This window comes from Dryobates pubescens, chromosome 32 (assembly GCF_014839835.1).
Source record: "Dryobates pubescens isolate bDryPub1 chromosome 32, bDryPub1.pri, whole genome shotgun sequence".
NCBI lineage: Eukaryota > Metazoa > Chordata > Aves > Piciformes > Picidae > Dryobates > Dryobates pubescens.
Window position 1 is genome coordinate 8,845,251 of NC_071643.1, and position 139,035 is coordinate 8,984,285.

The window sequence follows — 139,035 nt, forward strand, 5'->3', positions numbered from 1 at the left end:
GTTTGGCCTCTTCTCCCAAGGAACAAGCCATAGGACAAGAGGAAAAAGCCTCAAGTTGTACTAGGGGAGGGTTAAGTTGGACATTAGGAACAATTTCTCCCCAAAAGGGATGTCAAGGCCTGGAACAGGTTGCTGAGAAAAGTGGGGGGAGTCACCATCCCTGGAGGGATTGAAAAGGTGTATGGGACATGGTTTAGTAGTGACCTGGCAGTGCTGGGTTAATAGTTGGACTCAATGATCTTAAAGGTCTCTTCAAACCAAACCGATTCTATTCTATAAGTATATATTTCTTCTGCCTTTATGGCAAAGGCTCCATTAATTTAGAAAGGGATGCTCTGACTTTGCAAAAAGGAAACTCATCCATACCTGACAAAAATAATTATACCAAGAGCAAATTTTCCCTGGCCTCTTGTTGTGTTTCTATCCAGGTAGTGATAAACAGCATCCTTGAGCTCTGGTAGCTCAGCAAAATAAGTGAGCTGTCAGCACCACCTCTCTAGCCTGTTTTTTCCCAATTAGATCAGAAATGAAAATACACATTATAGTAATTTATAACTTCTGGTTTCAGCCTTGGAGAATGCTCTCCTAGACCTTCCTAGTCTGTGCATGCAAGGACTTTCTCTTTTTTCCTTCTTTTTCTTCCTGTTGTGTGATTATTAGCAGCAATGCAAAGCCATATGTTAGTTGCTGTGGTGGAGGGGCTGGCCCCAGAACTGTCCAAGAAGACACATTCTAAACATTGCAGTCTGGAGCCCAAAATACTCCAGCAGTAACAGAATCCTTTCTACAAGTGGTTGCCAGAGCTTTTGCATACTGCAGACCCCTTGGCCACCGTCCTTTCCAAGTGTGATTCCTTCAGAAGCAGCCTTGCACTCACTGTTGAGATATCCTGTGTGGTTCAATCAACCAGCACAGTCAGTTTTTAGTAACTCAGAGAGAAAAGGAGTCTGTTCTCCTACCAATGGGAAACAAAAAGGAAGTTTATATATATGTCTTGGTAGACTTCCAGCACTTGACACTACCAAAGCATAAGGACAGCTGATCTAGAGTCTAGATTAGGAATAAAAATAAACACAGAAGATGTGATGCCCTGCATAGTTTGGATGGTTTCAATATTTAAATCTCCCAACAGTTATATCTGAATTCTTATCAGAGACCCTGGGCAAAACTCAGATGCTGTTCATGCAGATTAACTCAGCAGCACTGAAACTGAATTGGTGAAGGCTTCACTCTCAAGAAAGCTTTCAAACTTGCAACTACTCTGTTTATCTGTTATCTGGGGTTATAGAATAGAATCAGAGAATCAGACTGGTTTGGGCTTTAAAGGTCATCTAGTCCAACCACCCCTGAGTCAGCAGGGACACCTTCAACTAGAGCAGGTTGCTCAGAGCTATGTCCAACCTGACCTGGAATATTTCCAGGGACGGGACATCTACCACCTCTTTGGGCAACCTGGGCCACTGGCTCACCACCCTCAGCACAAAAAAACCTCTTCCCTCCATCTAGTTTGAATCTCATCTCTTTTAGTTTAAAACCATCACCCCTTGTCCTCTTGCAAGAGGCCCTGCTAAAATGTCTGTCCCCATCTTTCTTATACGTCCCTTTAAGCATTGAGAAGCTGCAAAATAAGGTCTCCCTTTTCTCCAGGCTGAACAATCCCAACTCTCTTAGCTTGTTCTCACAGCATAAGTGTTCCAACTGTTGAATCATCTGTGTGGCCTTCACTGGACCTGCTCCAACAGATCCATGTCTCTCCTGTGCTGACAGTTCCAAAGCAGGACATAGCACTGCAGGTGCTTACCATGTGTGCTGCTGTAGAGTTCCACTCTCCCTGGTGCTTCCTTCCCTTTCTAGGCACTCCTCTTCTGTGAGCTGGGCAATTCAGGGCTATATCCATAAAAAACATGTGTCATGAAAGACACAGGCATGAAACTCTCTGGTTAAAATCCTTGTGTGTGTTCCTCTGGGAATTTTATTTAGCTTGCCTCTGTTGTCACTACTTCCAATCCAGAGCTAGCATCCCATATTTTTGCTTTCCAAGTAGAAAATAGCTCATTACTTGTATTTTTGCCTCTGAGTGCTAGTTAATGAAATTTGTTCCAGCTTTACCATCACTGAAATGATCTACAAAGAGTCATTTGTCCTGACTGCTCAGGCTGAGCTCACTTCTGCTCAGCTCCCAGAAAGAATGCAGGCAAGAATAATGCAAAACTGGGTAAAAGCCAGGGCTCATCAATCTTTGGTGCTGCACCATCACGTCTGTATTGTACTCTGAGCCATGCAGCTCAAACCTATTTAGCATACAGAGCTGTCTGAGTGCTTTCTAGTCTTATTCAGTAGGAAAAGTAGCTACAAGCTTTAAGGTGCTTGTATCTGAAGAAGTAATTGTGTAATACCAGGCTGTGCTGTTAAACAAGGTTGTGTCTGAGGAGTCTGTAGTGTCTTTCACTTCTATCCCACCAGCATCACTGTGCTTTGAGAAGAGAGACTTTCAGATACAGTTCATATCACCTATTACCTACTGTGTAACTCAAAGAACTCTGGGGGTTCAAGAATCCAAAATGGTTTAGCATCACAGTAAAGTAAATGCTGGCACCAGCTTTATTAGGCTTTAAGATTATGAGAATTGCTGCTTTGCTTTTGGAAATGCAAGCCCATCTGTCCTCCCTAGGGGCATATTAATTACTTGGGAGCTTGTTTGTAAGAGGTGGACTCAGATTTCCATATTTCCCATGGCTGTGGGTCTTAACTAGATTGTGAAACTGAAAGCCTTATGGAACATGGTGATGGTTTTACTTTCCTCTTGTCTGAGCTCTGCCCCAGCCTCCATTGCATCCAGCCTTCAAACCAAACAGCTTTCTTCTAGTGGCTTTTCTCCCTGGCTACCCTTTCCCACTGAATCATCTACCACAGATGATCTCTTGGTGCTTTAGCTGTAACATTCAGCTTTCTGGCTGCTTTTACTTCTCCAAGTAACATTTTGTAATAGTATTAATTATACAGTGTGCTTAGATTTCCCACCCCATTATTAACAAATCCATGTTTACTCTAGCTTTCCTTGTTGAACTGAATCTGTGAGCTACATCCCATGGGTTATCTCTGAATGAAGAGTACGTGGATCCATTCTGTGCAGTGGTGAAGTTTAACATGCTACTTTGCTGAGAGGGATGAAGTGTTCTGCATCTTTAGGAAGGACACGAGCCCAGCAGAGCCTCACTTTTCAGAGGACTTCAGTTCCTGTGATCTCAAAGAATAATCAGACCTGAGTTTTGACAGCAATACACTTTGGGAAAAGGAGGATGTACACCAAAATTTTTCCTTCCTTAAGCAAACCAAGTAAAGATTGTAAGTAATTAGGGAGTGCTAAACAGGGAGTAGGAAACTGCCCGAAGAATTCCAGGTGGAAATCTGGGATGGAAATCTGTGATGGTAATACAGGAGAGGTCCAAAGGGCTGAGGGGATGGCTACAGAGCTCTAAGGACACTCTAGATTCAGCAAATAGAAGGGCTTTTAAACAAGAGTTTTCAAAAGTCCAAGATAGTATGGCTAATGAGTTGAAAAACATTCTGAGGAAGAAGTTTAGATTCTAGTGAAGTGGAAGGATAAGGAAGACTGAAAGAATTAAATGCTTGACTCTGTGCCCAGGGTGTGAAGGCTTCTGTTCCTCCTGCACAGGGAGAAGCTGGCTGTGATCAGGAGTGAGGAAGATGATCGGTGCTGGTTGGTTGCTACAGCAGCTTTATTTTTCACAGTGGGCTCTGCAAGGAATAAGGGCTTAACGGGAAGATTTAAGTGACTTGCCTGTCTGTGGTAGGGTGAGTTGGTGGGATGAGAAACTCAGATACAGGCTAGATGATAGGAAGTAGTAAGAGGTGGTTGAAGCCTTGTGTTTTCCGCGTCTCCGCCTACAGCTGTAATCTCCTTTTTGATCTTTCGAAACTGTAGGTGTTGGTGATGATCTAAGCAGCACCTGACTTGCCAGCTGTTTGTCCTTGGAGGGCTGGGTAGGGACAAGGGCAGCTGCATCAGGTGATGAGGGAGTGGCTGTTACCCTGGCAAGTCCCTTTGGATTACCCCAAAAATCTCCATTTTGTTCCTTTCAGCCTCAACCCACTCCCTCCAGCCAATCTATCATGAGGAAACCTGAAAGGCACAGTGGGGAGATGATGTGAGTAATGTGCTCTTGTGGCCAGGAAGGACAAGGGTATCTTGGGGTGCATTAAGAAGAATGCAATCAGCAGGGCAAGGGAGGGTCTCCTCCCTCCTTCTTGACTTGGATCATCTTGGTTTCATCAAAAATGGTTCTATATGGTGTGTCTTTCAGTGAGGATTGGGAATAAACAACCCTCCCTTACTTTAAGATTTTTCTTTTGTTATTGAAGGGCTATCTTGTTTAGAATAAGAATGTGCATCTGCACTCCATTCTAGTTCACTTGAACTAGTTCTTCTCCAGTTGGATGAAGCAGTGTAGTTGTAGCTACAAAGAACTTGACAAAGTTCTTTTTAAGTTGTCCATGAAGTAGGATAAAGAGCTTGAGCTCATTTCTACGTCTCCAGTAGGATCAGAACTGGGCAGTTAGTGTGCAGGTGCACCATAATCCAGTGCAGATCTGTTATACACTTGGAACTGGCATTGTCCTCACAATGGGAAAGTTGCCCAAATCTACACCTGTCATCAGCCAGATTCATAGACTTGCTTCAGCTGGAAAACGTCACTGAGTGTAACCAAGTCTGGTGCTAAACCATGTCCCTTAGCATCACATCTATGCATGTTTTAAACACCTCCAGGGTGTTTGTTATTTGCAACTGCAGATAACCCCTGATTGCTCTGTGTGTCAGTGTTGCTGCTTTTTCCCCTGGGCAGGACTGCTGCATTCACAGCTGAAAGAAAGGGAAATCCAAGCCCTGGTTCTTCAAGGAGGTGGAGGCAAGACATGGGTGTGCAATTAGTGAAACAGGGGATATGTCTAAGGCCATGTAAACCAGGAGCTGTACTGGAATACAATTACAGCTCAGTGGAGCATAGAATAATATAGAGACAACAAAGTCTTTTTGTGTGTGTGGCCAGCAAGAACACTGCAATTTGTTTGTGTGCATGCTCAAGGTGTGCAGGATCACACTGCCACTGCGGGAGTGATTTGTCCCCTCTGCTGCACACAGAGCAGTCCCTGAAGCCCCTCACAGAGTGTGTGGCAGCTTTGCTTTCTCCCTCTGTTGCTGTTTGGCTGGTTTCCTCCTTTCTTTTCTCCCTTCTTTTTCATACTCTGACAGAGTAGCCTTCTGGGAAAGGAGAAGCAGAGTATTTCTGAAGCACTGCAGCGCAAATAAGCCAGCTCCAAATGAACTTTACCTGGGAAAAGCAGTGCTGCACGGCATAGCCATCACAGCATGCAGTAGGTGGAAGCTGCTGGAGAAGGCTGCCAGGCTGGTGAGGAGGAGGACCAGGTCCCTCCATAGCCCTTTGCCACAGCAGCACCTGTGAGAAAGGGATTACAACTAATTAGTGAATAGTTTTTAAACGTTGCTTTATTTTTGCTTGATGTGTCTGTGCACTATATAAAGCAAATATCAGTTACAAGAGAATGATGGACCACCTCTTCAAAGCCTCGTGTGAGTGATACTGGTAGATGGTGGTGGCCATGTTTTCCTAAGAGAACACACAAAACCAGTGCAACATGCAGTGAGGTATAGTGGAGATGATCCAGCATATTGCTCCAGAGCTGCTGGCCGTCAGACCTCCACTCTGGACCTTCTTTTGTTGGCTGAAATAAGCAAGAAGAAATGTAAAACTGGAAAGATGTGAGCATCTAACCGAGGAGCAGAAACACCAAGCAGTTAATTGGGAGGAGGTTAGCTCTAACTTGTCCAGCCACTCTGTCTCAACAGCTTGCCTGATGGTGTAATATCTTAAAAACAACAGTAATCCTGCTGTCCAGTAACATGTACAGGCTAGTTACTATAATCCTAACTGCAGCCGAGAGTGGAAGGAACATCACAGGTGAAGCCGACCCAAATCTTTCGAAGTACCCAAGTCTTTAAAAGGATTGACCATTGAGATGACAGCCCTTCAGTGACTTTGGCTTCTTCTGCTCCCCAGACTGGCCTTAAGCCAGCAGCCTGATTCCTCAGGGGGTTTTTTGTTGAGATTTTTTTTATCCTGTGGCAACATTCAGCTGCCAAAAATGGAACTGCAGTTTTATGTACAGAACGTGCCAGGGCTTCTAGGGCAACAGATCTTCTTTCACCTCTAAGAGTGGGCATGAAAGAGAAGATCTTGTTGTCTGCTTCCACACTTAAAGGAGGGAGCTGTTCATCACATCAGGACTATTCTGGGGCTGTTTTTCTAATATAGGTTAACATCCTCAGCTATGTCTTGGGACCTGTGATTTAGGGATAGAAGATTGGAATTAGCAATAGAATATTCTGATGCCAGGGCAGCAAGGCCACTGCTGTCATACAGGCTGATGGGATTTGGGTTATTCTGACAAGTCCTGCTTATGACACAACTGTCTGGGAATCTGTTCCACAGTCAGGATTGTTCCTATGGCTCCTGTGTCTTCTTGTACGTTACAAGTATTTCCTTGCACAACACTTAAATGAAGTGAAAATGAGGCAGAGCTGTTTGAAGAGCCATCCAGCATCAGAGCACATTGTGGTCAAAGTAATCCTGAAGAATCTCTCAAATCCATGGATGTCACCAAAATATAATTAAGACACAAGATTACTCAACAGAGCTCTCGATTCATGGGACTAGGGCCGAAAGGAAAGCAATAGACCTTGTTGCATAATCTGTGTGTTTGGACACAAGAGTTCTTCAAGCCAAGTCATCCTTGCAGGCCTGGGAATCTGGATGACAATGTCTGTTGTTGCCAGAGGTCTTCATTCAAGCACAGAGCAAAATTCTCACATTCCACCCATTGTGTAACCCCAAGGAGAAAACACTGTGAATGAAAATCCTGCTCTAACAGTTACATTCCTGCCAACCTAAAGCAGACTTTTTTTCCTTACAGTTGCAGAAACAAGACCTCCTTGGATGAAGCTCCTGTCAGCAGTGGGTCTGATCAAGCACTGTGTGGATCCAACAGCCACCTTGGCACTGCCTCACCATGTACAGCAGCTGAGCTCCAATGGATTTTATGTGCAAGGAGGCCTGAAAGGAAAATTAATTCTTAATTAAACGTTTATGCTTTGAGTTTAGAAGCCCTCCTTGAGATATGTGTAAGTACTATGAATGAGAAGGTAGGTCATAACTATGTATTGTTGGCAAGCAAACCATAATTCTCTGCTGAGAATAAAAAGAAAAATTAAATACATGTGTGGAGGTATATGTAAGGGTGGTGAGGCACTGGAATAGGTTGCCCAGAGATCTGGAGGCTCCAGCCCTGGAAGTGTTCAAAGCTAGGCATGATGGGGCCTTGAGCAAGCTGGTCTAAGTAGAAGGTGTCCCTGCCCATGGCAGGGGGTTGGCTGAATACGAGCCAGCAGTGTGCTCAGGTGGCCAAGAAGGCCAACAGCATTCTGGACTGTATCAGGAACAGTGGGTCAAGCAGCACCTGGTCTTCTGAGGAGCAGCTGAGAGAACTGGAGTTGTTTAGTCTGGAAAAAAATGAGGCTCAAGTGAAACCTCCTCACTCTCTTCAACTACCTGAAAGGTGGTTGTAGCAAGCAAGCCGAGTGCTGGCTTCTTCTCCCTAGTAACAAGTGCTAGGATGAGAGGAAACAGCCTCAAGTTGCACCAGGTTGGATGTCAGAAGAAACTTCTTTACTGGAAGAATCATCAAACACTGGAATCGGCTCCCCAAGGGAATGGCTGAATAGATGCATATGGTTGAATAGAGGCACAGATGTGGTGCTGAGGGACATGGTTTAGTACCAGACATGTCAGAGTTAGATAATGTTTGGACTGGATAAACTTAAAGGTCTTTTTGAACCAGAAGAGCTCTATGATTCTATGCACAGTTTCTTGCTAGCAAGCACCATTAAGGCATTCTTTAAAGAGCCCATGAGTGTAGTTACTGGGACCTGGGTGTATGTGTTAACACCACAGCTCCAGCACAAGGTGTCCCAGCTACACATCACACAGAACTTCAACAAACAAGGCTCTTCTAATAATTTCTTTCTGTTTCAAAATACATTTCTATGTTTTCTCTTATCTGCAGTGAGGAAATGCTTGGAATGTGTCATTAAGAGTAACAGATGTATTAGAGGGAGGCTTTTTTGGGATGCTGGACTGTTCATTGTGATAAGTCCTTGAAGTCAGGGCAGTTAAATGTGAAAGCAGCACTAAATAAATATAAATAACACACACACACACCCCCTCCCCCAAAACAACCCATGCTGCTGGCCCCAAATGGAACTGCAAAGTGAAATGAATCACCCTCACTGAATGCAACACTCTTCAGACAAGTTTCTTCTATGGCAACCAGGCCAGCACTAGGCTGACTGATGGGGCTTGTAAAAGAATCTTTAGGGCCTTCCACTCAGATACAAAAAAATTCCCAACTCCTAATGGTCCAGCTGGCCCGGGGATGGTGTGAGGAACCTCTTCATAGATCTTTGGGATGCAGTCAAAAATGCAGTCTTTCTTCTAACAGTGTCAGAATATAGACGGTCTTGGTACTTTTCCAGACACTCACTTGAACTTGACCATCTACTGAGTGCTAGGTGTGAAAGAAAGAGTTGTGTCTGTAAAACTTCACTAGAAAAATGGAAAAATGTTTTTGTTTGTTTAATTTTGAAGCTGGCACTCTACCTCCTGCTTTTTCTAGTTGCTAATAGCAGGCAGCTTCAACCTCTGCCAGGTCTTGAGGATGGCTGGAGGCATTGAGCACTCAAGAGGACAGGATTTGCACCTTGGCATTTGGCTGACTTCACCTAATTCATCAGGAAAAAAACAATCTTCGGCATTCCTGGTTTTAAAAAACCAAAACAAATCTGCAAGGTAAGCAAGGTTTGCTGATCTTCTGCCTGATGTCTAGGAGCTGCTAAACTCTGACAGCATTTCAACAACCAAATGGCTAAAATAGCACAAGAGCTGCTCCTGTTACTTCTAAAGCAGCTCAGGACCATCCTACAATTTACTTGCTTTTGTTTTCTTGAACAATCTGGCACCAGAGGGAAGGTTTGCAGTTCACATTCATCCCACATGTTTCATTAACACACATTTTTGTTACATTCTTGCTCTGCTAAGATGCCTACTTTATTTGAAAAATACATTGGAAATCTTTGAGGAGGCAAATTCTTGAAGGTCTTTAGCTGAATGAACCCAAACCCTTGCAAGTTAATTAAGAGCCTTCTTAATAGCAAGATCACAAAAGGACACAGGCCTTTTGGGAACTCTGTGTGCCTAGATCAAAGATTATGTTCTAGAAAATGAAAGGAGAAGGGGAAAAAAAGGAAACCCTGCTTAGAACCTGGAAAGCACTCTGTTCTCAGACCTGGCCCTGGACATGCTCAGAAATGCTCAGGTCAGGGACCTGGCTACCAGGCTTTTAGGTCATCCTAGTCTTGGTGGGACCCTCTGGAGAGCAGAGACAGTGGCACTGGAAGACCCTCGCCTCTTCCCACAGGTGGGGGCTGCTGGTGGGTGCATTTGCAGGGGGCCAGGGAAGGGCAGAGGTGGCCCTTCTCTGCTAGGCCACTGCTGAGAGATGGGGCAGCTGAGCCCCTCTGCCCAGAAATATCCCTTATAATGGCCTTCAAAGAAAGCTTGAAGGAAACATTGTGTAATGGTGCTCAAAACATGTAGCTGTGTCACTTTGGAAATGCCAAAATGTTGTGACTCATTTGTATTTTAACCTCCTTTTTGGGATTTATAACAACAGAAAGTAATAAGGCAAATCACTGAATTCATATTGTTGTTTGGATGGTTGTGGATGGTACCATGTGCCTGTCCCTAGGTGTTACAGCTCCTCAATTAGAACCAGAAAAATAGGTGGAAGAGATTATAGTTAAGCATTTTACAGGGTAATTTTTATTCCTCTGCTCCCAGCTGGATGTGGCAGGGTCCCACTGAACTGAAAAAAAAACCAATGACCTTCCAGAAGCAATTTTTTTGTCTGTCTTCAATTTACTACTAGTATTCTGTCTCCACCCTGAAGTGTTTTACAAGTTCAGATTTTCTTTACAGTGGCATCAAACTTGCTGTGTGCTCAAATTAAGGAATAGCTTCATTATTTCCAGAGTGCTAGGTGCAGCAGAGCTCATCTGAGGAATGTTCCTTGGCACATGGTGTATGGCAGAATCTGCAGCCTCTCTTAAGAGTGTTTTAAATTGATGTGGTGATTTTAGTAATGACATGAATAAAATATCCCCTAGACAGGAAGCTAGAGCCAACTATGCCTTGAAAGCTGGCCACAACCAATTTCAGTTCCTAGAAAGATTTTGAGTAAGAGAGAGACACAACAAAATGTGATTTGCTTATTGTCCCTTGTCCTGCTGCTGGACACCACTGAAAAGAGTCTGCTTCCATCTTGTGACAAATATTGAAAAGATCCCCTCTCAGTCTGCTCTTCTTCAGGCTAAACAGCCTCAGGTCTCTCAGCCTTTCCTTATCAGAGAGATGATCCAGTCCTACCTTCATCTTTGCAACCACTGTTGGACTCTCTCCAGTAGTTCCTTGTCTCTCTGGAATTGGGGAGCCCAGAACCATAACTCCATTCCTGAAAACACTCCATCCTTGTCACCACAGCTTTCACATAGCCTGCTTTATCTTCCCTATTTGCAAGTTATTTCTTAGAACAGTTTATTATTTTTTTTGTGCCTGCCTGGTGCAGGATACAAGTTTTGTTTGTTGATGCTTAAAGAAGAGTGTAGTAAAGGTAGTAGCAATAAGTGGTTCAGTGAAGTATCTTGTCTGAATTTATTGCTTTGGTATAAAATGTTAGATCACATTTTGCATTGAACACAACCTTGTAAGTTGACAGCTGATTAATGGTGGAAGGACAGTTGTGGTTTTAGTGGATGTTTCATGGGTTTTATGCAACACTAGAGATGGTCAAGCTGCGCCATGCAACGTGCTTCATTGTTTGGTGGCCCTGTGCTAATACCACTTGGCAGATACCTTTGAATGCTGCAAGTCTCACTCCCTCTACCTCCAAATTTGTATTTTCATCATGTCCATGAGTTACCACCAGCACAACTCTGCTAAAAAGGTGTAGCCTGGACAACAAATGAAAGCAACTCCGTTCCAGGCATGCTCTGCTGGGTTGATTCAGGAACTCACACTAACCAGCTTTGTCTTGGTAAGATGAGGGAAACAGCAGCATAATTTCAATTTATGGGACTGCAGGAAGATATCTGCTGTAGAAGAAGTAGCACAAATCCAGGAATTGGAGGAGTTTATCTACAGCATCTAATGCCATTCCAGCTGCCTGGCATCTTTAGCCTGTGGAGCCAGGTTTGGAAGAGGATGTTTACCTGCAGCCTCTAAAATAATGACTGTTTTCTGAGGATGCAGTCATGAGGTCACTGCATAAATGGCTTTGTGGCTCTTGAGGAGTCCATTCCCACTCATAAGCTGGAAATGATCCTCTTCCTGGTTCAACTCAGAAGATGTCAGAACAAGTCACCTGGGCCGTCCTGCCTCTCAGCACAAAGGCAGCAGGTTAGTGAGTGCTGGCAGGAGTGATGTGAGTTTGCACACCTGGCCTTCTGCTAGAACTTAAACACTGATTTTTCTTATATGGTCTTCTCCACTGTGCTCTAGGGCTGACTATGGAGCAGTGACAAACATCTGGATGTCAGTGACATCTCAAAGTGGCACAGCTGTTTCTCCAGTAAATAACTGACCCAAGACTAAAGATTAGTCACTTTGCTGCCCAAGGCTTGTGTGAAGGGCCTGGAAAGTATGTGAATTCCAGCTGGCCAGCTCTCCTGTGCAGAAGTATCTTTTAAAACAATGCATTTATTTTAGGAAGAGAAAATTCCCACGTGGTGATCATAGTTTTACCTGAATGTGAAAAGGCCACAAGCATACAAGCATTTTAAGTAGGCAAGAGGACCAATTGTCTGTCACTTAGCTACAGGAAATGTCAAAATAGCTGAGGCATGAAAGTCAGAAACAGCCACAAACAAATAATCTCTGGTGAGCATATGCATGAAAACAGCAATGTATGTCTTCCTCAGCTTTCAAAGCAACTTCCTCTGGTCCCAGAGTAGCGGAATTAGTGCAAAGAAAGTAGATCTCCTAAGAATGAAAGTTTGTCAGCTATTTCTGAGCACACACTCTCCACCAGCATGGGGTGTGCCATAGCAAAGCCATAGCTATCTTACCCACCCACATCTGCACGTGGTGCCAAGAGTTGCCAATGGCATTGCTGCTGAAGCAATATCTCAGTAAATCCATGGCTTCTGGAAGAGAGTGCTGTTAGCTAGTCCTGACAAAGCTTGCCTGCCTTGGACTCTGACTGGGCATTCAGCAAGTTATTAGTTTCATTGGATGGGCTGAATAATGAAGTATCTGTCCCATCTGTAGGTAAATAGTTTTAAGAAACAACCTTTTGTGTTGCTCTGGTTTTGACCTTGCTTAGCTTTCCAACCATTTTGTTGATTTATTTTCCTACCTGATTTATATGGCAGTGCTCTCAGAACCCACTTTCCCATGTGGGTGCTTTACACCCCAAGATCAGGTCACCCCTAACTTTCTGGTAGGTGCTGGGGCTTGTGCATAGTATGTCTTCTGTGATTTGTAACAGAAACTTTTTCTTTTGTTTTAATCTGAAATTTTGCCTTGAGTGTTTTGAAGCATTTGGCTCTTTCTGGCCATCTTCTGACACATTCTGCACACACTTGTTTGCCTCCGAGAGCAGATTGTTGTGGTGTGGTGTGGATTTCTCAACCTGAACCATTTGTCTAACCACACCATTGCAGCTTCTGCTGTAGCCTGATTTTTTCCTGTCATGTGAGTGTTCCTTCAGCTAAACCTCCTGTTATGCTACTGAGAGCTTGTAAAACCCCTCCACTGGACAGTGAGGCAGTGGTGTCACTGCTAGAAAATGGGGCTACAAAGTAAGAGCCTGCCTCTTCTCCATGTGACAGCAGCCTTTGTTCTAGCAGTAGTAGTGTAGTGAGGACACAGCTAACTTGTACTGCTGCAGTCCTTGTTTGACGGAGACCAAGGCAGGCTGTGAAAGAAGCTGATAGTACAGAAGCAGCTGCAGAAATTGGTGCTAGAGGAGAAGCTGCAGTGCAGGTGAATTACAGGCCACCAGCTTGCCAGAGTGTTTTGCAGTCATATCACGGAGTCATAGGATCACAGAATGTCTTAGGTTGGAATCGACCTTTGTAGATCATCTAGTCCAACCCCCTTTACAGTGAGCAGGGACTTCTTCAACTAGATCACACAGCTCAGTGCCCCAGACAACCTGACCTGGAATGTTCTCAGGGGTGGGCCATCTACCACCTCTCTGGGCAAGCTGGGACGGTGTCTCTCCACCTTCAGTGTTAAAAATGTCTTCCTTCTGTCTAGTCTTAATCTCCCCTTTTAGTTTAAAACTATCACCTCATGGCTTGTCACAACAGGCTCTATTAAAAAGTCTGTCCTCATCTTTCTCCTAAGTGCCTTTAAGTACAGAAAGGCCACAACAAGGTCTCTCTGGAGCCTTCTCTTCTCTTCTCCAGGCTGAACAACCCCAACTCTCTCAGCGTGGCCTCACATTAGAGGCATGCCAGCCTTCAAATCATCTTTCTGGCCCTCCATATAGTGCAAGAGGACTGTCCAAGGCAGGCATTAGAGATGTAACTTTGTGTTTGAACCAAGACTTGACTAGGTCTGTTAAGGGCTTAATTTTTATTCCATGTATTATTCCAGCAGTCTTGAAGTGGGTCAGGTACTGAAAAGGAAGCCAGTGCTGGTTGGGCATCATTAATTCGAGTTATTATGTGCATTGTCTGGTTAAACCTGTTTTTAAAATGTGCCACTACATGATGCCCTCATTACAGCAACCTCCTCATCATCTCCTGCCCATCCTCAGCACGCTGCCTGTAAACACTCCACTCTGAGTCTGCCATCAGCAGGGGCAGATCTGGTGCAACCAGTCAGTGGTGGGTCAGCTGGGGGAACAGAGACTGATAGACAGAGGTCTGAGGAACAGCATGGGTTAAGCTGTGCCCAGCAGTGGGGGTTTTGGCTGTTAGGTCAGGTCCATAATAGAGAAAATAGAGCTGAAATAGTACCTTAGAATCTATTTTTCCTCCTGCCTGCAAAAACATTTGAAAGTACTTTAGCCTGTTTTAATTTTGGAACTGTTGAGCTGTCATCATATTTCAGCATTTAGTCTCTTTGTGGTGGCATTTAAATGCAACAGAAATTAAACACAGTCCAGTCAAATGTTCTAAGTGACAAGTTTCCATGAGAGAATAAGCAAATAACTTTATTCTGCCTGTCTTCCTTCTTGCCTTTCACTCCACCTCAGGCGTCTCACCCACCCCTGCTGCCAAAAGCTCCAACAACAATATCAAATTAGCTCTTTTTTGAAGAAAAGAAAATAAAATAGTATTTACATTATTTCCATAGAAGGAGGAGGAAAGGAGAGAAAAAAACCCAACCAAACCTCCTGTCTGAATGCTGGTAGCTTTATGGTGTTGAATGATAACTCTCTAAAGTCCTCCAGAGTGGTGATGGAGGAAGGTACAGACAAGCTTTTCCTTCATCCAGGACATGCAGGAAGGGAATGAAAAAAAACTTAAAGAGGATGTAAACTATATGAAAAAGCATGCCTTGAAATTGTTTTGTTTCTTGGAAGAGAAATGTAATAGTGCCCTGGTAAATCTGAATATTTATGGTGCTTTTACAGGACTCCATCCTCCCTGCACATACTGTGATCTATGGACCTTGTTCACAGATCAGTCAGCTCTTGTTTTGGTTTGCAGGGCAGGGATTAACTCACTGAAAGTATATGTTCATCTGGCTGCCCTGAGCTCTGTTGTTCTCCTTGTGATTTGCAGTAAGACTCTGCTTTTGGCAGAACCCTCCACACAGTTTGTTCAAAACCGTCCTGCACTTCATTCCTTGGCTGATCATTTTGCTGCTGTGTATCTCTGCGCTGCTACGAAAAACAGGCATTTTTTTTTGTCCACAGGCTGTAGAAATTGGGGTGCAAAAATGATTTGTTTATTGTATCTCTCAAAATAGTAGCATGGGAAAAAGAGGAAACTGTCTTATGCATAAGGTGATTGTGTCACAGAGCATTCAGGCAAATCTAAAAGCGATCACTGCATGCAAACTGATGCAAGCACTGAGTGAGAAAGAAAGAAAACATTAAAAGCCCTCCCCAGTTCTGGTCTTTAAAGGAAGAGAACTCACTGTTTTTTTCCTACCACAACATGCAAATGCTAGTTCAGCCTACCCCTGTGTTTGCAGTCAGACATTCAGGTGCTCTGCAGACCAGGATGTGGTCATTCTGCTTCCTGCTCTCATAGAAACACTCTTTTTTTAAATGTTTGTGTATCCCAATGGTTAAATATCTCTGATGCTTCCAGGGCTGAGGCAATGCGTAAGGATGTCCTGAAAACCTGTGTGCATGATTCCTTGGAAGTGATGTTTACTCTCAAAACCAATCTTGGATCCTGGTTTTGGTGGAGCACAATAAATCACTAGCAAGGGAAAAGCCACCATTTGAAATAAAGTTCTCATAGGTATATAGGAGAATGTTTTTCTGTAAGTTTAAGAAAAGCCATGTTCTGCAGCCAAAGTCTCCAGAGGGACCTAGACAAGCTTGACAAGTGGGCCAGTTAGAATCTCATGAGGTTAAGCAAGCCCAAGTGCAAGGTTCTGCACCTGGGTTGGGGCAGTCCTTGGTATCAATAAAGGTTGGGGATGAAAGGATGAAAAGCAGCCCAGTAGAAAATGACTGAGGGGTACTGGTGGGTTAAAAACTGAACTTGAGCTTGCAGCCCAGAAACCAACTATATACTGGGCTGTATCCCCAGCAGCTTGGACAGCAGGTTGATGGAAGGGATTCTGTTCCTCTGCTCCTCTCTGGTGAGACCAAATCTGCAGTGCTGGGTTCAGCTCTGGAGCCCTCAGCACCTGAGAGATGTGGAGCTATTGGAGCAGGTCCAGAGGAAGCCACAGAAATGATCTGAAGGCTGGAAGCCCTCTGCTGTGAGTTGGGGTTGCCTGCTCCAAGCTGAACTCCAAAGAGACTTCTCACAACCTTTCAGTACTTAAAGGCCTGTAAGAAAGACGGGGGACAGACTTTCTAGCAGGGCCTGTTGTGACAGGACAAGGGGTGCTGGTTTTAAGCTAAAAGTCAGAAGGTTTAGACTAGACAGAAGGAAGTGTAAATACACTGAGAGTGGTGAGACACTGTCCCAGCTTGCCCAGAGAGGTGGGCAATTGACATTCTAGGTCAGATTGTTTGGGGTTCTGAGCAACCTGATCTAGTGGAAGATGTCCTCGCTGACTGCAGGGGTGGTTGGGCTAGATGATCTTTAAAGGTCTCTTCCAATCTAAAGCATTCTGTGATTCTATGATTCTTTTAAAGGTGTGATTCAAAAAATACAAGTTTAGACTGATTGCAATGTAATGTAGTCTTCTTATTCTTCTAAAATCTCTGCTGCCCTTCAAGTGATTAAGTGTTCAATCAGAGTATAGAAAGTGCTTAAATAATTAAAGGTTTGTTGCCACCTTCCAAGATAGGTGTCAAAGAAAAGGGTCATCCCTCTTGTACTGACAGCAAGACAGAGACATGTCATTCAGGAGGAAATATTCTGTGTGGATTAGCAGCCATCTGAAAAACTTCTACTGTCATTTAGTGATATCATCAACACATAAAATCAGAGGATTGATAAGTCCTTAGAAACAAGCCAGTAAATGACTGCTGTGCATAACATCGAGCTCTTCTCTGCACAGCATGAATTCATCTGGGGGGCCTTCACACCTCTGCACATGTTGTGGTTGGTGTGAGAGGAGTTTCAGCGCACATATGTGGACTTTCCAACAAGGGCAGCTATTCTTCTGCACAACCACCATTACTTGACTGCTGGACTAACAGAAGATACAACAGGTATGTATGTATGTGAGATAGCTGAGATGACCCAATTATGCAATAGGGTGGCTAATTCTTCCTATGCTAATCTGGCCTTCTCCACCCACCTGTCTTCCTCCTGGCTTTGACCCACCTAGAATTAACATTACAAACATTTAACAAACCTCCAAAGAAGTTCTTTGGGGAAGCTCAAAGGCTAATTTTCAGCAGAGTTTCATTTTGCACAGAAATCGAACATGTGCACCAAAAACCCCAGTAACTGTCACCACCTTGGACAGCCACAGAACAGACATCAAATGTGAACAGAGGAGCTACGAGTTAATTTCTGTGTCACAGATACCCCCACTGGGTCATAAAGCTGCATAAAAGAAGGCTCAGATGGCAAATTCAGTTGTGAGTAACAAAGTGGAACAGGCAATATGTTAGTGTGCTGCAGCTCTAAGCTCGTGGTGTAAAATAAACCATTTGATATATTAATTAAGCTCACTTGAAAGGAGAGTAAGTTTGGTTTTTGTTGATATTGAAGAGTGTCTGAGTCCACACTTTTCTGACTTTCAGATGAAACTGTGTGTTAGTAGCAACTGAAATGAAGAGATAGAAAGAGGGTGGTGGACTAGGGCTGCTATAACACAATGTGGAAGCCATATTCATATGGTTGCACCTAATCTTAAAGGTCTTTTCTAGCATAAATGACTCTATGATTCTTAGTAAGAAATGGCAGTCTTGCCCTTCTCATTTCACCTTTGTTTCACGTGCATTTTGCCCTGTCATTTTGAAAAGGCCTGGTTCATGTTGTGTAGTCATGTTGCAGTAATTGTTTACTGTGTTGCTGTTATATAACATCTTCTCTAGGCATATGCACTTCATTCTGATCAGGAGATTCAAAAAAGCCCTTGGTGTACATAAACATAGTCCTAATGGGAAGTAACAAACTCAAAGACAATCAGTGAAATTACTCTTACAGAAGGTAAACTAGTTCAGATGAGGCTTCTTGCTTCTGTGCCCTGAGGGCACATGCTATGTAGAGGCACCTGTAAGAAAAGACTAATGACAGAGGTGAGTGGAGCAGGATGCAAAATGTATTCTGGTATCTGGAGTCCTGTTCAAGAGTCACCTAAAAGAAATTTTCTTCCTGGCTATGCCACATACTTCCTTTGTGGGATCTTGAGCAAGATGGTTTGACCCAGATTTCCATTTCATCCACTAACTTTGCAGTTAGTGCTCTTGTGACTAGGACCTAGGTTTTTTTCTGGCTGGCCAGCCTAACTTTCAGTGATACTACCCTGCTACCATCTTACAGAATCTGACATTTTCAAAACATTCTCCCATTTTCCACCGACTGCCCTTTCCTGAATGACCTATGTTTAACTCTGGGCTCATGTGAGTGTTTCCTCAGGTGGCACCCTCACATCTCAGGCATGCATTGCCATGAAAACACAGAATGTAAATGAATGAAAGATGCCTTGCATCATGCTGCTCGTTCCGTGGGCTGTGGCGGAAGGGGACGCCCACTGGTGACATTACTCAGAGGGGCAGAACTGGCATCTGAGAGACTTCAAAGGGAAAGGAATAGGAAAAGGAACTAACTTCTTTAGCTGTGTGCAGCGAAGTTAATACCAGGTGGCCAAGGCACCAGGTGGGTGCTCTGGGTCTGGGGACAGGGCTTTCCACGGGCCACCTGAGCCAGGTGCAGTAAGATGTGACACACACACCCCCAAGGCATAAAGTGCAGGTGCCAAACCTGCACTTTACACAGAATCCCAGCATGGTGGGTGTTAGAAAGGACCTCTGGAGACCATCTGCTCCAACTGCCCTGCTAAAGCAGGGTCACACAGAACAGATTGCCCAGGGCAGTGTCGACGGGACAGGGAATTCTGCCCCCACGAGCACCCTACACATCCCGGGCCACCCCCACCCTTTCCCCGCTGCCGTTGATCGCCCCTTGGACGACCCGTCATCAGCCGGGCCTCGCTCCGCCCCTCTCCCCTCTTCACCAATCAGCGGCGCTCACTCCTCCCGCGCTCCCCGCCCTGCGGAGCAGTGACAGCCCGCAGCGCGCGGCTCCACCCGCCGCCGCCGGAAGCCTCGCGAGAGCTGAGCGGCGGCGCGCCACGCCCCCGCCCCTCCCCCTCCGCATGTGTGGCCCCGCCCCACGGCCTCCCGCCGCCACTGCCCCCGCCTGCTGCCGAGGCCGGATCTGTCTCTCGCTGGCAGGGTGGTGGGGAGGGAAGGGAGAGGAAAGAGGGGGGGCGCTCGGCCCTGCGCACTGAGTGATGTTTGTCCGCCATCGCGGCGGAGGAGGAGGGTGAAGGAAGCGCCGTCGCCGGAGCGAGGGGCCTGCGCCGCCGCCTCGCCCCTCGCCGCCGCCTCCCCCGCCGCTTCCCCCTCCCCCTCCTCTTCGGCCCGGCCCGACTCGGTTCGGCTTTCCCCCTTTCCGCGCAGCCCCGGGGGCCGCAGCCCGGAGTGAAGGTCGCCAGCGGCCTCCCCTGTCCAGCCCCCGGCCCCCCTCGCGGGGTCTTGCCGTCCCGTCGCGCGTTCCCCGGCGCCCCTCCGGACGGGAGGAGCCGCCGCCCGCGTCGGGCCCGAAGATGTCGAACCTGAGCAAGGGGACGGGCAGCCGGAAGGACACCAAGATGCGGATCCGAGCCTTCCCCGTGAGTACCGGGCCTAGGCCGGGCGGAGCGGCCGCGCCAGGCCCCGGCCTCCACAGGCCCCGCGGCCTCGTCTCCCCGCCTGCTGTGCTGTGTGCCCGGGGCCGCGGGGTGTGGGAGTGAGCCGGGCCGGCCCCACGGAGAGGCGGTTTCGGAGGGGGTTGCGGGTGTGAGCGGCGCGGGGTGAGCTGTCAGCGGGCCGGCGGCCTGGGGCACCCCCGGTGCGAGGTCTGGGGAGGGGAGACGGGACACGGGGACTTGAGCGAGCTGCATCTTTAGGGAGCAGCGCAACCTTCGCAGGGCGAGTGGGAGGTGGAGAAACTGGTCCCCGCGATTATCGTCTCCCCATCAGTCTAGCAAATCAATTATGAAAATCCACGTACGACATTTGGGGGCGGGGGTCTGGTTTCTTTGTTTTCAAAGAAAAGGCCTCAAAGAAGGAGTCGAAGGTTATACGCCTACTTTAGCAAAATTAGTTAGCCCCGGAAGGAGGGGGGACTGTATTTATTTATGTCTTCTGGAGGGTTTCCTCTTGGAGAATTTATTTCACTCTTCACCCCGCTAAAGAGGCTATAAGTCTTATGATTATAAGATTTAGGTGGCACAGTGCCAGCTTTTGGGAAGATGTTACTATAAACATCTAGACATAGGTAACTTCTCTGCGTGTTCAGTGCAGCTGAGAGCGTGCCATCCCCTTGAGTTGCAGAGGGGAATGAGCCAGGTTATTAATTTATGCTGCCATCAAGCTTGCTGTGTTTTGACAGTTGCTTCAATTAAAGCTTACAACAGAAAAACAACCACAGAACTATTAATGGTGTTGAGGAACGAGAGAAATAGAAAAGTCTTAGTCTGCCAGAGGATGGTCAGGAAATGTGTGTGTGTGTGTTCATCGGTGTGTACGTTAAAAAGAAGGTACTTAGTTGAGTCACTAGCTTTTAAGGTTTAGTGTTAACGTTTTTGGTGCTATGCCTGATCCCAGTAGGCAGTAGTGTGGAACTAATGCTCCTTGGCTTTATAAAGAAACTGGACATACCTGTTTATGTTTCTTCACTGGTATGGAATATATCAATATATTTGCTCCATCAAACCTCTTGCTGATGTAATCATAGGATTTATATTCTCAGGAGCTGGCTTAATCATAGCAGTGTGATTTATAATATTTTACTCTTTCCTCTGCTTTTATTCTTTGACACTTATGTTTAGTGGTAAAAGTCAAAAATAAATAGGAAATTATTAATTTAGCAGATGAAAGGTTTTTGATCTCCAAATTGCATTTATTTCCTTGGAGAACCTTTTCCACAACTGTCAGTTTGGTTCTGACATGAACTATGGGAATAAAAATATTTACCACAGTGTGGCCAGGAAAACTCACAGGAAAATAGAACAATGCAAACCACACACGTATGCTTTATAACAAACTATGTATGCTTTATAACAAGCTACACCAGAAATGTTTAAATTTCAACAGATTCATGTGTTCAGACCATTAACATGTAGGTAGGGGTAGGGGTCAGGCAGCAAAGGCAGAGTTAACAATGGAATACACTTTGTGGTTTACTTTTTTCACCACATAAGTGAGTATGGGGGGTGAGGAATGCTGGTGCAGAGCCCTCTCATACCTGAAATTAAACCTTGCCATCAAGTGTTTTACTTCATGAAACTTTCTGCCAGTGTTGTTCTTCTTTTCAGTTGCTTAAAGAGTATCTGGGTTAAAATTTAAAAATAAAGTTGATTTATCTTCTCAAAATAATTCAGTAAGTAAATAGACATCATTAAATGCTTGGTGACACCTGCCAGCAGTTTTTCAGGTGTTCCCTTTGTTTTGATTCCCTCTTCTATGAGATTTTGTTCACAATCCTGTTGATGAAGTGTTTATAGGAAGGAAGCATGTACTTGGCTGAGAAATTTGGAGGGATTTCTTTCATAACTGCAGGAGGATTGAGCTGAAGTTTAACATGAACTCTTGACACGAATTTTGGGGAGGCCTAAGTGGTTGCATGGCTTCATCAGTGCAAGCAGTGGCAGTGCCCTTAGCAGGATTATTCCTGTCAATGAAGCTGTATTTGGGTGTGGGATGGAGTCTATATTTAGTAAGTGTACTATTTGTACCTCAGCTACTGATCTGCACTCTTTCATATCAAATTTGGTGGCTCTCCTATTCAGCTTTGAATTCAGAGTGCTTCCAGAGGTGACTTTGTAGACTGCTTCCATTTGTCTTCCTATTGATCATCTTTCCACAGCAGGTCTACCTGATTTAGCTTAGTTTGCCTCTTGCATGAAGGGAGCTACTTACTATTATCATAGAATCACAGAGTGGTTTGGGTTGGAAGGGACCTTGAAGATCGTCTAGATCCAACCTGCTGCAATGGGCAGGAACGCCTTCTACTAGAGCAGCTTGCTCAAGGCCCCATCCAACCTGCCTTTGAACACTTCCAGGCTGGAGCCTCCAAAACATCTTTGGGCAACCTGTTCCGGTGCCTCACTACCCTCCATGGGGAAGAATTTCTTCCTAATGTCTCATCTAAATCCAGCTTCTTCCAGTTTGAAAACATTGTTCCTCATTCTGTCACTACATAGCTTTGTAACTGGTTGTTCTCCAGCTATCTTGCAAGCCTTCAAATCCTGAAAGGCTGCTAGAAGGTGTCCCCAGATCCTTCTCTTCTCCAGGCTGAGCAACCCCAACTCTGTCAGCCTGTATTACAGGAGAGGTGCCCCAGTCCTCAAGGCCCTCCTCTGGATCATCTGTCTTTCCTCTTTATGTTAAGCTAGAGAGAAAGAAATTGTAAAGGCTCTTAGGATGTGGCAATATGATAGTTTGTTTTATAATATTTTTGTTACTTAGTGTATTGTTTTATTTTACAGTAGCTAAAGAAAAGGATAAATAGTAATTTTCAAAATACTACCTCTCCCAAGTTGTTGTTTTTAATGCCTACCTAGAAACTGACGAGCAATTGACCAAACTAGTTGAAAACTCCTGGTGTTGTTCCTAGCGATATGAAGAGCTTGAATTAATTTTGTTATGTATTCCTTCTTTATTTCTTGTAATTGGTAATGGATTATCTGTTATCCATTAATATTTGCTGGCTCCTGGCATGTGCTCTGATGTGCTTCTTCATAGCTCAAGGACAGTGACACTGAGTACGTGGTGTACTGTTTTGTTGAAGTGGCTGTAGAGTAATCAAAAGTAATGGAAGAAAACAGTTTTCTATACAATTAACTGATTTTTCTGTTCACAGTATGGAAAAAAACCAACATTTTCTTAATTTAAAATCTAACTGAAAAGTTTTCTTCTTGGGCTTGACTTAAAGACAGGGATAATCTTTACACTGTTTTCATTTGAGACTTCAGATTTGGGATTTGGTGTTTTTTTTTAATGTAGAAAGAATCACAGAAGTAAATTTTGGTGACAGTTTACTCCCTATTAACTATAACAAAGTGTTGAGGTTAAGCTTGTGCAGCGAAGTCACTTAGTGTAGCACCATTGTGCTGGGCTCAGTAACCACGTGTGGTACTTTTAACACCACTTCAGTCTCTCGCTGTTCTGTAATTGTGTAAAATCTATCCAGGGAGTATGCAGAGCAGCATGAGAGGTAAAGCAAAAAGAGGAATAGTCAAAGAGGGTTTGGGAGAGTGTAGGCTCTTTTTTCTTAAGCAGTCATTGAACTTTGTTGTTTCACGTTCACACGGTGCAGCAAAGAGGAATATGTTATGGTTGGGCACTAAACAAAATGTTGAGTAATAGTCCATGATGTAAGTTGGACACAGCTTGTAAGTATTTTATTGTATGTTTTGAATTACTAGTTTTTTTGCTGAACACAATTTATGCTTTATGTGAAAATGCAGGTTTGATGCTCCTACAACACCAGAATTAATGGCATCTGTTTTACAGAAGTGTTTGAGGTTATTTCCTTCCCTTGCCAGATTCAAAGTACTCTCAAGATCTCAAACTGATACTCACTGCTTACCTCTCAGTGAACCCATTACCTCTGGCCAAAGAAACACTTTGGAACAAACTTATAGAGCAAATCTTAATTTTAAGTTCATGTAGTTGATCAGTGAAAAGTGGTGCCAAAACCTGCTAGAATTATGCTTAAAACAGTGAGAGATTTGTTGTCTGTAATGAAGATCTAGCACATCTAAATTGTGTTTCCTGGAGGTGTGACTGTTCAGTTCATGGAAAATAGGACCTTCAAATGTGTTTTGATGGAAAAGTGGCACAAAGTGAAAAAAATCATAGCCTCATGGAATGGTTTGGGTTGGAAAGGAGCAGATTGCTCAAGGCTTATCCATCCTGCCTTTGAACGCTTCCAGGCTTGGAGCCTCCACAGCTTCTCTGGGCAACCTGTTCCAGTACATCACCGCTCTCCTCCCAGTTTGAAGTCATTACCCCTTGTCCTGTTACTACATGCCTTTATAAAAATGCATATTTCTTACTGAAATAAACAGTGAATGAGAGTTCAGAAAATGCTTGGAGAATTCATATTCAGGATTTATTCAAGCAACATTAAGCTGTGTTGAATGAATTTTGAGCAAGAGCTCATCCTTCAGTCCATGTGCTATGTCACTTACCACCATAAAATTGGTTGGACAGATCTTTCTGAAAAACAGCATGACCCCAACGTAGGTTTTTTGGTTTGATGTTTATAGTGTGTGCAGGGGCTGGGTATTTGGGGTTTGAGTCCTTTTAGGTTTGGGGGTTTTTATCTGCAGGCCTCTTTTTCGTCTCTAGAGCAATACTACCAAATAGTGTTTTGCCAGTTCTCAGAACTATTCTGGTGTATTATATCATTGCATTATGAATTCTGAAAAGCATTTAGAGAGATCCTACACATGATGAGTCCTTCAAGAATGTATGTGTGTGTATGTGTATAAGCTTCACTGACTCATTTGAAATACTTGTGCCCGAGAAAATTCTCATTTCATCCAGTCTTGTGCATTTGGGACCTGTGTTTGGGTCACAACATATGGCATTGCTCCAGCTTTGGGGAAGAGTGGCTGAAAAGCTGCCTGGTCTCATTGGCCTGAACAGCATCCTGGCCTCAGTCAGGACTAGTGTGACCAGCAGAGCTGGGGCAGTGATTTTTTTCCCTCTGTACTTGGCACTGATGAAACCACACCTCAAATAGTGCATTCAGTTTTGGACCCTTCACTTTAAGACAGAAATGAAGGTGCTGGAGCACATCTAGAGAAGGGCAGTGAAGCTGGTGAAGGGTCAAGAGCATAAGTCTTGTGAGGGAGCAACTAGGGAACTGGGATTGTTTAGTCTGTAGAAAAGGAGGCTAAGGGGAGATCACCTTGCTCTCTACAACTCCTTAAAAGGAGGTTGGTCTCTTCTCCCTAGTGACGAGTGATAGGATGAGAGGAAATGGCCTCAAGTTGCACAAGGGGAAGTTTAGTTTGAATATTAGAAAAAAACTTATTTGCTGAAAGAATGGTTGAACCCTGGAACAGGCTGCCCAGGAAAGTGGTGGCATTATCATCTCTGGGAGTGTCCAAAAAGCATGCAGATACGATGCTGAGGGACAAGGTTTAGTGGTGACTTGGCAGTGCAGTGTTAAACAGTTGAACTCAATCATCTTGGAGGTCTTTTCCAAGTTTTGTGATACTATGAGTCTGAAAAGGCCTTTTGGTTCTTTAAACCCTGTTTAGCAATAGATGCTACAACTTCACCAAAGATATGTAAACTTACAAGTAAATCACTTCAGCCCTTCATGCAAAAGTATTTTCATTCCCATTGCATCTTTCTTTCCAGATCTAGCAGCCTCTTCTTTTAGGCTTTGTGTCAGCAGGTGTTTTGTTTTCCTCAGGAAATACCAACTGCTTCTGTGGTATGTGTTGAATCTTGCAGAATTGATGTAAGTTGAAATGAGGTTTGTTAAATATCTGCTTCAATCCTTAATGTGTCAATCTATTGATTCAAGAAGTTGAGGTAGCTTGTGTGCCTTACTTGAGCATCTTGCAGTACATACAAAACATGGCGAACAGTGATTCTCCCACATTGCTCTGCTAGGACCACCTGGACTGGTGTGTCCAGCTCTGGTGCCTTCAACACAAGAAGTTCATAGACCTGATGGAACATGTCCGGAGGATGGCCATGAAAATGATCAAGGGTCTGAAACACCTCTCCTACAAGGGCAGGCTGAAGGAGCTGAGGTTGTTCAGCCTGGAGAAGACTCTCGGGAGACCTAACAAGGGCCTTCCAGTAGCTGAAGGGGGCCTATGGGAAGACTGGGAGGGGACTGTTTACAAAGGCCTGTAGTGATATGATGAGGGGCAAAGCTTTTAAATTAGAGAAGAGCAGATTCAGATTGGATGTTAGGAGGAAGTTCTTTACACTGAGAGCAGTGGAACACTGGAACAGGTTGCCCAGGGAGGTGGTTAAGGCCCTATTCTTGGAGATATTCAAGGTCAGGCTTGACAGGGCTTTGAGGAACCTGATCCAGTGGAGGATGTCCCTGCTGACTGCAGGGGGGTTGGACTAGATGACCTTTGGAGGTCCCTTCAGACCCAAACCATTCTTTAATTCATTCTATAAAATCTTCTCAATGTTGGATTCTGTGAGTACTGTGAGTATTTCTGCTGTGGCTTAGAACCCTTAAAGCATGTGTAGAGCTGTGTTGGTGAAAGAATGGAGAGGCAGGGGGGCAGGATGGAAGTAGAACTGGAGGATAGTTTACTGCAAACTCTTTCAGCTCCGATTAAAATAATTTAAACCCATGTGCAAGACTACCTGGTTAACATATGTTCTGCATGGTTGATTTTATGAGTCTTGATTTCTTTGAATTCTCAAACATAATTAAAAGTGTGTCTTGGCTATTAACCCATAGGTGTGCACAGTAATAATAAGTTACTATTCACAGCTAAAATTGTTAGGTTTAAAACCTAGAAGTAAAACAACTCAGGATAAAAAAACCAAAACCAACGAACCACCAAAACCACTGTTTATCATCTTCAAAGGAAAAAGGTGTATTGCTGTGAATTACAGAAAAATACTTGCTGTTTACTGGAAAGTTAATTGTATGAAAGCCTTCCAGTTCTCACAGATCTTTTTATGAAATGCTGTAAGTAAATGGAATGCCCCAATACTACAGTTAGAATTTCTAAGTGGTGAATGATCAGCAGGATCAAAGAGGTGATACTCCCCCTCTACCACACTCTTGTGAAACCCCTCCTGGAGTACTGTGTCCAGGTCTGGACTCCCCAACACAAAAAGGACATGGAACTGTTAAAGGGGCACTTTGAGGGCTGGAGCACCTCTCATATGAATTCAGGATGAGAGTATAGGATTTGTTCAGCCTGGAGAACAGAAGGCTCTGGAGAGAACTTAAAGCAACCTTCGAGGATTGGAAGGCAGCCTACAGGATGGCTGGAAAGGGACTTCTTGCAAAGGTATATGGTGACAGGATGAGGGTAATGGCTTCAAACTGCAAGAAGCTGGATTTAGGTGAGACATGAGGAAGAAATTCTTGCCCATGAAGGTGGTGAGGTACTGGAATAGAGTGCCCAGAGAAGCTGTGGAGGCTTCATGCCAGGAGGAGTTGAAAGGCAGGTTGGAAGGGAACTTGAGCAAGCTGTCTAGTCGAAAGTGTTCCTACCCATGGCAAGGGAGTTAGAACTAGGTGGTCTTCAAGATGCCTTCCAGCCCAAATCATTCTAGGATTCTATGATAATACACTAATTCCAGAGTTGATTTGTGAGTAGCTGTAGGTGGGGTTTGTTTGGCTGTTTTTTTAACACCGTGTACATACTGATCTTTCAGTTGTGGTCTAGCCCAGTTCATTAGCGTTCATTCCCAAGTTCGGTCACTGCTTGGGGTTCGGTTGCAAAGCTTTTTTTTTTCCTCTTGTTGATCAGGCCTCAAGGTTCTGAGCAATCATTATCCAGTTGGTCTGAGTGTTGACTAAATGTGTGCATGGCATTGGAAAGGGTATTGTGGTTTATGAATCTTGCCTATATTTGTGATTTACTTGATTTTTCTGTGGAAAACTATAAATGCAGTAACATCACCAGCAGTCTCTTAAGAGTTGTTGGTTTCTTCAAGTGCTTAGGTAGATTTCTCTACCCCCTCATTCTTCTGTTGTAAGCAGTGCATTATTACACAGGAATTACTGTTTTTCCCTAGTAGTAGTAGGTAAAAGGGCTTTAAGAGTTGTTCTAAAACTGGTGAAAACTTTTTGGTATTCTATGTGGGGAGTCAATAAGTAAGAAACCCATTTTCTCACAGAAAATTACTACAATTTCTCAATGCTTCTTTGTTCTCTTCTGAGCAGCTCTACAGAGCCTAAGTCCCAACATTTCTCAGAATTTCTCATATATTCTGAAGTCTTTGGGCCTCGGCTGCAGGACAAGTAGGCTCAGTGCAGATGATCTAAATTTTCATCCCCATGACTGTGCCTGAAAATGTCTGTATTTGGTGAAAACATTTTGTGATAGACTGGGACAGATTTTCTACAGATGGTTTGCTTGATTCCATTCATAAAATGCACAATGATTCTGTTAAGAGTCCAAAATGGGTTCTTGACCTTGTGTGGATGATTGCTGGATGTTATCTTTGGTTTCTAGTAGCTGCATATGTGGAAAACCAGCTCTTGAGAAGAAGTGAACTCCTACTTCACATTCAGAGGCGGGTTTTGTGAAAACAAGGAGGAGGAAAGCACTGTAGTAGAACACTACAGCATGGCTGTTCTAATTCCCATATAATTATTTCATTTTTCTGAAGTTCAGTTAAAGCCAGTAGGATTTTTAAATTGCTGATAGCTCTTCTGTGAAGGAGCAATCAGTAGAAGGAAATGCTGTTAGATGGCTTAAGAAAAGAACTTCCATACTGCACTTAGGGAAAGAAAAAAGTGCATTTAATGCCTGAGTACACCAAGGAAGACAGAATTGCAATAAATGCTTCTTTGGATGATGCTTGCTGTGGAGTTGCCTTGATTCTTTAATGAGTTGTGCATAAAATAAGTGTTTGAGGGCTGAAACTGCTTTGCTTGTAGTTCAAATAAGGAGTAATAGCATGTAAAATGTACACTTAACTCACTTTGTTTATGGTCGCGGATAAGGTGCATTTATGCCTGTTTTTGGTTTCATATTAATGAGAATAATGGTAAGACAATGATTTAAGTCATGCATGTGAAATGAAATAGGAGTAGCTTAAACTCATAACATTAATTTCTTAGGCTCCATATACTCTTGAGTAAAGGCTGAGTGTGGCTGTTCCTTCTTGTATGTGGAGAATCCTTATTGAAAGACTTTCTTTTGACTTCCATGCTATGGTTTTTAAAGCGCTGATAGCATCTGAGCAGACCTATTTTGATATTCCATACATGGATATAACTTCATGTATAGCTCTGGATTATTTTTTTTTTTCTTGTCCTGCTTTGTTTCAGTGATAGTTTTGTTCTTCCAGGCCCTGCAGATCTGTGCATCTGGTCATGGTGTGTGCTCTGTAAGGGGCAAAAATCCCCTAGAGAAAGGTGATGGTCAGCATGCAAGTAGTATTGATTATCTGTAGTCATTTATTACATGTATCTTCTTTCTTCTCCCTGAAGTAAGCTAAGAAATTATCCTCTGTTGGCCTCTGTCTACTATAAGATGTTATAATTTATTTACTATACAAGTTCTGGGATTGTGCCATTTTCCTTACAGAGGAGCTGCCATGGAATCATTAAAGTTGAAAAAGACCTCCATGATCAAGCCCAGCCCTTAACATAGCACTGCCAAGTCTGAGATGTAAACCACGTCCCTTAGTGCCACATCTTCATGCTTTTTTGAACAGTTCCAGGAACGATGATCCCACCACTTCCCTGGGCAGCATGTGTCAGGACTTAACCACTCTTTCAGTAAATTTTATTTTTCCTAATATCCAGCCTTTGTGCAACTTGAGGCCTCTCTTGTCCTGTTGCTTGTTACCTGGGAGAAGAGACTGACAGCTTTCTCCAGCTTCCTTTTAAGGGAGTTGTAGACATTGAGAAGGTCATCCTTTACTCCAGGCTAAACAAGCTCAGTTCCCTCAGCTGCTCCTCACAAGACTTGTGCTCTCTTCATCAACTTTGTTGCTCTTTGGACCTGCTTCAGTTCCCCAGTGTCCTTGTAGTCAGTGGTGAGGGACCCAAAACTGAACCCACCATTTGAGGTGTGGCCTCACCAGTGCCAAGTACAGGGGGACAATTCCTGTCCTACTCTTGCTGGTCACACTAGGGCTGATTTAGGCCAGGATGCTTTTGGTCATCTTGGCCACCTGGGTACACTGCCTCCAAAGCCTTTAAAGGCCACTCTAATGTGTCCCTTCTTCCTTCATCCCCCCCCAAATCATCCACTGGATTCCTTGGTTTTGAAATGGCTCAGGAAAGGTATCTACAATCTGTATAAAACAGTGTATATGTCACACATCTCCTCTTGATGTAGTGTTCTTTTTTGGACAGTTGTAAAATATTGACCAGCTTGTAGGTTAATGGAAAAAAGCCAGAAATAATTCCTGTGGGATTTGCATTGAAGTTGTGTGGGCAAGGAGTAAGCCATTTGTGGTTCGGGGAAGCTTTCTGGATCCTGATCATCCAGGCTGGGAAGTTAATGAGCTAATGGATTTTTTTTGTCTCTTGGAGGGATGATACCCCTGAGGAGAGCCTGTGCCTTCAAGGATTGGGTGTGCAGGACTGCATTGCTTTTTCCCTCACAGTTCTGAACTGAAGCATGCAGCACCTATATTTTTCTTTAAAACATTATCATTTTGATGTAATACAAATCATCAATACAAAATATTTGCCAAAAAGCCCCTTGAATTTACCTCATATTAGATTAATGAAATTTATTTCTACTTTGTAGTGTTTGGATGATGATCTTAAAACTAACAAGCATGATCACCAAACAAATCCAAATCTTACGCTATTTTGGCTTGGGTTTCTGTTGCTGTAGAGTTAGGCATGATACGAATAACAGGCTGGCTTTACTAGTGCTGCTTCTGCAGACAGTGAACTCTTGTCACTGTGGCAGTTGCAAGACTGCCTACTTCATGTTACCTGGAGTGCTTCAGACCCACAGATGGCTTTTAAAAGGAGATGAATGGAGTTAGGGATCCAAAGTCCACTGAAATTCAATAGTTGCAGAAATTTTTAGTCTTTGGGTAAATCTTACTAGGTTATAGGTAAGCAAACAACTTTCTGCTCTTAAGTCTTTAGTAAATTGGCAGTAACTGCAGCGGAAGAGGAATGAGCCACCTTCCTTCTGCTCCAGTGTAAGAGATGGCATGTGGCTGTTACCTCATGTAAGCTGCTTTGAGGAGTGTTGCAGCTGAGCCCTGTGGTGTTTGCTCATAGTCACGGAGGCCTCAGATTGTGAAAAGCACGCCTTTGTTTTTTCTGAGGTTGTTACTGAAGTAGAATGCTAAACAACTTGAATAAAATATGTAGGATTTGACCCTTTGTTGTAAATGGGGAAAGTCATGTCCAGTGGTTGATCAAATGCTGTGCCACTCTTTCCACTGCCTGTCATTTCACCTTTGACAAGAGCCCGTTTGACAGCTACAGACACTGCTGATCTCTAGGATGTGCAGAACTACCTGTCCCCCCTGCACCTTCTAGACCTCCAGAGTCCTGCTGACAGATGAAAGGGATGATTCACTCCCAGAAATTCAGGTCCTCTTTATTCCATTTCTGCTGTTCAAATTAGGTTCAAGTATTTTCTTTTAACACCCAGCTTTGTTTAGGAGAGAAACCTTCAAGCTATTGTATTTATTTGAGAAACACAGTTCCTGCTGTTACACAAACCTTTCAGAATCTTTTTTTCCTTAGCTTTAATTTGAGGACAGTTGTGCTAGGATTGCTGCTTCTAAAGCGAGTCAGGAGGACTCCAAGCTTTTCATTAGTCTTCAAAATATTGATACTATTTTTTGTTCTTCTGTGTGAAAGGGAGTAGGCAGATTTTTGGTGTCAGATTGTGTTTATTCCTGCTTTGTTTGGAATGGACTTTTTTGACTTGATATAGTCTCTTTTTTTCTTTCCCTCCTGCCCCCAATTTGCTTCTTAAATAACCACTACAGCTACTGAAATAAGCCTAAAACTTATTTCATGTCAGAAAATGCTTCTGCTACTTTGCAAAGCTAAAAGATTTTCTGAAGTGTGCACTTAGGAGCTAGACCAGCTCTAGCAGTTTCCAGATGAGTAAGAGAAGTCTCAGAAGTATAGACAGTTCTTTTCTACCAGTGTTAGGTTGAAGTGTCTTAGGAAATAAGTAGTTTCATTATAGTTGCTTTATAATCCTCCTCCATTTTCAGGCACTATGGTAATGAGCATTGTAGAAATGTCATTGAATGTTTTTAAAAGAACCTTAGTTAATAGTACAGGCAATGTCACTATTTTGGCTGTATAAGCACTTTCGTTCTGTAGCACTGACAACTATCTTTTGAACTAGAACTTCCTATATTTAGCCTCTTAACCAATTCAGTTCTGGGAGTTAGAACAAAACCAGTTGTTATATTTTAAATGCAACTTTTTTTTTTCCAATGTTTCATGTCATGATGGTGGGTGAAAAGCTGGACATGAGCCAACACTGTGCTCACAGCCCAGAAGCTAACCATATACTGGGTTCCATTCCCAGCAGTGTGGACAGCATGTTGAGGGAGGGGATTCTGCTCTGGTATACTTTGCTCTGGTGAGACCTCACCTGCAATGCTGTCCCCAGCTCTGGAGACTGCAGCACAGAAGAGACATGGACCTCTTAGAGGAGGTCAAGAGGAGGCCACAATAATGATCTGAGGTCTGGAAGCCCTCTGCTGTGAGGACAGACTGAGAGAGTTGGGGTTGTTCAGCCTGGGGAAGAGGAGGCTCCAGAGAGACCATAGTGTGGCCTTTCAGTACTGAAAGGGGCCTGTAAGAAAGATTGTGACAGGACAACGGGTGATGGAAGAGGAGAGATTTTTAGACTAGATAGAAGGAACAAATGTTTTACATGGAGTGTGGTAAGGCTCTATTCCAGGTTGCCCAGAGAGGTGGTAGATGCCCCATTCCTAGAAACATTCCAGCTCAGGTTGTTTGGGACACTGAGCAACATGATTTAGTTGAAGATGTCCCTGCTGACTGCAGGGTTATTGGCCTAGATGACCTTTAAAGGTCCCTTTCAACTTAGAGCAGTATGTGATCCTGTGACAGATGGGCAGAAGCTTGCAGCATGGCAGGAGAAGATTTACTCATTCACAGATAATGGCTTTTGATACTTGAAAAAGCATTTCTATTTGTCTGCAGGTGCTGGGGTAGGATAACTTTTTTACAAGTGAATTTTTATATTTTTTTAATTAAATAAGGGTTCTGCTATTCTCTTTGGGCAAAGTGTGCAAGTCTACAATGAAGTCCCTAGTGTATTCCCTAGCATCTTTGAAAGTTTACTTTAAAAAGAAGTTATATTGGGCTGTTTTCTTTGTTATTCCTCCAGCAACCAACATTCTCAGTCCCTTCTGACTACAGCAGGAGCTTGGGTCTTGTGGAAAATACAGAAGACAGATGAGTGTACAAGAGACAGAGTTAAGCTTTGTATAAGTGATTGTACATACAGTATTTACTGACTTTGATTATCTTTGTGGTTTTACTTAAACTTCCTGATACAGAATCTTAAACTGTTGTGTGGTAATCAATATATACCAGTGAGAGAATGAAAAATGAGGCTGGTGAACTATCATTCATTTTTTATTGACCCACTCAGAAAAGTAATATTCTGCTGTTATCTGTATTCATGAGAGTTCTCTTTTAATCTTTATTAATGGGAGTGACTGTTTGAAGGTGCATTGTGTACACTGAGCATCATAAATTGTGAGTTGAACCCTACGTTCAAGTTTTTAGACAGCATGATGTAGTTTCTGGACTATACTCAACTGACCTGCAGGAGAGGAAAAAGATGGATAAGGCTTGACCATGAACTTAAATGTGTTGTGCAGGAGCCTGCAGCTCTAATGGGAAACTGAAGATAATTGCCAAATTGAAGAGTCTCAGGGGTGTTAGAGAGTAGGGAATACACATGCAGTTTGGAATTAAATAGGTGCTGTTCCATACTGCGCTTCTGATGTTTGTTACTGACTAAATGTTTTGCCGTTTAGAGTTGGGAGATGCTGTGGTACAATTCTGTGAACGACTGTTGACCTTAGTCTTTGTGTATATGATGCATTCTTAGAGTTGCTTAGTAGTAGTTAAAAACACTATGAGTGAGTGTTGGGAAAGTATGTGAGGGTCAGTAAATGGAAAGGATGTCTGTGCCCACAGAATCACCACTGTGTAATTTGGGGGGGGGGGGGGGGGGGGGAGAAGAAGAAATTGTATCAATTACAAATTGAAATCTAGAATGAGGTATATTGGCAGCTCAGAATTAGTCTCATTCTTCTGTGTTGGTTCCTGAACTATGAAGAGGAGTCTCTTATCTCTCTTTAAATCTGCTCAGTCTCCCTAAACCTGTCAAAACTGTTGCTGCAATGTGACATTTTCTGTGGTTTAAACTCCTCATATAGGCTCTGAAATTGCTACTCAGAAGTGACGTTCCTGTCAGGTCTTCCTGTAACACAGAGCATGTCACCTCTTGAGAGGAAGAGCAGCTCTTCTTCCTGGGCTTTAGGTTTACTAGAAAAGGAAGTTCTTGCAGGATATTACAATTTGCTGTAAAGCTTATCAAAACTGACCAACCAAACCCCTTCTTGAAGCCCCCCACCCCAGAGTGGCCCTTGTTTTGTAACGAAAGTAGCAGTGCTCTGAGACAGTCAGTGCCTGGGAGGTAGGCCCAATCTGTCAGTCACTATGCAGGAGGTACAATCCCAGCTTTTAAGGAACAATCACTTTTTAATCTGCTTACCTTTCCTGTTCCATGCTGGCAGGGCAACTTTTTATTGCTAGAGAACCCATTAAAGCAAGGTGGGGAAGGAGAAGGTTTTGCCTAAAATCCTGCAGCTCTTGGGTGTTTCAATGACTTAATTGCACATTTTGCTTGCTTTGGCTGAGTAAAGCCTGACAGAGCTGGGAAGGAAAGGTGGAGATTGTGATCCCTGCATTTCCACTACTGTCTTGAGTATTGTCACGGAGCACTGGCTGTTCTACAGAGGCTTGAGTCTTTTTCACGGGCAGACTTTATGGCCTCTATAGGATTACTCTCAGCATGGGCTCCTTGGCTCATCTGAGCCTGGAATGTAGCACGGTGGAGGCCATGAATATTCCTTGCAGGAGGAATGTGGAGTTTAGTGTAGAGATTGCCCACCTAAACAAGGGTAAGGCTTTAGTGTCAAGGGCTGAGTGAGGAACAAAAATAGTGTCAATATTTAATGTTGTAAATGATAACAGTGTTATCCATTAACGCTCCTGTGAAGGCAGGAGAGGTTGTTCAGCCTGGAGTAAAGAAGGCTCCAGGGAGACCTTAAAACAGCCTTCCAGTGTTTGAAGGAGGCCTGCAGGATTGCTGGAGAAAGACTTGTTAGAAAGGCATGCAGTGACAGGACTAGGGGCAATGGCTTTAAACTACAAGCTTGATTTAGATTAGATGTTAGGAAGAAATTCTTCCCCATGGTGAGGCAGTGGAACAGGTTGTTCAGAGAAGTTGTGGAGCCTTCAACCCTGGAAGTGTTCAAAGGCAGGTTGGATGGGGCCTTGAGCAACCTGTTCTAGTAAGAGTTGTTCCTGCCTGTGGCAGGAGGTTGGAACTAGATGATCCTTACAGTCACTTCCAACCCAAACCATTTTGTGATAACTGGCAGATACCAGAAGCAAACAACAGGCAGAGATTTCCCCTCCACTACAAACACTCTCTGAGAGAGGTGCAGTTCCAATCCAAACCATTCCACGATTCTGTGATGATAGTGTGGTTAAGTATTCTCCAGCACTCCTAGGAGGTATAGGTAATACTGGATTGTCACCTCCAGTTGTTGTTGCAGGTCACTTGGGAAGAGAAGCCTAGTTATTAGGACTAGTTTCGCTAGCACATTCTTGTGACCTCCCTGTAACTCTTACAGCAGAATGTAGTAGTAGCCAAGATGGAGAACAGCCACAGGTCAAGGTGTCCTTTCTTAATGCTCCTTCTGTTAGCTTCTAGTTGTGTTCTGAATGTGTCCACCTATTCAGATAACACTGCTGAGGAAATGTGAGCCTGGTAGTTTTGGTTGTGTGGAATGTAGTTTATATTTGTGTGTTATGGAGTTGTTTGCTTCTTGACATACTGATGTTTGCCGTACAGTATGGTGCTGCCAGTGTATCTCTTTCAGATGTGCTCCTTGCTAGGCAAGGATGAAGACCTCAGAATTCAGAGAAGTCTGAATGTTGGGCTCTTCGTTTGTCATTAACAGGAGTACGTTTGATCTGTTCTGCAGCAGAAGAATATCATTCCATTTAATGTGCCACTTCTCAGAGATGTTCTTGGAGCAAACACTAGACAATGCAGCTGTCATTTTAAATTCTCGTCTTTTAAATTAACAGTGTTGGAAGGGTTTATAAAATTTCAAGTAGTAATGAGGTTCTGAGGCACAAAATGTACTGCTCTTGCCCTTTCCTGGATAACCTCAGCCAGGCTTCATCCACAATGAAGGATGTAGGCTAAGGGTGTAGAGTTACTGCATGACAGACTGTTTAATACCATCTTGATGAATGGTTTGACTTGAAATTGAAGTGAAGGCTTGGTTTTGACAGGTCCTGTGGGTCAGGAACCCTGTGGTGGCAGGTTTAGCTGGCATCAGTCAGCCCTTGCTCATTTTGTCTGCTGAGGGATAGGAAATGGGGGAGTGAGGACAGGCTGCAATTACCAGGTGTAAATGTTTACTCCTGGAGCTGCTTACTAACTTTAATCGTCACTCCACCATGTGCAGCCCAAGATACCATTAACCTTCTTTGCCTCAAGGGCCCATTGGCATGTTGTCAATTTGATGTCTACTGAGAGCCCTGGGTTCTTTTTTGTCCAGCTCCTTTCCAGCATATATTAATGCACGGGATTGTTCCTGCCCAGGAATAGGATCATAGACTCATGAAATGGTTTGGGTTGGAGGATACCTTTAAAGGTCACCTCCTCCATCTCCCCTGCAGTGAGCGGGAACATCTTCAACTAGATGCAGTTGTGCACAGCTGTGTCCAGCATGACCTGGAATGTTTCCAGGCATGGGGCTTCTACCACCTCTGTGGACTGTTCCACTTGCCTTTTAATGACATGGCTAGAAAGGAGATGACAATATTTTGTATGAAATGACATAGTCATACCAAAACTACTGGAGTTAGTTGCTTGTCCCTTTTATTTAAGGACTGCTGCTGAAGTTACTGTCTGTATTGTTAGCTTCTAGGAGACTTCTAGTGTTAGCTTTGGGATTATTAGTGGCTTTACTGCTGGTATCACACTCTTCAGGTGATAATGGAGATTGCTGGAAGTTATTTTTTACTTAGTCTGGGGTGTTTTAGTAGAACAGACCAATGTTGTTGAAGAAGGGTTTGCACATATGCGATTCTGCACTGTGGCAGTACTGTGGAATAAAGGACCTTTGAAGTCCTCCACTGACATTGCTTTTTGTGTGAGATGAGTGCACTTTCATGTGCACTGATATTTTAGTCTAATTTCCTCAATATGTAGTGCTGCTCCACTTGGAGTTCAGATGTTTGTGTTCAAGTTGCATTTTTAAGTCACTGGCGTTTGCGCAGCAGTTGGTGGAAGTTTTCCAACTAGCAGCTTCTTATAAACAGCTGTCTCTCCTGCCAGTAACAGACTTGAGCTCTGTCCCATTCCCCAAGAAAGGTAATGTTCAGATCCACTGGAGTGTGCTAATGCATCTCTTCCCTTTGGACACTGGCTTCTTACTATCTTGGCAAATCTGCCTGTAAACACTGCTGCTATCACTGGGGTTTTGCTTCTGCAAGTTTTTCTGAACCTGGGTGTTTGTTTTTTTTCAAAGCACCCAGAGCAGAATCCCAGCATAATGGCAGTTGGTAGGGACCTCCAGAGATCATATATCTAAAGTCTCTGCTGAAGCAGGGTCACCCACAGCAGGCTGCCCAGGATTGCAGTGTCCACCCTTTAGATACTAAGGATTTAGATTTAATGTAGCTTCAGCTTAAATCTGCAAGAATAGGAGGTGCGAGCAAGACAGCTGTATTTCAGCTGTGTACTTCACTTGTGAAATACAGCCATTGAAAGGGATATGGGAATGAACATGGAAGAACATTGTGGCTCTGATCCTGTACACGTCGAAGTGGATCCCTTACAGACTTTATTGATAAGGATCTGGAGGGTTGAATAAATCTGTGCTGTTGCGTCAGACTGGAGGATCAGGATCACAGTTCTCTGGTGGTGGTTTTACAGATGCTTTTGTACAGAAGCCTGAAAAATTCCCAAACATTCCAATACCATCACAACCTTATTTATTGCTTAAGTTGTTGGGAATTTTTAAACGTCTGACAAGCCTGACGCAAGGAAGGGGGATGAAAAGGGATGAACCTGAATGAAATGATTCCAGGATGCAATTCTTACATAAGATTGAGGAGCATGATGCAGGAAGACCTCTTCTGTTCACAAGCCAAACAACTGTGTTCAGCAGTGGGGAGGAAATAATAAATTCTTGCTAAATCTTTACTGCAGTGACTTTTGCTGTCTGATGGAGTGGATTTATTTGAAGTATTAGGAGGCTTTGCTATGTCAGAAAACACCCCTGCAAGCAAGACAGATCTGTTTTGGAAGACAGTGCTCTTCTCATTTCATAGCCTAGAACTTCAGCAAACTTCTTCCCCATAAAATCTCACAGAAATTAATCTGAAGTCAGTAGGGGAATAAGAAGCTGCACAGAGAGGCAGAGTCCTTCATGCATAATCTTAAAAGGTAAAAAAAATGATTTATAGTAGTTCTGTACATTTATCCTAAGGATGTATGTACTCTAAAATGACCTTTTATGGATCTTGTGCTTTCAGAGTAGGTCATGGTGCATCAAGTAAGTGGCAGAAAGCTCTGTATTTGTGTTTATATTCAGGGATGTAACAGTCATTTTTTTTAATCCAAATGCTATAAAAAACAAACAAACCAGAAAAGTAGAAGACTCCAAACAGTTTGCTTTTAGCTTTTCTTGAGCAGGTCTGAATTTCTGGATGTGGTGCTTATCTGAAACCTACAGAAATGTTTACCGGCAGAGCAGCCAAAAACCAGCAGTGTTGTAACACCTCTTCAAACTAACACGTGGGGATTTGCCATTTTTACACCTATTCTTTGTTGTTGTTTCAGTGTGTGAGCAGTTAAGTTGCAGTTGAGCTAAAAAGGTCATGTTGGCTGGGAGATTTTTTAATTAGTGAGGAGAGAAAATGGCATTGACAAGTACTGGTTTGAGTCTGTGCTTTGTTTGAAAACAAAACGTAGGGGTGTTTTGTTTTTATTTGAAGGCAAACTGGAAAGCTTTTACTTGGAATGATGTCTGCAGTTCTAAATACTTGCCTTCATTGTCAGTGTTTGTGAAATTGCTTGTTCAGGAAGGCTTTAGAAAAGAGTTTCCCTGAATGAAGAGGCTCTAATGTAGCAAATGCAAATTAGAAAGAAAATAAATGACCTTTCAATATTATACCTGGCAGAATAAGCAAAAAAGCAGGGAGGGGGACAACATTCACACAGAATCCCATCATGTTATTAGGGGTTGGAAGGGATCTCTGAGGATCACTTAGTCCAACCTCTGCTGCTAAAGTCACCCAGAGCAGGTTGTCCAGGATTGCAGTGCCCAGGTAGGTTTGGAGTCTCTCCAGAGGGAACTTGACGATGGAGATGGGTGTCAAGTGGTGTCCCTTTAGGGGTCTGTACTGGGGCCAGTGCTGTTCAGTGTCTTCATCAATGATACCAACAGTGAGAATAAATGCACCCTCAGCAAATCTGTAGATGATGCAAAACTAAATGGTGTGGTTGATAAGACTGAAGGATCAGATGCCATCCAGAGGGACCTGGACAGGCTGGAGAGGAGCGCTGAGGAGAATCTCATGAGGTTCAATAAGGCAAAGTGCAAGATCCGGTTACCCAAGGATGAGGAAGCCTCGCCTCTGGAAGTTTTTAAGGCCAGGCTGGATGTGGCTCTGAGCAACCTGATCTAGTGTGAGGGGTCCCTGCCCATGGCACGGGGTTTGGAACTTGATGATCCTTGAGGTCCCTTCCAACCCTAACAATTCTATGATCCTGCCCGTGGGTCAGGGCAATCCTCAATATCCATACATTCTGGGATATGATGAAATTAAGATACCGGGTGGATGGGAGTCTGAAGTGAGCCAACAATGGGAACTTGCAGCCCAAAGGGTCAGTGGCATCCTAGGCTGCATCAAAAGAAGTATGGGCAGCAGGTCAAGAAAGGTGATTCTGCCACTTTGCTCTACTGAGACCTCACCTCAAGTACCATGTCTAGCTCTGGGGCCTCTATAAGATGAGAAATGTGAAATGGGTCCTCTGGACCCACAAAGATGACCAGAGGGCTGGAGCTGCTCTTCTGTGAAGCCAGAGTGAAAGAATTGGGACTGTTCAGGCTGGAGAAGAGAAGGCTCTGAGGAGACCTTATAACTGCATTTCAGTATCTGAAGGAGGGCCTACAGGAAGGCTGGGGAAGGACTGTTAGAAGGGCTTGTAGTGATAGGATGAGGGGCAGTGGTTTGAAACTGGAGCAGAGCAGCTTTAGTTTGGACATCAGGAGGATGTTCTTTACAATGGGAGTGGTAAAATACTAGAACAGGTTGAGCCCCTGTCACTGGAGGTATTCAAGACTGGGCTCAGTGTGGCCCTGGGCAGCCTGATCTAGTTAGAGGTGTCCCTGCTCACTGCAGGGGGTTTGGACAAGATGACCTTTGAGGGTCCCTTCCAAGCCAATGCAGTCTGAATCTACGGATAGAGGAGGAGGGAAGAGACTCGTACCTCCCACAGAGGCTCTGGAGTTTGGTTCTGGGGATTTGCAGCTCTGAAGGAGAAAAGTATTAAGCATTTGTAAATGATAATTATTCCTTGAACTAGTTTCCTAAATACTGTTTGTCTTGTGATGAATTTGAGAAACGTTGTGATAACGAAATTGACAGCATGCCGTGGAAGCAATTACTGCTCCTGGACTTACAACTCCTGAAGATGACTTCCTTTAGTGATCTTTCTTCATTCTGAACAAGACTCTCTTATTTTCACAGATGACTATGGACGAGAAATATGTGAACAGCATTTGGGATCTTCTGAAGAATGCAATCCAGGAGATACAGCGGAAGAACAACAGTGGTCTGAGCTTCGAGGAGCTGTACAGGAACGCCTATACGATGGTATTGCATAAACACGGTGAGAAACTCTACACTGGACTACGAGAAGTGGTCACTGAGCATCTAATAAACAAGGTATGCAATTTTGTGACTTAAAATTGATGAGTCCTCCATGACAGAATTCAAGAGAGCTATTTAGATGATACTATATTATGTTGCTACATTTCCTTTTGTTGAAATGGTGTTGTGACCTCAACATGGTAGCTTAGAGCTGACATCAAATTTAAGTGACTTAACGTTCCAGATAGTATTTACGTTACTGATGGAGGACAGACCATAGGAAACATGCGAGTGTGTAACAGGAGCAACTTTAGCTGAAGGATAAGTGGTCAGAATCTTTTTGAAGGTGATTTTGTGACCCTTTGGTGGCATTTTGTGCCTTTCTCAGAATAGATGCTGGGTTCTTTTCCAGGCAGTTTTCTCTTTTGTGGCACAGAAGTACAAATAGAAGAACCTGTTTGTTATGGGGTAACTAATTCGCAAGTTAATGGGAGTTGTGCTAGGATTACACTCTTTAAAGAGGCAGTAGGCAAAAGCAGCAGCTCAGCAGCAACAAAAGTCCTCAGGAGTCTGCATTCCATCATTTCAACCATTTTAAAACCATGTAAGTTGGTCAAAATGATAGGCATAGCTTCTTATTTCTGTAGATGTGTGTATGAGAAAAGGGCTCTTCACATCTTGTGTAAAACCATAGAGCCACCTATTTGTGAGGCAAAATTAGATTTGATTGATAGGTGTAATTTAAAAAAAGGTGACACTCAAGTTTTATGAGTCCAGATGATATTTTGTCATAAGTGAATCCTAAGTCTGGGGAAGACGCTTTACTTCTTGCAGTGACTGGGTAGAGGCCGTGTATTTGTTCAGATGTTTCTGCTAGCACTCTCCTGCAGTGATCAGGGTTGTATTCAAAACCCTGTGGCCAGCACGAGTAGGGAGAGGTGATCACCCCCTGTACTCAGCACTGGTGAAACCATACCCTGAGTACTGTGTTCAGTTCTGGGCCCCTCCCTACAGGAAGGATATTGAGGTGCTGGAGCTTGTCCAGAGAAGGGTAACAAGGCTGGTGAAGGGCCTGAAGGATATGGCCTATGAAGGAGCATTTGAGAGAGCTGGGGTTATTCAATTTGGAGAGAAGGGGGCTGAGGGGCATGTCTAATCTGGGGGTTATAAAGGTACTGGCTATCATGATGTTGCAGAGAAGATAGGAATCTTCTACAGGGAGTTGGAAATTATTTCCATAACATCTATGAAATAGGGAGGAAGAACAAGAGGAGTAATGTAAGAGGCTAATTAGTGAGCTTTAGGGTGTACTTTAAGCATGGCTGGCAATGTCCGAAGGGTTACCTGCCTTTATCTTTAGCTAATGATGTTTTCAGATGATCTTGGGCAAGTCTGCAGTTAGGGAAGGCAAAAGGAGGTGAGGGAATGGCCGGGAAGTAAATGCAATTCAGAATCATCACTATTCTTAAGTGTATTTTTCTTTCAGCTGAGGAGTAGCAGCTGCAGGAGTGAATGGCTGCTTCTGGTAAAGCCACAGTTTCTCTCTTAGTGTGAGTCTAAGATTTTAGACGCTATTGGACTCCTCGGACTTTTGTGTAAGGTGAAGAAACTCTGTAATAAGTTGTGAGACCTTGAGGCCTTAGCTCAGAAAGTACCTTTCTAAACTGCTGCTCCCACAGAAGGTTCTGGCTGTCCTTACAGTAGTGGAAATTACATAATTGAGCTATTTGTGCTGCTGCGTCAGCCCAGGCACTGTAAGAGAGAAAATACTAGGCCATAAGTTTGCTTTGTGTACACTTGGAGAGTTATTTAAAGGTACTGATAGCTTGTGCCAACAAACTATTTTAAGAGATTGACAGGGGAAAGTGCTACATTTCCTGAAGAGCTATATATCCAGTATAAAACAGAAGTTGAGCCTGAAATTATATGCAAGATTTCAAAAGCAGTGTGGCCAGCAGGTTGAAGGAGGGGACTCTACCCCTCTGCTCTGGTGAGACCCCACCTACAATGCAGTGTCCAGCTCTGGAGTCCTCGGCACAGGAGAGTCGTGGACCTGTTGGAGCAGGTCCAGAGGAGGCCACAGAAATTGGTCTGAGGCCTGAAACCCCTCTGCTGTGAGGACAGGTGGAACGAGTTGAGTTTGTTCAGTTTGGAGAAGAGAAGCCTTCGGGAGACCTAAAAGCAGCCTTCCAGGATTTGGAGGGGGCTGGCAGGATAGCTGGAGAGGAACCTATTACAAAGCTATGTAGTGACAGAATGAGGAGTAATAGTTTCAAAGTGGGAGTAGCTGGATTTAGATAAGATATTAAGAAGAAGTTCATTCCCATTCTGTGATTCTATGATTCTATCCTTGAAAATACTAGAAGACCTTATGTAGATTATGAAGCTGCTAGTTTTATTTTTGAAGCTTCATGTCAACAGTCCTTTTAGGCTGGAAATTCCTGCTAAGATTTGTCACAGAAGTGACTACAAGCTCAGCTAATTCAAAGTAGCATCCTGCTGATAAGTCTTTGAGATTGGAATACTCTTAGGCTTTGGAAGAACAGCAGCTGTGTCTCTGAAGGGCTTCCTTGTCCATGGAAGAGTGTGGATATCCAGGGTTTTCTTTTAATACAGGTCATTTATACCACCAAAGTGATTTGGCTGTGCCTTTGCAAGCCTGTTTTGTGCATTACAGTAGTCCTGCTGTGATGTTCTAGTGGTCACAGCCCCTGCAAGGAGTGTGTTCACCACTTGGTAACTAGACAGCTGCTGTAAGTATTTGTGTTTGTAGCAAATAAAAGAACAGCTTCCAAAACCTGTCTGCAGCTTAAAATAAACCTGGGAGAATGTAATTGAGATACTTCACAGAGAGACTCTTAGAGTGGTTTTGTTGTCCAGCACCCATTCCTGGATTTAGAGCACGTTTCCAGAGAACCATATGGAGCAGAAGTGGCACAGACCAGAGCCTTCTGTGTCTGCTTGGAAGCAAGTTTACCTGGTGGCAAACGCTTCCTGTGCTACCAGTTGGCATGTGATGTGGCACTGCCTCAGGGCAGCCTTCCGGGATTTGAAGGGGACCTACAGGATAGCTGGAGAGGAACTTTTTGCAAAGGTATGTAGTGATAGGACAAGGAGTGAGGGCTTTAAACTGGAAGAAGCTTGCTTGAGGTTAGACATTAGGAAGAATTTCTTCCCCGTGAGCGTGATGAGGCACTGGAACAAGTTGCCCAGAGAAGTTATGGAGGCTGAAGGGTGTAGTAGCTGCCCTATGCCTGGAAACATTCCAGGTCAAGTTGTTTGGGGCTCTGAGCACCCTGATATAGCTGAAGATGTCCAGCCCCTCTGCTGGTCCCTTTGAACCCACACCATTCTGTGACTGTTATTTAGATGATGCTGGAGAAACTGACTTAGGACTATGTATTCCTTTTCTATTTCAGGTGCGAGATGATGTGTTGAACTCCTTGAACAACAACTTCCTACAAACACTAAATCAAGCATGGAATGATCATCAAACAGCGATGGTGATGATTAGAGACATTCTGATGTATATGGTGGGTATTCTGTTTTTCCCATGTGTTAATGCAGTAAATAGCCTTTTTACAAATCTAAATAAATGAGCTGGAGGGGTGAAAAGCAAGGCATGCTTGCAAGCCTTCTTCCCAAGACTACTGTCTGTCCCTTGTTTTGAGTTCTCTGTTTGCTTACAAGACTGTTAGGGGTGGGAGGGAAATTATAAGTGCATTCTCCTTTCAGGATATCTCATTGCCACCTGAAAAATGGTTGAATTTTGCAATTGTTACAAAGCTAGTCAGGTCCCTTCTGGCATGCTGTAAATGTTACTTGCATGCTTTGGTTCCTGTAGGGTTAGTTTCTGGCCGTGGAAAGCATGGTGGTATAAAGCCTCTTCAGATTTCTGGTGGAGTTATTCTTTAAGGGTTTGAAAAGGATAACTTAGGTGCAGTCTGCATCCTCGAATACTAAATATTAATTGAATCCTCTGCTGTTCATATAGAGCTTGGGTACAAGATTAAGCAGCATATGTGGATGAGTGTGTGATCCTTGGTTGCATGGTTGTAATTTTAACAGAAAAAAGCATTTGTTACTGGAGGGCAGACAGAAGAGGCCTTTTCTGGAGATGGAACACCTGACACTTTCATGTCTGGACTGTGTTATGCTTTAGGTAGTTGGTATATGTTTACACTTCACGGTGTGATTGGCATGCTCTGAGGAGCATTTCCAGGGTCAGGGGGATCAATCACCTCTCTGGCCAATCTGAAATTCGTCCATAGATTCTAGTCAAAGGTTTTAACTTCAGAAGGAAAAGTGTTAAGGCACTGTGGATTTTCTTATAGAAAGTCTTTTCTTTCCAAACTATCATACTGAAGATATGACTTGATGTGGTATTAAACAGTGAGAGAGAGATGATGGTAGTGCTCTTTTCTCCCCTTTTTCTATCTTTTTTCTTTATTTTTAAGAGCTTGTAGCTATTCAAAATCTCATGCTACAAAACTAAACCTGTTTGTGTTGGTGGTGAAGAAATCTGACTTTGTTAATAAGCTGCTAGAAGAATTGGGAGTAATTATTATAGGCACATAGCTTAATTTCTTATTATGTTGGTTTAAATGGATTTATTTGTTTTCATGTTGAGTTTTCTGTGGGTTTTTTTTTAGGTTTCATTTTGGGTAATGTCTTTCATTTCTTTAAGTTGGGAAAAGACCATGTATCCACAGATACAGGGCTGGATAAAATACAGAATTAACCAGGTTGGAAGAGACCTTTGAGATCATGCCTTCAGTGACACAGCTGCGTATCCCATCTTCCCAAAAGAAAAATGAGACTATTTTGAGGATGGTCTATGAAAAATCTTGGAATCTCTAATCTGCTTGTGAAGGACAAACACTAATTGCTGTTAGTTGGGTGAATTCAGTAGTGATCTACCCAAGCTGGTAGTGAATGTTAAGAAAGGTTAGAAGATGGAATCCAGAGCTTTCTAGGGGAGTAGCTGTTGTGTTTTAGCCCAATACTGAGTATTGTTTCGGTGCTGGATGCTCGGAGGTGGTCAGGATGGGTAATTCAGTGTTGTCAGATGCTCTTAAGTTCAATAAATCTTTGATGGCTTGAACAGTGTCTGAGAAACTGGCTTAGCTGTCCTGTTTTAGTGTATTGAGCAGTATATAGAGGACCAGGAAGTCCCCTTGTTGAGGAAGGATTACATAGAATCAATAAGGTTGGAAAAGACCTCAAAGATCATCAAGTCCAATCTGTCACCCAAGACCTCCTGACTACTAAACCATGGCACCAAGTGCCACGTCCACTCCCCTCTTGAACACCTCCAGGGATGGTGACTCCACCTCCTTCCTGAGCAGCTGATTCCAATAGCTAACAACTCTCTCTGTGAAGAACTTTCTCCTCACCTCAAGCCTCAACTTCCCCTGGTGTAGCTTGAGACTGTGTCCTCTTGTTCTGGTGCTGGTTGCCTGGGAGAAGAGACCAACCGCCTCCTGGCCACAACCTCCCTTCAGGTAGTTGTAGACAGCAGTAAGGCCTCCCCTGAGCCTTCTCTTCTCCAGGCTAAACAACCCCAGCTCCCTCAGCCTCTCTTCATAGGGCTTGTGCTCAAGGCCTCTCCCCAGCCTTGTTGCCCTTCTCTGGATGTGTTCAAGAGTCTCAATGTCCTTAAATTGAGGGGCCCAGAACTGGACACAGTACTCCAGGTGTGCCCTAACCGGTGCTGAGTACAGGGGCACAAGGACTTCCCTGCTCCTGCTTGCCACACCATTCCTGCTACAGGCCAGGATGCCACTGGCCTTCTTAGCCATGTTTCAGCTAGCTCTTTTGGAGTGAGATAAGATCTGTTTCCTAAGTAGTTTTTTTGTGCCTTGACTCCTGTGGGATACTTGCAAGTGCTGTTAGAACGGCCTTATCTTTTCCACCAAAACACCAGACCTGCAGCATCCCTGCAAGTGCAAATTTAACTTCATTGGGTCATGCTTTAGATTCAGAACAGAATAATAAAGAAATTTGAATATCTCTGGAATGTGTAGTCTTTCATGTGCTGTTTGACAGTTCCTAATTATTTCAAGTGGGCGTTCAGCTGATGCTTCCACTTGACTAATTATTTCCCTCCCATAGGCTTTTTTTCCCTGTACTGAAATGAGACAGGAAAAAACAGAAAAGACTCATTTATAGTAATACATGTTCATGGTATTGTGGTAAAAACATAATACATTCTTTATTTCAAAGTGCTTATGTAAACTTCAGGAGCCCTGATGTTGGTTCAACATCTATAATGTAACATGGGTTTTGTGCCTACTTTACTAGATCTAATGCAAGGAGCTGGGACAACTGGCAGAGTGGGTCATTTGTCATTAGAAATTTGATGACTTAATTAGGCTGCTGGAGAGCTGATTTGCAGCCTTTTGGACTTAAAGAGGCCCATCAGAAAGAGGGGGACAGACTTTTTATCAGGACCTGGTGTGTCCGGACAAGGGGTGATGGTTTTAAACTAAAGCAGGAGATACAGACAAGATGCAAGGAAGTCTTTTTACACTGAGGGTGGTAGAACTGAGGGTGGTGCCCAGACTGGACAGCGAGGTGGTAGGTGCCCCATCCCTGGAAATGTTCCAGGTCAGGTTGAATGGGACTATGAGCAACTTGCACTAGTGGAACATGTCCCTGCTGACTGCAGGGGTTTGGGCTTTAAAGCTTTAAAGATCCTGTCCAACATGAAACATTCTAAGATGATTCTATATAATGATTATGAAGTACAAGCTATGGGTTAAAATGGGACTAGTCTTCCAGATTTACAGTTTTAACTTTGTCACTGGGATGTCCTGTGAAGTCCAGCATCATTCAGTTCATTGGAAAATGACCCAGAGCAGAAAACTTTTAGTCATGAGTATGTGTTCATTCAAAATGTTTGGTTAAAACTGCTGATACTATGAAATCACAGAATAGAAGAGACTTGAAAGATCATCCAGTACTAACCCCTCTGCCATGGGCAGAGGTATCTCCTACTTGACCAGATTGCTCAAGGTCCTCTCCAACCCATTTTTGAACCCTTGCAGTCGTAGAGCCTCCACAACTTCTTTGGGCAGCCTGGAATGTTTGAAGCCATTGCCCCTCGTTTCATTACTACATGCCTTGTAACAAGTCCCTCTCCAGCTATCCTGTAAGCCGCCTTCATATCCTGGGAGTGTAGCAGGAGATCTCTCCAGAGCCTTCCCTTCTCCGGGTGGTACAACCCCAGCTCTCAGCCTGTCTTCATAAGAGAGGTGCTTCAGCCATCGGCTCATCTTTGTGGCCTCCTTTAGATGTGAAAAGATCCAAATCTCTTTCCTCTGTTTAGTTTGCCACTTATAAAATTAAATCCTTTTTTTAGAAAGGTCTATACTTTGATTTTGTGCATTGTTCTGATGCTTAATGGCTAGGTCACTGGCTGTTTGAGATTTCTGACAGGACTTCATTTTACCAGCAGAACCTCTTCCACAAGACGCTTGTCAAACTTGCCTTGTAGTTGCAGTTCACAAGAGTGTATTACTTTGTCTCTTGGGTCATGGTTGCCTTCTGGTTGGTTTCATGTCTGTTACATAATGCCCTTCTAGCATGAGGTTTTGTAACCTGAAATTGCACAATAAAGGTAAACCTAACTTTTCTGAGGTAGTCTGGTTTCCCCAAGTGAATTTCAGGTTTGCTTTGCAGTACATGTACATTTCCCTAGCTCTCCTGTTTCACGTGGGCTGCAGTGCTCTGCACCAGAAGGGATGTGATACCCTGTGTGAATTCACAGCACCGGCTGCAGCCAGCAGCAAGGTGCCGAAGCAGTGAAGTCACGTCTTAAACTGCGTCTTCACTAAGGCAAGTTGTGTACTAGGACGTGGTGAAGTAGTGAAGTAACATGCTGTGTTTGGGCAGGTCTGGAAGGCAGTCTTGCTTATGGCTGCAGCATAGGGGCTGTGTTCAGCTGTGGTGTGTAACAGAAGCAGTGTAGGTGCAGTGGTTGGATCTTCTCTTCAAGCTACATGAGTATTATGAGCATTTTTGGAACATCTTCTGGAAACTGGGCTAAACTGGATTCTGTGGCACTCCTCTTTCTGGTTAAAGCAGCTTCAGGTATGCAAGTGCAATGGTCACAGCCCTGGCTGCATCATAGGCATGCTAGCAGTGCAAGTTAGACACTGTCAGAAGTGACAATGACTCTTGGAATGCCACTGTGTATTTTGCAGAGGGCAGATCCTTCTCTTCGCATTTGTGCCATACAGAAAGTTGGGGATCTTGCTTCAGGCCAGCACCAACAGATCAGCTATGTGAGTTTAGACCTCAGGGTGTGTGACTGTCATCGGTCATGACTTATGCGCAAGGTAGTAGGTATAAGTGGTATTTTTATTTTCAGACCTGGGATCAAAGACACTAGCTGCATGCATCGTCCAGGTCATGCCTCCATGCAGAGATGGGCAAAATGCGGCTGGTGGTGTTTTACAGTAGATCACTTGCTTTAGCCGTGATCAGAATGATTCTGCAGTGTAAGCAGTGCTGTAGTTTGTGAATAATTGCTGTCTGACACTCCACCCTAGTCTTCTGAAAGTTCCTCTTACCTTTAAGCACCTGCTGCGCTTCCCTGTGGGAAGTGATTACTGTTTGGCAGCATGTAGGCTTGTCAGTCAAACCTGTTCCAGATAGGGCTTCCTGCCTCGAAGTAAACTTCTTTCTTTTTGTGTTTTCTTTTTCAAAGTCTGGGAGGGCTTTCAGTAGAAGTGATCTGTTACAAAGTGTGAGCAAATCAGCAGTGTCAGAAACATTAGTGCTGCTGCTCTAATTTGGGTTTGGTCGCATGGTTTGGCTCAGTAAAGAGTCATTGCTGTAACACCAACAAATGTTTCCAGAGCTACAATTTCATTTCATAATGGCAGTATTTAGCACTGCCACAAGAGAAGCTCTGCACATGAGTCATGGCCATGGCTTTACTCCATTTTGATACCCTGCTGCCTGGGCTTCAAAGACCTCAATATTCTTTGGAAATAACTTAAAGAGAAAAGAAGATATCTATTATATACCATAAAAGACACTGCTTTTAAATTCTTTCTTCTCTTTGGAAGTGTATTTTAAGCTTGTCTTACTTCAGAATCACATTTAATACTGGGTATTAAGTGAATACAATAATTTTCTGTCTGCTAGTAACTATTGTTTTCCTTTTCTAGAGAGTTGCGAAGTTGGGAGAGAGGAACAGAAAAGGGGAGACAAATTTTTGGAGCATTTCTGCGGGTAGCAGTAAGAAACGCGGGGTGTCTGCTCAGCAGTGTCTCAGTCAACTCTGTGTGATGGTGTTTGAGCTGTACATCCTTGGAATACTCATCTGAGGATCAGCCTTGACTTGTGAACATGGGTAGTGGAGGGCTAGTTGAGGAGCTTGATTGAGAATTCAAACCCATATTGAAACCTAAAGCTGATTCTTCTGTCGTCCTCATCTTTATTTTTTTTGGTGGGGGGGAGAGGTGCACGTGTGATTCTAATAGAGCATAAGCAGATGTAAAGATTACTTGCTTAAGTTGATTGAAAGTGAATTTTTTGGGTTGTGGGCCATCAGGAGGCCTGCACAATGTTGTAATTTCAATCTACAAATGTTTTGGTTGTAGCTATTCTCATTTGGGCTGAGCTTGCTCTGCTGTTCATCCAAGGAGATGCTATTTCAGGACGTTTCTCTGAGGTGGAACTGGTTGACTAAAAAGAGTGGGAGGAAGATGAGATGGGGGAAAACCAAATTGATTTCTCTTAAAGAACAAAAAAGAGGTGGATGGAAGGGGGTTGAGTAGATAAGCAAAACCTTTTTCAGATGGTGCCGTGAATGCTGTCAGTATTTGGAGATTCCCCAGACTGAAAAGTGGCAGGGCTGTAGATGTGTCCTGGCATGCTTTAGTCATAAATGGGCTCACACTCCTAAGTAAAGGTTATGTAAATAAAGCATTGGAAGACGGGACTGAGTTTTGAGGGTATTGAGACTTTTTCTTTACGGAGTGAGGAGAGATTATTTCTGTACAGTGAAAACCTGACCTGTCTCTTGCAGTTTTGACTAGCACGTGCGTACTGAGTGTAATGTTGTCTGGCTGTGTGTGCCTTTGTTGTAGGATCGTGTGTATGTGCAGCAGAACAATGTGGAGAACGTCTACAATTTGGGCTTGATTATTTTCCGAGACCAAGTTGTCCGCTACGGCTGTATCAGGGATCACCTGCGGCAGACTCTGCTGGATATGATTGCGAGAGAGAGGAAAGGAGAGGTTGTAGACAGGTAAGATGCTCGTGACTGGCTTGGTAACAGGATCTGTCAGCTACGAGTGAACCGAGCACGTACGAAACTGGTGATTTTGGGCTGCATTTCTGATCACAAGGAGAATGTATCCATACTTCTTTGTACAGGAAGGTTTGCCATAATGGTAAATAGGGAATCTCATTAATATTTTTTCATACTTGTCTTGTGGGGTTTTTTAATACAACTTTTGTTAAACCTATCTGTTGCATTTGGTTATAAAGTAGCATTTTGACAATCCTCTGCCTCTTTCTCCCTTGTATTTGCTCTGTGCCAAGAGTTGTTTTCTCCTGCCTGTTTTTTTAGTAGTATTATTTTTTAAGCTTTTAAATTCTCTTTTCCTTCCTCATGTTTTTGACCCAGTTGTTTCTTGCTAGTTCAGTTGCATCTCTGAGCTTTTAATCTGCTCCTTGTGTTCTCTAGCTGGTTTAATAGCTGTGGAGCTTTGTGCCACAGACTGCAGATTCTGCAGCTGAAGCCACTTCAGATTTGCCAGTTTTCTTGTGCTTCTCCAGTTTCAGAGCAGCTGTTGGGTGTGGAGATACTAATTTGGCTGCAATTCTGTGGCTGAGATTGCCCAACATACAAGTTATGAAGAGAAAGATAGTCCCTCGCCACAGCTGTGTATTGTCCCCTGCTGCCACATAGGGGACTTTTTCCTGGATGCAGTTCTTTTGTGTTTAGAGCTTGATATGCCTCTGTGCCTACCCAAATCCATTTTCATTTTGTGTTGTTATTTTTTCTTTAAAAACACACAAAAGCCCAAACCCCAATCGACCATCTGAAAAAATCCAGCTTTGCAAAGCAGCTTCCCTCTGTGCAGCTGATTTGAACTGCTCAGTTCCAACTTACATGTGCAGTTCCCAGTTCTACTTCAAGTAGTACTTCTGGTTATTTTCTTGTATGTTGAAATACTCCAAATTTTGAGACCTGCTTCCCTGACACTATCTTAAAAATAGGAGAATCCAAGAGTCATACAATGGTCTGGGTTGGAAGGAACCTCCAAAGGTCATTTAGTCTGACTCCCCCTGCAGTAAGCAGGGCATCCTCAGCTAGATCAGGTTGCCCAGAGCCCTGTTGAGCCTCACTTTGAATATTGAATAAACACTGACAGCTCCTTCATTTAGAACAAAGCTAAACAATTTTGCTCTTGTAATTTTTGCACCAAACAGATGGAAGACTTACAATATAAAGGAAATCCTATGACTGTATTTATGCTGATACTCTGCTCTGAATTGTTGTTGTTGTTCTGCTGTGTCTCCCAAAGCATGTAGATTTCTCAAGTTGTTAACAACTTACTTTTTGGCAGAGGCGCAATAAGAAATGCTTGCCAGATGTTAATGATTCTAGGTCTTGAAGGAAGATCAGTCTATGAGGAGGACTTTGAGGCTCCGTTTTTGGAGATGTCTGCAGAATTTTTTCAGGTACAGCAACGTTGTAATACTCATGTTTGGAAAGTTGTAACCAGGTGGAATTGTGAGAATTGGCGGTGCGTTGTGATTGCTGCTTATTTGCCGAGTCTGTCCCTCTCTGTCAAAGGAATAAGGAAAATCACTCTATTTGGGGGAAATTTTACACAAATACCATAACTTAAAGATAACTTTGAGCTGTGTTTTCCAGTAGTATGTAAAGTCATCATCCTGCTCATCTTGTGTCTGCTTTGAGCTATTTCATACACCTTACTCTGCGTTTAAGCCACCGTCTGTTTGTAGCACGCATGGTTCGAACTGTTCCAAGCTGGGAATGGAAATGGGAGGCTTCTGTCAGACTACCTTTGAGGAAACAGTTTCCTTCATGGTCTCTGCATTTATGAGTTATTTGGTAATAAAATGAAGCAACTCCAGGAATTAAGTGCATCCAAGTGGTAATCTAGTTATTGGTCAGCCACTGAATAATACATTTGAAATATGTCCTGAGGTTTTTGTGAGCTAGCTCCAGTGTAATGGTGGTTGAGTGTAATGCTCACCTAGTATTGAAAATGGATAGAAATTACAAAAGTAGTTTAAAAGATAAGATCATTTGTCAGTCTCCCATTTCTTCAGCAGTATCAACTGTCTGTCATACCCTCTTAGAGCTGCCTTTAAAAAAAGGTAAATTACAAAGTCTTTTCTCAAAAGACTCTGCTTACCAGCATGGATAAAACCAGTTTGACATCATAATATGCTTAGTTAGCATTGTCACTAACAAGAATAGTGATAACTGGTGATCCTCACAATTCATAAATGTGCCATAAACTGGTGTTGGAAAGGAATTCTTGCCTCTTCCCATCCTTTCATTTGCTTTGCACCCATGGCTAAAACTTGCAGTTGGTAACTGGAAGCTAGGTTGGATGGCTTTGATGTGAAAAATACCAGGTTAATACTTGATGTGCCAACTTGTATATGTAGCACACTTAGTGTAATGGTGTCATTGTTTTGTCTTAAGCATGTATGTAAATCTTGGGGGTATAATGATCTCATTTAGCTGTGCTGGATTTGACTTGAACTTGCTTATAAATGCTGATCTAACAAATGTTTAACTTTTTCCCTTTTAAAAATAAACTCTAAAGTATTAATTTGTGTTGATTACAGATGGAAAGTCAGAAATTTTTAGCTGAAAACAGTGCTTCTGTATATATAAAGAAAGTAGAAGCTAGAATTAACGAAGAAATAGAACGGGTGATGCATTGTCTGGATAAATCCACCGAAGAACCAATTGTGAAGGTGGTTGAGAGGGAGCTTATTTCCAAACATATGAAAACTATAGTGGAAATGGAGAACTCTGGGCTAGTTCATATGCTGAAAAATGGGAAGACAGAAGGTAAGAGTGCATCATAGGAAGACAGAAATTGTTACAGTACTGCTTGTTATTTTTAAACGTTGGATAAGTCAACCTTAATGTTTGTGTTCCTGTGTAACTGTAAAAACACTGCAGTGGCACTGTTTTGCAAACATCTCAAAATGTGACTTCAGAGGATTTTAGAGGGCTCTTGAAACAGACCCTATACATATAACTTGCTCTATTTAGTACCAGATACAAGTAATTTTTCAGTAAGCCAATTCTCTCTTAAGAAAAGCACAATCCTGTTGTAGCAGTCCTTCTTACCTGCTTTCCAAGAGCCATTTTGTGACTTTCATTCCTCCAGTATGTAGCTGTCAAAATGCATCTTTTTTTTTTCTGGCCCACAGAGAGTTGATTCCATTCACTACCTACAGTGGTGGTGACCTGGAGTTTAACCCAGCTGCTGGCCAGTCTCTAATGGTGTTCCCCAGGGCTCCATGTTGGCACCAGTTCTCTTTAATATCTTCATCAATAGTCTGGGTGAGGGGATCAAGGGCATTCTCAGTAAATTTGGAGTGTTGATTTGCTGGACTGTAGGAAGGCTCTACAGAGGGACCTGGACAGTATGGATCCATGGGCCAAAAATAACTATGGGGTTCAACAATAATCCCCTGCAATGCTACAGGCTTGGGGAAGAGTGACTGGAAACTGCCTGGTGGAAAAGGACCTGGGGGTGTTAGTCAGCACTGGCCGAAGTTGAGCCAGTATCTGCCAAGGTGCCCAGAAGGCCACCAGCATCCTGGCCTCTATCAGGAATAGTGTGGCCAGCAGGACCAGGGCAGTAATTGTCCCCCTGTATTTAGCACTGGTGAGGCCACTCCTTGAATACTAATTCAGTCCTGGAGAGGGACCAGAGAAGGGCAATGAGTTTGATAAAGGGTTTGGAGAACAAGTCTTGTGAGGAGAAGCTGAGGCAACTGGGGTTTTCTAGTGTGGAAAAAGGGAAGCTTAGGGTAGAGCTGCTTGCCCTCTACAGCTCCCTGAAAGGAGGTGATAGCGAGGTGGGGGTCGGTCTCTTGTCCTTAGTAACAAGTGATAGGACAGGAGGGAATGGTTTCAAGTTGCACCAGGGAAAGTTTATTTGATTATCAGAAGAAGCTTTTTCACTGAAAGGATGGTTATTAAACACTGAAATAGCCTTCCCAGGGATGTGGTTGAATCCCCATCCCTGGAGGTGTTTAAAGGAGATGTGGTGCCAAGGGATGCGGTTTAGTACCAGACTTGGTAGAGTTAAATAATCATTGGACTCGGTGAGCTTAAAGATCTTTTCCAATCAAAACAGCTCTATGTAAAAGGTGCTGGTGTAAATGGCATTAGTAGAAGTATTGCAGGACCAAGGCTTGGCGAGAGGGCTTTGTTGCAGAAAGAAATGTTGGCTGGTTTTAAAGTACAAGAGGAAAGTATAAGAAAGTTGAAAAAGAAAGGCTTGGCTTGATGTGTTTTTTCCTAATAGAGGTTCATGTGGGACAGAATGACTGAATGAAAGATAGTGTGGAAAGAAATAGAGCATAAGTTTCCGACGCAGGGTACTGAAGGGAGTGATTGTAGTAGCTATATTTAGAACCTACGCTAAAGCCCTGAAAATGGGGAACAGCCTTGCTGCTTAGATTAATGGCCTTGGTTCCTTAAAGCAGCTTCACAATTACAAGGAGATAGAGTGACAAAGTGAGCAAATTTCTCTGCTGAAAGAGAATTACTGCATTGAAAAGGAAAGCGATGATACTATACTTAATGTTGGGTTTTTTCTTTAGCATCCAGTTAAGATAGCCTTCAGGCTGAGGGTACAAAGGATATTGAAGGGTATTGATATACACAGAAATTAGTTTAACCTTTACAGGCCTTGATTTGATTTAGTTAAATACTGAAGAGGAGATAGTTGCTGCATTGTGGAGATAAGATTTCACATAGATGGCCAAGGATGGATTCCTCTTTTGGAAAGCCATGTTTAACCCAAGCCACTTCTGATTTTAGATGGATGAAACAAGCCATGCAATTTTATAGTACTTCAAAAAATATGAATTAAACTACAGGTTTTCCTTTTAATACTGAAAGAAGAGTTCTCAGTGGTTTTGTAAGTGCTTTAATTTAGACTTTTAAAATAAGTTCTAATATTATGTTTGATTTTTGGTATGATAATCACAGAATGCCTTAGGGTGGAAAGGATATTTAATGGTCATCTTGTCCAACCCCCACTGCAGTGAGCAGGAACATCTCCAGCTAAATCAGGTTGCTCAGAGCCCTGCCCAACCTGACCTGGAATGTTTCCAGGGACGGGGCATCTAAAATCATTTCTGGGTAACCTGGGACAGTAAAAATTTTATTCCTTTTATCTGCACTAAATCATCCCTCTTTTAGGTTAAAGTCGTTATGCCTTGTTCTGTCACAACAGGCCCTGCTAAAAAATTTCTTACAGGGCCCTTTTGAGTACTGAAAGGCCACAATAAGGTCTGTGGTGCCTTCTTGTCTCCTGGCTGAACAATCCCAACTCTCTCAGGCCATCCTCAGAGCAGAGAAGTTCCAGCCCTCAGATCATTTTTGTGGGCCAAATCTTGGAAGTTACACTAAAAAATAAAATCCTACTGAAGTTTCAGTGCATTCTCCTTTAGCACAAGCCTGGGGTCAGCAGTAACAGATTCCATGCTTCAGACATCCCAAAGTAATTGGACACAATCTTTGTTTTAATGTTGTGGCTGCCGCAGTCAGCTTGTTGTCAGAAGTGAAGGAAAGGGGACACCAAAAGATGCTAGGCCCTGAGCTGTTATGGGATGTGCTTTGTGGCTGAACTTTTACTGTTGTCTTCTGCTCTGAGATGAATGAGTTACTAACAGACTGTCCTGTAAAATATCTCCTCCTTGTTTCCAGACCTTGCTTGCATGTACAAATTGTTCAGCCGTGTGCCAAATGGTCTGAAGACAATGTGTGAGTGCATGAGCTCATACCTGAGAGAGCAAGGCAAAGCACTAGTGTCAGAAGAAGGAGAAGGAAAGAATCCAGTTGACTACATTCAGGTAGTTATAATATTTAACTTTCTTTTCTCCCACTTTGCCCACGTTCCCCAGAATAGTGGTTAGCTGTGTGATTGACAAGGTAACTGTAATACTGATTCAAAAGGGATTCTTACTCATCAGCTACACTTCTGTTTTTTCTCTTGTATTGAGATACATTTTCTGTGTTTTTAGATATGTTTAGAACTCTTCATTTACCTGATCTTGAAAAATGCATGCTCAGTTTTTGACTTCCTCAAGCTGGGTATCAAATTGCTGGGGACTTTCTGAATTATCCTCAATGACATTTGCCTCCAGAGTGAGTTGCCCATCTGCTGGCAAATAGCTTTATAGTGCCTATTCTATATAGTTTTATGTAATGTTAGCTGTCAGGCTTTAATAAGACAAAGACAGCCTGACAGAATTCCATGGCAAGATTAAATATGACTGAGAGGTGAAGGTGTTTATAAATCACAACAAGTTAGTTGCTTCATTCTCAGACTTCCTGAGAAACAGAATACTTGGGTGTGTTAGATGTGTTTTCTTCTCCGTTTCTACCAAGCACTGTGTGCCATTCATTAGTGTATCACTATCAGAAAACATGCTTCAGGACTGATTGTCATCTTTCCTCTCCCTTTGTCACTTGAGAAGATGGTTTGAATTTGCACATAATCTTCAGAATTCATCGAAGTTTAAGGAAATACTTTTTTAGTTGGGAGATGTTTTTATACTTCATGTGAAAATGTGTATTTATTTAAACATTAAGGTTGTTAAATGTGTGATTCAGGTCCTTGTGCATGGTCTCTTTTGTGAGCAGCATTTAATGCTGAGTATCTGTTCTCATCTCTCCTGCTTTGTTTCAAATCAATAACCTTGCTAGAACTTTTTACTACTGAAAGGAGCCACTTGAGTATAAAACCATTTTTAATGGGATTCTTGATTTTCTGGCAATGCTGAAGCAAACTTCTTAGCAAGCTTGGACAGGAACCACCTGTCCAAGGATTGTTAACAAGAAGAGAAATGACCTTTGAAATTTAGTAGACTTAAGGAATAAAAGCTGTTAGGTTTTCTGTGGTAGTATGATTTAAAACTAAAATGCAAGGAAAATTATGTGGAAAATAAGTATCTGGATTCCTTCAACGTAATTTTCACTCTTCTTTAAACCCTGAGGGACCTAAAGAGGTGTTGTGAAAAAGCTAGCTGGTAAGGAGTTAAAAACTCAGTTTTAAAGATGCTCATGATGTTTCCTGCTGCAAAGGTGAACAGTATCATGAAGCTGAAGAAGAGGCATGCTGCAAGTACTCTGGCAGAGCTCATCCTCTCAGCCCATTAGTATGTAGCCCAACCATCTCCTAAAGATGTCTGAGGCAAGAAGGGGTTGATACTTGGTTGCCACTGGTTAATCCTCCTCCTCCTCCACTGACACAATGGAAGAAGAGAAAAATACCTGTGAATTGAGGAACCATCTCGCTCATCTCAGCAATGTACCTCTGAATCTTTCAAGGACTTGAATAGCAGTAAGAAGATACACAAGATACCATCAAGAAATTTCATCATAGTCCAGCACTGCCCCTGCAACATGACCACCAAAACCCCAACTATAATTGTTGAGATGATTGCAAAAGTATTTCCAGGGGATTAGGCTGAGAAGTTCTTACACTAATTGGAACTGCTGTTGTAATTGAAGGTGCTAACAGTTTCTCCTGTTGGACACCCAGTTGTTCAGATGGTGTATTCCAGGGTGAGGACACATGAACTAACCTTGGTAAACAGAGACACAGTGGGATTTACTTTGAATTTAATATTTCTAATGAGCTTTAGTTAGCCTAAAGACTATTCCATTGAATGAGATGTTTAGTACCTAAGAAACATCACTACTCCTTCTTTGAGTAATTCCTGCATAGCTTCTTTAAGTAACCACATAGAAATAATTTCTTAAGAATTTAAGATCATTTAACCTGAGCAGTTTTTGTGGGCAGCCACTATCCATGATAAGTTCAACTCCAGTATGAAACTTTCTTCCCCAGTCAAATGCTGTTGTAGTCATGTCTAAACCTTGTGTGTATCATATGTACTTAGCAAGGTGCTCAGGTGATTTTAAGATGCTTCCTCCTTCTGCACTCAGCTATTTTAATTCTGGGGGAAGATGGCGCAAACCCTAAAAGTTATGTTCAGAATCTGCTGATGTAGCTCAGAGAAAGTGTTTCACCTTGGGCCTGTGAACTTCACGCTGTGGTAACTGAAGAGCTTACATCTGGCTTCCTTATCTCAACAGTGACTCTTAAAGATCAGTACAAAACATGCAACTAAATACTGCAGAACATGTCCCTGGATTGAAATGAGGGGGGAAACCCCCCAAGATTAAGCCTGTTGTTGCAGTGTCTTTTCTCCTCAGATTTGTGTAGGGCTGCAGTTAAAGGGTGCTTAGCCTTATCTTCCCTATACCCTGTGTTTGTCATGGTGACTTTGGCAACCTTACTCAAAACACAGCTACAACAAATGGCTCCTTCAAGCTGTGGATTTAAAACTACACTAAACCAACCTGTTCAACAAGGGTGATTGAAAAGCTGTCTTAATCTCTGAGTAGCCTATTCTAGCAAACTGCACTGATGCTTGACACCAATATTTTAGCCAGTTTATCTGCAAATTGCTTCTGTAAGAGATCTGTGGCAGCTGTAAATGCTTAAAGATGGAAATGACATTTCAGACGCTCCCTAACAAAGCTGGACAGAGAGAGCTGTGCAGAATCTGTGACTGTAGATGTGGTTGTCTCTGACTTCATCTGTTATTACTGTTTTACAACTTCAAATCAGTGAAGCTTTTTTGCTTCTTTTTAAAGGGTTTACTGGATTTGAAGAGCAGGTTTGACCGCTTTCTGCAGGAATCTTTCAATAACGATCGACTCTTCAAGCAGACTATTGCGGGTGACTTCGAGTACTTCCTAAACCTCAACTCTAGGTCTCCAGAGTACCTCTCATTATTTATTGATGATAAGCTCAAAAAGGGAGTCAAGGGAGTAAGTATAAATTAAATAAGATCTCCTTGTATAAATTTACTTTGTAAGATGATGTGTGGCTCATCCCCCATCTCTGAAGCACTGTAACTGGATTACTTCTGGCAGATACTAGAAATGATTCTGAGCAGATTCTGAGGCTCCCTTCCTTCAAAATATTAAGTATAATTTCTTTAAATATATTCATAGTTTGGCAGCTGTTATCTATTATTAATATCTAATAATAGAGGTCTAATAATAGAGATCTAAAAATTAGCTAATAATTTTTCTTTTGTAAATTAGCTCACTTGAGTATGGAAAACTCTTCATCTTTGCTTCATTTTACTGCTTTTACATACCAGAGGACTATTACCATGTCTGTCTTACCTAGCTTAAGTACAACTGTTGCCTTCAGTATTAACTCACAGCTTCTTTCATGAAACCTTTCAAGGTACAGCACCTGAGACTGGGCAGGGTAGTTCAGCTGAGGCTTCTGTGGCTCTGAATAAAGCTGGTCATGATTCCCTGTGTCTTAGGCTAAAATTAAATTCTCTTTTGTTTATAAAGTGAAGTGATCATTTTATTTGTTGTGTCACTAGGCAGGCTTTGCAAAACAAATCTGAACATTTAAGGGTTTGATTCCAAGCTAAAATTTCATCCTCCTAATACTGATGAGCATCTGTGCTTTTATTGAGATACTGTAAAATTTATCCAGGAACTTTTCCCTATATTTATCCAGGCATTCTATGCATCCATTGTTGCCCTTGTCCCTAATGATTCTTTTCCCTCCGTTTTAGATGTGTTTATTTCTCTATTCCATTGAGTTTGTGCACTGTTTGTTTACTCTGTCATTCACACATTGGACCAGTTGAGTTAGCTTCTTTATAGTCTCCTGTTAGACCATATGGTTTCTTAGATTGTGTAAGACCCTTGTGCTGGAAGGTTGAAACTAGCGAATTGTTTCTTTTGCAGCTAACAGAGCAAGAAGTAGAAACTATATTGGATAAGGCAATGGTTTTATTTAGGTTTATGCAAGAGAAGGATGTTTTTGAACGCTATTACAAGCAGCACTTGGCAAGAAGGCTTCTCACAAACAAGAGTGTTTCAGATGACTCTGAGAAAAATATGATCTCTAAATTAAAGGTAAGATTGTATCTGCATGCTTCTTCATTTACTTTAGTAAATAGGATTTCTTCTGCATTTACATAAGGGATATATATAAATAATGTACATTTTGATTTGTGCTCTACAACTCCCTGAAAGGAGGTTAGAGCAAGGTGGGAGTCAGTCTCCCAAGGGAAAACTGCTACAAGAGGAAATGGCCTCAAGTTGTGTCAGGGGAGGTTTAGGCTGGACATGAGAAAAAATTTCTCCCCTGAAAAGGGGTTATCAAGGTCTGAAACAGGCAGCCCAGGGCAGTGGTGTAGTCACCATCTCTGGAGGGCTTTAAAAACTGTAGATATGGTGCTGAGGGATGTGGTTTAGTGGTGACCTGGCAATGCCGGGTTGAGAACTGGACCCGGTGACCTTAAGTATCTCTTCCAACCAAAGCACTTCTGTGCTTCTGTGAATCTGTTGTTGCTGTTAAATGCCTGTGTCTGACTCTCAAAAGGTCTAGCTATCCCTTTTTCTGATAAAAAGCACGTTTATTTCCCTTTACAGTATCTCTGGCAAGCTTGACATACTATTTTAAGATGAGATAGGAAACGGAAAACATTTAAAAATACAGTAACAGAGAAGAGAAAAGGACAGCAAGTTTGGGTATGTGTAGTTAGATGCTTGTATGAAATAGGAAACTTAGCTTTGAGCTCTGAAAGTAGTGGAAATGGGAATCCAGTAACCGAATGTACAGAAGTACCATTTTTTAATGAGGTTTCTAAACTAATTTGCAGTTCACGTGCAAGAGGCTTTGCTTTTGGGGTGCTGCACAATAAAATGTTTTGTGTCTTTTCAGACTGAATGTGGATGTCAGTTCACATCTAAACTGGAAGGAATGTTCAGGGACATGAGCATCTCAAACACGACGATGGATGAGTTCAGGCAGCATCTTCAGGCGACTGGGGTGAGTCTGCTTGTACAAACCTCAGACCTTTATCAGTCATAGAAGGTTTTAATTTGTGGGTATTTCTAGAAATGCAGAGGCTTGTTCCACAGTGCCAGTTGCATTCCATGAAATGCTGCTGACACCCTGTTGCGTCCCATTCCCTTGGCCGGGCTCTGCGGCAGGTCCGAGGGGTGGTTCTGCCCCGTGCGGCCAGCAGGGGGCGCCCGGACGCCGCCTTCTCGGTCCTGCGGGGCTTGCCTGCTCCTGCCTTTCCCCGGCCTGGCTGGGCCTGTCGCCTCCTACTCCTGCCCTGCCTGGCCAGCACCTGATGCAGCCTACTCCTGCCTGGCCCCAGCCTTGCCTGGCTGTGGCCACTCTTAAGTTACGATACCTAGTAAGGAATATGCCATGCTGGTAACCAGATGTTTAGCACCTCCTATCAGAGTTACCTAAAAGATGAGCACTTCACCTGTCAAGTCCTTCATAACCAGTGGCGCATATTTCTGGTCAGAGCTGTCTTTGGGGATCTAGTGGCAGGGCTGCACGTGTAAACTTGAGTTGCTGTTTACATTGCAGTCCAGAGGTACAAGCAGGAAAAGCTCCCTCTGGTTTAACAGTGTTTATTCTCTGCTTCCAGAGAATACATTCATAAACAGTTATGTTGAAACTGATAGGTTTAGCAGCCTTGCTTTATTGTGTCTTCTCAAAAACCTGTTTAGAAAGATTTGTTACATGGATTACCAGTTCTGTTCATGATCAGGCATTTCTTGGTTAAGAATTTATTCTGTTAATTTCTGTGCACTCCTAAGTGCCAGAGGGGAGTAATGTGGAGGATTTTTCCTGTACCCTGATAATGTGGAATTCATCTCTGTCTGGCTTTGTAAAAACAATGTTTCAAGATAAATGCCTTGTTTGCTTACTCTGTGAGAATTCTGCATGTTTTACACTGAGACAAATGAAATACAGTCCTGTTTTAAATTAGTGGATGTTTTCTTCCCCTTGTCCACAGGTCTCATTAGGTGGTGTTGATCTCACAGTGCGGGTCCTCACAACAGGTTACTGGCCTACTCAGTCAGCCACACCAAAGTGCAACATCCCTCCCGCCCCCCGGCATGCTTTTGAAATATTTAGAAGGTCTGTATAAATCCCTCAGATTTTGAGGTAGAAACTCTTTCAACTTACAGGTATATTTTACCATTAAAGATGTGTTAGCATGCTAATATGATTAGACATCAGGAAGAAGTTCATGCAGAAATTGGAGAATGCTGTAGTCACATTTTTAGCTTGAGATTTTCAAAGTACAAGTTAGAAATTTTGTGCCCTTACTGGCTATGAAAAGTCTCTTTAAAGCAGTTTAAATTCTTCAAAGCAGTTTCCTCTTAGACACAAAGCATGCTCTGTGTCTAAGCTTTTGATTCAATTGTATTGCAGATTTTATTTAGCCAAACACAGTGGGCGACAGCTGACACTCCAGCATCACATGGGCTCTGCAGATCTCAACGCCACGTTCTACGGCCCTGTTAAAAAGGTAATCTGCCAAAATTAGGAAAATACCTCATCTTTTTTCCAAAGGAAACCAACACACAAGTGTAGTAACTTAGGATTTTGTAAAACAAAAGCTTACCACTGGTAGTTGTACAGAATCCAGCATTGTGGGGGTTGGAAGGGACCTCTAGTCTGACCCGCTGATAAAGCAGGGTGACCCACAGCAGTTCACCCAGTACTGCATCATCCAGGTGGGTTCAGAAGCTCTCCAGAGAAGACAACTCTAAATAGTATAAGAATAAAGTGCATTCCATTGGCTTTAGAGTCTGATTCTTAGTTGGTGGCAGTTTTGATTATTTTCTTCTTTTTTCCTCCCCTCTAAATCTAATCTGAATCATCCCTTTCTTACCTTTATACAAAAGCATTTATTCAAACCTTGGAATCTTAGTAGGATTTATAGAAGTATAGTGCTTAATGTTCACATGTACATGAAAATAATTTCCTGGTGGTTTAAGACCAGTTCTAAAGTGCTAAGCTTAGAGGTAGTAATGGCTTGGGAAGATAGACGACAATGCAAAGTAAACCCAAGAGTTTTAACACAGTATTGATATGCAATTGTGAGGATGTTAAAATCGTGTTAGTGTAGGATAAATACATAGATTGGAGATAAAACTAAGAACCCTGAAGAATAAGAAAGTAGTAGAACAGGGAAGAGTGAGGTAGTGGAGTTTCCATCCTTGACTCTGTTTTCCTGAAGGCAGCCTTGAGCATCCTGCTCTAGCTGTTCTGGCTTTGAGTGGTGGCCAGCCCACTTGGTGGGACCTACAGAGCTGCCTCTACTCTGTCACCCTGCGATTCCAAGACAGCTACTGGAGAGATGTTCATGCCACAAGGCATATGCTTTTCTGTCAGATGTGTAGGCTGATCTCCGAGAGAATTATTTTACCATATAGCTTCTATCTTGCCAAGGTAAAATATTTTGCAGTGGAGAATCATCTAATAGTAGTTTTGTCCTTTTAAAATAGGAAGATGGCTCAGAGGTTGGCGTAGGAGGTGCCCAAGTAACTGGCTCAAACACGCGGAAGCACATATTGCAAGTCTCCACCTTCCAGATGACGATATTAATGCTCTTTAACAACAGAGAAAAATACACATTTGAGGTAAGGGTTGTGGTTTTCTTGCCAGGTTTCAATTAACTGCTTTAGGCACTTTCTTGTCCTCTTGAGTATACCTTTGAAGATAAGGTACCTCTCGTTTGAGCATGGGTCAGGCCAATCAATAGAGAAGACAGATCACAAGCAGTGCACCTTGGGAAGCAATCCTAGGGGATGAAATGATTTGGGAACAGAGGTTTTCAGAAAGGTTGAATTGAGTTTAGTGTGGTTTTTCCTGGGCCATAGAACTACAGAGGAGCTGAAGTTGGAAAGTGGCAGGTGGCTTCATTTCCTCATTTTATCTTTGAGCAACTGGATTTAGAGGCCAGAAGGTAAGAGAAGGGTTTGTATCCTGGCTTCTTAAACACTGAAGTGCTGAAATTGGCTGGTTGGAATGAGAATAGGATGAATCAGAGAACTTTCATCCTTCCTCTGAGATGGTGAGCCACAAAGGACAATGGTGAAGGTCCAGATGGATTCTTAGCAAGGAGACTAGAGGGCCATTACTGGGAGAGGTTAAAGTGGTCAGCTGATAAGATGATGGAGAAGGCTTTGGGAGTGGAGGAGGATCCTGTGCTATGAGGTTTGAGCATCATGGTGTGAATGGCAATTAACAGTTTTGGTTTAGATGTTGTCTTCTGTTTGAGCAAGCATTGGCAGCCACAAAAAGCAGTATGGGTGTAGTTTGAAGTAATGAATTGCAGATTTTCTTAGCTACCTTTGACTGTACTATGTTGAATAATAATTTGCCTTTTCATTTGGATTTTGTTTTCAACTTATTTGGCATAGTTCTAGCCTCTTCATAAATAATATTTCTTGGAAATGGTCTCAGTTGGGATTAAGGAAGGCAGGTTTGGTAAGAGGCTCTTAATGAACTACTCATATGTCAAAAAAGATATTTTAGAGCACAGGATGTCCTGTTTGTTGTGAAATCTACAGCAGGAGCATTGCAGCTTTGAGTACTTTCTCTGCAGAATACTTAAGGAGGAACAAAGAAATAAAGAAGATGACCTAGCTCAGTTTTTCTTGGTGTTGAAATGGGGCTGGGGGCTACCTTATTCCACAAAACTGTAGGCTTTGGAGTAGTGGTGTCTCAGCCATACAGGGCTAAATACTTTGCAGAGCAGTGACAAATACAGATTTTAGTACATGCTCTTGTTTATAGTTTGTTTTACTAAGGCCAGATGATAGAGAAATGTGTCCATGTGCTTTTAGGTTGTGTCTGTTCTGTGTATTTCTGGTTTGGGAGCTCTTAAACTCTTCTTTTGTGCCCTGTTGTATCTAAAGCTTTTAGACTTATTTGTTTGGTTTGGTTTCTCTGGTGAAGTGTGTGGGAGTTGTCTTTAACTTCATTCCACTCATAGGTTTTCATAAGCTTTCCTGGCTGAACTTAATCTTCGCTCATTGAGTATTGAACGCTATGATTAATTGCTGGGTGCTGGCCAACTGTTATTTCTCTGTCATATCAAACAAGTGCTTTTAGTGCAACACAGCATGAGAAATGATTGTGGGGTGAGCTTGTTTAAGCATCCAACTGTCTGATACATGAGTGCTCCTGCAGATTCCCAGCTAAGAAGTGCCCCTCACAGTTGAGCAGATTTTGCTGGTTTGCTTTGCATGCAGTGTGATTATTAATTTCAAACCTGACAACATCCTCATAATAATTCTGTGATTGAGAGAAAAGTGACATGATGATGCAAAAATCATGCCTAAGATGCTACAGAAATGTGAAGTTATTGAGTATCAAAATTCCTTCACAGAAATGTGTGGATTGATTGTACTACTAGAGAGTTTTATTTCTATGTGCAAAAGAACTGGTTGTCATGTGGGCCTCCCTTAATCTAGGGTGAATTGAAGAGGCAGGGTCTTAGAGAATCATAGAATGGTTTCAGTTGGAAGGGGCATTAAAGGTCATCTAGTTCCAACCCCAGTGGCACAGGCTGGGACACCTCCTACTAGACCAGCTTGTTCAAGGCCCAATCCAACCTGCCTTTGAACACTTCCAGCATTGGAGCCTTCTGTCCTTCTCTGGGCAGCATGTTCCAGTGCCTCCCCACCCTCATGAGGAAGAATTTCTTTCTAATACCTAACCTAAATCTTCCATTTTGAAGCCATTTCCCCTCATCCTGTCACTACATGCCTTTGTAGCAAGTCCCTCTCCAACTATCCTGTAGGCCCCCTTCAAATACTGCTTGAAGGTCTCCCCAGAGCCCACTCTTCCTCAGGCTGAACAATCTCAAGTCTCTCAGCCTGTCCTCATAAGAGATGCCCTAGCCCTCGGATCATCTTTGGCTGTCCTCTGACTCTTCCATTTGTAAAGAGTGCAAAAGCAGTTCTTGATCAAGAATAATCAGGAGCATTACAGATGTTCTCCATCACTGATTTAGAACTTGTTCTGTTCAGCAAATGCTGGAGAGTGACCAAATCCTTTCAGATGGTATTCATTCCTCTCTTTTAAGCTCATGGTGACTCTCTACTTGACAGAATTCCCTCTGCACAGACCCAGGTGGATCATTTTGCATAGTGTATACATGTCTTGAGACTCAGTTACCAAACTGATTCTTAATCTTGCAAGCCTCAGTGCTGTTTGCTAAATGTGGTCCTTATTTCTGCCACAGCCATCAACTAATAAAAGTCATTTTTCTTCAGGAAATTCAACAAGAAACTGATATCCCTGAAAGAGAGCTGGTTCGAGCCCTGCAGTCTCTGGCGTGTGGCAAACCAACACAACGTGTCCTCACGAAAGAGCCCAAGTCAAAAGAAATAGAGAATGGTCACATATTTACAGTGAACGATCAGTTCACGTCCAAACTACACAGAGTCAAGATTCAGACAGGTAAGGGAAGCTTATGGTCTGCTCTCTTGCAGCCCCCAAACTGCCTTACAGTGTCAAATGTAAAAGGAAAAGAGCAATACTTTGTTGTTGTTGATTTGTGGCATCAGAATGAAAGTTAAAATGCTGAAAGGGTGTGGAAGTCATAGCTAAGGGGTTTAGTGAACAAAATGTGTAATTATCTCTTAATGGCAAATGTTGAAGAAGAAACAAAATCAATTTCATCAGTACAATTAAAAATACTCCACTGATTGATTCAGAAATCAGAGAATTGCCTCAGAAGTTGCTGCACTGGTATGAAATAGTGATTTTAACCCTCTGATCAGGGCCCAAGGCACTTCCCTGTCATAACTGAAGCAAATTTTGTGACAACTCCTTGAGCTTTAGTGGAATTTTGCCTTTTCATTTCCACTCCCTACATGTCTTTGAATGGAGGATATGATTTGGGGTTCAAAATGGGTTTAAAGCAAATTTGATGCCCGTGATTTTGTTTCTGTCTTAGACTTGTGTGTGTCGCTTTAGAACTGAGAAATAATTGGGGGAGTGAAGGAGGGCAGAGGAAAGTGTTACAGCAGCGTGGGAGAAGGGCTTGGGTACAACAGGGAAAGGTGAAATGGTGAGAAAATTTAGACATAAGGGCAGAAATAAAGGATAAATAGAAGAGAAGAAAACACAGAGTATAATTGAGCTGGAGATGATAAAGGTGAGCACATTCTTCTAGGTTTTTAAGGCATTTAAAGTAAATTTTCAGTCCTCTTTCTATTTTAGTTAATGAATTATTTTCTGTATTAAAAAGGAAAGCATTTAGTGAGATCATGAGGGTGCCTGTAGCAGATTTGAGCACTGTTCAAGTTTTAACATAGCAATAATTAAATAACAGATTGGTACCTTGTCAGCTGCTATCAGTCTGCCAGAAAGTGCTAATATGTTCTTGTGGCTGCTTTTCAACCGAAAAAAACCCCAAAATAAAATCAAGTTTGGGAATGTCAAAACTCAGGAAAATAGAACTTGATGTCTAGGTGAAATAAATACTGAAGCTCACACTGACACAATGAAATTAACTCTAAATTTACTTCTCTTTTAAGTTGCTGCCAAACAAGGAGAATCTGATCCAGAAAGAAAAGAAACAAGACAGAAAGTAGATGATGACAGGAAACATGAGATAGAAGCTGCTATAGTTCGGATAATGAAATCTAGGAAGAAGATGCAACACAATGTGCTAGTAGCAGAGGTATGTTTGTACACAGCTCTCCTGTGGGCTCGAGTTTTCCTTTTGCCTTTCCTATTAATTTGTGGAAGTTAAACAAGTCTCCTGTTACTCTGAAAGACTGTTGAGAGGTGCTGTGTTAAATCCCTCCAGGATTATTTTCCTTGTGTATCTGAAGACATCTAAATCCTCAGCCTTCACTTTAGGATGTACTCGTGGATATACCCTGTTTTCCTCCTCCCTTTTAGTGCTCTTGTGATGTTACCAAATTCCTTGAAATAAGTGGGCAATAAACCCCACTGTACTTAAGATTATTTTTTCCTCTGATCTTCTTACTGACTGTTGTGTCCAGGTTTGAGAGCTCCCTGAGTCCTGCTGCTTTTAACTCCAAAGTTCTGACAACTTCAGCAGTAGCATGTATTTTCCATTCTCCCTGAGGGCTGTGAAATTGAAAGTATTCTCAGGTTATGACCGTGCTGGAGGGCATCCACAGTATCACAGTGTCACCAAGGTTGAAAGAGACCTCAAAGATCATTGAGTACAACCTGTCACCCAAGACCTCATGACTACTAAACCATGGCACCAAGTGCCACGTCCAATCCCCTCTTGAACACCTCCAGGGATGGGGACTCCACCACCTCCCTGGGCAGCACATCCCAATGACGAACGACTCGCTCGGTGAAGAACTTTCTCCTCACTTTGAGCCTAAACTTCCCCCTCATGCAGCTTGAGACTGTGTCCCCTTGAAGGACAGTGATGCTGGTGAGGGGTCTGGTGCACAAGGCTTGTGAGGAGCAGCTGAGGGCAGTGAGCTTGTTTACCCTGGAGAAAAGGAGGCTGAGGGGAGACCTTGTTGCTCTCTACTGTTCCTGAAAGGAGGTTGGAGCGATAAGGGGGTTGGTCTCTTCTCCCTGTTCACAAGTAATAGGACAGAAAATGGCCTCTGGTCATGCCAGGGGAGGTTTAGGTTGGATATTAGACAACACGTCTTTACTGAAGGGGTTGTGAAACACCTGAATAGTCTCCCAAGGGAGGTGGCTGAATCCCCATCCGTGGAGGTGTTTGAACATGGACGTGGTGCTGAGGGACACGGTTTAGCACCAGCCTTGGCGGTTAGCTAACCGCTGGCTTCAACGATCTCGAAGGTCTCGTTGAGCCCGAAGGGTTCTGTGATGCCGTACTTCGCGCTTGTGCTGTGGCCTCACCTTCCTGTTCTCTGGTCTGTTTTAGGTAACCCAGCAGCTGAAGGCTCGATTCTTACCAAGTCCCGTGGTTATTAAAAAGCGTATTGAAGGACTTATTGAGAGAGAGTACTTGGCACGAACACCGGAGGATCGCAAAGTGTACACTTACGTAGCATAAAATGCGTTCAGAAGGTTTGATTCCCCCTTGGACTGTACTCTTCGCATGAACTGGGAAGTTCTTTTAAATCATTAATATTATGACGACCATCTCTTCTATTAAATTACATGTTCTAGACCGGTCAGATCAAGCCTTTCACTCCTTTGGAGAGTTTTCAACATCCAAAAAAAAAAAAAAAAAAAAATCAAAAAAATTGATTGAGCTTCAGGCTTTCCAACGTTTACCCCCTGTAGACATCCTCCTTAACGATCCTCCGGGGAAATGTGAATGTGCCGCGTTTCGTTTTTCGATACTGTATGGAAACGGGAAAAGAAATAAAGCAACGACAACAAAGTATGAAATTTAGACAATGCAGCTCGTTTAAAGGAGAGGAAACAAAAAAAAAGAACTTAAAAAAAAAGGAGAAAAAAAAAAAAAAACAAACCCCACCCCAAACAACAAAACCCCACACAAATAAAATGGTTGGAATTAAAAGTTCCCCAGGTCTTCGGTGTTGATGTAAATGTGTGTCTGTAGTGTCGCTTAGCACTTCGCGCATTGTCCGAGTTGGGTTGCAAAGAAACCGCAACTGGTAAAGCAGAACTCCCCAGTTTACCTTCTGTTTGGGTTTTTTGTTTTTTTTTTTTTTTTTTAGCTCTGCTTCAAATGTTCCTTTCAACTGTTTAATTTAAATGTTTGGGAAATCTTTTTGAAGACCCGAGAAGACCGCTCGAGCATGTTTCACCCTTCCAGCCACACTCGCTTCCACCAACATGAATTGGAAACTTTTGGGGGGCTCAGAGAACAACAACAAAAAAAAAAACAACCACCACAAAACCCAGCCAAAACAGACCATTAAATAAGTTCAGCTTTCCCTCTGTAATTTGAGTTCTTGGAAATTAAACTCTATATTGATGAGGTTTGTTCTGGTTTCTTCATAGGAAAGCAGGAGAAGATTTTAGTGTGTATAAACTGTATAATAATTTTTGCTGTTGTACTCACTGCTGATGGTGGATTGTACAGGGCGATGTTTTTATTTCACTAAATGTAGACAAAATAAATTTAAAATAAATGGATTTAGTGTACACAAGCAACTAAGTCAAGTGTGTCAGAGTGCAGGGTTGACAATCTGCCGAAGCTAAAACCAAACTGCCCCCTGGGGAAACGTACGGGGATTATGTTTTGTTAATAATCATCAGGGATGGATCTGTAGCCCCAGGGCTTCCCACCATAAGCCCGAGCTTCAGGAGATTAAAGTGAAGCCAGCCTGCCCTACTGGATTTTAAAAACACATTTTAAACATGCAATCAAGTTGCTACTGGAATGACATTTTCAGTCCCTACCTCAGAAATCTTGTCAGCAAGCTGCAAAAATAGATTAAAAATGGCCATTTAGTGGCATCGTTGCTGTGATAGTTGGAAGCGGTTTGAAGTGTACGTTGTGCTGCAGAGTTATTAAACAGTGCTGCTGACATTCCACTGCATGATTACATGGGAAAATAGCTGTAGAGAAACTGCTCTAATTCAAGACAATCTACTTTTTTTCTTGCTTCACATCACTGTCATCCGTACATAGTGAAAAATACAGCTGGGGTTGGCTTCCAGTATGTAGAGCTGGAGCTGAATCAAGACGCAAAACTTGGCTGTGGAGTGTTAAGACACTGTCGGAGTGCTTCTTGTTCAATATGTGTTGGGGGCATCATGTAGCAATGTGGCTGGGGAGCATTTTTCGTTGTGTCCCCCAAATTTCAGCTTTCTCCAGCCTGTGAAGATAGAAATCCTGGCTATTGCTCAGTAGTAGTGTATTTCTTTTACAGAGAGAGCCTGGAATTGGGGGGATATTTTGACTGGATTATTCTGAACCTGTTTATTAAGAAGCTTTACTGAGGCTTACTGCACACCCAAAGCATACACATTAGTTTTTAAGTGAAAGGAGGTGGGTGGGGGACATCGCTACCACCAAGAATTCAGCCCCAAAAGAGAACAGCCATGCCATCAGCCACTGTAAGAAGAGGTTGCTGGACATGAAATCAATGTAATTGTTGCTTAGCCATGGAACAATGGGAAACAGGCTGGATGAAATCTGGGGTTTGGATCGTGCTTCACGTCCTCAGAAGCATCTTCCTCCAAGTGTGAAAGTTTTGGTTTGTGCATGTCCCATTCTTCAATAGCACAACTGTTGTGGTGATCAGTGTTGATGCTTTCCCATGTGCTTTTCCAGGAGAAATGGGTTCAGTTCCCTCCTGAAGCCTACAGAAGTATTAATGTTGCTGGTGGTGACAGGAGGGCTTTGTCATTAGTGTCGCAGCTGTGCTGCTGCACGTCGGCTGGAGCTTTCAACCACCGGTGGCTCTTGGAAGTGCTGAGCCTAGATGTTGAATCATGGACAGCAATAAATATGTCCTTAAGTCTGTTTTTTTACAAGCTATGTGGGCAAGAGTGCTAAAAGAATAAGAGGGGGCAATAGCTCTCTTTGGTGACAAGTGGTAGGAATACAGCTTCCATTTAAAATGTAATAGTCTTGGAGACACCAATTGTTCAGAGAGAGACTGTGCTGAGGTTACCATTGAATAACACCACCCTGAGGATGTGAAGATGAAGGATGTGAAAACGCTGGTCAGAGAGAACAAGAGAACCCTAGGACTGCCCAAGGTGAGTTTGATGCCTTTATGCTTTTTGTGTACACTAGTGAGGTTTCTTTTACAGGCTGGAGTAGAATTCTGGTTTCTTTTTCGCTTGCTTTCTTAAAACTCATTTGTAGTTTGGTTAAAGTGCCGTTGGTAGGATTTGTGGTTACATGTAGAAAGGTAATTTGTTTGGTTGTTTGGTTGCTTTGCTTTGCTAAGCAAGTAAATAGACACAACAAACACAAAGTTTAATTCTTTAGAATTTTTAACTTCAATGGAGGTGCTGAGTTCTGTAGCTGTTTGAAGATCCATAGGCACACACTTCCTTGTAGACAAGCTTGCTTTCAAGGTTCAAGAGTACACTTCATTTACCATCACAGGATTATCCCTGCTCTTTCTGATATTGGGCACCATGACAGCTCTGTTGTTTGCATCTTCTCTGGGGGTGCTTGTCTCCTGCTGACACTGCTCAAGGCTAAAGGCTCATACACACAGTGCTGTAACAGCAGCACACCATTGCTGTGCTTCAGCTGGTATCACCATCTTCGCCTGCTGAAATCTGCAGGAATTTGTTCTAGCTCCCGCACTGCATCATTCAGTGCTGGGAGCTCAGCAAAGAGAGAGACCTGAGCCAGTGGCTCACCATCTTTTATTTGGTCTAAACCTACATCTCTTTTAGTTTACAGCCACCATCCCTTGTCCTGTCACTCTTTCAGTCACTGGGGTTTTACTTTCCTCTGACATGATGATTAACAGGAGTCACAAAGTTTGGAGCAAGAGAGAAGACAGTCTTTGAAACAAATATTGTATTTGAGTAAGACCTTAATCCTGATTCTTGTCGCTGTTATGTCTGCATATAGATAATTACTATCTAGCAGATTAATTTGCTATTTCTACCCTTGTTAGGCAGAGCTTGAGATGGGTATAAAACAAACAAAAAAGATCTTTTCAAGTTAGGAAGCCTGAGACATTTTGTGTGCTTAATGAGGCCCGCTCTCGACATGCTGAGGTGATTCACACTCCAGCTCTCTGAAGTTAATTAAGTGCTACTACACAAAGCCCAAATCCTTACAGATGTTACCCTGAACTTATTAAATCCTGCTTGCACCATCAGTCTTGGTGTCAGCTAGAGCAAAGGACTCTAAGTCACTGCAGAGGACTAGGCACATCTTTAACGGATGAAAACAGATTTATAATTATTTTGCTGTGCTTTTCCACTGAGGCTTCACACAATAGAGTGTGTGTTAGTTGCTTATGTTTGGCCACAACAACCCCATGCAGCACTACAGGCTGGGGACAGAGCAGCTGGGGTGGTGGTTGACAGCAGCTGAACATGAGCCAGCAGTGTGCCCAGGGGGCCAAGACGACCAATGGCATCCTGGCCTGTATCAGGAACAGTGTGGCCAGCAGGAGCAGGGAGGTCATTCTGCCCTGTACTCAGCACTGGTTAGGCCACACCTTGAGTCCTGTGTCCAGTTCTGGGCCCCTCAGTTTAAGAAAGATGTTGACTTGCTAGAATGTGCCCAGAGAAGGGCATCAAAGCTGGTGAGGGGTCTCAAGCAAGAGCTCTATGAGGAGAGGCTGAGGGAGCGGTGGTTGTTTAGCCTGGAGAAGAAGAGGCTTGGGGGAGACCTTATTGCTGTCTACGACTATGTGGAGGGTGGTTGTAGCCAGGGGGGGTTGATCTCTTCTCCCACGTAATGAGTGGCAGAACAAGAGGACACAATCTCAAGCTGTGCCAGGGGAGGTTTAGGCTGGATGTTAGGAAGAAATTCTTCACAGAAAGAGAGGTTGGCTATTGGAATGGGCTGCCCAGGGAGGTGGTGGAGTCATCGTCCCTGGAAGTGTTTAAAAAGAGACTGGATGAGGAACTTGGTGCCACGGTTTAGTTGATGAGATGGTGCTGGGTGATAGGTTGGACCTGGTGCTCTCGAGGGTCTTTTCCAACCTGGTCAATTCTGTGATTCTGTGACTTCAAGCAGGGCTTACTAGTGTCTGTGTCGATAACAGATCTAAATATTCATGTCTGAGAAACTCTTGCACAAAGCTGGATGACCCCAGCTCTCTGCTCTACATCCTGCTCTGCTGCCAGCCACTCCCACATGGAACAGATTTTTGAGTACCGTATCGGACTAATTTCCCCCCCTCCCTTCAGCAGAGTGACTGTTCACAGAAGAGTGAGCTGCTATTTCCCTAATCTCTTCAAGAAATCTTTCTTGGCATGTTCAGTAGGTCATCATGAATAATGAGCTTTTCCGTTTGGCAGCCAGGCTGGAAAGCTGGGGAAAGGGGAACTGGAGAGGAACTCATGGTGCTCAGGGTTCAGAGTGAAAACAGCACTTTCCTTTCCACCATCCCTGGAGAGACTTAAAAGTCCTGTAGATGTGGTGCTGAAGGACATGGTTTGGTGGTGACCTGGCAGCGCTGGGTTAATGGTGGGACTCGGTAATCTTTAAAGGTCTCCTTCCAGCCTCTCTCTGCCGCACCTCGCACCAACGGCTCCCACCGCAACAGGAACCCAGAGAAGCAGCTTGTGCTTCCAGCTCCAGACCCAGCCTTGAACTTGCTCGGTTTCTGTGTTTTACTGTACAGGCAAAATTCCTCCTTTCTGTACATGCAGGAAGGCTGATGACTGCTTGCCCCTGCCCTGCAGCAAAGAGCAGATGAATCATTTCCTTTTCCATCTTTTAGCCAAATCATGGTCAGGGCTCATCTAGGGCGTTTTAATGCTTCGAGCACTTGCACTCTGCTAGTCACTCTCTTCCTCCAATTGTCTGAGGGCTGGGTTTTGTGACCTCCCTCCCTGCAGTTGTTATTTGCTGGGAATGTTGTGGTCAGGTTTGTCTCTGTGGGTGAAAATCGATTGTTTTCCCAGTCAACCTTTTTATTTTCACTGTATATTGGTGCCAGCACAGTTTTAAGCCATGAGTTAGTATTTCTACCAGCAAGCTTCCACATAAAGGAAGCCAAGGCACCACTCCTTCGACTTTAGACCTTGGAGGTTTTGCTCAGTTGAATATAAAGCTAAGGCTGCTTTGAGTTTTGAACAACAGAATCATTAATGCTGGGATTTCTGCACAGTGACCCACTGCTTTATTGGTATGTCCGCAGCCAGAGAGGTGCTGATCTTACTCAAATGGAGCTCCATATGCTGTTGGAGACCCTCACTTTGATTTAAATGCTGGCTGAAGCAAGGTGGCTCTGTACAAAAAATGAGGTTTGGCTTGGCTTTTGTGTATTCCTTCTAGGCAGGCAAAATAAGGAGACAGTGAGATTTATTGTCTAAGCCCTAGAAGAGGCCTGGAAAGAGGAGCAGTTCTGGCTTTTGTGACCAAGGCAGCAAATGGTCTCCTGGAGTACCTTAAGACGAGCATAACCAGTGGGTCAAGGAAGGTTTTCTTCTGCCTCTGTTGCCCTGGTAAGACCACATCTGAAGTACTGTGTCTGGTTTTGGGCTCCCCAATTCAAGAGAGAAAGGGAACTCCTGGCTACAAAGCTTCTGAAGGGACTGGAACATCTCTCTGGCAAGGAAAGATTGAGATACATGGGACTGCTTAGCCTGGAGAAGACTGAGGGGGCAACTTATCAGTGCTTATCAATATCTAAATGGCAGGGGTCAAGAGGATGGGGCCATCTGCTTTCCAGTAGTGCCCAGAAGCAGGACAAAAGACAGCTGGCACAAACTGGAATCCAGGAGGTTCCACCTGGACATGCGGTGAAAGTTCTTTCCTGTGAAGTGCCAGAGCACTGGACCGGGTTGCCCAGAGGGGTGGTGGAGCCACCTCCTCTGGAGAGCTTCCAAACCCACCTGGATGTTGTGGTCCTAGGAACCTGGGTGACCCTGCTTTAAGGGACCCAGAGGTCCCTTCTAACCCCAACCGTGTTGGGATTCTGTGTAGTTTCATCATCCCTATTGTAGTCTGCACTGTAAGCAGCATTAAGTACCGCCATGTACTTAATGTCCAGCTAAGTACCTGTGTAGCAAGGGGGAAGCTGGAGTTTGCTAAAGACACTGATTTCTTGGGTATCTCACAACTGAAAAAGAAAAGGAGAAAAAGAGGCTAAGAGTTCACTGAAATGGGGAAGCCTGGTACCCAGCTTTCATGGACTCTGTGTAAGTAGTAACCCAGGTTCCAGCTTGGCAGTGAGCTCTGCCTGTGCTGTGAAGTGTGTAACTGGGACCCAGGGCTTGTTCCCAAAGCTCGTCTTTCCTGAGGCTGATTCATATCTGCCCCTATTGTTATCTCTTGTGTTCACAGGGTTGGTGGTTGTTTGAGTTTTGGGTTTTTTTGTGGTGTGTTGGTTTTTTTTTCCCCTTTTGTTAGGCTGTTTTCCTTCCTTGTTTTTAAAGAATAGCTTATCTGTATGCCCCAGAAGGGTGGGACTCGCAGGGTCACAAGTGTTGGACGCTGAGCTGAAGCCAACCTGCTGACTAGGAGAAAACAAACAGAGGTTTTCAAGCTCAAGTGCCACATTGCCTGTGCAAAGGGCACCGAGATGCACACTGCTGGGACTCTGCTGCATTCACAGCGTCTGCTTCCAGTGCTGACAGGCAAGTGTGCTTACAACATCGCCTCACCTTGGAGAGCTGCTGCTTTGGTGTTTCAGTGCTCTTCATCTGCACTGTCCTGTGCTGTGATGGAGGACATGGGGGTGCTTCTGGACATGCTGGTTCCATGTGCACCATCTTGGAGTCAGAAGATGAACCTTCAGCTGAGCCCTGCTCTGATGTGAGTGACCCAAGACTGGTCACATAATGCCTTGTCACTCTTCACCTGCCTACTCGTGTACATTTTCTGTGCATACCTGCATATTTCATTGAGTTATTGCAGAGCCTTCAGACAACTGGATTCATTCTGTCAACACAGAGTCCAGCCCTCCTGGACTGAGGCTGCAGGGGCAGGAGAGGGAAGGCACCAATTTGACTGTTTTTTGTCAGGAACCTTTGCCATGGATGATGGAGCAGACTCTCTGATGACAGTGCATCTTCTCGCCAATTCAGGACACTCCCTGCTTCTGCAGCAAACTCTAGATCGGCTTCTGGGGTGGATCTGCCCAGACATTCACCTCTTCCTGGTGTCTGAGCGAGTTACTCCACTCAGGTACTATGAGAGATACCATAAGAGAAACTCTGGCTTCCCAGGATTATCTGTTCTCCTTTTCCTACACGAGGACTTGGGAGAAGAGCGGATTTTCCAGGTCCATGAGCAATTCCAGCGCCCACCCTGGCGCTACCAGTGTGCCCAGATTGCCAACGGGCAAAACCGCCGCTGCGCCCCAGCTCAGCAGCACTTCTACAGCGTGGACGAGCAGATGCCTGTGTGGGGCATCAGGCGGGTGCACTGTGGCCCCGAGATCCTCCGCGTCACCCTCTACTGCAGCTTTGATAACTATGAAGACGCAGTGAGGCTCTATGAGATGATCCTGCAGAAGGAAGCAGTGATGCAGAAAAGCACCTTCTGTGTCTTTGTGCTGTACGCAACCCAAAGCCTTGCTGTGCAGCTCTGCTTGAAGCAGCTGCCCATCGGGGTGGCTGCTGAGCCACGGGAGTCGTCAGCCCTGCAGTTCAGGGTGCAGGAAATGGGGCAGCTGGTGCCTCTCCTGCCTAACCCATGTGTCCCCATCAGCAGGACCAGGTGGCAAACGCAAGATTACGATGGAAATATGATTCTGCTGCAGGTATGTGTCTGTGGGGCTCTGAGAAAAGAGTTTTATTACCACTCTTTTTTATTTCCAAGGAAAGCAGGACTGGTTCTAAAGGGGAATTTACATTTTTGCTTGGTTTTTTTTTGTTTTTCATTTGAGTTTGTGAATGCAGCGACTGGAATCTGCCAGGGCCGTGGTGCTATTGATAAACATAAGCACAGATCTTTGGAACGGATTTTTACTGTTAAATTACCATCATTACTACTTGCCTGGAAGGATTAATGCTTTTTTGAGCAGCCTAGTTTAACGTGTTCCCTTCCCTGTCTGAATTGAATCCTCATAGCAGCCTGTTCTTTTTCTCATAAGTCATTATGTTATGAATGGCTTTGAAAGCAGGTTTTCAGCACCCAGAACCAGATGTGTGCTCCTGTGGCCAAGAAGACAAATGAAATCCTGGGGGGTAGTAAGAAGAGTGTGACCAGCAGGTCGAGGGAGGTTTTTCTACCCCATGAGGCCACATCTGGAGTATAGTGACCAGTTCTGGGCTCCCCAGTTCAAGAGAGGCAGGGAGCTGCTGCAGAGAGTCCAACAGAGGCTACATAGATGATGAGGGGAATGGAGCATGCCTGGCAGGGAAAAGCTAAGAGACCCGTGGCTGTTTAGCCTGGGGAAGAGAAGACAGAGGGATTTTACCGATGCTTTGCAGTATCTAAAGGGTGGGGGTCAAGACGATGGGGCCTGTGCTGCTCCCTAGTGGGGCTCTGACACACTGCAAGTGATCTCAGCTGGGGGTGAGCATCTTCGGGGGATGAAGCTAGAACAATCTGTTAATGGAGTTCTCTCCAAATTTTGTTCAACAGGTTCAAGATATCTCCCAGCCCCATGAAGAAGACATTAGGCTTTCCCATCAGCAGAGTGGGAAACTCCTGCAGGACTCTGTCCCAGCTCCTCTCCCTGGAAAGCAGGGAAATCCTAGTAGGAGAAGCCAGAAGGTCAGGGATGGGAAGGGTAGACTCAAACCTGACCAACATGACAGCCTGACTCCTGAGCAAGCTGTTGGTGACCTTCACAGGCCCTCCTGCTCTTCTCATAGTTATCCAGCAGCCTGGTGCTGGTTGGACTGGGATGTTCCTTCCCTCCGCAGACAGGCCAGGAGCAGGCTGCAGGCTTCTCTCCAGGAGAGCTGCACTGGTCATCAGGCAGCAGAGACCAATGTTGACACTGGGCTGGCCGTGGTGAGCTCTGTGAGTGGCCCCTGTCCACTGAACCACTTCTCCAGGGACCTCCGGAGCAGCCTCCTCCAGCCACCAGCACCCACTGACAGGGCTGCCAGCACCCTGCCCTCCCAGGACAGGTCCCGGCTGCTGTTGGCTACAGCCAGGACTCAAGGAGCGCACAGAGCTTCGAGCTTGCAAACACCACGGACCTGCTCCACAAACAGAGCAGAGGATGAGGAGGAGGAATTCTTTATATGACTGAAACCAAGCCTGCCTGAAGGACTCATCATTGCCAAGCAATGGCTTTTGTGTGCATAGTGCCTCTTCCTCACACTCAGCTTCCCTCTGCAGCTGTGAAACACATCAGCAGTGGGTTCAACAAATAGATGCTGACCTTCCATGGGGAGATGCTGAGGAGGCTGCAAGCAAAATATGAAAAAACTCTGTCTTTACAGAGGGTTTTGTTGTTTGGTTTGGGGTTTTGATGTTCTTTTTTTCAGTGTAGAATAGATGGGAGGATTCCTGTGCATCCTGCTCCAAGATGCTCAAAAATAGCCAGTGGCATCTTCATTTGGGGTTAGAAGGTGCAGTTTGCCAATGAGCTGGATGACCCCAGCTGTGAGGGCTCATCACCCCTTGCTGGGATGTACTGGAGAAGGTAGTGGAATAGGCACAACGATTACACCCATTTTCCTCTGTGTTCCTCCTCACTTCCTCTGGTTTTGGTGTTTAAAGCCTATCAGTGTTGTCAATTTTATGCAATATGTGAAACATAACAACGGTCTTTTACAATATTTCTGGATGGAAAAAAAATCCTAGTGAGACCCTTTTCTCTAATTACCACAACGCAGAATACAAACACTAGCAGAGCACAGTCTGAGCTCTGTGCTGCGGTCAGACCTGTTGCTGCCTCTTTGCATGACAAAGTAAACCCATCGACAGGCCGGGGTGCAGTTATCAGCGGGCAATCCGTAACTGGCTTTTAATTAACAGAAGACAAGAGAAGCTAAGAGTCTTGGAGGGAGGTGCTGAGTGCTGGAGGGTAAAAAGGACAGGAGAAATGAGGTAATGGTTCAGCAGCAGATGCTGAAGTAACTCTTGTGTCCATCAGCAGTTTTCTGTTCTCAAGTGGAATTAAGTAGATCCCAAAGGGAAAGAGATGGGAAAGGCATGTCAGAGGAATGAAGGTACCAAAGAAAAGCCAAATCTGATCATGCTTACCTTTCAAAGAGCACAGCAAGGTATGTCCTCCTTAAATATAGCTGAATTCTGCTTTGCACAACAGTGTGGATTTGCTTGCAGCCTTCTCTTCGCCTTGGTTTAGTTCATAAGTCAGGTTTGACAGGTGATGGCTGCTTGTGTTGGCAACAGACCTGGCAGTGCTGGGTTAAAGGTCTCCTCCAACCAAAAGAATTCTGTGCTTCTATGATTCTTGTGATCCAAAGAGAGGCAGAGAGTGGTGGGTAGCCACCGAGCCTCCCTGAAAGGGTTCTGCCCAGTTTTAGGGATGTTTACTTGGGGCAAGCTCAGCATTTTGGGGAAGTTTCAAGGCACAGGTCAGTTGCTCTGGAGAGCCTTCCTGTCCTTCCAGCTGCTGTGGCCCTTGAGGTGATGCTCATGGATCCTTCTGAGGGGTGCAGAAAGTTGAACAGGACACTTACTTCACTGGATGCTATCCTCCCACTCTGTTTTCATAAGGTCTGTAAAAATTGGGGATTTAAATAAATCATACTATGGTATTTTATGTTTCTGAGGGTGCTTATTTAATCTTACCCAGCATGTTGGAAACTCAGCCAGGGCTTTTCAGGACTGAAGAAAATATTTGTCCAACTAGGAAAGGAATGAAGAGGAGGGCTTACAGGTGGGGCAGCACTGGGTTCACAGTGGTGTTTGTGAAAGTGGTGGACTGGGAGGTGTGAGGGGAGGGACTGGGATAGGTCAATAGTCTGTAAACATGGGGGCACAGCCCTGGCTATCAGCATGGATGGGATGGGCATGAACACAGGAACGGGGCTCCTGGGAGAAACAGCTTTAAAGAGAGATTGCATGGCTTTCTCTGCTCTTTTGTAACAAAGGGCCTATGAAGATGATGAGGAGACTGGAGCATCTCTCTGATGAGGTAAGGCTGGGAGACCTGATGCTGTTTAGCCTGCAAGGGGACCTTCTCAATGCTTATCAATATCTAAAGGGTGAGGGGCAAGAGAATGGGACCAGCCTCTCTTCAGTGGTGCCCAGCAACAGAACAAGGGGCAATGGGAACAAACTGGAACCCTGGAGGTTCCATCTGGAGATGAGGAAAAACTTTTCATGTGAGGGCCCTGGACCAGGCTGCCAAGAGAGTCTGTGGAGTCTCCTTCTCTGGAGAGATTCCAAACCCACCTGGGCATTGTAATACTGGGCAACCTGCTCTGGGTGACCCTGCAGGAGGGCTGGACTAGATGATCTCCAGAGGTGACGTCCAACCCCCATTGTGCTGGGGTTCTGTGAAAGGTACCTGAGTGTGACTGTTCAGCACAACCTCAGTTTACCTAAGCAAAAGAGGGAGCTTAAGGGGCAGAAGGTCAGTCTCTAGCAGTTGCTCACAAGAGATGGTGGTGAATGGTCTCATTCTGAAGGGAAAGACGACTCTTCTGGACTGCTGAACAGTCTGAGTGATGAAGGGGGGGGAAGTCTTGCAAGAGCAGGATGGATGCTGAGTGGAGTCAGGTGAAGCAGTAGAGCTTGCTCTGGGTTTGCTTTAGAATCACAGTCATTTTAGTTGGAAGTGGCCTTTAAGATCAGGTCCAGCCATTAACCCAGCGCTGCCAAGAACGCAGCCCACAGAAGCGGCTGCTGCTGCTTTTGTCGTTTCAGCCCCTGGTTACAGGAGCCTTTTGTCTGCGGCGAAGAGGCAGAGCGGTATTTCTGAGGGACGAGTCTCTACGGAGGAGGGGAGCACTCTGCAATGCCTGGATACAGGCACAAAGGCAGGGGATGATCCCCCACGCCTGGCACGGTGCCGCAGCACAGGCAGGCACCCAGGAAACCTCAGCCTTGGCGCACGGCCACTGGAGTCGGTGGTGACGCCGCAGGCTTGGCCTCTCGCACGGAGGAGAAGCTGGCAAGGTTGATTCTTTCGGGGAAGCAACTGCTGAACGCACTTCTCTTCCCTGAGCTTTGGGCCGAGTTCAGCTGTCATGAGTGCCTCGATAAATCCTGTCCAGCTGAGCTTTCCAGCTTGCACTGGGAGGTTTGGGAGTTTTCTGCTCTCAGCTCAGGCAGGATATTCTTTGTGTTACAGAATGAGAGGCTGGTTTGGGCTGGAAGGGACCTTTAAAGGTCATTTAGTCCAACCCTCTACAGTCTGCAGGGACATCTTAAACTCAGAGCCCCAGACAACATAACCTGGAATGTTTCCAGGGATGAGGCATCTACCACCACTCTGAATAACTTGTGCCAGTGTTTCACCGCCCTCAGTGTGAAAAGTTTCTTCCTTCTCTGCAGCTCCCCCCTTTTAGTTTAAAACCATCGCCTTGTGTCCTGTCACAGCAAGCTCTGCTAAAAGGTCTGTCCCCATCTTTCTTACAGGCTCCCTAAAGAAGCTGCAGAAAGCATCCCCAGATCCTTCTCTTTTCCAGCCTGAACAATCCCAGCTGTCTCAGCCTGTCCTCACAATAGAGGGGGTTCAGCCCTGGATAATTTTTGTGGCCCTTCTGGACCTGCTCCAACTGGTCCCTGTCTCTCCTGCACTGAGGGCTCCAGAGCTGGATGCAGCACTGCAGGTGGGTGTTGGTGCTGTGCTCTCTGCCCAGGACAGAGAACGCTTCTCAGCCGCTTGGAGACGAAAACCTTGAATGTATTAGAAATCTGCGTCGGCGAGGGGACACAAACCGCACGTCCCTGACGCACCAGCTCCTCCTGGTGCCTGCAGACGGCATCTCCCCTGCCCTTGGCCGCTGCTGCCCTTGGCCGCTGCTGCCCCGGCCTTCATCCCCCCCACCTGCCAGCGTGTGTCCCCCTCCGTTACCCTTTTAATTAACTCCCTGCATCAGTCTGGTTTTGTGTTTACTGGTTTCTCTGGGGTAGAGCTGATTTTTCCTTCTTAGTAGCTGGAATAATGCCATGGTTTGGATTCAGTCTGGGAGCAATGCTGATAGTGCACTGATGGGCTTAGTTGTTGCTGCAAGTCCAGGACTTTTCACCTTCCCGTGCTTCACTGGTGCACAGGAGCACCAGAAGCTGGAGGGGAGCATGGCCAGGAGAGCTGACCTAAACCAGCCAATGGGATATTCCACAGGATGTCATGCCCAGTACATAAACTGGGTGGAATGGGCTGGGGGAGATAGATCACTGCTCAGGCACTGGTGGGAAATTGTGTTGTGCATCCCTTGTCTTGCTTTTACTTCTCCCTCTTCTCATTATAATTAATATTATAATGCTTTACATCATTTATTAATCTTATTTTGGCACACAAGTTTTATTTCTTTCCCCCAGTTCTCCTCCCCATCCAGCAGGACAGGGAAGGTATTAGCAAGTGGCTGCATAGGCTTCATTGCCAGCTGAGGTTAACCACCACCAGCCTCCTGCCCCATATTGCACAGACCTTCATGAAGCCACCCAAAGAAACCACCCCAAGGCATTAAGTCCCCAGGATCACATGGAGTGATGGTGTTCATGTGGCTGCTGCCATGTCACTGAGGAGGTGGACACCACGACTGGGGGTAGCCCCCATCACACTCTGCCTTTAGCAGCATCAGGTCTCCAAACCCAGCCATGGTCCAGTGCATCTGAGCTCCTTCAGGAGATCCTCATCAGCCTCTTCAGTTCCACCACCTGCCAGTAACTGAGGCTTTTAATCCTCATTTCCATTAACGTTAAACTCACCTGATAGAGAAGAAAACAACAGAGAGGCCAACAACAAAGAAAGCAAATTTACCACTTGTTCATTCATTTTCTCTGCCAGCAAACTAGTTAATTAAGGAGATCTGTCATGGAAGTGACAGGGAAAAACAGAGTCTTTCCTTAATGTGTTTTATTGTTTTCATGGTAGCCTCAGACTTGGATGCTCTGCGTGGTGCCCTGTCTGCTGAGGGTACAGGGAAATGAAGGAATGATGCCACATGCTCCTTACAAAGAGGTTTTGCTTAAAACAACTCTGCAGCAGATCAGCTTTTTAGCTGTAATAACAGGGGGGAGGTAAAGTAATAGTTTTAACAGGGGGTGATTTAATTGCAAAGGTTAAAACCATTGATTTCTCCTGGCCCATCTGGATTGAACATTCAGCTGTCCTACATTTCACAGCACAAACAGGGCTCACACTGAGTTTGTGATGGTGTCTGGAAGGAAAAAACCAGCATGTTGGGAAGCAGTTGGTGCAAGTCTGGGGTCCTGGCTGCTGTCTGGGGGCAGTGATGATGCTGTCTGGGGGCACTGAGTTTTTCAGCCTTCTCTTTGGGTGCAATTGCATTGCAGTTTGCTGTGCTGCTCTTCCCACATTTAATAATTTGAGAGGTTTTGAGAGGTTTCTATCTCCCATGGAGCACTTGCATTAATATTCCAGCTCAGGATCTTGGTTCTGTTGCTGATTACAGGCAAGGGCAGATCTGATTCTTATTGGTGTGAATTAATATTCTTCAAGAGTCCCCAAAGCTTTCTTCTCTCCTATCACCCTCCTTCAGGCACCAGCAGCCTGGCTATGCCAGGAGGTGATTAGGTTTGTAAATGTGTTCCTGCAGACACTTGGTGACACCATTAGTTTTCTCATCTCACTTGTGCAGTTGAAATTGTGACAGCTTTGCCTCTTTAATTGGGGTTACTTCAAGTTGCATCTCAGCATCAGAAGGAGCCTTAGAGGGTGCAGGCATGGAGCAGGCAAGACCTGCTGGGGCTTTTTGCTGTCACATCAGGTTAAGAGATTGATCCTCACCTTCCAAAACTGGGAGATAGGACAAGAGATGCTCTGACAACTGATGCAGGTGGGAAGATGTCCACCTGCTGTTGACACAGCTAAGATTAAGCACCTTGGCATGGAGGAAGAGGAGGAAGCCCCTCCTTGTGCTCCTCTTTCCTTAGATTTGGTCAGAGAGACGGAGGGGAAAGGAGGAATCCCAACCCTGGTGCTGATGTGTCACTTGCATCCTTTGTGTTACTGTCTGTGACGTGCTGGGATCATCCCTGGTGAGGGTGGTGGAAACAGGTGCAGGTCCTGCATCCTGCCCCTACATTCAGGTGTCTGGGGTGGGAAGGGTGTAGGTAGAGTTGACTCCTTGATAGGGGTTTGCTCTGTGCCTGATCCACCTCTGTCTCTTCTTTAACATGGTGGCAGTGAGTGTTCCTGCTGGGCTGAGGGGACCAAAGGTCTCTGCAGAGCTCCATGAAGCCCCACATCACCCCTGATCCCTGCACAGCATGGAAATGCCCTGAAGCACACATTAGTCTACTGTCTGGGTCCCAACTTCATATTCCAGCACCACCACTTCTCTTTCTTTTTTCTTTCCCTCACAGTCTCACAGATGATGCTCATTGGGTCTTGTGGTTGGTGTGCAGGAGAAGGTCCAACTGGGAGCTGCAGTGTTGGGGCAGAATGATGGGCAAAGGGCATTTCTGCAGTGCTCCCAGGAGGAGGGAATGGGTGACTGACTTGGGAGGGAGCTCAGCCAGTGTCTGAGCATCAATAAGGATAAAACTTATGTGAACAGCAGTCTCTGCAGTGCCATCTGCCAGTGTTGTGCTGCTTGGTCTGAGGCTGCAGACACAGAAGGGTTGTCATCACAAAGTCCACCATTCTCATGGTCTTCAAGGAATTAACTAATCAGGTGCCTGGGCCATAAATCTTTGTGACCCTTTCTCTAAGTTGGCTGCAACCCTGCCTGACTGCTGCCCATCCTAATGGTTGTCCCCAGCTGTTCCTTGCTCTGAGCTGAGTCTATCCCTGATTCCATTGCCTGTGGGGGGAAGTTAAGGCTGGTTTAGGGGAAAGAGGGACAGTTTGAGAGTGGGGAGGCCACAGAGGACAGCCCCATAGTGCTGGGAGCAGGGCTGCTGGAGCTGGGCTCCTCTGGAGATTGGGCTGCTGGGGCAAGGACACTGGATCTCATGAGCCTGTGCTCTCTCCAGCTTGGTACCACTGCGTGCCAGGCTGTTTTGTCCAGTGATGCTCCAAGCTAGGAAGCACAAACCCTGGGGACAGTGGCTGGGTGCTATGCCCTGCTCCCTACATGGGCAGCGGCCTTCTCTTGTCTGAAGTAGAGAGAGATGCCTGAGCTGTGGGGTCCCATGTTGCCTTTTGCATCTGAAACTTCCCTGGCTTGGAGGGGAAGCACTGTTGGTATTTTCACTTTGCTAGAACTGGCTTGAAATACCCCTGGGATTCTCAGCTGAAATAAGGAAAGGAAAAACTCCCGGGACAACACAAGAGATGTCATTCTGAGCATGTAGGAAGTACAAAGGGAATGTTTTGGCCATCCCAGCAGATGGAAGCTTTGTTTCCAGCCTGGCAGTGGATCTAAGCAGCAGGATCCTGGTTGTGTTGATCTCCCTCCCTTATTTGTGGGTCGTGTTAGATGGAAACACCCTTGCTGGGTGACCACGTGTTGGGAACAGCATCAAGAGCAGCTTCCTTTGAATGTAACTGTGGGGAAACCAGTAATGGTTACTGGGATGGCTGCAAGTAACTGGGATGAAGTAAAGGAGCATTATGAAACCTTGTGCTGTAGATCAAATTCAGCGTGGCACAGCATTGATATTCCACTTCCCAGGGGCTTCAACAGATTGTTGTGTTGGCTAACATTGCCTCCTGCCAGTCCAGGGAGTACTTAAAAATGTAGCTGTGCTTTCTAGAAGTGAGTTGAATTGCTGGAGGATGACTAATCAAACTAGTTCTGGCACCATTAGAAGTCTTTCTTGATCAGACACCCATCACTGATGCCTGGGCTCCACTGAGGGTCCTGCTGGGTTCCCATTGGGCTTGGTGGGGATGGTTTGGCCATTGGCTGCTTTCACCTGTAGTTCAGTAGCTTCACTCTGAGGAGGGCACTGGATTCCCAGCCCCACAGTCTGGCTCCCCAAAATTTGCCACCCCAACCTAAGCCAGGCTGTGAGGCTCTCCAGCCTGTCCACATAATCTGGGAGACCAGAGAAAGGGGTGGGATAGGAACAGAGCTTCCTGACAATTTCACTGTTCTTTCTCTCAATTGAATTCAGAGCCACTGGGCTTTGTGCAGGGAACAGCTGACTGCAGAAGTGCCTCATGGTGATGTCTATCAGATATTCTTCTCAGACAAGACCATTCTGTGTCACAAGAAATGTTGCAAGTATTATTTTTTTGTTGCAAATGAGAATGCAACCAGATTCTTGAGAGGTTTAGACTTCCCAGAAACACAGAGCCCTGAGCACCCCTAGCTACAGCTCTCTGCCAGCCTGCATAAGCTGCTGAGCCACATCGTTCTGCAGCACATGGCGTAAGGTGCTCAAGCACTTGAGACTGTACTCAAGTGTTTTCTGTTAAGGAAGAGCAAACCTTTTACTTCTTGAAGCAGTTTGGAGATTTGTGCTTCTTCATTTCATTGTTCCCTTCCAGCTTCCATTCATTCTGGTAACAACAACTGTTGTGCTTGCAAGTTTTAAGTGATGACAGGCCAAGTGCCTCCCCAGCGTTTCATCTCTTCCTGTGCCAGTGTGCTGGCTTTGCCTGCCTTCAGCAGCGCCAAGGGCTTTGTCTTCCTTACTCCACTTGATGTGGCACCGAGATGTGGACAAGCCCTATCTAGTACCATGCTGGCTGGGGTACACAGTCGCTGTGCTTCGAGTTACCCCTCATTTGGTCTACAGTTTGCAGGCATCTGAGTGGGTACTCAGCTCAGATGTTAGTCTCCCAACACGGTGGGAGCTGCAGATCATCTAGACCAATCCCCCTGTTACAAGCAGGATCACCCACAGCAGGTTGCCCAGGATCACAGCATCCAGGCAGGTTTAGAATCTCTCCAGAGAAGGAGAATCCACAACCTCTCTGGGCACCCTCATCCAGTGCTCCATCACCCTCACAGGAAAGAATTTGTTCCTCCTGTTCAGATGGAACCTCCTGGGTTTCAGTTTGTGCCCATTGCCCCTTGACCTGTTGTTGGACACCATTGAAAAGCATCTGGTCCCATCCTCTTGCTTCCTGCCCTTTAAATATTGACAAGCTTTGAGAAGATCCCCTCTCAGACTTCTCCAGGCCAAGCAGCCACAGGTCTCTCAGCCTTTCTTTGTCAGAGAGGTCATCTTCATAGCCTCTGTCAGGCTCTCTCCAGTAGCTCCCTGCCTGTCTTCATCCTTGCTGTCCTTCATGCTCCTTCTGTGCCCTTTATTGTGTTTGGTTTCTGGGTTGAGTTTGGAGGAAAAGTGCTGCCAATGCATTGGTGGGAGCAGGAGGCGTGCAGGTGGGGAGGTCACCAGGAGCAGATGGTGGTGAAAGGACATTCCATGGGCTGAAACTGGCCCTTCTCCACGCACCGGAGCAGGGTGGCCACGGCACCAGCGCCATGCCGGGAGCGGCTGCTGCTCCTCGCTGCCCGCAAGTGCCGTCAGCACAGCCTGTTCCCGCGGCGTCCAGCCGGGGTGGGGGGCACGCTCGGAACAAACGCAGCAGCCACCGTGACCGAAGACACAGCCAGGAGCAGAGAGCTCCGAGGCTTCAGGTTTCAGGGTGGGAGCTGCCGAGTCAGAGGCTGATGTCAGCCCGCGGCCCCCCGCAATCCCAGACAGCCCTGTCACGGCCGGCTGAGCTACTGAATTCACCACTGATGTGGGAAACCCTGTCCCGAAGAAAACCTTCTGCACCCTGCCAAGAAAAGAGGGAGGAGAGGAAGGAAGGAGGACTCATAAAATGCTTTTCTCCAGTGCCTTGCAGGTTCAGAGCCCTTGTCCCACTTGCCTGGCATCTGAGTTTAACTCCAGCTGTTTGATTCATGAGGGTGTGTCTCAGAACCTTTGGAAGCAAGCAGACTGCTTCCAGAGCTGTGCTCCCCAGGGAAGGAAGCAGGGGGACTGCCTGCCCCCCAAAGTGGTGGCAGCATTGGCTGGCCAGGTGCCACAGCAGAACAGGAATGGGATGGGTTTTTTCCATCTGTGTCTTGAATCGTGGAATCACAGAATGGGTTGGGTTGGAAGGAACCTAAAAGATCATGTAGTTCCAACCCCACTGCCATGGGCAGGGACATCTTCAACCAGACCAGGTTGCTCAAAGTGGCATCCAACCTGATCCTGAACACTTTCAGGGACAGGACATCCACAGCTTCTCTGGACAACCTGTTCTACCGTCTCACCACCTCCGCAGCAAAGGATTACTTCATTACGTGTAACCTTAATCTCCTTTCTTTCAGTTTAAAGCCATTACACCTTGACAAGGGACAAGCAGCTTTTCTTGATTCCAGTCTCATCTTGAGATTGATGGACTCGTGTTTTCCATGTTCTTCTGTGCTTTCATGGTAGAAGCAATGACAAGCCTCAGATCATCATCAAAATCTGAGGTCAAGCTTTTTGTGTAGGCAGTTGTTGATAGAATAGAATAGAATTAACCAGGTTGGAAAAGACCTTTCAGCTCATTGAGTCCAACCTATCATCCAACACTATCTAATCAACTAAACCATGGCACCAAGCATGCATCCAGTCTCTTCTTAAACACCTCCAGTGATGGTGACTCCACCACCTCCCTGGGCAGTCCATTATGAACACACTTGGGAAATACTGTAAAGCCAATGCTGAATGGAGATCTCCTCTCTCCATACACTTGACAGAAACCTTGGACCTCCAAGAGGTGTGTGAAGATGGTGTTGGTGGCCCCCCATGAGCAGCTGATCCATGGTGCATGGAGCAGGCAAGCTCCTGGATCCTTGACTGAATGTCTCAGTTCTAGGTAGGATTTGTCTGCAAGAGGATCTTTCATGGTTTGGATTCAATACATAGTTACTGTTTGGAGGGTGAGAAGATTTGTTCTCTTTCTCCTTTGTGTTCCATCTTGCTTGCCCTAGGCACAGAAATGCAAGTTGACAGCCCCAGCCTGTGCATTCATTATCATCAATCATAGAATCATGAAGGTTGGAAGAATCCTCCAAGATCACTGAGTCCAACCATTAACCTAACTCTGTCAAGTCATCTGCTAAACCTCAGCACTGCATCTACACAGCTTCAAGGGATGGTGAGTCCATGAGTTCCCTGTGGTGCCTGGTTCACTCTTTCAGTGAAGAAATTTTTCCTGATGTCCAACCTAAATCTCTCCTGGCACAACCTGGGGCCATTTCCTTTTGTCCTATTGTTTGTTATCTGGGAGAAGAGACTGACCTCCACCTCCCTCCAATCTCCTTTCAGGGAGTTGTAGAGTAAGAAGGTCTCCTTCTCAGCCTCCTTTTCTCCAGAGTAAACAACCCCTGTTCCCTTAGCCACCTCTCAGAATCTTGTGTTCTGAGCCCTTTAGCAGCTTTTTTGCCCTCCTTTGGGCACTCTCCAGCATCTCATTGCCCTTTTGGACTGGAAAGCTCAAAACAGAACCCAGTATTTGAGGTGTGGCCTCAGAAGTGCCAAGTACAAGCAGATAATCTCTGACCTGGCCCTGCTGGCCATACTGTTCCTGATACAGGCCAGGATGCTGTTGGCTTCTTGGCTGGCTCACATTCAGCTGCCTGTTGACCAATACCCCCACATCCTCTTCTGGGCAGTTTCCAGCCACTCTGCCCCAGGCCTGGGGCACTGCAGGGGGTAGTGGTGACCCAAGCACAGGACCAGCCACTAATGCTCCAGTGGTTTTACTGGAGAGAGAATTGCACTGTGCTGCTGACAGTAATGGGGAAGGAGATGCTATGAGCAGGCAGCAGCCCCTTTCAACATCCACCACATCTTGGCCAGTTCTGAAAGCCAAAGCAGTCACCCATTGTATGCTCTCAAAGCTATTTGTCCTTAATCTGAAACTGCAATAATAAGAAGAATGTTGTTGGTGCAGAGGATGTGTGGGAGAAACCAACTGCCCTGAAAGTTTCCTATAAGGCTTTGCCAAACTTGAAGTGATTTCCCACCCCCACCCCCCCCTTCTTTTTTTCTTCTTCCTTCCTTGTTTTTCTTTTCAGTGTGTGTGACTGAAAGCCATTTCTCACAGTGGTAGATAGCAGCTCCAGCTGTGTCATGTCAAAGTCAAGCACAGGACCAGGCTCTGAAGGCAGCATGGCTCTAAGCGACGTCTTTCTGTAAGGCATGTAGCAGGCAGCAGGGTAATTTCCCCCCAGATGGGATTGCCCTTAGGTTCAGCAAGGAGTGAGCAGAGTGGACCTGTCCTCTGAGCCCAGCTGTGCCCAGCTTCTGCACATCTGCAGCCTACAGAGCTCAGCTGGGCTCAGCCTTTCCCAGCAAACCCTCATTCATCCAGCATGGAGCCAGGGAAGGTGCTCATCTTGCTGGAAAGGAGGGAGCACCAAAGAGGTGGTAGGTTGAAGCTTGGTTAGCCCTGTCAGGGGTTAGCAGTTGTCAGGGGATAGGGCTGGGCTGGCCACCAGATGAGTGACAGGTGCTCACTATGAAGCCTTCTGCTTTCCCAAAGGGGAGAGAGAAAAGGAATAAAGGAGAGACGCTGACTGGCTGGGAAAGAAACTAAACCAGCCTGAATGGAAATAACAACAATAACATGAAATAGATACAAATAGATACAAACCCACATCAAACACAATCCCTAATGGCAGGGAAGCAACAGTTGCCACTGATACTGTGGGCAGGTGCAGGGAAGTCTCAGGCTCGGCTCTGTGGCAGATGCACACTGGATTCAGGAACACTTGGATTGGGATCAGAGGCAGAACAAAGGTCCTGGAAGACCTTCACCAAAGAAGCTTTAGTCCCTCAGCTTTACAGTGAATATGATGGCCATGGAATGGGCAATCCCTTGTTGATCAGTATAGGGTCACCTACCCTGTCCATTCCTCCTTGCAGGTGCCGCCTCTTACTCACTGCATTCCTCAGTGTGGTACACAAGATTTAGCAGTGCCCTTGGTCTGCACCCCAACCCTTGGCAGCAACTCTGAACACCAGTGTTCTCACTGCTAGAAGCAGGCACTGTCTGTGAGAACATGCTGTAAACTTCAGAAAGTGCCATCACTGAGAAGAGACTGAGCTGAGAAGTCAAATCTCTCAACAGAATGAGTTCTGTTCCAGCTCCAACCAGAACAGGATGCAATGCCAAAGAGGTGGCAGGTTGAAGCTTGGGTAGCTCTGCGGGTCCTTTGAGGTCTCAGCTGCATAAATGCAATTTAATGCCTGGAAACCCAGCATGTTCATAGGTGTACAGAGGAGGAATGGGAAGGCTGGCGGGGTGCAGAGTGTGCCCTGGGCTCCAGTGGCCCCCAGGACCTGGCACAAAATTGATGAGGTCATTATAGGCGCAGCCGTACGGTCATGGTTGAGGAGATGCTGTCGTCCCCAGCCTTTCCCCCAGGGCCTCCAGCCTCTCCAGGAAATTGTCCAGTGGAGTGTCATTTCTCACGCTTATTCTTAGCCTGATGGTGCGTGGTTGGCTTGGGGTTTGGAAGCTGGATGAAAGTCATTTTAATGAGCTTAAAAATCCAGTCATCTGGATGTGGTTCATTGAGTTGTTTTCTCTTCGTCGACATTTCAGTGGTGGGCATTGTGAGCACTAGGGCTGGAGTGATCTCAACCTCTCTGCCAGGTAGGCACATAGCATTATTTCTGTTTTGTTCAGAGGGAAATGAAAATGCAGGGGTTTTATACAGCTTGCCCAAGAATCCTCTTAATACAAACCAGATTTTTCATCACTTAATTTTCCACACTAACCGCAACGACATCCTTCTTCCTTACTCCTCCTCTTGTACCCAGCAGAACTTTGCACTCACAGTTTGTTTTTCTTGGGCATGGCCCTGGTAAGAGATTTCTCTGAACAATGGCCAATTCACTACCTATTGTTCAGTGGTAATGAGCTGGCTAAACATAAATTCAACAGTAGGCTAAGAGGTTACACATGAATAGGCATCCAGAGGTCTGAACCCTGTGGCTGGTGGTGAAAGAAATCTGCATTGTTGTTGGGAAAGAATAATGAGGAGAATTAGAAAGAGGATGGATGCAGATGCATGGTATAAGTGTAAGCTGCAGTGGTACTCAAGATGAGTTCCACTGGTCTCTTCCTGCTGTACCATCACTCACTGATCCAGGCTTCGTAATTCCCACGTCCACATGCGGGTGCAGGTGGAGGTTATTCCTAGACTCCTTCCAGGTGACAAAACCCAGCTGCTGATCCAGCTGTGATGGACATTGGGAATACAGAAATCTCAGAGTAATTTGGGTTGGAATGTGCCTTTGAATGTCATCTAGTCCAACCCCACTGCAGTCAACAGGGACATCATCGACTAAACTGGGTTGCTCAGAGCCCTGTCCAACCAGAGCTGGCATCTTTCCAGGGATGGGACATCTACTCTGTTGGTATCTATGACTGCCTCCATGCACCTGTTGTGCTGCTGGTTCTGCAGAGCAGACCTGATCACTGATGCTGTTGACAATAATTCTCTCCTGGGGTCATAGGTTAGCGCAGTTTTGGGTTGCTTTTCAATCGGTTTGGTTTTGTTTCAATTTCTGTTTGCCTTCCTTGCTGCTGGGTCTCCTCTGCACTTGCTCTTTCATAGTCATTTTGCTCGGGGCTGTATTCTGAGAAAAACTAGGACATAGGCACTGCCTTCAGTAGATGTTATGCCTGGAAGGTGGCCCAGTGCTGTAAGAAATGCTTCTGACTGAGCAACTGAAGCCAAAAATTAAAAAGTTCTGATAGCCTTCCAGTTAAAACATGGGAGTACCTCATGCAGTTCCAGGCTGGCTTAGCCTGTGTCATCACAACACCAGAAAAAAAGAAAGAGAAGGTGGATCCAGAGTACTGCTGCTCCCAGGAGATTGCTGGTTATACAAACAATCACTTGCATTAGGAGTTTCCAGAGATAGCCTAAAGCCACACCTTCTGTTGTGCCTATGTGCTTGGCTCACCCAGCTGGCAGACAGGCCACCCTTCCTCTACAGGACTGATGTGCAAAGCACATTGCTGCAGGCTCAGCATTTATTGGGAGACAACAACTTATCCTGATGGGGGTGGTTTCAGATGTAATGTTCTGCTCTGCTTTCTGCATCCTTATTTGTTCTCTTCCATGCCTGTTTCCCAGACTGATAAGATCTCAGCAGCCCAACCTCAGCAACAAGAACTGGATTTAGCCCACTCTCTTCCCAAGGCCCCTGCTATAAGAAGCAGCCATTAGCTCCTCCTCGCCGGGCGGAGGAGCTCCCTGGGAGAGCTGCTCCACACGGATCACGCTCCAGCAGCGAGGCTGGAACGGGCCATCTGTGAAGGCAAGTAGCTGAGTGATGGAAATGTTCAGGGAGATATGGTTGTGCCTTTTAAGCCCTCATCTGGGCCACACAGAAGGTCTAATGTTTGCACAAATCAAATACAATGAAATATCATTTCTTTTAGCCCACGTTCAGAGGGTGTGGTGTTCACTACATCCAAATTAGAGAGTTACAGCGCATGCAGTAACTTACTGCAGAGCTCTGGGTTTGATCCAAGAGCTGGAAATACCCACCTGGAATAACAGGGATCAAGGTGGGTAAAGGCAACGGCAGGAGGACCTGTGTTTAATTGGGATTTGTTATGGGTGACTTTAATGATCAAACCAGCCATGCTCCAGCATGCTGTTGTCACTGTGACTTCTTTTGGGTCTTCTGCTGCATATTTGTGAAGTTCTTCATTCAACATGACTCTGACCTGCTGGTGGTACCACTAAGTGATGGGTTGGACATTGATCTTTTATTGCCTAGTGCTGAACAGGCACTCTTTTATCATCCCAGCTGAGGTATTCTTAGAATGTTGCTGAATTAAATACGAGCTTATCAGCACAACTTCATTTTTATTGTGTTTGTGCATTAAATTTAGCCTTCAGACAATGGTGAACTCATCACTGTGCTATGGAGTTACCCCTGTTCTTTGTCTTGTACTCGTCTAAACAGAGCCATCTGTGAAGTATTTGTCTGGAGGCATGAAAGCCCCCCATAAACTGAGGCACATCCGAACTCTATAGGACTCGTGCACTAATTTGCTTGTTTTCCATCTAAACAAAGGGTCTCAAGGACTCACAACCACGGTCAGAACCATCTTGATCCAATTTGTGACAGAGTTTTGCATGACTGTGCAGATGCTTTATGTGTGTTTGGAAGAAGAGGGGTCAAACCCTTTATCTAGGCCTACGATTTCTGGCCAAAACCCTGATGTTTTTAATCCCTTTTGAACATGAATCTTCTGAAAGCTTATTTTGATTTATTAAGCTCATTGTTTGAACACAGCAACACAATCTGGAACTGTGACCTTCATTCAGCAAACTGCATACTCAAGCATTTCTGCTCTGAATACTTTGAGTGCAAAGTGTGTGAAGGACTCTGATGTACACAACAAGGATCTTCAGAGACACAGGTAAGCCTATGCATCTCTCAGAATTCCAGCACAGTAGTGGCTGGAAGTGATCACCTATTTCAACCTCCCTGCTAATGGTCACCCACAGGAAGTTGTCCAGGATCACAATACCCAGATGGGTTTGGAATGTCTCCAGAGTTGGAGACTCCACAACCTCTCTGAGCAGGGCTCCAGCACCCTCATAGGGATGGATTTTCCCCCTCATGCTCCTGTGGAACCTCCTAGGTTCTAATTTGTGCCCATTGCCCCTTGTCTTGTTGCTGGGCACCACTTAAAAGAGCCTGACCCCATCTCTTGACATCCATCCTTTAGATAATGATAAGCATCTATTTATAAGCATCTTCCTCTGCAGTGTTTGGATATGGTTGGTTCTTGTGGTTTGCACAGGGCAGTGGGACCTGCACCCTGCAGTTATACAATAGAGCTCTGATGAAGGGCTCTGGTTGTACTTACAGACCTTCTCATGGCTGAGGAGCCCCAGCTGGGCCAGCATCATGTGAGACTTTCTGTTCTGGACCAGCACTGGCATGGGTTGAGCTTACCTGAAGACCATGATAGGTCACTGTGGTGCACCTATCGCCATGGTTGCTGACTGACAACAGCCACATTTCGGTGGGGGTCACCTCATGCAGTTTCATGAAGCAATCCTCTGTTTCTCCAAGACAGCCCTGGAGATCATCGCTTCCTACGGGAGTTAGGAACGTGTGGTGCCACAGCATCAGTACAGCTGTCACTCCCCATGTGTCCCATGGTGGTGTCTGAGGAGTTTCCAGCACAGAGGGAAGGACACCACCTGAGAGCCTTGCAGTGAATTTCCTCAGTGAATGCTGGGGTGAATAATGCTCTCTGCAGCGCTCCGCAGCCTGCGTGACGCAGCAGCAGACGTCTGGTTTGTTCCTCCTCCCTTCCGATTACTCACAGAGTCACTGACTCATTCACATCTTGCTGCCCAGCGGTCTTCCAACTTTGCTGCCTCAAAGAAAGGGCCTCTGATGAAAGTGCATGGGCTTCAAAAGGTGCTGGAGAGTCCCTGCTGCCAAGCAGCACTAAAGGTCAACCATCTCCCGAGCTGCATCCCCAGCAGCGTGGCCAGCGGGTAAAGCAAGAGGATTCTGCTGCTCTGCTCTTGTGAGACCTCAGCTGCTCTGCTGTGTACATCTCTGGAGTCCTCAGCACAGGAGACACATGGCCTCAGAGTGGGTCTAGAGGAGGCCACAGAAATGATCTATGGGCTGGAACCCCTCTGCTGTGAGGACAGGCTGAGAGAATTGGGGTGGTTCAGTCTGGAGAAGAGAAATCTCCAAGGAGAGCTTATTGTGGTGTCTCAGTACTTAAAAGGGGACTGTGAGAAAGGTGGAGATGGACTTTTTAGCAGGGCCTGTCGTAACAGGACAAGGACCAAGGATTTTAGACTGAAAGAGGGAGAATTAAACTAGATAGAAATGTTTACACTGAGCATTTGGAGATACTGGCCCACATCAACCAGAAAGATGGTAGATCCTTGGAAACATTCCAGGTCAGCTGCTCTACTTTAAGGTGCCCCTGCTCTCTGCAGGTAGGTGGGGTGGGCTAGATGAGATGAGCTTTAAAAGATCCTTTCCAGCCCAAACCATTCTGTGATTACATGATTGGTCTGCAAGCTGTGTGTTGGAGAAGGAAGCCCATGGAATCAATAATGGAAGCCCATAAACAGCCTTGTGTGCAGCAAACATCAAAGCCCTCCGTTTTGTTAGGAAAAAAGCCTTTGTCCAGGGCCAGTATCCTACCCTCCCATCTTGGAACACTGCTGCTGAGCAGATGTTTAGTCAAATGTGACTAACCTCTGTTTCACAGGCTCTGGCTTTTCCTCTGCTCTGGGCCTAACCCAAGGCTCACGAACCTGTGACGGGACGCCTCCATGGTACGTGAGGGCTTTGTGATATTTTCAAAGCTCCAAGATTGTTCATGTAAATATTGGGAAGTGGTTCTCAAGTGTCTCTCACTGTGTTCTGAGCACTGTTCACTTCCACACTTTGAAAAAGCATCAGATGCAGACATGAGTCAAAACCGTGGAGTGAAACCTGGGAATGGGGAAGGAAAGAATCAAAGACCGCTACTCGTGTTATGTCTTGAACCTGTTCCTTCATCTCTCTTCTTTAGAGAAACCTCAGTGAGTATCACAGAGGCAGCTGTTTCAGATGTGAGCCAATGGTGTTATGTGCTGACTTCAGGAAAATGACATTTTGGCCCTTCGTGCCCTTTCCCACCTGCTGTAACTGTGGTTTTGATTAGGGGCTATTTGCTGTGGGTTTTAATTATCAACCTTTACTAATCCTGACGTGGCTTTGCTACCTCAACAGAACGGGTTTTGCATGAAAGCTGCCTCCAGGGTGAGCTCCTTGGGCTCTGTGCATGATAGCCAGAGAGGCAGCAGGTCTCGTGGTCTTTCCTCTGGTCTCTATTCAAGGCAAGTGGAGCCAGCTGTTTGGTGGCATGGGGACAGTTGCTGCCTTTGGTTCCCAGTGACACTGAGTTATGCAGGTAAGTGTTCTTAAAAGTCCTTTTTCACTCACACACAGAATGCTCTGGTGGGTGGAAGTGGCTCTGAAGGAAGCTCTGTATCCAGACTTGGATTCATCTCTGTTACAATCTGAGCTACCTAATTGCCAGGACTGAGAGATCCTCAGCTGGATGGAGACTGAGACAGTCTGGGACAGATGTTGCATTTCATGCCTCAGTTGCCTTCTCATCAACACACAGCAGCACAGCAGGGCTGGCTTGGGCCCAGAGCTTGTCAGGGACATTTCTCTTTTAATCCATAAATGTAGGGCATTTGTCAGGTTTGCTCAATTTTCACTTATCTCATGGTGTCTGCTGTGACCTCTTTGAAGTGATAGTATTGTTTGATGTCCCTTTGACAATTGTCCAACTTGGAGGTGCCTGCTGGACATGGACAGAGAAAACCTGGGCTATTTCAGCATATAACTTCAATGCCTAAATTTCTCCTATCACTTCTGTAACTCATCTCTAAAATCCTTCAGTATTTCCACTTTGTTCTACACCCTCTCCTGCCAACCAGATGCCTTTTTTTTTGTTTGCCCTTTAATAACAAAGCTTAGATGCCAGCAGAAGGCTTGTGTGTAGCCTCAGCAAGTTCTGGGGCTGTAGGAGTACCTGAATTATTCTACACCCATCTATCAAAGTCCTTAAACTCTTTGCTATTGTATATGGACACCAGAAGGCACCCTAAACTGCTGCCTTTTCTGTAGAGAGAACTTTTGGGGTGGGAGGTATGTGCCTTTTTGAACCACTGCTGCATCTTGCAGAACTGCAGTCTTCCTGGCAGAGCAGAGCTGCATGCAGGAGCTCACACCATGAGATGATGACGAGAGCCCTCGGCTGCCCTGTGTGTTTCTCCCTGGAGATGAAGATCTGCACCACGAAGCCGGCTGGTACTTCCAGGTGAGCTGAGAGAAGGTTTAGCAGGTCAATAAACAGCTGCCTGTTGGTGAAACTTGGGGTGGAGATCTTTGTGGTGGAGAATGAATCACAAAGCTGTGGGCTACCCAGTGTTCTAGTCTAAGAAAACAAACAATTTGTGGCCAATCTGGACAAACAGTGATTTCTTGGGGTGTTTTTTTGGAGCAGGACTTGTTCTGAGCCAATGATGACAGCATGTCTCATCTCAGGTTGTTATAAGAAGTCCTAAATTCAGTTCAACCTTCTTAATAGACTGCCCACTCATCTGCTAGGAACAGAGATGATAGTAGATGCTTTGTGCTGTTTCTTCCCCCCAGTATTTCATGTAACAGTACTGGCACTGATGGCTTGCACTGGTGAGTCCTAAATCCAGACCGTAGAAGCAATGTCCTGTCGGCAGTGATGCTAGGATGTGAAAGGCTGGTTGTTGCTCTCCTGGCAAGCTCTCTCAGATTTCTTGGTCTCTGTACAACCCTATGCCCACAAGACCAAGTGATGCCTCTTCGACACACGGGGCTGTACCAGGCAGTGAGGACCCAAGGGGACCCAAGCTGTGGACCCTGCCCCCTTCCTCAGCAGCCCCAAGCCACCACAGGGCAGAGGTAAGCTAACCTCAGGAGCATCAGGCCCCTCTCTTGTTCTCAGGTGGTGTTTTGGTGTGGACCAAAACACCCACGTTGTGCAATACCAAAGCTTGCAGACAACACCACTGAAAGATGATCTCCATGTACCTGTCTGTTGACTGATTTTTGTTCCTCTGGGACAGATAAAGCTGTCTTGTAGGTCTGGCCTGCTGTTTCAGAGGAGGATAGAGCCATCAGTATCTGTTTGGTTTCCACTGACATGAATTTACCTGTATCATATGAAGAAGGAACCCTTTGTGCACCCCTGATATTAACCACAGTAGGATAAGGCATTAGTTTTGCTCCTCTCTACTTCCAGGCAGGAGGAGTGGCTGAAGCAGCTGAAATTGTTTAGCTTGGAGAAAAGAAGGCTCAGGGGAGACCTCCTTGCTCTCTATAACTACCTAAAAGGAGGTTGGATCAAGGTGTGGGTCAGTCTCTTCTCCCAAGTAACAAGTTGTGCTTCAAGTTGTGCCAGGAGAGGTTTAGGTTGGCCATGAGGAACAATTTCTTCCTCAAAAGGGTTGTCAAGACCTGGAACAGGCTGCCCAGGAAGTGGTGGAGTCACCATCCCTGGAGGGATTTAAAAAACATAGTGATGTGGTGCTGAGGGACGTGGTCTAGTGATGACCTGACAGTGCTGGGTTAATGGCTGGACCTGGTGATCTAAAAGATCTTTTCCAACCAAAACAATTCTATGATTCCACGAGGGTTTCTGTGTGTGGGCAGAAGGAAAGCAGGTTTGAGGAGTCCATCCTCAGGTCCACACGTTGGGATGCACACTACTGCCTCACCCCTGTTGTAGGGCACCACATCAGCCAGTGTCACACACAGCTCCATTTCTGTCCCCGTGTCTTCCCTAAGAAGGCTCTCGATCGCAGCACTGACATTAAGAATCAGGAGACGTGGTTTACAGCTCGGCAGCCATGGAAGCTGTGGCTTGACCACTGTGGTGAGGGGCAGCACATCCTCCCTTCTGCCGTTTAAAATAGGTTGATGTGAACACAGGAACAAATTAAGGCAGTGTGGGTGTTTAAACTTTCAGCATGATTGATCTCCTCTCAGAGAGAGGCAGATGGCACCGTGATGAGTTCCAGATCCTTTCAATTGAGCATCTCCAGGGAAAGCTTTATGGACCAGGCTGGGGGCAGGGTGCTCCTAATTGAATTATTTTTCCAGAAATAATGTAGGACTGCAAATTAAATCCTCTTGGCTGATAAACCAGAGTTCCAAAAATGGATTCAGTTACAACAGACTGCCAGGGCCACTCGAAGGCATGGAGCAGGTCCAGCAGGGCCTCAGTTCACACCCCCTGGAAGGTTCGGAATGGGCTGGGCTTTGTGGTGTGGTCTTACCCCCAGGTGCTGCAGTGTGGCTCTTAAGGGGAACTCAGGTTTCCTCTCAGGCACAGTGACCACTGCCAGCTCCCAGGCTCTGCCAAAAGAACCTTCATTAATGCTGTTGTTTGGATCATCCCACTGCCAGGCTTGTGATCCCTGGAGTAGGAACATGTTTTCAGACCCACTTAAAATATTGCAGTGACTGTACTGGTGCCATTTGCCCAGTAACCCCACAGCAGGGCTAATGCTCAACGAGCTAGCACTAATCTTCACCAGTGTAAAGCAATGAGCAGAGTTCAGCAGCTTCACACAGGTTCTACTTCTCAGCTAGCCTCAGTCACAGAACACCAGCATGCTGGGGATTGGAAAGCAATGCTGGGGATCATCTGCTTCAACCCACCTGTTAAAGCAGGGTCTCCCACAGCAGCTTGCCCAGGTATCACAATGTCTAAGCATGTCTAAAACTAAGCATGTCTAAAAGCAGGTTTGGAATCTCCCCAGAGAAGGAGACTCCACAATCTCTCTGGGCAGCCTGCTCCAGGGCTCTGGTGTCCTCACAGGAAAGAATTTTCCCCTCCTGTTCATATGGAACCTCCTGGATTCCAGTTTGTGCCCATTGTCCCTTGCTCTGTTGCTGGCTACCATTGAAAAAAATCTGGCCCAATCCTCTTGCCCCCTGCCCTTTAGATATTGTCTGGCATCAGGATCCCCTCAGTCTTCCCCTCTCCAGGCTAAACAGCCCCAGGTCTCTCAGCCTTTCCTCCTCAGAGAAATGTTCCCATTCCTTCAGAGACTTTGTTGCCCCTTGTAGGTCGTCTGGGGAGAGGGAGGTTGATTAGAGAGAGTCATTTGCCTTTCCTGTTTCTTTAACACTCTTTAGCACATGTGCCGTGCTGCTGCCAGCCTTGCCTTTGTCCACAGCAGGTCCCTTCCAAGCATCCCCTGTCACTCAGGGCAGAAGTGGGGGCTGTGCCGCCTTCTTGGTTGTCCCCTCTCTTTGCTAAAGAGGCTGAGCAACCACACATTGGCTTCAACTCACAAACCCTCAACTGGATGGGTGCTCTAAGAGCTGCTTAGTTTTCTGAAGGCAGTTTCTGGGCTCTTGGGTGGTGTCAAATTTCTCTGCAAGCCAGCTGGCAGCAGTGCCTAGGTGAAAAGGCTGTGCTGTATCACTCCTTCAAATGCACTCCCAGCCTGCCTGAGCCCCAGCTCTGTGCCCATTTGGGCTGCCTGGCTTGGCTTCTGCAATTAGTTAAAGGTTATTGTGGGTTTGAATGTTGCTGCTTTGGCAGTACCTGCAGTCCCTTCAGGCAAAGATGCCTGTTTATTGTTACAACACCATCTAAGCACAACATGGCAAAGTCCCTGTAGGAAAAGAGTATTTCAGTAAAGAGGAGTTTTTAATTTATTTCTTTTTTTGGCTGGCCTCTGAAACTTAAATGCCATTGGAAACTAATACCAGTTTTATTGTTTGCCTCCATAAATCACATCTCAGAGCTTTTGTTATCCTGCTTTCATCCTCTTGTATCTTTCCAGTGTTGATAAAGAGCACTTAGCTGCTGTCTGGGATCTCCAGGGGATGAGCAGAGCTCCCTGGGCTGTTGGCAGGGTTCCTGGGGGCTGAGCAAGCCTCTGCTCAGTCCCTTGGGCATTTCAGGGTGTCACCAGGTGAGACTATAGTCACCTTCTGTGTTCTGATGGCTTACCTGTGCTGATGGCTCCATCTCTCTGAGCAGGTTTGTTTACTTGTGGTGCTTCTGCTGCACAACACTGCTGCAAAACCCTGCTGCAAAGCCAGCTTTACCAGCACCAGGTTAGGCTGGGAAAATGCTGGTGAGTAAGCTGCAGGTCAGAATTCACTGAGGTCACAGAATGCCAGTATGGTGGGATTGGAAAGGAACTCTAGGGAGCATCTAGCCCAACTTCCCTGCTCAAGCAGGGTCACACACAGCAGCTTGCCCAGTATCTAGGTGGGTTTGGAATCTCTCCAGAGGAGACTTGCACAACCTCTCTGTGCAGCCTGCTCCAGTGCTCTTACACCCTCACAGGATAGCTTTTTCTTCTGTCTATTGACTGTGTTTTGTGCATTATTCAAGCATTGCAGAATCATTTTGGCTAGAAAAGACCTTTAAGATCATCATGTCCAACCCTTAATGCAGCCCTGCCAGGTCATCACTAAACCACATCACCTTGTCCACACCTCCTTTAAACCCCTCCATAGATGGGGACTCCAGCACTTGTCTAGGACTAGGACTAGGGCTAGGAGTGAAGAGTAATAGGAGGCAGAGGACACCTCACTTCCCATGTGCCTGTCACCCAGCCTGCTCATGGCACCCAGGAGTGCCTGCCCTTGTTGGGGAGTCTGCTGGGAGTCACCTCATCCCAGACCTTCAGCAACAGCTGCTCTTGGGCTCGGTGGTTTTAACACTAAGTACTCAGGCACCAGATAAACCACCTCCAAAAGGAGGAAATCCCACTGTGGGGTGGGCCTGCATATGAATGAAGACAAGCAAATGCCCTGAAATCTATTTTGGGCTTATCTTCAGAGGAACTGGCATATCCAGTTCAGTATGGAAATCCCTGCATCTCCTGGTGTGAAGCAAGAGCCTGTCTGTCTGCTTTAGGGGTTTGAATGCTTGTGCATTTTATGTCAGAGCAAAACCAGACATATATATATAATATATGGGTTATTTGGGTTTTTTCCCTTCAGCACTCATCTCTGAAGCTTCCCTTGCACTTTCTTGAGGCCATGCAGAGGAGGAGCCAGCCTAGCACTACCATGTGCCTTTGCTTCTGGTCTGTACTACTGAGGCCACATCTGGAGTATCGTGTCCATTTCTGGGCTCCCCAATTCAAGAGACACAGTGAACTACTGAGCAGAGTCCAGCAGAGGCTACAAAGATTATGAGGGGATGGGAGCATCTTTCTGCTAAGAGACCTGGAGCAGTTTAACCTGGAGAAGAGATTTTCTCCACGCTTATCAGTAGCTAAAAGGCAGGGATCAAGAGGAAGGGGACAATGTGTTTTCAGTGGTAGCCAGCAATGAGACAAGGGGCAATGGGCATAAACTGGAACCCAGAGCTTCCATCTGAACAGGAGAAAAAAATTCATTCCTGTGAGGGTGCCAGAGCCCTGGACTTGAGCTACCCAGAGAGGCTGTGGATTCTCCTCTGGAGCGATTTCATACTTGCCTGGACATTGTGATCCTGGGCCATCTGCTGTGAGACACCCTGCTTTAGCAGGTGGGTTGAACTAGCTGCTCCCCAGCATTCCTTTCGAACCCCCAGCATGCTGGTATCTGTAACTCATTTCACACACATCAATGATGCTAAATGACAGGAGAATTAGGTCCTGCTCTCTCTCACGCCTGGGTGGTTGCCAGACCCTGAGGCGTTCACTTGTCTCTGATGACTCTCAGCCAGGTAATTCTGGATCATTGCAATATCATGGAATAAATACTGAGATCTGTTGAACTCTCCAGCTCACTATAGAAGACACTGAGGCATCATCCTGATCCTTGGCTACTATTAGCTGGCAGAGAAGTCACAAGTGCGATGGAAATCTCTCGCTATAGGTGATGCTGGGCATACAGCTTGTGTGCTGCCTGCAGTAGCTGCTGAAGATTTCCCAGGGATCTGGCACACGATGAACTGCAATAGCATCTGATCTTGCCCCTGACCCCCCTCATCATGCATACATAATTTAGCAAGAATAATGAGCCAGATGATCGTGTCTGCTGTGATACAGCAACTGATGGAGGAGCCTATCATCCCCGCAGCTCACAAAGCAGCCCGGTGCGAGCAGCGCTTTGAATGCCTCTGCTTTTACCCAGAGCACTGAAACTTTTGTGTGGATTTATTTCCCTTTTCTTCTTGCATTTGATGTGAACTTTATGCAAATGCATTTCCAACTCTCTTGATGTTCCTGTCAATATTCCAGCTTCCACATCTTTGCCAGTGAGGAGCAAATCAATTAGGTTCCTAAAACTTCACAGGAGTGATGGTTTCAAAGTGATTGCTTGTAAACACATTACTCAAGGAAGACTATTAGCAGAATATTCATGGTGTAGGTTTATCTTCCAGAAGGAAAATAATCAGGCTTAAATATCTCTCTGTGTGCTTTATCTGCCATGCTCTTTCTTTGGGGCTCTGTAACCACACTATGAGATTCTAATGTCACATCTTTCATCTTTTCATAGGGATGAAAATGCCCAAATTCTGAATTTACCGTTTGCAGCTTTGTTAAATGGCAACTGCAGTAATGCTCCTTTTTGAGGAGGAGCTTTAACAGCAGTGTGGTTTAGTCCAATGTTTCCCTAAAAGCATGAAGTGGGATTTAGGCTTAAATTACCATGTGATTGGAAGTAGGATTATGTGAACTCACAGCAATGGTCTTCCAGTGAGAACAGTTTCTCTCTCCTTATTCTGAGGGAAAGCTGGGAGGAGCCCTCCTGGAATAAGCAGGGTCACAGTGTTATTGTAAAGCTCCAGTCACTTCAGGAAGAACTTTGGACAGCATTTAATGGATCTACAGTGTGGATATGAGCCTGTAAAGCTGCAGTGCAGCACTGCCTTTCTTTCTGGTGGGCTGCAACCCCTCCCTTTTGGGTAAAGATAAGTGAATATTACGATCTTTTTAAAGACTTTTTTTTGTAGGGGGTTCAAGACTTTTAAGCCCCTCTGTTGGCACCCAAAGGGGCAGGGGAGGCTTTTTTCCCTGCAGCCCTCTGCCCAACTAAGTTCCACCATCCCACTGCTTTCTCTGTGCCATTTTAGACACCACACAGATCTTTTGTCCCCTCGGACATGTGGTTTACCAACGCTGTGCTACAGCCAGGGACATGATGCCGTGGAGCCTGTTCAGCCACTTGAACAAGAAAGAGCTGCTCTTTCTTCTTGGGTCTCTCTGGTTTATAGAGAGAAGTTGTTTTACTCCCAGCTCTGTTTGGATGCCACCTTCAGAGCTTCTTCCCAACCTGAGAAGACCCTGCAGATAAACATCTCTCTTGCATTTACCTGCTTAGTAATATTACAGATGCTTTGTGTGGCCCAAGTTACCAAAGCAGAGCTTTGTGTGTGGTGGGCACACACAAGTATGCAGTTGGCATATGGAAAGATCTCTTTAATACCAAGCCTGGCTGGAAGTAGGTCAGCTGAAAAATGAGCAAATTACACTTGCAAAAAATGTGTGAGGAGCTGTGGTGTGCCATTTAGCAAAGGTCCTAACAAATTAGAAATTCAAGTTTTAGACCAGGTTTTCCACCTAGGGTTGGTGAAGCCCTGACTTACGGTGTTGTGTCCAGCTCTGGAGTCCTGGGCACAGGAGAGATGTGAAATTGTTGGAGCATGTCTGTGGGAAGCCATAGAAACAATCTGAGGGCTGGAAGCCCTCTGCCATGAGGACAAGCTGAGAGAGCTGGGGTTGATCAGCCTGTAGAAGAGAAGGCTCCAGGGAGACCTTACTGCATCCTACTTTAGGGAGCCTGTAAGAAAGATGATGGCAGACTTTTAGCAGGGCTTGTTGTCACAGGCCAAGGGGCAACAATTTTACACTAAAAGAGGGGACATTTAGACTAGACAGAAGGAAGAAATTGTTTATACTGAGGGTCTTGAGACATTGGCCCAGGAGGTCCAGAGAGGTGGGAGATGTCTCATCTCTGGGTCCATTGTGGGTCATGTTGGACGAGTCTCAGAGCAACTGGCTCTAGTTGGAGATGTCTCTGCTGACTGCAGGGGTGTAAGAGTAGATGACCTTTAAAGGTCACTTTCAACCCAAGCTGTTCCTCGATTCTTCTCCTGCCCTGACCTCAGATCCTGTTACATTTTGGTTAATGTGCTTACTTGGAATCAGGAAAAGCTGAAGCAGAAAACCAGCTGCTGTAAGAAAGTTACCTGACTTGTCCTTTTCTGCGTGGCTTGGCTGCTGTCCCAGATCGCCGGAGCAGCGCTCAGCACTCCAAGAGCCTCCCAAGCTCTGGCATCTGGTCGGCTTTCAGCTGCAGCAGGAGCCAGCCGTTCACTGCGAGGGGGAGCGAGGGACGGGTGCTGGTGGGAAAGGCTTGCATGTGGTAATGTGCTCAGTGGCTCCCACTCCAAGTATTGGAGAATGCAGGACACCTTGGAAGAGCTGCTGGCTTTTGGTCCTTAACTCCTTGGTGATCGTGTCGCAAGCAGCTAACAACTGTAATAACTTGGTTAAAGGAAAATGTCTTTCCTTTTTTACTGCTTGTTTAAGAGAAAAGTTAAATCTGACTTCCCAGCCTTGCTAAGGAAGCGTTTGCAGACTTCTTGTCTGCATAAAAAGTATTATTCACTTCGCTCTTGGTACTGTGTTTCATATTTCATATCCTAGAATGTATAGTTCGGTTGGTCGGGGTTTTTTTCATGAGTCCTTACAGAGTTGCCAGTTTTCAGGTCCTAGCAAGGATTAATCTATCAAGACACTCTTTCAGTGAGGTTTGCTGCATTAACTTGCTGAATCATGTGTTGTGTGTGAGCGTCATTGGTGTTGAGATTTCTCTCTAGTGACAGCATCCCCTGTTTGCCACATGAGAGTGGTTCACCGGCAACCAATAAAGGGTGACAAACTGAGAAGTGGCCCTGAAAATCTCTGCTGCTAATGTCTGACAACAGTCTGGGCAATGGCTGGGGTAGTCCTGGTGTGACTGGGTGCTGCACAATTGTCCTGGTTTGAGCTAGAACAGAACTCATTCTGTTTAGGGATTTGATTTCTCAGCTCGGTCTCTTCTCAGTGATGGCACTTTCTGAAGCTCATGGCATGGTCTCACAGACAGGAGCTGCTTCTAGCAGTGATCACTCTGATGGTTAGGGCTGATACCAAGGGTTGGGGAGCAGAAAGGTTCTTGCTTCTCCTTGCTCTTGTGCAGAGCAAGGTCACTGCTAAATCTTGTATACCACATTGGGGTGCAGTAAAGTAAGAGGTGTCTGCAGGGAGAAGCAGACAGCACAGGTGACCCTAAAATGACCAGCAAAGGATTCCATCCCATGGACATCATATTCAGTATACAGCTGAGGGATCACCAGGCCCTGCTTTAATGGTCAGTGTCTGAGGAGGACTCTCCATTCTGCCTTTGATTCCAACCTGTGTTCCTTAATCTAGTTCCAGAATCCAGCTCTTCAATCTGTTTCCCACCTGCCATGGAGGCCAGTCCAAGATATCCCCAGTACCTGCCCACACCATCAATGGTGACAGTGACATCATTGCCATCAGGAGGAATACCTGTGAGAGTGGTAGAGCACTGGAACAGGCTGCCCAGAGAAGTGATGGAGTCTCCTTCTCTGGAGAGATTGCCTGGACATTGTGATCCTGGATAAGCTGCTCTGGGTGTCCCTGCTTTAGCAGGGGAGTTTGAACCGGAGGATCTCCAGAAGTCTCTTCCAGCCCCTGCGATTCTGTGATATTCCAGCATATATCCAGGGTGCACAGATCCAGGGTGCACCATGGTCCTCATGCTCTGTGTGATGATGCAGAAGCTCCTCTGTGAATTTTAGCTAATCTTTGGTCCTTTTTCTAGCAATCAAGTTTATTGTTTCATTGTTTTGGATAGTAGCCCCATCACTGATGGGCTCTTCCTTAGTACAGCTACATCCCCCCTGGCAGGCTTCACCTCTCATTTTACAACATGGGTATCTGTGTCAGGTGACTAATTCTTTTTCCTCACTGTTTCAACAAAAGCATCCAGCAGGTTTATTCTCCTTTTTCTCTTTTTTTTTCCAGGCTTAGCAATTGGATGTGTTATGCATTCCAAATAACCAACCCTGTTGTCTGGAGGGCTGCACAGTGCTCCCAGAGCCGCAGGTGAGCTGCTTTAATCTGAGATTCCCATTATGAAGCTGGTGCAATCACTCTATCTGACTTCTTGAGACCTGTATGTGGGGTGGTTTTTTCCCCGCTCTGTGACCAGGAGTGACTCACTGACTGTAGTCTTAGTCCATCTTTTGGTGCTCACAGAGACATTAAACTGCATTTTACTTTCCTCTCTCTTCTCCTTTTGCATGCTTGGAAAGCAGAGACCTTCAGAAACAGCTGGAGCTGCTGGGCAAGAAGAATCTCCTATCATCTATGGATCAAGATGAGCATAACAGAGAACTGTTGGTGGGAGGTCAAGGCTATGGTATGTCATGTCTAAGCAGACTGTTTACCTTCCATAGTTCTTTCAGAATGTTTCTTCACTTTTTTTTTTTTCTTCTTCTTCTCCTTTCTTTTTTTTTTTTTTCAGATGGAAATTCTGGGGGTGGTTCTTTCCTTCCTGCTTGTAATCTTTGGGTTTAGTTAAACCCACAAAAATGCTGAGAGAAATTGCTTAATCCCACTGAAGTCTGTCATCATCCTGCAGCTCGAAACAAATTTCTGTTGGATTTTTTTTTTATTGAGGAAACTGTTGTATAAAGTGTATTTTAGGCCGTGACAAGATGGTATCTGTATGTGTTATGGAAAGTCCTTTAATAGTACAAAAGTTCTTTAATAAGTACAGCTAACAGATTGCAAACCCCATGTTCTGCACATTGAGTTTTCAGGGGTAGGTTGAGGAAATGTCCTAGAGAGTTGGGCTGAGCAGGATCTCTGTGCTGCACTTGAGCTAGCAGGGGTTTCATCACACATTGCCAAGAGCATTTCTCTCGGGGGGTTTTGCTTTCTGTTGTGTTATGCAGCAGAAATATATATATATATATAAAGTCTATATATCAGAAGTATGTTTATATATCAAAGATCTCTACCTCAGTGCAAAGCCTGGCTCCCAGGCTTCACGGCATGGCTGCAGTCTGCTCCAAAAGAGGTTCTTCCTGTCTTCTCCCTTGACACTCCTTCTAACACCACCTTTCTTTGAACACATGTGCTGTGTTCTGGTTCAGTCCATGCACTGGGTGGGACAAGACCTCTAGCAGGACAAAATAGGTTTATGGACGTATCTAAGCCCTGGCTTCCCAGAGGAGTTAGCAGTAAGAACTCTTTTTCTTGTGGCCAAAGTGTCCACAGCTCAGCATCCATCACCTCTCTCTGGGACTCATCGTCATTGTAACTGTTAAATGTTTCAAATGTACAAGTTTTCTCCAACTTACAGCTTTCCTGAACTGCAGCCTTTTAATTAGATCTTCCTTAGAGGGACATGTTGCAAAGGCATGTAGTGACAGGATGAGGGGTAATGGCTTCAGACTGCAAGAAGCTGGCTTTAGATTAGACATTAGGAAGAAATTCTTCTCTGTGAGGGTGGTGAGGCAGAGGAACAGGCTGCCCAGAGTAGCTGTGAAGGCTGCAAGCCTGGAAGTGTTCTAAGCCAGGTTGGATGAGGCCTTGACTATTGCGTCCAGTTCCAGCCTTCCCAGTTCAAGAGGCACAGAGAGCTACTGGAGAGAGTCCATTGGAGGACCATGAGGATGAAGGGACTTGAGCACCTCTCTGATGAAGGAAGGCTGAGAGACCTGGAAGAGAGGAGACTGAGAGTGGAACTTATTAATGCCTATCAGTACCTGAAGTGTGGAGATCATAAGGATGGGGCTGGACTCTTTCAGCAGTGGCCAGTGATAGGACAAAGAGCAACAGGTACAAACTAGCAGCCAGGAGGTTTCACTTGAACTTAAAGAGAAAATTCTTTACCTTGAGGGTGATGGAGCACTGAAACAGGCTGCCCAGAGAGGTTGTAGTCTCCTTCTCTGGAGACCTTCAAAACCTGCCTGGATATTGCAGTCCTGGGCCACCTGATCTACAGACACCTGTGTTAGCAGGGGGGTTGGACTAGATGATCTCTAGAGATCCCTTCCAGCCCTGCCATTATATGACTGAGCAACGTGATCTAATAGGAGGTGTCCCACCCCCTGGCTGGGGTGTTTGAACTAGATCACATTTAAGGTCCCTTCCAACCCACACCTTTTCAATATTCTGTGATATCTGTTAATGCATTCAAAGGGCCATCAGCACCACAGCTCCTTCTTTTTGCCCTCTGTCTTTTACTTTCTGTCTTTCTGCTTGTAGCTGTTGCAGGTATTTGTGTTCAAGTCATCTCCTCATTAGAGACATGAGATCTCCTCCTACATGGCACTTATGTCATTGGGGCTGTATTTCAGCCTCATTGCTGACGCAGGACTCGACTTGCTGTTGAACTCTGCATCCAGCAGACTGAAAACATCTGGTCTCTTGTGTCCAAATTAAATAAGCAGTGACACTTGGGGGTTTTTGTTTGCTTGTTGTGGTGGGTTTTGGTCTTTTTCCCTTTAGTTTTGGGGGTTTGTTTTGTTTTGTTAACAAGTTTTGGCACAAATTCTGAGAAACTTCTGCATTTTTCATGCTGTGAATGTGGTCACAAGCCTCCCTTGGCTGGAGCAAAATACTTCCTGTGCTGCTTCTCAGTTGAAGCCCTAATGACAATGAGGCAACATAATGCAGAGGTAAGAAGATGGCACCTTTGGATGGAAAGCCTGTGTCTCTTGGCTGCATGTGCTGTGGAGAAGAGTGCTGAATTTGACCTGTTTGGGAGCTTACCCTCACTGTTTCCTGGTGTGGTTTCAGGGAAAGGCAGTGTTTTAAAAAAGAAAAACCCAGCACTCCATTAACAGGTTGCCCAGAGAGGTGGTAGATTCCCATCTGTGGAAACATTCAAGGTCAGATTGGAGAGGGCTCAACACAGCCTGAAGCAAATGGTCCAAATGAGTCTTTTTGCTGACAGTGGTGATGGTAAAAGCTTGGCAGAAGCCAGCAGCAAGGTATCGTTGGCGTTTTTAGAGGACTCCTTCCTGCTGTTCACACCACCAAGCAGCAAGAATCAGCTCCCCGGCTCCTTCCCAGCATTTTATGCCTCCCACCAGCTGTAAAACCAAGAACTTGTGTGGCAAAGGTGCTTTCTGGGGGCTCTGGAGTCCAAGACTGAGAGGAAAACACTGTGACAAGATGAATCCACTGAGTCATCTGCAGTGGGAACAGTGTGCGCTGTCACTGGCTTCTGGAACTCGTTAGAGCTGTTAATTTCCCAGGATAATGCCTCAGAGCAGTTAGTTTGTCCTGACAGGAAGCATTTGCTGTAAATTTAGGCAGGAGACAAATTGCTTGTGTCTCTAATCAGACTTGGAAGATCAACCCATGGCCCCTGGGTCTGGGTGTAGGGGTGGTGTGGCAGGGAAGGAGGCAGTCTTCTGTTTGGGGACAACCTGGTGAGACCATTGATACACGAGTCCCCGTGGCACCTTCCCATTTTCCCAGCAGGCTGCATTGACCCAGTACTGAGAAATGAGCAATGCTATCCCACACACCCCTTCTGGCAGCCAGCTAAAGAACTGAGACACCTTCATGGTGTTCAGCTTTTGGTGGGCTCCAGCTGCACCTGAGGGTTAGTGTCTGTCTTTGGGCCTTGAGCAGCTGGCTGCAAACTGGGCTCACCCAAAGCTGTGCTTCTGCACAGACAAACCTCAAGGCTTTGTGCACCAAGCAGGTTTTTATCAGGAAGGAAATTAAGGGGAAAATGAAACTCAGGCTTCCAGAACAGACAAAAAATACTCTTGTGATCCAAGAGCCAGGGTTAGCTGTACCCAAGCACTGAATAGGAGGAAAGTGGATTCATTTCCTCAGGCCTCCTTTTGTTCCCGTTAAATAATTAATGCCTCTCTAGATCTACATGACTAGCTGGAGCTTGAGCACCTGGAAAGCTCTAGGTTGCATGTAGGCCAAGGAAAACACATTTTTGCTGTTAAAAGCACTCTGATTTTACCTCATCAGCCTATGCTTTCCTTGCAGGCCATGCTGATGTTGGCAAAAGTGATTTTCTCTTTAATCTGTTCTCCTCAGAAGCAATTATTTAGTTGGCCAAAGGTAAAGGAAAGTTTCTGGAGAGCACCAGACCTCACTGGAGAGAAATGTCCCGTTCTGGGTATAGAAGGTAAAAAAAAATCTCATTTAGCTTATTACAGCTTGTGTCATCCTCTGGAATAGCAACACCTCTGAGAGAGCATCAGTGTGTGCCTCCAGGTGGCTGCAGAGCTTCCTGCCAGACCTGGCTGGTGGGGTCATCAGGCTCTGTTGCTGGGAAGCCACAGCAAAGTTTCTGAGCTGACAGTAAGCAAGGCAGATCCGCCCCGGAGAGAGAACTGCTCTGGTGAGAGGTGACAGGAGGGAAATCTCAAGCTACTGCCTACGCAAGGGCAGAACAGTACTTTTCAGTGATGAAGTAAGGGTGGGGTTGGGAAAGAGTCTGTCCTTTTTTGTTTCCAATATTACCTCATAGTGCAGGGCACTTGTAAAAGTCATGCTCCCGAGTAACAAGTGACAGGACAAGAAGCAACTGCCTCAAGTTGTGCTAGGGGAGGCTTAGGCTGACATGAGCAAAATTTTCTTCCCTGAAAGGGTTGTCAAATCCTGCCTGGGGAAGCGATGGAGTCACCATCCCTGGAGGGACTGAAAAGCCATAATGTAGTGCTGAGTGACATGGTTTATTGGTGACCTGGCAGTGGTGGGTTAATAGTTGGACTCTATGATCTTAAAGGTCTCTTCCAGCCAAAAGGATTCTATGATCCTATTGCTCTTCTGCAGAGTTTACTTTTCCTTCATGTGAGGAGTTTTTAACAGGGAAAGTTGCCCCTGATCCAAGGTGCCATTGCTTAACAGAAAAATGTCATCTGGAAACCTTTTCTTGGAAGATACCAAGAAAGTATCTTACAAGCAGATTCTTCACCTTAAGGGTGTTGGGATGCTGTTCTGGTTTGCTCAGAGAGGTGACAGATGTCCCATCCCTGGAACCATTCCAAGTCAGGCTGTTCAGGTCTCTGAGCAACCTGAAATAGTTGAAGATGTCCCTGCCCACTGCAGGGTCATTGGAAGTAGATGATCATCAAGGACCCTTCCAAACCAAACCGTTCTCTTAATCTATGAAGGCTTTTGGCTGCTGTGCTGCTGTCACTGTCTGCTTTTGAGTCCTTCACTGTGATACTGCTAACAGAGGCAGGGCTCTTCTGGCAGAGTTCATACCCCTGCTAACCAGTGCCAGCTTTTAATGCATAGTGAACGTGATCTTTGCTTTTGGGGATTGTTTTTTTCCTATAGTTTAAGCATTAATACTCTAATGTTGATGAATTAGCAGAAGAGAAGGGAAGTTTATCCATGATGAGCTCCATCTCAGGCAGCCTGTGTGCAGGGGAGAACACGTCACTCCACAGCAGCCTTGGGATCTGATTGCAGTGGTGAGAGGGGCAAGAACTTGGAGCAATAACTACTAATGCACTGCAACAAAGAGGTCTGGGCTGTGGAAACAGACTGTTACAGTTAGATTTTACTTGATTGGAAGGAAATAACTCCATTCCATCAGTGTTTCTGGTAACAGCTGGGCCACCTGCGGACTCTGCGGCAGGTTGTGTTTACCAGCATCCTCCCCTCCGCCTGTGTTCATAGTAGAACAAAAGAGGGATGTTAAAGAGAGATCCAGGCTTTAAAGACGTGTCTCAGCTCTCTCACTCCCATCTCTCTGCTGGGAATGTTTTCCTGCCTTTTTGGGTGTACAGATGTTGTAGATGGCCCTTGCTACCTCAGCTGGTAATTTACTGAGCTAGATCGCACTGCTCCCTTCCCTCAGCCCCTGGAAAGCTGGCACTGAGAGCTCTCAGTGCAGTGCTGGGGCTGGGAAGAAGCTACCCTAAGCTGTCCTTCTTGTGATTGCTTTTTTTCCTCCTGCAGTGTTTCAGCTGGGATCAGAATTGACCTTCTACCCTAAACAGAGAGGACTTGTGGTTTTCCTGCGTGGCTGATGAGAAATAAACCTGCACAACATCCCTGGGGAGAGCCACCGCAGTGGTCAGGGGAGGGAAACCCAGATTTCTCCATGGAAAATGGAGCTTATTACAGGAAAGGGTGAGGTTTGGGTGGGAAGCTGTCCTGTGCTGGGGTGGGCAAGGCTTTCCAGGCAGGAGCCCGTCATCACCCACAGCTCCCTGGTGAGTAGCTGAGCATGGTTTGGGGACCACCAACTCAGCAGCCATCCCTTGCTGCTCTCCTAGGACCTCCAGCAGAGTCTGTGTCTTGGGAACAACCATCACACAGAGTCATTGCAGGGATCAGGAGGGCTTGCCATGGCTCATGCTCCCTGCTCCGCCTGCTGCTGTCAAAGGAGGATAAAGAGAGAAGGTTCCTGCCCCCTGAACAGCTAATGTGGGGGATTTTTGTGCGATTAATGGAGCTGTTCCCATGTACAATCCTACAAGGTGAAACCATTTGTCTTTGTGGGGCATGTTAATATACTCTATTTTTTTTATTATTCTTTCTCAGATATCCCTTTAAAAAGAGAATTCTCAGAGGTTTGTTTGGGGAAGTGCTGCAGATAGATTTCTACATGGCATATTTATGTGCTGCTCTGAATTCAGCCCCGCACTGCAGCAATAACTGATGGGTTATGATGTTTATAAACATCGCTTTGAGATTTAAATTTAAGAGACAAGCACAGAAAATAGATCTTATCACCACACACTGTAACCAAACAGGGTCCCAATAAAGGGAAATAAAGAAAACAAATTTTATACCAGGGCATTAACATCCTCCCAGCTGTTGGGTACCATCTGCCGGGATTTTTTAGCTCCAAAGCGAGCTCCTTTTATAACACCTATAAATGTGGTGATTTTTTTTCCTCCTCTTTCTCCCTTGCTCATGTTTTTTTCAAGGGGAGGATGCAGATGACAGCAACTTGGGGTGGAAATTTCCTGTTGGTGTATGTGGAGGACAACGAAGCCCTTTCAGGAGGGCTTGGCTCCGTAAGTAGGACCAAGATGAGGAACAAGAAGCTGATCCTCTCTAGCAGCAAGCAGCAGTGCTCTGATTCTGGTTTCTCATCACAGGTGCCATGGGAAGGTGAAGGTGCACCCTGGAAGAAGGTGCATCTCCACCAGCATTCCCACCTCTGGTTTTGCCCCACTCTTGGGAAGGACTCCTGTAGGAGAGAAGGGTTTGGTCTTCCAGACCTGGGATGCTCCCTGTTTATTCTGGCCACAAAGCTGCTACCTTTTTTATTCTTGCCCTGAAGAAGTCCATACAGGCTGGGGTCAGAATGGCTGGAGAGCAGCCAAACAGAAAGGGACCTGGGGGTACTGAGTGACAGCCAGCTGAACATGAGCCAGCAGTGTGCCCAGGTAGCCAAGAAGGCCAATGGCATCCCGGCATGCATCAAGAATAGCATGGCCAGCCAGAGCAGGGAGGTCATTGTGCCCCTGTACTCAGCACCGGTTAGGTCACACCTTGAGGACTGTGTCCAGTTCTGGGCCCCTCAATTTCAGACACTTTAATACTGAGACACTTGAACGTGTCCAGAGAAGGGCAACGAGGCTGGGGAGAGGCCTTGAGCACAAGCCCTACAAGGAGAGGCTGAGGGAGCTGGGGTTGCTTAGCCTGGAGAGGGGAGGCTCAGGGGAGACCTTCTTGCTGTCTGCAACTACCTGAAGGGAGGTTGTAGCCAGGAAGGGGTTGGTCTCTTCTCCCAGGCAACCAGCACCAGAACAAGAGGACACAGTCTCAAGCTGTGCCAGGGGAAGTTTAGGCTCAAAATGAAGAGAAAGTTCTTCACAGAGTGAGTTGTTAGCTGTTGGAATGTGCTGCCCAGGGAAGTGGTGGAGTCACCATCCCTGGAGGTGTTCAAGAGGGGACTGGATGTGGCACTTGGTGCCATGGTTCAGTAGTCAGGAGGTCTTGGGTGACAGGTTGGACTTGATGATCTTCGAGCTCTCTTCCAACCTTATTGATTCTCTGATTCTATGTATTTGCAAGCAGATCATGTGGACTATGTAGAAATGCCCGAGGTCTCCATTTTGACCTCATTGCCATGCCCCTGTTACGCCCATAAGGTGTCTATGGATTTCCCAGAACTCACATTTTTACTGGAAAAAGTAGTTGGTCTTTACTGAAATGTAGTAAAGTCTTACCTAGTATTGCTTTAATTCTGAATCCCAGTGGTTGTGCCCAATGATGACATTTATCAGAGACCAGACTGCCCAGTTGTGTGCATTGTTTCCATTGGATTGGGAGCAGATTGACAGCTGGAGAGCTGGAGCTTCACATGATCCAGGAAACGAAATGTACTGGGTTAAACTAGCAGCAGGTTGTTTTCTCTTCCCCTGCTGCTGCTGACAGCAGCCATAACAGTAAGGCTGAAAAGTTTATTTACTATATAAAGGCCTTATTTTGACTTCTTATCTCAGCTTTTCTTGGCATGTCTTGCTTGGCAGTATCCCCCTAGCCACCAACACCCAGAGGCATGGTATTAAACTGGGGTGAAAAATGAACTTGCAGGAGAATATTGGAGGTATAAGTAGGGTTCTAAGCAAACCACTTGAAACTGCATTTACCTCCAAGCACCCATAGCACCAAACTGAAGCAGTGGTGCTTTCTGTTAGAGCACAGGGAATGCTTTCCTGCTTTCTCTTTGGCTTTGAATTTCACTTGGAATCGATGTGACATAATCCACAGAATCCTTCTCTCACAGCTGCAATGGAAACTCTCTGCCAATAGACGAGGATGTGTTAATCGGGGTGAAAAAGCTTAGATTCAGCCCAGCTCTGTGGCTTTCTGGAGTCTTTGTTTAGAGCTGTTGCTTCCTCCTAATTTATGGAAATCCAGTACAGAGTAAACACTTTGATTTTGAAACTCTTAATGTTGCTGTAAATTCAGATGGCTGGAGAAGGGCGGCAGATTGCGATGAAAAGGGAGCTGTGTGTGAAAACATCTCAGTGATATAAAATGGGAGGGAGAACGAGCCATGGATTCATGCACCCATAAGGGGTGAGTTAGTGCTCCTGGGCCTGCAGTGCTGGCATCACCAAAGGCACCTCAGTGTGTCTGATTTAGAAGAACATTAAAGAACCTGTATCACCTTTAGGGCATCTGCAGGTGCTGCTGGTTGGTGGTTTGTTGTTTATTCATAGGACTTTTCCCAGGCAGTTCTAATTTGAAGGCTGAGCTCTGCTTCAGTGAACTTAGAATCATAGAATCACAGAACCCTTTTGGCTGGAAGAGACTTTTAAGATCATGAAGTCCAGCTGTTAACCTATCACTGTCAGGTCACCAGTAAAACATGGCCCTTAGCACCACATCTACGTGGTTCTTAAATCCTTTCACGGATGGTGACTCCATCACGTCCCTGGGCAGCCTGTTTCAGGGCTTGACAACCCTTTTGGGGAAGAAATTGTTTCTAATATCCAACCTAAACCTCTCCTGGTGACTTGTTAGGACTGCTGAGGGCATGAAGCCCAGCTGGGACCGGGGACCAGCCACTGACCACTGGCAGCAGCTCCTGGCTCAGGGAAGGATCTCAGCATGGAGGTCTCCCCCTCGGAAGAGGTGATGGGGTGTGAGAAGGTCCTTTGTGGGGGGGCTGTCAGAGCCCTGCACACCACTCCCTGGGCACACCTTGCCAAATCTGTGCACACACTGACGTTTTAATTAAATACAGCTAAGCCCTGGTCAGCAGTTTGAGCTCATTATGGTCCATTACTGGTCTTGTGGTTCTCCAGTGACATTCCAAAAGAAATAAATGAAAGGTGTGCTTGATGGGAACACATGTGCAGGGAATGACCTTTCTTTTCCTGAGTCCCTCTTCCCCTTTTTTTGAGGCACTGAGGTCCTGCAGCAGCCATCTACTCATCTGTATGTTCACAAGTCACTTATCATCCCAGGGACACAACACAGAACACCAGCAATCAGGAAGCCCGCAGTGCACATGCATTCTTCAGGCAGACACAGCAGTCTGTCTGGAGTCACAGGGAGGTGGCTCCTCTACCTTCTCCTTTTGCTGGAGCTACAGAGCTAAGTGGTCTCACCCCTCTGCTTGAGCATTCCCCAGCATCTCATCACGCTTGCTGGTCACTCTGACCCTCTGTTTCACAGAATCGAAGTCCCAGCATGGTAGGGGTTGGAATGGACCTCTGTGGATCATCTCATCCAGCCCCCCTGCTAAAGCAGGGTAACTCAGAGTAGGTTGGTCAGGACTGCAAAGTCCAGGTCCCCATCTCTCTCAAACTGGGGAGCCCAAAACTGGACACTAGGGCAGAGTAGATGGGGAGGAGAACCTCCCTTGACCTGCTGCTGGTCACACTGCTCTTAATGTACCCCAGGAGACCATTGCCCCTCTTGGCCACAAGAGCACATTGCTGGCTGATGGTGAACTCATTCACCAGGATTCCCAGGTGTTTCTCCAGCAGCTCAACCCCTATACTGGTGTAGGGGGTTATTCCTCCTCAGGTGCAGGATTCTACACGTGCCCTTATTGATCTTCATTAGGTTTGCCTCCAATCAACTCTCCAGCCTGCCCAGGCCTCTCCTTGTCCATTGCCACACGTTTAAACAGGGGCCGTTCAAAACCACACTTCTTTGCTTTTTTTTCCTATCAAAACACAAATCTACATTTTCCAGAGACCTTTGGAGATGTAAATCAAAAAAAGAGAAATGCTAAAGCTCTTCTAATCAGCATCACAGCTCTGGTTTGTGCCATATGGAGGAGCAGAGGAACAGACTGGAGCTGAGACAGCGAGATGAGGTGGGTGACACACCAAATGTCCTCACAAGCAAGTTGCAGCAGTGGAGACATGCCCAACCCGGGAGATTTAGTGGGCACTGTAATGTCACAGGGTCATGACCATTCCAACAGAGGGTGACAGTGCTTGCAGAGTGGCTTGGGAAAAAACAAAAAGGTGTTCTCATGTCACCAACCACATGATTTTATGGTCATATTGTGGAGATTAACAATGAACACATGAGGCTGCTGGTGCAGGTGCTTGAGTTGGGGACTTTATCCTGCAGAAGGTTTCTTGAAATCCCTGACAGAAAACAGCAGAGCAATGTCCAGGCTGCAGAAGCAATGGGCCTTGAGTAGAGGTGGTTTCATGAAGGGTCTAGAGCAGAAGTGCTTTGAGGAGCAGCTGAGGGAACTGGGGTTGTTCAGCCTGGAAAAAAAGAAGGCTCAGGGGAGACCTCTCTCTGTACAACTCCCAGAAAGGAGGTTGAAGTGTGATGGGGATCAGCATCTTCTCCCAAACAACAAGTTACAGGACAAGAGGAAACAGCCTCAAGTTGCATCAGGGGAGGTTTAAGTTGGACATGAGGAATAATGTCTCTCCCAAAAGGGTTGTCAAGCCCTGAGACAGGTTGCCTGGGGAAGTGATGGAGTCACCATCCCTAGAGGGATTTAAAAGTCACGCAGATGTGGTGCTCAGGGCCATTGGTTTAGCGGTGACCTGACAGTGCTGGGTTAATGGTTGGACTCGATCTTAAAGGCCTTTTCAAATCAAAATGGTTCTGTGATTCTATGGAGTGCACAAAGAGCAGGCAAGGAGGAAGGCTGTGCTACCTGATGCACAGCAAAAGCAGAGGTGAAAAGGCAGTTATTGATTTAAAGAAGGCTGATCAGTGCTCATCTCCAGCTTCCCATGCAGTCAAGCTGAGATGCATTCCTTTCTTAGTCTTAAAAGCTCTTTGAGCCCTGATTCTGCCACTTGTTTCCATCTCTCAGCTGTGTTGCATTATGTTTTTGCCTCAGCAAGACCAATCAGAGTGCAAGGCAATTGGCTGAGAGGGGCAGAGCTCTTCTCTTGCTCCCTTTACCTATGCCAGCAGTGGAGACCTGTACCTCCAACCTGGATAATTGTCAGGCTGGCTGTAGTGAAGTTCCTGCTGGGTGAGAGCTCTTCCAGGGGCAGCTGGACATTCACAGCTCTGTAGGTACCAAAACACTCACAGGGACTGCTAAAAATGAGTTTGAAAATGTATTTTTTACCATTTCAGGTGCCATTACCCTTTGCTGGGGCCTCTGGGCTTCAAAGTCCCCCATGATAGGCAGCCAAATAGCAGACGCTGATGTAAGAAGTGAAATGTTGTAATTCCTTCTCTTTTCTGGTAAGTGTAAATTAACAGCAGCTCAGCTGCTGTGCTGAAATAAATGGGGTGCCATTGTGGAGAGCTATTTTTAGGCAAAAATATGCAACACTTGAATAGTGACCCACTTGTTTGGTTTTTAATGTGAGCAGGGCTTCAGCAGGTCTCCAAGACCATGTTCCTGCTACCTTGCTCTGTGGCTCCAGCCGAGGACTTCCAGCATGTCCACAGGTGGGTTTTTAAACGAGGTCACTGCTCAAGGGGTCAAATCCCACCTCCTGTGTCTAGAACTGTGGCCTGGAAGAACAGCTCCATGCTTTCTAATAGCAGTAAGGGAATTTGGGACATCTCTGCTCTGATCACATCCCGCAAGATGTTAATGGGTGCTAATCACCTCACCAGATTCTGTGATGAGCATCTGCAGGCAGAGAAATGGCCTCTCCAGAGGTTCCTTCCAATCTGTACCGTGCTGGAGTTCTGTGATTCTGTGCAATATCCAACACAGCCAATGACAGAAAAGCCAGGACAGTGAAGCACAGACAAGTGCACTTAAACTGGAAGAAAACATCCCCAAACCCAGGATTCTCTTTAATTTGCAGCTCATCTGCAGTTTAAAGGAGTAGGCACAGCCACACCGAAGATGCATACATGGAGTGGAGAGCCATTGAAGTCTAGGCTGGGTTTGCAGCTCTGCCTAGGGATCTCATTATGTGAATTTGGGCTGCTCCAGGTGGAGAACGCTTTGGAACCAAGGTAATGAGACCAAGTAGGCTTCTGCACGATCCCCAGCAGCAATGCTTGGCTGGATAAACAGGTCACATAAGCCACCTCTGAACTTAAATTCCTGTATTATTACTGATCAACCAGCTCAGTAACAGGGACAGAAGAAAGGAAGGAAGTCTAGCAGCTCTGGTCTGCAACTGTGTTCAGAGCAGGACCTGAAGCATTTTCCAGCAGTAATTAATTCACTGTCCAGAGACTTGGGGGAAAGTATCAGGCTGTCAATCTGGTAGCTGCTAACCAAACACACAGTCTTGAGGAAAGGAAGAAAATTCAGTCTTGCACTCATCCATGTTCCTTTCACGTGTTCATTTTAGGGCACGCTCTACAAGAAAGACATTGAGATGCTGAAGAGCATCCAAAAAGAGCAATGAAGCTGGTCAGGGGTCTAGAGAACAAGTTCTGTGAGGGGCTGCTGAGGGAAGTGGGGTTGTTTAGCCTGGACAAAATGAGGGTGAAGGGAGAACTTCTCATTCTCTACAGCTCCTTGACAGAAGGCTGAAGCGAGGTGAGGGTCAATCTCTTCTCCCTAGTAACAAGTGATAGGGTAAGAGGAAATGGTCTCAAATTGCACCAGGGTAAGTTTGGTTTGGTTATCAGAAGAAACTTCACTGAAAGTGTTACCAAGTGCTGGAATCAGCTCTTCAGGGAGGTGGTTGAATCACCATTCCTAGAAGTGTTTAAAAGATGCAGAGAGGTGATGCTGAGGGACGGGGTTTAGTACTGGACATGGTAGTTAGGCAATGGTTGGACTCAATCAACTTAAAAGTCTTTTCCAACTGAAATGATTCTATGAGTTGCAATCCCAGCCTATGACTCTTGCAGCATATGAGGCTGCACTGGGTCTCTGCACTCAAGCCCCAATCTGTGTTTGTATTTCATGCAAGTCTTCCAAGCAAAACACATGCAAAGGAGAACATTTAAACAGGAAGGGTTTGCTAGGGGTTTTCTTTCCCCTCACAAATTTCTGTAGGTCTTGTTGGTGCTAATTAGTGGAGAGCTCAGCACAAGAGCTTTTCTTTCTACCAAAGCAGCTTCTCGTGTTTCCTGCCCTTCAGTTAATCAGTTCTAATCTCCCACTTCGTTGGTTTATTTAACTTTCAAAAAGCTAATTGAGTGTTTGTGACATGAGTTGGTCTGAGATGACGAAAGAGAAGTGTGTTTGCATGTCCCTGCAGAGCAGATGGAGGGCGGGCTCTGGCAGCACCCACTGCTTGCTGCTGTGTCCTCCAGTTGGCTCTCTCCTGGTGCCCAGTGACCACCACTGTGTGTTGAGGGTTGGCTCAGCTCAGCATGCTGGCTTTGCCTGAGTATCTAGCCATGCCCCTTCCAAGGAGTTTGTTTTCCCTGGGAGGTGGCTGGTTAGCAGAGCTGGCTGGTAGCCCAGCACAGGTAGGGCATGGGCAGCTGTCAGAGCTGATGACTTGCAACCTTGCCCAACTGAGGCAAAATCCCAGCTGGTGATGATGGGACAGGATCCAGTATGGCAGGGATGTGCATGGGAGCCGCTGAAAGACTTGGGACTGTTTATCCTGGAGAAGAGAAGACAGAGGGGATCTTACTCAATGTTGATCAATATCTAAGGGGATGTGGCCAGAGTCTTTTCAGTGGTGCCTGGTGACAGGACAAGGGGCAATAGGCATAAATTAGAACCCAGGATGTTCCATCTGGACAGGAGGAAAAACTTCTTTGCTATGAGGGTGCCAGAGCCCTGGATCAGGCTGCCCAGAGAGGTTGTGAAGTCTCCTTCTTTGGAGGGATTCCAAACTTGCCTGGAGATTGTGATTCTGGGCAACCTACTCTAAGTGACTCTGCTTTGGCAGAGGGGTTGGACTATATGATTCCCCAGAGGTCCCTTCCAGCCCCAACCATTCTGGAATACTGAATGAGCTGAGGAAAACACCATACATATGCTTTCCTGAAAAACCTTACATTTCCTTCATATATAGAAGTGGAAAAGCTGGCATGGAGAGAATCCAGTAGGCCATCAGAGAGGTCAGTTTGACTGCTGTAGAAATTGTACTTCAGGTTGCACAGTTTTCCACAAATCACCTTCTGCATAACCAGGTTGGGCTATGTTCAGCCAGTTTTCACCCCTCCAGGTCTTCTTCTGCCAGGCAGCTTTCCAGCCACTCTTCCACAAGCTTTTAGCATTGCTAAAAGTGACCCAAGTGCAGGATCCAGTACATGGTGTGATTAAACTTCATACAACTGATCTTGGCCCATCAATCCAGCTTGTCCAAATCCCTCTGTAAAGTCTTCAGACAACACTCCCACTCAATTTGGTGTCATCTGCAAATTTACCGAGGACACACTCAGTGCCCTTGTCCAGATCATTGATAAAGACATTAAGCAGGAGTGGCCCCAGCACTGCACCCTGGGCAACACCACTTCTGACTGGCTGCCAAATGGATTTAACTCCATTCACTGGCACTCTTTGGCCCTGGTCAACCAGTGAAGCATCCACCCATCTAAGTCACAAGCAGCCACTTTCTCCCAGATGATGCTTATGAGTCTTGCTTAGAGGTCACATCTTTGGGTTTGTGCTTTCCCTCATATTAATGATACTCTTCTGCTTATAAGAAATCCCAGAATCCAAGTGTGGTGGGAGCTGGAAGGGACCTCAAGAGATCATTTAGTCCAACCCCCCTGCTAAAGCAGTGTCATACAGAGCAGGTTGCCTGGGATAGCAGTGCCCAGATGGGTTTGGAATCTCTCCAGAGGAGACTCCACAGCCTCTCTGGGCAGCCTGCTCCAGGACTTCAGCACCCCCACAGCAAAGAATTTATTCATTATGTTCGGATGGAACCTCCTGGGTTCTAGCTCATGCCCACTGCCCCTTGTCCTATCACTGGACACCACTGGAAAGAGTCTGGCCCCACCCTCTTGACCCTTACTCCTTAGGTATTGATAAACATTGATGAGATCCTTTCTCAGTCTTCTCCAGGCTAAACAGCCACAGGCCTTTCAGCTTCTCATTGTTAGAGATGTTGCAGCCCCCTCAAGATCTTTGTAGCCTGGACTGGACTCTCTCCAGTAATTCCCTATTTCTCTTGAACTGAGGAGTCCAGAACTGGAGCAAGGATTCCAGATATGGCCTCACTGTGGCAGAGTGTGTGTGTGTGGGGAAGATGAACCATCTCAGCGTTAATTTCTCTGTGTCTTAATGATTCCTCTTCTGGTTTCCCTCCATATATGGCTGCTTTTATCCTGTAATGCAATCTTTTCCATCGGGCAGCCCCGGCGCGGTGCAACAAAAACAAACACTCTCACAACAACACGCGCCAGATTAAACTGCCTAACTCACTCCAAGCGCACAGCTCATAAATTCAAAGTGCTTGGGCTCATACTCCAGGATTGATGGCTGGGATTACAAAAATAGAAGAAGTTGCCCTCAGGAAACAAAACTCGTGGTTCCTTAAGCTTCTGTCAGGAAGCCAAAAAGCCAGCGTTGGATGGAAATGTCACCATTTGTTCCTGTCAGATGTGTTGTGTTCAATTAGGTAGTTTATAACTCTGCTTGGGTATGTGAAGGAGGTTCATATTTTTATTGTTCTTCCTGCTGTGCCTCTAATAGACACAAAGATAACTTAGCCTGGTGAAATATACAGTGTAATTTGGTAATGTGTTTATGGGCATGCCAGGAAGAGAAATTGTGAGAGCTTTTTATTTCCATACATTTGTAACTGACTTTTTTGTTAACCTTGCAAGTTTCTTTGTTTTCTGGAAATGCTTTGAAAGAGAAATGTCCAGAGGCAGAGTTGGGTGGGGGTTGTTTTGGTTTGGTTTGGTTGGATTGTTTGTTGGGTTTTGGGGTTGGTTGGTTTGTTGTTTTGGTTTGGGGGTTTGTGTGTGTTTGGGTTTGCTTTTGCTTTTGTTTTTGCCTTGGGAAAGAAAGGCTTTGCTTGTGGGCAAAGACCGGCCTGGGAAAGTGATTTAAAGAAGTGATCATCCCCCTCCCATACTCAGCACTGGGTCTGCACTACAAGAAGGACAATGAGGTGCTGGAGTGTGGCCAGAGGAGGGCAGTGAAGCTGGTGAGGGGTCTGGAGAGCAAATCCTATAAGGAGCAGCTGAGATTGTTTAGTCTGGAGAAAAGGTGGCTGAGGGGAGACCTTCTCACTCTCTGCAACCCCTTAAAAGGAGGCTGGCCCTTGGTGCCATGGTTTAGGCATGAGGTTTGTGGTGACAGGTTGGACTTGGTGATCTTTGAGGTCTCTTCCAACCTTGGTGATTCTGTGGAGCCAGGTGGGGGGGGTCAGTTTCTTCCCCCTAGTAACAAATGATAGGACAAGAAGAAATGGATTTATCTGAAACAGGGGAGGTTTAGATTGGATATCAGAAGAAAATTCTTCTCTGAAAGGGCTCTCAAACACTGGAATAGGCTCCCCAGGGAGGCAGTTGAATTGCTATCTCTGGAGGTGTTTGAAAGATGAAGAAATGTGGTGCTGAGGGACATGGTTTAGCAGAGATGTGGTAGAGTTAAATAACGGTCGGACTCGATGAGCCTAAATATGGTAAGATACCTTCTGAAGTTGTCTTACAGGTGGTTCAGGTAAGTTATGGCTCTGTGTTTGGTTTTATAGTAGGCTAAACTACCAAAAAAGACTCATTTTCCTTGCAGAGTTGGTTTTCTGCCAGGCTGGAATCTGGAGCTTCACTCAGCTCCAGCTCTCAGTTAAATGTCACTGTCGATACAAGGAAGAGAGATGGGGACATGCAGTCAGTGCAGAGAAAGGAGAGCACCAGAGTGACCTTGACTTTATGTTCACTTAACCACTGATGGAACTTCAGCTGGGTAAAGCTACAGGTGTGCTCACAAGTTTTACTGATCTGAGATCATGGTGGTGTGTCCTGTGCAATGACCACCCCAAAGATGTAAGGAAAAAGGGGCATCAAGGCCATTTAGCTGACTTAGGGCTGAGAAACGTTTATGTGGTGCATAGTTGCTTCCAAAAAATTCCTGTCAATGCTTTCACTGTGTGATTCTACAGGAGGTAACAGCTGGCAAAGGGACCAACACCCTCCCTGGAGAAACAGAAGTTTAGAAAAGGTGTAAGTTGGAAATTGTCAACCCCTTTTCCCAGTACATAAGAGGATGAGCTCATCCTCTTAGGCATCAGAAGCTGCTCTCACCATAGTGTTGGTTTTAAGTCTCATGTTGTATGAGGAACTGATGTGTCTGAACTCAGTTGAGGCTAAGGAACCAAGTGCAGTTTGGCAAGCCTGGGCTGCATCCCCAGAAGTGTGGCCAGCAGGTCAAGCAAGGAGATTCTGCCCCTCTGCTCCACTCTGATGAGACTGCACCTGCAGTACCGTGTCCAGCTCTGGAGTTCTTAGTACAACAAAGACATGGACATGTTGGAGCAGGTCCAGGGGAGGCAACAGAAAAGATTCAAGGGTTGGAACCCCTCTGCTGTGAGGACAGGCTGAGAGAGTTGGGGTTGCTCAGCCTGGAGAGGATAATGCTCTGTGGGAGACCTTGTTGTGGCCTTTCAATTCTTAAAGGGGCTTTTAAGAAAGATGATTTTGATTTTGATCAGAGCCTGTTGTGACAGGTGATGATTTTAAACTAAAAGAGGGGCATTTTCAACTGGAAATAAGGAAGAAAGTTTTTTTGCACTGAGGATGGTGAGACACTGTCCCAGGTTGCCCAGAGAGGTAGATGCCCCATCCCTGGAAACATGTGAGATCAGGGTGTTTGGGGTACTTTAGTTGAAGATTTATCTACTCACTGCAGGGGGGTTGACCTTTAAAGATCCTCCCTAACCTAATGCATTCTGTGATTCTATTCTGTGAAGCCACATGGACTGGAGGTAATTTTTGTTCTCTGTGAATTTACCTGCCTGAGGGGGGTTGTGCTGCCTAGGATTCAATCACAGCTTGTTCATGTGATGCTAAACATTTGTCTGAACCTGTGTTGGCAGGTGGCCAATGGGCAGCAGCATTGTCTCATCAGGTCTGGTTACTCCTGCCCGTGGCCAGGCACAACTGCTGTGCTGTCACTTGGGCAGACCCTAAGCATAAGGTTTCCTTTGTCCAAGGCACTCTTGAGTTCAGAGAAGGGGCATTGAAAGGGTCTTTCACAGGAGGTACAGCTCTAGGCTGCCCTGACTAGTTAGGAGCTAGAGGGGCTGGTGTGGGAAACCCTTCTATCTAGCTTACAGGCTACACAAAAAGCAGAGGGTTTGGAGATAAAGGTGTGCTGTGGTGCATGGTTTGTGCAGTGGCCTTGGGGAAGGATGCTGCAAACTCTGATGACTAAGAGTGGCCTGGAAGCTAAATGCAGTGTAACTAAGGGTGTGGGTCCATTAAATGCTTAATTCACTTTAAATGCAAGCTGCTTCCCACAGAGGTGGCCTCTCCACATCCCACACTCGTGCTCCTGCCCTCTCCCTTCTGTCGCCTCCAGGTATCTTCAAGGCATAGGCTGACTGGGATTGTGTTGCTCATCCAGTACCAAGCAGCTGATCTTCTGTGTGTTGTAGGTTTGGTTTGTGTCAGGCCATAAGTATGCATATGACAATCTAGGAGGCCTCATGTGGTAGGACAGAGAGAGAAATACTGCTCTGTTTGGTTGCCTTCAGTGAGACTGGATTGAATCAACAGGGAAATCAATTTGAATAATGCCTGGGGCTGCATTGGTTTCAGCAGCTCAGGAGACTAAAATCCAGCAAGCCACTGGAAATCCCTTTTAGTTACCTCATGTAGGAACCACAGAAAACCTGGAGCCCTGCACTAGGCACTGGTGAGCAGGACTGCAGATGGAGGAGCCTTTTTATTTTGAAACCATTATTTGGTTGCCAGCCAAAAGTGGTTTGATGTGCCTTGCTGGATGCCAGGAAGGAGCTCTGGTTTCTAGAGAGATGCCCCCTCTCCTATCCAATTTACTACTGGTTGCAGCTCTCTACCAGTCACTTTACTACAGTTTGTTTCTGTTTCAGGGCAGGGGTTTGGCAGAGTTTGAACAGGGCTGGTGGTCACCCAGCACTCCCACAGTGCTGCAAGGGGTCACAACCATGGCATCTCCCTCCCCCTCCACTGGCATCCAAAATAAACACCCATTCATTGCTTTGACTTCAAACTCAGCTTTCCCATTCCAGGTGTCACACTTCTCAGGATTATCACCTCCAGTTTCTGCATATAGATGTTTGTTTTAGGAAACAAGTGGAAAAGCAGCGTCCTTCTGGGGTAAATTTCCAGCCATCTGTTCCATGGGGACTTGTCTCCTGAGCATGAGGCTGGATCTCTGCATTGGTAAGCTTGTGGTGTTTGGCAGTGCTAGGTTAACAGTTGGACTTGATGACCTTTAAAGTCTTTTCCAACCCATGCAATTCTGTGATTCTATTCTATTCTGTGATGACTTCTTCCAGTCTTGCCAGATGCAGCAGATGTTTTATTGTTGCAGAGCTAACAAAAGGTGTTGTAGGACTGTGGGAGGAGCTCGGGGAGATTTGGGGGGTGCAGTTGGCAGCTGGCAGTGAGGGATAGGGATTGAAATGAAAGGGATACCATTCCTGGAGTGTGAAGAACATTTGGCAGCTGTGGGAAGACTTCTAGGTTTTATCTGTAATGCAAAATAAAACAAAGATCTCTGAGAAATCAGGACATGAAAGTGGGGATAAAGGCAGGAAAAAATATGGGAGCTCTCCTTCCAGCTTCTGCTTCTGTCCTGCTCCTTCTGTTCTCTTTATGCTTGATATTGGTGTGTGGCTGCTCCACACTCTTGCCTGCAGTACTGCTGTGAATCCCACACACCCTGCTGCTTGCACAGCTCATAGAGTGGGTGCTGCTGAGGGTGTTTTCTGACAAGCACCAGCAAAGACTTTGCCTGGGTGGGTGCACAGCTGAGGCAGATGGACCAGGAGCTTCTTGCACTTTCAGGACAAGTGTCATGCCTACCAGCCTAGCAACAGCCACCCAAACCAACATGCACGTGGGATTTGCAAGGCTTGTGCTTGGTACAAGCAGGGCTTCCCCATGCCAGGATGCTGTAGGTGAAAACTGGATGATGAAGACTTTACAGAGCTTCTCTGTCATAGCTCAGGTCAGCCTGTCCCCGCCTCCTGTGGCACAGCTCCATCCTGGAGCTGCAAACAAAGCAATTTCCAGTCTTATACAGGGTCAGTAAGGGGAACAAGCAGGCACAGGCAGACCTAAAGAGAGGGCTGCAACAGGTACCAAGCAGTTCTGGACTCTGGATTCTGCAAGCTCAACAATCAAAGCCATTATTACACCAAGTAAATACACATCAATAAATACATTTTGGTGGTCTGCTTTACACAGCAATGCACTGCACGTGCCATCGCTGAGAGCTTTAATGAGCTCCTTTTACAGCAAGTCCTGATCTTTCTAATTCAGCACAGAAATGTCATCCCATTTCCCACTGTCACACCAAGTGCCTGAGGCCATGATTGAAAAAGCTTATGAAAAGGCTCATATTCTGTTTCTGAGCTGATGTGTCTCTCTCTTCAGAGCTAGTTTCTTTTTGCCTGCGTGTCTTTTCTGGTTTGTTCTACCCTCCTTCTTCCCTCCTCTCTCTGCTGTGCTGGTTCTTCCTTCACAAACAGTTCATGTGATCAAACTCCCTTGCCCTGTGTCTGTCCAGGTCAGTTTCAAGCACTTCGAAACCACAAGCCTCAAGCTGATGTTTGTGGTGGCTGACAATGAAACGCTGTCTTTTCACACTGAGGATAATGGTGTGTTTGGCTCTGAAAGATAAACTTCAGTGTAAAAATCATTATTTATTTAACAGGAACATCAAAGAACACCACTGAATAGGGGAACTTCAAAGTTGCCCAGAATAATCAGATTTCTGCTATTATGTGGTAGGGTTTTTTTGCTCCTGCCTGTATAATAATGAGCAATAAAAGTGTAGTTACCAGAAATCATTGAAAACATTACTAGATTGGACTTGAAAAAAAGGGAAAGGAATGAAGTGATTCCTCTGAAGCTAGAAATCCAGCAAGCAAGAGGACTACAGGGCTAAGGGGAGAGAGAGAAGTGTGACTTGGAGCAGACTGCAGCACTTCCAAAACCCACTCCCGACCTCCACAAAGAATTTATTTTGGGGAGAAGGAGGAGGAGAGGGAAAAGTATCACCGGGACAGCTCGTTGCTCAATTCCCTACAGGACTTGCCTTAGTTAAATGCATATTTAAATGAGCAGCTCAGTGGTGCAAGTATCCTATAGCAGCACTGTGCATTGTGCTCCAGGGGTACAGAAGCAGCACTGAGAGCAGCCCCATCCCTGAGCATTGCACATTCTAGGTAGAGAGCAGCACAGCAAAGGCATCCTTTGTGGCTCTCCCCTTGCAGATTTGTCTGAGTGACTTTCTAAAGCCTCCGATGACTGACTGCGAAACAAGGCCCCAGTTGATTAAGGAACTGAGTGGCTTGGCAGAAGAATGGGCTCCTTCACTTTAAATTCAGGCTGGTTTCCGTTTTCTTAGTTCTTTCTATGGCTTGCAGAGAAATCCCTTACAATTTTTTAACCCTTTGGTCTGCCTGCATGAGCCCTGGAAAGATGTGGGCTGTGTGGGCCACTGTGAGCTTTTTCAATGGCAGCATCTCGCTACTGGACTGAGCCTGTGGCCTCCCAGAGTACCAGAGGGCTGGAGAAGGATGGCCAGGAAGGGCTTGCAGGAGAGGTGGGTCACAGTGTGGTGGGAACTGGAAGAGTGATCATCTAGTTCAACCTTCCTGATAAGGCAAGCTCACCATGAGCAAGATGCCCAAGATCACAGTGTCCAGGTGGGTTTGGAATCTCTCCCAAGAAGGAGACTTCAAAACCTCTCTCTCTGGGCAGCCTGGTCCAGGACTCCAACACCACCACAAAAAATGATTTTTTTCCTCATGTTTAGATAGAACCTCCTGGATTCCAGTTTGTGCCTGTTGCTCATTGTCTTGTCACTGAGCACCACTGAAAAGAGTCTGGCCCCATCCTCTTGGCTCCTGCCCTTCAGATTGAGAGGATCCCCTCTCAGTCTTCTACAGGATAAACAACGCCAAGTCTCTCAGGGTTTCCTTGTCAGAGAGATGTTGCTGTCCCCTCATCATCATTGTGGCATACTAAAAGGTCTGCTCTCCTGATGGGACCAAGGAGGAAACCGAAGGGAAAAGGAGGCATCCAGCAGGTGACAATGAGGGGACACAGTTTGTGGCTAGGAGGGAAGGGTGGTGGTGTCTGTCAGCCCCAAACCCACGTGCAGCTTGCTGGCCCCATCTGTGATCAGCCCAAATCTGCTAAAAGCTGGAGTGGAGCCCCCTGCTCTGTGTGTGGGGCACTGGGTGAGCAGGTTTGGGGGTTTTCCATTAATATCCTCACCAATTGCTCCAGGCATGCTTTTGGCCACAGAGCTGCCAGCTTGACAACAGCTGTGTTAAGTTTCTTCATCCTGAAACAAGAGGGTTAATTTCCTTTTCCCACAATAGGTTAATTGTTTGCCTGAATGTGAGCTGGGAAAGAAGAACAGTTTCTAAGTGGATAGGGCAATGATCAAGGTCTCACTGCACCTGGCTTCTTGTCCCACAGCTGTCAGGGGGATGCTCATGGGCCTCCAGCAAATCACCTCCTCATTCCTCAGTTTAGCTATTGTTAGACAGAAATAAAGGTGCTGACCCTTGGTAAAGTTCAGAGAGTGACTTCCATTAGCAGAGGGTATGGGAGGTTATATTGGTATTATTATTATTATGACAGCATGCATGAGGAGAACAATAGACAGAATTGGAACAGAACCAGATGAAGTGGAGGGGTAAAAGGATGGAGCTTGTACTGGAAGAGAATACTTCCTATTGGTGACAGAAGACAGAAAGAGTAGTGATGTGAGAGCATATCCTGTTGGCTAAGAATAACCAGTGATGTCTCTGTATGTGAGATGTGGTTGACCTCTGGGTGTCCATGTCTGATGTCTGCAACCAGGCAGATTTCTTGATGTGTGCATTGCAAAGCTCTTGCCAGCCTTTGGTTTCACCGCTTGGAGTTCTAGGGCAGTGCTCCACAGCCCTCTGTAGGAAACCACATCATGGCCCATGGCTGACTGCTTGTGCTGTCCTAGCTCTGCAGCCTGAGGTAATGAGCCCTGGGAGTGAGTGCTTGTGGTGGCGACCACACAGGCTCGTGGCTTCTGGCTGGCTCCCGGCACGGCCACAACTCTCTTGGGCATGCTTGCCTAGGGCCTGTTGGGGCCAGACAAGATCTCTCTTGCCAAATGGAAACTGGTTTAAAATCTGGCTGGTGAAGAGTGGTGATACCTCCCAAGACAGCTTAAGCCGTGTATAGTTACGAGTCCAACAACTTCAGCCAGGATATTGTCCTGCCAGGGATGGCCAGAGACATCACCAAGAAATGCTCCAGGGTGGGCTGGGGAAGAGATCACCCAGTTTAGACATTTAGAGGTATTGAATTGATTTTGGCTTTTGGGGAGAGCTATGCCTCATCTCACATGGTAGGAGACATTTTATCCTGCCAGTATTGCTCCCTCTGACCTCACTAACCAATGTTTTCCTTCTGAGGGGTAGGGCAAATGTGGTGATCTGCATTCCTGGCTCAAGCAAGAGGTACTTATTTCTATTTTCCTCACAAGAGCAAAAATGGAAAGCCATTAGCTGAAACAAACCTTTAACTTATAAGGGGGAGGAAGGGATAACACATGGTGACACATGGGGGACGTGGTCCTGACTTTCTCTTCTGCCTTGCACAGGTCTCCTGGCAGTGCCATCACCACCGCTCAAGTTCTCCCACACTGTTTCCCTAAGCTGGCTCTGAAGCAAAGTGAGTACCCAGGGATCTTGCCTGCAGGGAACATCAAGCTGGAGCAACAGAGTCACTCCATCCCAAAGAAAAGGAGAGGATTCTGCCCTTCTGCTTGGCTCTGCTCTGGTAAGCCCTCACCTGCAGTATTGTGTCCAGCTCTGGAGTCCTCAGCACAGGAGAGGCATGTTTCTGTTGGGGCAGGTCCACAGGAAGCAACAGAAAAGTGGGGTTCAACTTGATGATCTTTAATGGTCACTTCCACCCAAAGAATTCTGTGATTTCACCATGGTGGAGTTACTCTGCAGGGATGGCTTGAGGAAAGCTTACCCAAAAGCACCATGAGGCAAACTAAGCCTGAAAGAGGGTGAGGAATGGAAGCAAAGATTTTTACCTGACTGGCACTGGAAACTAGGAAAATACTCAAAGGAGAGCCTGGTGAGATGACTCCTCACAGGACAAAGAATTTTGAGACATTTATGGGTGTGATCCTTGGGGGAGAAGGCAAGGGACTGCCCACAGATTTTGGTAACATATGGTGAATTAAGAGAGAGGGTGGTCTAAACTACAAAAACAAAGATGGTTCTCTGTGAGCTGTGTATGATTGATCTAAAAATAGTTCTCTAGTTCAGAAACAGCTCTGGACTTGCAGATTCTGACAAGTTCTTTTCAGAAGGCAAAGGAATATAATGTTATAGCTAAAATGGATGAACATTGGTGTGCCAAGGTATTCTGGAAGGTATTCTACTTGTACTTGCAGACTGCATGAAAAGCATAAAACCAGAATATACTTCTTGTCCCAGTAACAAACCAAATAAGCTTTGTTCCTGCGTGGAGTCTAATTCCAGAAACGTAGAATCAGAGAATTGTTAAGGCTGAAAAAGACCTTGAAGGTCATTGAGTCCAACTGTTAATCTAACACTTCCAAGCCCACCACTAAACCACGTCACTTTGCACCAGGTCTTTTAAATCTCTTTCAGGATGGCGATTCAGTCACTTCCCAGGGCAGCTTGTTTCAGGCCTTGACAACCCTTTTGGGGAAGAAATTGTTGCTTGTGTCCAACCTTAACATCTCTGCTGCAACTTGAGGATGTTTCTTCTGTTCCTGTCCTTGCTACCCACCTCAATACAACCTCCTTTCAGGTAGCTGTAGAGAGCAAGAAGGTCTGCCCTGAGCCTTCTTCTGTCCAAGCTAGACAACCGCGGTTCCCTCAGCTGCTCCTCACTGGACCTGTTCTCTACATCCTTTAGCAGATCAGCATTTTTCTGGACATGCTCCAGCATCTCAATGTCCTTCTTGTAGCAAGGGGCCCAAAAATGAGCCCAGTATTCCAGATGTGGCCTCATCAGTGCTGAGCACAGGGGAGCAATCATTTCTCTAGCCCTGTTGGCCACACTATTACTCATACAGGTCTGGATGCTGTTGGCCTTGTTGGCCACCTGGACACACGCTGGCTGATCTTCAACTGGCAGCACTATTACATGCAACACTATAATAGGACTTTAATGCTGCATCAAACACTAAGGTATTTGTGGTACAAGTGCTCTAAAGCATGTGATTGAAGCTTCTCAGAGATGATACCAGACAGGCTTCAAAGAGTATAGATCTATCTATATGTGTCAAAGATCCTGTCAGTTTAATCAATACACTTGTAAGGGTTCCTAATTGCATGAAGCAAGACTGTCACACCCTTTGGCATTCAGGTGGGTGGCATCAGGATGGAGAACTTCAGTAGGAGATTAATACAGCTCTATTCCAAAGGACAAGAGAGAAAGGTCAGTCTCAGAATGTGATTCTCCATCAGAAGTACTTCTGCTGGGACAGGAGGAATAAAAATGAGGCTTATCCTTAATACAGGAGAGCATTTTGGGAAGAAAAATACTAACCATAATAGTGTATAGGGCTGTCCTAAGAATAAATTGTTGCAGAGCAGCTCTAAGTAAGGGTTGGAACCTTCTCTAATGAGACTCCAGCTCCAAGGAAGAGTTGGAACCTTCTATAATGGGAGTTAAAATCTGAGGAAGGGTGGCAATCTTCTCAAAGGGGGACCCAGCTCCAAAGAAGGGTTGGACCCTCCTCTAATTGGGGTCCAACTCCTAAGGTCTGGAGCAAAAGAGCCCTGAAATAACGTGGGTGAGAAATATAATACCTTCTTGAACCTAGAAAGCAAAGCAGGAAAGCTGGAAAGAGCAGTATTCACTATGAGGTTTGTGCTATTTCTGTGGAGAACTGACTAACGAGCACATAATGTGCAGCTTGGAAGAGTGAGGGGAAAGCACTGGGGCAGGAACCTGAGCGAAATGAACCTCATTGACAGGAGAACAATCTCAGTTTACATGTTTGTAGGAGAAAGACTCAAGTGCCAGAGTTCTAATGACAAGGTAGCCACAATCAAGCCCTGAATAGCAAAGAGGCATAGCAAAGGCTTTAAAAAATGGCAACATATTGAGGAAAATCTACATGGAATATGTTGGCTCCAACTGCAATATTGAGACAGCTGTTGAATTGCAGCCTGGAAAAGCGTAAAATATTGAGAGCGGGTAACACAAGCTCCAGTTCTGAAATCCTTGTGTGACAAGCAGAAGAGAAACTCGTTAGGCAGCTGAAAATGTCACAGAACTAATTGCTTCATTTTGCTAGCTACCTTCTGTTACACACACATCAAAACCCGCTCCATAAGATGGGGAATAGTCAGCTCTTGAGGAGCAGTGGTAGACTCCGTGGCATTTGAGCACCTCCATGCTCCAAACTTCTGCTGTCTGGCACTGCAGTGAAAAAAAAATGCCACTACTCCCATTTTACAGACAAGGAGGTGGATCAAACCAAGGTTATTTTTCTGAAGGTGGCACTGGAACTTCGGTGGCAGGTCAAGCACTGAACCCAAAGTCCCAAATAAGTGGCTAGATCATTAGCCACTGGGGTGTTTTGGTTGGGGTTTGGGGGTTACTTTTGGGGGGGTGGGGTGGGAAATGGATCATTGTTAATAAGCCAGAACTGTTATTCTTCTCTCCTTTGACAGAGTTAAGAGCTTTCATGAGCCACCTCCTTCTTTTGTGTATCCACACAGACCATGCATTGCATATTTGGTTGAGAGCCAAGTGTGCCTCAGGTTTTCATCTGCTCTTTTTAAGTTGCAACTTATCTCCATCCCACCTCTGCATTGTCTTTTATAAGTGTATCTCTAATCTCAAGCAGCATTCAGTAAACTGAGATACCAATGTCACAAGGGGGTGACTCCAACAGTAGTGCTCCACTAGTGCATCTGTGGAAAACCTGAGCAGCCCTAGGAACAGATCACTAGGTGTTGGTGATTATTCTCAAGAACCTTCAGTAAGTATTCACCAAGAATAGGGAGACAGCTGTTAACACTCCAGAAATACCAAGTGAAGGTTTGAATGCCAACCCAGAAAAGGAGCTGAAAATACAGTAGCTGAGTTACCAGGGGCATATTGGAGACGTGTGAATAGAGATGGTGCTGTCACGATATATCTCACAGTGCCTGATATTGTAATGGCTGCTTGGAGATTTCCAGTTAGACACAGCAAAGCTGATGATAATTACCAGTATTGAGGGAATGTGTGTTAAATGGGTACCAAAAAGCAAAACATGAAGAGCCCGAGGACAAGAGAATTTATCAGACAATGGAACTTGGGTGGTTGGGGTTTTTTTGTCTCTTCTGGGGTTTTTTTTAAGCATTCTGACATAATGAAGAGGTAAAAGGATAATGGCATTTTATCACCATCCCACTTGCTGTCAGTGGTAGTTCTTCCTCTCCCTAGCTCCAGAAATCAGGAGATAAGAGAAAGGACAGGGGCCTGAGGACAGAGCATTCAGTTCTGCATTGCAGCGTGGGTGGTGGGGACTGTGGGAAGAGCATCTGCTGCTTTTGTTTCCCCCACTTCATCACTTCTGGTTTCAGAGGCAGCTGGGAGGTAGCCAGTCATACAAAGAAAGCAACTTAAGCTAAATAATTGCCATTGGTAATAAAACAGAAAAGGAGGCAAGAAGGTTGTACAAAAGAATTGTTTTTACCTGTAGTGCGATCACAGCTGAGGTGTGTGAGGTGTGATCTGCTGTGTGCAGTGTGTTTGGGAGAGATGGATGATGCTGGCACTGCCTGAGTGATACACGAGCTCTGTTTTGTCTGTATTGCTCCAAATTGGCTTCTAGCTCTTGCTGCTCTATTGTCTGCACTGTTTTGACAGTAACTTAGTAAAAGCAGAAGCCAGCTGCTCTGAGGGATCTCAGTGTCTGACCTGGGTGTTCAGTCAAAGCCCACCTTGGTGTCTAGCTGGCTGTGTGCATGCACAGATGCCACCTCTGTGCACACAGGTGCTATGCCAGTGCCAAGAGGTGGGGCAAGCACCATTTGTGCAGCACATATGCAAGCAGAGAACTCGAAAGTTGAGTCTTGAAAGTATGATATCTGTTACTTGAGATGCTCACCCTGAATCTGTTTAGGAACAGCATTTTTGAGTGTGTTAGTCCCAGTGACTACCAAAAAAAAAAGACCTTCAATACTTTGTCCTCACATGCCCTGTTCATTTGGAGTACAGTACATGGATACTAAGCTCTGATTCTCTGCCTTTATTTCACTGCTAACTATTTATGCCTGCACTAACTGGACTCTGAAGTGGAGTTTGGTCATCCTGTGTTGCTCTGCTAGTGGGAACAACCACTTCTGAAAGGTGAGGGAGCTCTGGGGTGCCTGACACTGGTTCTACAGGTGTGTGAAAGGCTGGAGTCAGATTCACCCTCTCTGGCATGTTCAAACTTGATAAGAAAGTCTTTATTGCACCTCTGAAAGGAAATCAGATCGCAATATCTGCTCCTGGTGACAGTGAACACTCAGTATAAATGATGTGGGATTGGACTGCTCAACACCCAACCTGGAAAAAAGCTTATAAAAATCAGGTATGTGAAGATTTATTGAGATAAACTGTGGCAAACTACCAGGAACTTTCCTGTGAGAGAAATAACCACCCTGAGAAAGCAGAGCCCAGAACACCTCTGAGTCCTGGGCTGGCCAGAAGTGACAGTGAGAAATTACTTCTCTGGAAGCAAAGGGAATTCAAAGTGCCCTGAGGAAAAATGGATGGATATGAGAAACTAGGGGCACTGAGCTGTCTCAAAGCTACTTTGATCCTAATTCTTGGCCTTTCCCTTACAAACCACTAAAACCAATGGTTTGATCTATGGCATTTAGTCAACACAAAGGATTGTTTAGCCTGAACAAAAGGCAGTCATGGAGGGTAGGCATAATGGCACTGGTGAGACTG

The 139,035-nt window shown here is 45.4% G+C and overlaps 2 protein-coding genes across 2 annotated transcripts; both read left to right on the top strand.

The window, feature by feature from the left end:
- Positions 1-19,211: 19,211 nt before the first annotated feature.
- Positions 19,212-70,207, top strand: CUL3 (cullin 3). The gene is made up of 16 exons (XM_009897588.2): positions 19,212-19,646; positions 40,754-40,951; positions 44,296-44,409; positions 50,980-51,140; positions 52,468-52,582; positions 53,729-53,957; positions 56,841-56,986; positions 59,802-59,978; positions 60,927-61,097; positions 61,909-62,016; positions 63,008-63,132; positions 63,430-63,526; positions 64,509-64,643; positions 67,287-67,473; positions 68,556-68,701; positions 69,908-70,207. Exons 1-16 carry the CDS (start codon positions 19,581-19,583, stop codon positions 70,037-70,039), a joined length of 2,307 nt encoding a protein of 768 aa, XP_009895890.1. The 5' UTR covers positions 19,212-19,580; the 3' UTR covers positions 70,040-70,207.
- Positions 70,208-77,144: 6,937 nt separating this feature from the next.
- On the top strand, positions 77,145-79,973 carry FAM124B (family with sequence similarity 124 member B). The gene is made up of 2 exons (XM_009897590.2): positions 77,145-78,323; positions 79,151-79,973. Exons 1-2 carry the CDS (start codon positions 77,595-77,597, stop codon positions 79,763-79,765), a joined length of 1,344 nt encoding a protein of 447 aa, XP_009895892.2. The 5' UTR covers positions 77,145-77,594; the 3' UTR covers positions 79,766-79,973.
- Positions 79,974-139,035: the final 59,062 nt, after the last annotated feature.

Coding starts and splice junctions, on each gene's coding strand:
- CUL3 (XM_009897588.2), top strand. CDS start 19,581: ATGTCGAACCTGAGCAAGGGGACGGGCAGCCGGAAGGACACCAAGATG. Junction 51,141..52,467: donor AAAGGAGAGGTTGTAGACAG/GTAAGATGCTCG, acceptor ACTTTTTGGCAG/AGGCGCAATAAGAAATGCTT. Junction 67,474..68,555: donor CAGAGTCAAGATTCAGACAG/GTAAGGGAAGCT, acceptor TTCTCTTTTAAG/TTGCTGCCAAACAAGGAGAA.
- FAM124B (XM_009897590.2), top strand. CDS start 77,595: ATGGATGATGGAGCAGACTCTCTGATGACAGTGCATCTTCTCGCCAAT. Junction 78,324..79,150: donor GAAATATGATTCTGCTGCAG/GTATGTGTCTGT, acceptor TTTGTTCAACAG/GTTCAAGATATCTCCCAGCC.